A 143850-nucleotide genomic window follows, 5' to 3' on the forward strand; every position below is an offset into this window, starting at 1 on the left:
TGTCTTTCAGAAGGGCTTTGGTGGGGATAAAATTAATAGAATGACATAGCCTAGTTGCTAATATTATGCATGTCACGTTGAACAATTTACTGGATAAGTTTGTTTGGGGTTTACATAAAAATGGGTCCTTTTCTATGAATTCTATGTATAAGTTCCTTGTCAGCAATGGTATCAAAGTCATGAAGGAGATATGGCAAATGAAAATACCCCTAAAAACAAAAATCTTCATGTGGTTCCTGAAAAAAGGGGTTATTTTAACAAAAGATAATCTAGCACGAAGGAATTGGAATGGTAGTAAAGTGTCACGGTCCCAAGTAGGGCCCCCTCAGCGGGCTTAGCAGGCCGACCGGAGCCCAAGACCCGGCGACGACCTAGGCCCGGGGCGCCCCACGCACGCCAGAGGAGGGCGCGACAACCGGGGGGGGGGGGGGGAGCACCCCTCCGCCTCCATGTTATCCCGAGTTTTAGGTGAATTAGGAAATTTACGAGATTTAGGGGGGGGATAGGAATAATAAGTAGAGATTTGTTTAGGAAAATGAATTGTGATTTTTTAGGAAAGGAGGAAGTTTTGCTTTAAGAAAAAGGTGTCCAAATGTATAAGGACTCCTTCGTATCTTTCTTGATGTGCAAGTCCAATCGGGACTATAAATATAGGGGCATTATAACTATTTCAAGTCAAGATGGAAATAGAGCATTGCTCTTTAAACAAATCTCTCTCTCTCTCTCTCTCTACCTCCTTCATGGAGAATTCATCACAGCTAGCTGGCATGATGAGGCAGTTACCGTTCCAAGTCGACACCACACTCCCCACCCTCGAGGAGGAAGGCTCTACTAAAATTCTTTCAAGGGCTTCGATTGCTGAATCTGGCACCAATAGCACCATCTTCTATATCCATAGTCGGGAAGTCTTTATGCTCCCGCAACCTCAACAGCATCTAGATGTTAACTCAGATGACAAGCCACTGGAGGACATCTCTGATGATATTCATGCCCCAGATGCAAAATCAGAGATAGACAAAGCTGTGCAACTCAAGAAGAATAGGCATAAGCAAGCCAACGTAATTGTGCCACCCATCGCAAGGAGACCCTCGAGCGTTACGAGGCTAACCGCTAGCGCTAGGAAGAAGAAATTCATCGCAAGTGCCTTGAAGACGAAGCCGAACAGGAATGTATCCTCCGAGAGCAAGAAAGAGATGCGGAGCACAGGAATCGTGAAGGTAGACTTGTATCTGTGATGGTGAAGGGCAAGCTAGAGACTTGGGACATGATAGACTATTGAGGCGGTGAAGTGCGAGTTGAGGGCTTAGCGCCGATGGACCGAGGCAATGGTGAAGGGCAAGCTAGAGGCTCAAGACACGACGGACTGTCATCGTGGTTGAACCGCCAAGCCCAGGTGGTTATTGGGCCTTTTGACCATTTGAAGAGAGCCGTTGGTGGGCTAGGGCTGCCACGTGGGCCTCTGGCGGTTGGACCGCCAGCCACGCAGAGAACCCATCAGCTCTCCCAAATGGCTAGTTCTTCTCACCTCTCTAAAAATAGAGGGGTGGCCAGTTGTGGGAGGGATCTTGTGTAAGGACCATGACGCCTAAAAGGGGGGGGGGGTGAATTAGGCAACTTAAAATCTATTTTCTAACTATGGCCTCTGGGTTCAACCTTAGCAAAACCTTTGCAATAAAGTAAGCTATCTAAATGTGCAACTTCGGTTTTGCTAGGTGTGTTGCTATCTATGTTCCAATCTTATCAACTAGCCTATCAACTAAGCTAGGAAAGGTAAAGCACACAACCAAGTTACATAATGTAAATGAGGAAGCTTAAGTGAGGTAGAGATGCAAACTCCCATCGATGACTCTGGTATTTTTACCTAGGTATCGAAAAGCGTGAAAGCTTTCCCTAGTCCTCGTTAGAGCCCCTCGTAAGGGCCAAGCTCCCGGTCGGGTATCTCTGTGGATCGCCGCGGGCCTTCCCCACTTGCAAGTGGGTATCTGGTGTGCCTTCTGGCAAGCCTCTCCTAGACCGCTCCCAGCTATCTTCACTATCAAGCTTTCGGCCGACACACCGCAGGCCTTGTTCCCTCCGGTACATGGTGGCGGCCACACCACAAATGGGGTTGGTGTGGTCTCACAAGACTACAAGCCCCGCCGAGTACAACAATGGTCTATGCAAGCACCGAGTGGCAAGAGGTGTGCAAACCTCACTAAACACTAGGTCTAAACTAGAGCAAGCGCATATGAGCATGGTCTAACTAACCTAAGAACATCACAAAGCACCTATGCTAATCACCAAGTGATCTATTAAGCACTATGCATATGGAGAGCTCCAATGTGGCGTATGAATACCCTAGCACCTTCCCTCGGCTCTTCCACCCCTCAACAACTTTCTGCGCAGGCACTAGACATGTCCAGTGCGGCACACCAGACATGTTCGGTGCCCTTTCAAAAACTAGTCATTAGGCTTCTGACAGCCGACCGTTGGAGCATAGTGTACGACTGGTGTACCGGACCTGTCTGGTGCCTGGTGTCCGGTGCGACACCGGTGCTGACTGGTGCCCTGTGGACTGGTCCAACCCGATTGCAACCTGTTTGGATGCCATATCCAGTGCACCATAACCAGTGCACACCGGTCACACTAGTGCCCTCTGGTCGCTGAAGCCCGCGTTGCACACTCTTGGGATGCCCCGTCTGATGGGGTGTCCGGAGCAACACCGGACATGTCCGGTGCTGCTGATGCAGCAACCCGTTGCTCCATTCTTCATGTATCTTCGTCTTCATTTGTTCGGGATTCTTCCTTCTTGCACCTTGGATTCTTCTTTTCTCTTCTAAGTTGTTAACACATCTTCTAAGGTTCTCTTTTCGATGTTGATCAAACTCTTCTCGCTCCAAATAAATCCAAGTCCACCATGCAACCTATTGGACTACAAAATAAACACTTGCAAACATATTAGTCCAACTTGGTCATGTTGATCATCAAATACAAAAATCCAAACTAAATGGGCCAAGGGTCCATTTTCCTTACAATCTCCCCCTTTTTTGTGCAACATGACCAAAGCAAGCAAATAATAATGAATACTAAATGAAAAATCTATCTACTTGCGAGGATGCAATGCAAAGGTAAGTTTATATGATGCCAAAAGATACCAAATGAAAGGAACTTTTACAACTTATCTTGCCCTTGCCAATGTCCCGTTGTGGTATTATGGACTTAAGCCTCCCCCTAACTCCATAATCCACTTTCCTCCCTTTCTCGGACCATTCCCATTTAGGGTTCTCCCCCTTTGATCTTCTCAACATCCCATAACCAAAACCACTTGTGGCTTGACACCAATTGAATGTTACAGCTTGTATCTTGGTACAATTTGAAATCTTCCAAAAATTTTGAATTTGTGGATTTTGGTATTATTATGGGTTGGGCTTGCTTTTGGTCCTACAACTTCTCCCCCTTTGGAATCAAACATAAAAAAGGAAGACATTAGTAGCACAAGGGAGGGTCAAATTTTGTGATCCTTTATATATGCATGGAATTGATCACAAAACTTGACTCTCACATTATATAGACTAAACTCCCCCTAAGTGTATGCATACATATGGCAGATGGCAAAGTATGTGCATAACTGGCAAATTAATGCACAAGAGAGTTTAATCTATATAATGCATGGAGAAAGCATATAAAGATACCAAATTGAAAATCAACATAATGATATCGGATTAAAAATACCACATGTAGAGATCCAATTGGATGGATACCAAATGAAGGCAATTGAAAGCATGATGATTATCTATGGGGACTCCATTTTCCTTGCAATGAGACTACTACACACAAGATAAACATGAACAAGGTGTTAGTCTCAAAGCTTCCAACTTGTAGAGTAACCTCCCCCTAAAAGTGTGCATACAAGTTTGGAACACCTGTCGGAGACATGCACATTTACTTTTAAGGTTAAAATACCACTTTTGAAAGTTGACACCACTTGGGTGATATTTGGGGTTAGTTATCTACAATTTGGACTTTGGCACATATAAAACCAACCAATTGAAAATGAGCTATGTGCCATGCTGTAGGGTCGAGATGGCGGACTAGAGGGGGGATGAATAGTCCTTTCTAAAAACTAATCACGTCGGCTAGCCGAAACAAATGCGGAATTAAAACTATCGGTCAAGCCAAGACTACACACCTCTATCTAAGTTCACAAGCACCTTACAAAGATCCTAATTAAGCAACTAAGGTGCCGGGCTAGGTAGAGCTCACCTAAACAATTCTAGCTTACAATGTCATACAAACCTATGCAACTAGTACTTCAAGCAAACTGGGGAGCTCCTACACAAACTAGTGATGCAAAGCGCACAAAGCCTACTCTCACTAGCAATGCTCAATAGCATGGCTACACAAGCCAAACTAGAGAGCTCAAATTACGTAGCTACACAAACTAAGCAATGTACCTAGCAAGGCTACACAAGCCAACTAGTTACACAAGGGAGCTACAACTATGCTACACAAGCAAGCTAGCTACACAAGAGCAACTACACAAGCACAATATATGAATGAATAAATACAAGCTTGTGTATGGATATTGCAAACCAACGGGAAGATGTAGACAAGTTGACACAATCGATTTTTCCCCGAGGTTCGGTGGTTTGCCAACCACTTAATCCCCGTTGAGACAAGCTCAAGGTTGCTGCCGGTCCTCTTGCTAGTGGTGACCCGCAAGTCACACTCTCCCACGTGGAGTGCTTACCACAAGCTCTAGCACACGACTAGAGTTGCTCTTCACGATCCCCGCAGGGCGAGCACAATACCCCTCACAAAGCTCTTCTCCAGAGCCACGCACAAGCTTCTTGCGTGCTTCGACGAAGATCACAACCACCAAGCCATCTAGGAGGTGGCAACCTCCAAGAGTAACAAGCAACCCCGGCTTGCAACTCGATCACCTAGTTCCAACACTTGCAATCTCTGAATGCAATGCACTAGAATCACTCACTCGCAATCGGATCGCGCTCTTGCAAGCACAAGTGAGTTAGAGGGCTCCCAAGCACACCTACACAAAGCCACAAAGGCCCAAGGGTGCTCAGCAGCCGGCCAAGCGCTCCTTTTTACCCCCCAAGGGATAAAAGAGCAGCTGCCTAGAAAACTAGCCACAAGGGCTCCGGACCGAGGATCTAGACTGAGGGTCCGGACAATCAACCCTGGGTCTGGACCACCAGATCACGCCACGTGTCGCTAGTAGTTTGAAACTAGCCATTGGAACACAACGGCTATTTCGCGCGCGCTCAGGCTTGCTCCGAACATAGCATCCGGACTTGCACAGTGCTCGGTCTGGACCAATGATGACTAGGGTCTAGAGCTCTCTAGAGAGTTCCCAAGAGCACCAAAATGCTCCGGACCCAGTCTGAACTCACCATTCAGACCAACATCCCTGGGTCCGGATGCTGCACACGCCTTCTCCGCCTGCCACGTGGCCAACCAAACATGCAGCCCATGGTCCGGACCCTTGCTATAGTAGGTTCTGAAGCCGTCGCACTCCTGCTGCCCTTCGGCCGGACCATCACGCCTTGGTCCGGACCATGCATGCCACCCAGGTCCGGATCTTGCCCGGCCACAGTGCTATGCTAGGGTTAGGTTCTGGACCCATCTAGATGGTTTGGCCCACCTCAACCCTAGGGTCCGGAGCACCTGTTCTTCTCCTTTTTCAGCTCCAACTTCTTTTCCTTTGCAAATGTGCTAACACCACCAAGTGTACACCATCATGTGCAAGTGTGTTAGCATTTTCACAAACATTTTTTCAAAGGGTTATCACTCTTTTCACCACGCCACTCGAACCTAGCATGAATGCAAAGTTAGATCACTCGAGTGTCACTAGATGACTGATATTCAAACAAGTTTGCCTCTCTTGATAATTGGCTATCTATCCTAAACCCAGTCATGCACTTCTCTACACACCTATGACCAGTGAAATGAAATGCCCTACAAGTTATACCTTTGCCTTGTGCATTCCATTTCATCTCCTCCAATGTTGATGCTACACAAGCACCAACCTATCACAAATGATATGATCCACTTCATATCGTTGTGTGACCTTAGTGGTTCATTGATCATGACATCACTTGCTCTTCACCGTCACCCTTGTCCATCGGCACCAAGTCTTTGCTCAAGCTTCACCGCCACGTGCGGTCCATCGCTCCAAAGCCTTCGACTTGCCCTTCACACTTGCAACCGGTCCATCAAGCCAAGCCTTGTCTTGATCTTCTCCACCTAGCCACGTGACTCCATGTCATATCTCGTATGCAATGAGCTCCTTCATCACATGTGTGAGCATCGCAATAAATCCAAGCCATTTCCGTCTTCATGGCATGTGTTGCTCACACTAGTGTACCTGTGGACTAATTACCTTTATATCTCACATAAACACATATTAGTCCACCTAGGTTGTCACTCAATTAACAAAACCAAACAAGGACCTTTCCATCTCCCCTTTTTTGGTAATTGATGACAACTCTATAAAGATATGGAAATTAAGTTCATTGGGATTTTATGCTACTCATCCAACATTTAAGCTCAATGTTAAGATTTAGATAAGCACCATAAAACCTAACTTGGTAGTGATAACTCCCCCTACATGTGTGCTCAAAATGGTTTGGTTTCAAGCTTGCACACATGCATAAATATGAAATTTGTGGGAGAGTTAGCACTACTAAGTGATGCTAAGGTATATAGGATAAACCTTTGAAGAGTGATACCAATTGGAGTTGCACATTTAAGTCCATCCTTAGCACCATGGTTAGCTAGATACATCAAAGACACTAGATACCTCATGAGATCAACATTAGAAGCAAGGCTCTAGTACTACTTGATAAACACAAATTATATCTAGCTACCACCTATGCATGCTAGTTATCAAATCATCCTTCAAGTTCTATACTAGCATACACCACACAAGCATGTATAGGAAATTAAAACTTAAGCAAATGCAAGCAAGCACAAGAATATGCACATATCAAATGCAATCAATCAAGTTCATGAGCTTGCTCCCCCTACTTGTGTGCTTTTTTTGTTCAAGAAATTTTTATCCCTTTCCATTCTTCAATCTTGCTCCCTCTTGGTCCATGTCCATGTCTTCCTATGGTGCATTTCATATCTTTGTCCAATCTCTCCCAAAGCTATTTCATGTCTTTGCGCCACTTCTCCTTCTCCCCCTTAGAATGCTTCTTGCATATCTTTCCTTCTCCCCCTTAGAATGCTTCTTGCATATCTTTGTATTACTTCTCCCCCTTTGTCATCAATTCCCATAAAAGGTATGCCTCTTGTGCACAAAGGGTTGCTCTAGGGAGAAGATGGTTGACACTTGCATTTTTTATGGACACCACCAATTGTTGGAATGACACCATGTGAAGGATACTTGAAATACCATGTGTAGGATCTTTGACCTTGATACCAATTAGTGGGGCACCTCCCCCTATGTCATAGCATGGGTCATACAACTTGATTAACTTGAGCTCTTGTAGATGAGGGAACCTTTCTTGATTTGATCACTTAAGATTGAGGATCACTTGAAATCTTTTTGGATACCACTTGTGAGCTTGATCTAGACACCACTTGTGAAGACCACGTGTAGGATTAATTGAGTCTAGATACCACTTGTAAGTTGAACATGATATCCATTTGCATTGTTGTCCTATTCTCGAACTCTTGTCATCTTCATGAGCTTCCATTGTTGACTTGAGCTAAAATGATTTGCCTAAGCTTCCAAGTCTGGTTTGAACCCTCTCTAAGCTTCTTGACACGCATTGAGCGGTTATCTTATTGAGGTTGTACTTGTCACTTATATGCAATCCAAAATAGATCAAGTACTTGGGTTCACTAGTTCATGAACAAACTCATATACTACCACTAGATCAATCAACCATTCAAGCAATAATGGTAGGATATGAATTTAATTTTTTCATTTGTTATGCATGATCCTATTAGGCGTGTACTATATGCACTAATTGCATACTAGTAAGGGATGAAAATGATCATGCAAATTACAATGATACCTTTGCTATCATGAAGAAGAGGATAGTCATTCGTTTCCAATTTAGGCTCCGCAATAGCATTGTGAAGTCCTTTTATAAGCTTGGTGAAGACCAATCATCAATATTGAAATCCTTTATTCACCCATATGAAATGAATACCACTTATGATCAAGTGCACTATCTTGTTGTGGTTGGCTTGCTTCTTTATTTGATCAATGCTTGCTTGAGAGAATTACATGTGAGAATAACACTTGAACTATCATGACTTGCTCTCTTTTGGGTGTTGCTTGCTTATCTTGATCAACCCTCTTGATTTCTCAACTAAGTACCTCAAATGTCCCTTAGATCACCATCTTTGTTTAGCCTTCCAAGCCATGTGCTGGGTTATCCCACAAAGGGTGGCAACCCTATAAAAGGGCATCCCTACAAAAGGGCAAAGACGGTCTCTCTAAAGTACCATTCTTGATACTTACTTGAAATGACTTTGTTAGATTGATCCAAATGATGAACTCAACATGATGAAGTACTTTGAATCCTTGTGAATCCAACTCTTCTAGCTTGTTTAAGTCCTTTTCTTACTACCAAATGATCTTCAATAGTCACTAGAACTTGAACTTTGTCTTTATCTTGAATTTGGTCTTGATTTTCAAATTTGAGTACCAAATTTGTGCTAAATGCACCCCACAATCAAATGGCCTTGTACTCAACACTTGTCATGCTTCTTGATCAATCCAAAACCAAACTTAGGTCCCTCAACCACTTTTAAACATGTTTCCAACTTGAGGACCTTTTAATCAAAGTGACTCTTGATCAATCCAATAATTATCACTTTTCTGGCAGATTCTGTACCTCTCAAATATGTGAATTGATCTCACAAACTATAGCTCCAATAATCATAAAATTTGGTGGAGATGTGCTTCTATGAGTCTACTTTCAAGAAAAAATTATTTGAACACAATTTTACTTCATATGAACTGCCAAAAATCACATCTTTCAACACTGCTACATGCTGAAAACTGCTGCACCATAGTTGACAAGATCCACTCTAAAACCAAAGTTTCACTTATCCAAAGATCATAAGATTTGTACAGAAACTAATACCATAAGCGTAGAGCATGCATACCAAATTTCAAGCCAATCCAATAAGATTTGATCACTCAAACATGGCTATCATCACAGCTAGCTCAGATTTTCAATTATGGACAGATTTTCATCATTGAGCTATTCCTCATCAAATGTGAATCAAACTTGAAATCAACTTGTTGGAATACTTTCACAAGATATATATCCATTAATCCACTTACTAAAAGTCATCTTATGAACTTATCCATTCAAACCAACTCAAATTTGATTACTAAGCGTATGAACCATTCAAACCACTTATAGCAAGCAACATATGCGCACACACACACACACACACACACACACACACACACACACACACACACACACACACACACACACACATATATATATATATATATATATATATATATATCCAATTCAATCAACTCATATGTACTCAATTAATACTTTGATCAAAGAGATATACCTTGGTATCTCATGATCATCCAATTATCAAGCTTCAACTAAATCCAATTGCAAGCCATCAAATCATCCAATAAAATCACCCACAACTTGATTTTGCACTTGTATATTGAAAGCACATTTGGACTTCACTTGTTTGACTTGGCATTGTGTTTGGATGTGCACTAAGATTCATAACTTGATTCAACATATGATGAACAATATGAAATCAATTAAATCAATCCTCCAATGCCGATGGTACCTACAATCAATCATCCACTTTTTGGTGGTACCTAAACTAGTTTGGGTCCTCTCAAGTTAGGTGCAACATACTTAGGCATAGCAACCATAGAGGTACCATTATCATCCTTCCTAAGCATAATATTAGCATCAATTGAAATAGGCTTAGGAGTATTACCTAGGGGACATGAATTAGCCATGTGTCCCCTTTCTCGTCATGAGTAGCACTTTTTCTTTGATTCAGCTTTTTTTCCTTGAGCATATGGTGCTTCTCATTGCCTTGCCTCTCATGATTTGCTTGAGCCTTCTTCTCAAGCTTGGTAGGATACCTCGAGGCAAAGTGTCCCATATCTCCACACGTGTAGCACTTGGTGTGAGCCAAATCTCTTTTCTTATATTGATTCTTGCTCATCATCTCGGCATCTTGATTAAGCATTGGATGGCTTGCTCTTCCACCTCTTCTTGTCTTCTTAATCCTTTTCATCCCCATGTCATCACCATCTTCATAGGTGGTCTTGATTTGTTCTTGGGGCTTCTTCTATTCATCTTGTGGCTCAACTTGTGTCTTTAGTTTAGGCTCATCTTGTTGCTTCACCAATTGCTTGGTTGGGCACATTGAGGTTAGGTGACCCCAAGTGCGGCACTTGAAGCACTTGACATGCTTGAGCCTATCTTCTTCCTTCTTCAACTTGAGCTTGTCTTTTTTGGGGCATGTATTTGCAAGATGTCCCACTTCATGGCACCGGTAGCACATGAAATGAGATAGCTTCTCTTTTTCTTGCTTCTTCATCTCTCTTTCATATCTTCTCTTGCCCCATCTCTTGCCTTTGATCTTGCTCTTGTTGAAGCTTATGCCACTCATGTCATCTTGGCTTCTTTGATATTGTTGACTTTGATTGTCTTGAAGCCAAGGCCACTCTTGTCACCATTAGCTTCTTTGATTATTCAACATATGCTCAAAGGTGACTTTTGAGTAGTAGCACCTTTCTAGCTTGTTGCTCAAATTCTTCACTTCTTTGTTGAGCTCATTGTTCTCCTTCAAAAGGTTAGTCTCACAAGACATAGAAGTAGAACAAGCATCTATATGTGAAGAACATGGCATAGCTAATAAATCATCACACGAGGTGGATACAAGCTTCTTGCCTATATCACATGGGTTAGCAATAATATGCAATTAATCATCTAATCCATGTGATGAGCTCTCGTTAGTTTTAGTTTCTTCATTAGAAAGCTTCTTAGTGAGAAAAGCATGGTCTTGTACCAAATTATCATGAGCAACACTAAGCTCCTCATGATTCAATTTTACCTCCTCATGTGAACAAGTAATGACATAAAGTAGATCTTTTGTTGTTCACATGTGTCTTTTAGAAATGAGTTTTCTTTTTCTAATTTGCTTGTTTTAGCTAACTATTTTTTGAAAATCTTGGTCATGCTAGCATATCTATTTAGAAGCTCTTCATATGAATTGGGATCAACCACATTAGCATTAGATACCTTAGTGTCACCATGTGACATGAAGCAATGTGGTGATGGTGATGGGCTTGTAGAAGCATCACTAACATAGCCTGAGAATGAACCATCATCATCATCAAGTGTGCATGGAATGGAATTATCATTTGCATCACTGTCGCACCTAGTTTTTAGAACAAAACTAGATACACACCATATGTGAGCCTAGGAAGTCAAATCTCACATATAGCTATAGATAAGGGTAATATCAATAGACAATGCTCAATATATAACGTACTTAGTATAAAGAATATAACCTTAGACAGCAAATAGTGGAAAGACAACTCCGATCTTTGGGAGAAGACTCCAATTCCACAGGGACAACTGACTGGTTGATCACAAGCCTAATTCCTCCAAACTCTAGCAATCTAGTACCTATCTGGGATTTTTATCCAAATAATTGAAAAATAAAGCAAGCGTAAGTACATGTCGTACTCAACAAATATAACATCGGGTTCATGAGGCTCAAAATGCTGACACTAGTTTAACTACGATTACCTTTTAATGAGTCATGATTTTAGCAATTGAGTAGCAACAAGTTTATCACAAGCCCATGTAAACACATGATCAAATAAACATGAATAATGAATACCATAAACAGTAATCATTAGTGAGCATCTTTATCAACAGTATCATCAGTGTCCATCATCTATTCCGTAAGGGTTCTAAGGCCGCTCGTGACCGTGAGCACGACTGATATACCAGTTTTACACTCTACAGAGGTTGTACACTTTCACTGTGAGTCGTGATTTACCCTTTCGCCTGAGGTAGCTAATCTCTTGACCCACTTCCAAGGAAGGTCGGCAGGGTTCACTATGAAGCCTTTCAAATGTTTGTCTAACAAGTTAGGGCCATTAGATTCACTCGGCAAATAGATGTAGGAACCCCCCTTCCCGATGGCACAATGACACGTAGCCTATACACAAGGGGATAGAGGCTGTCCTATACCCGATTCGTCAAGCCATTCTTACGCCAATAAAGGTAACCTCTAACAAGCTAGAAAAGGTCCTCATACTGAGCTAAAGCTAGAGCCATGTATCGCTCACAGCTGTACTATAAGTCTCGGATGATCACTTACAGATAAGTCCTTAGGGAGAGGAATCTAGAGCACCATAAAAACAGCCCAATGCTCTAGCCCCCTTGTTCCATGTTGCTAAAAAGCACCTTTTAGTGTTTATTGCATATACCATTAGTCAAGTTACAAGATCATGGTCTTTAATTGAGCACTAGCATCATACTACCCAATACAATAACCCATAGGTGACAAGGTACGAGGTAACAAAGTACTAGGAAATCCTTAGTGCTAGTCAAGGTAGACACATGCAGCATGAATTAAATGATTAAAGGTGTATAGGACAACAAGGAAGATCCCATGATATACTTGCCTTAAAACTCTGATCCTTCTTCAAGTCCAAAACTTCAAAGATCTGCTTCTTGATTCACCACGTATAGCTCACCGACTAGACAAGATCATAAAGCACCACACAAACATCCATGCAATCATACACGAAGCAAACAATAGAACTAAATTAGAATAGTACACCAAACATAAAATCAAGATGAAAAGTTTGTAAAACAAATCTACGTCACGCTACGAACACACAGACGCGAAAATCACGCTAATCGGAGCTACGGTGAAAAAGATACATCTATCGAAAGATTTGCTTTATACGCGGAAAAGAAAACTATAGGCTTCATTTATTTTAACTACATAAATTCATATATATAAGATATTTTGTAAATAATATAAATTGAATTAAGTCAAATTTAGATTTGAATTATAAAACTAAAGTAAAACAAATCATATTTTATTTATAAAATCTAGTTGCATAATTATTATTCAAATTAGAGTTTAAACCATGAAATTCTAGAAAAAGTGATATGATTAATATTGTTACTAACGCATAGATCTTGTTGCAATGAATCTAGCACAACTTGAACAGGTCAAATCAGAGCTAAAACGTAGAAGATATGAATTAAACATGATTTCCTTTAATAAAATAATAGATTAAATCTAATCTCAAATTTTAAAAGTTTAAAACATACCTAACAGTGGTATGAACATATAGATTATGAAATTATGAACCTAACGCAAGTTGAACGGATCAAATCGGAGTTAAAACGAAGAAGATATGGCCTAAAGAAGGTAGTGGCAAAACTGTAAATAAGTGGAACTTGATTTTTGAAATAAAATAAATCAAATTCTAATTTTAAAACGACAGAGGGACTGCGGGTACGAATAGAAGAAACTATAGGGGCTCTTTAGAATAAAATAAGGGACGACGGGTTGAGATCCAACTAATTGTAATGGCCTTTTTGCAAAAGCGACCGGCGAAGGGGTATCTTAAGATGTGGACCGTTGGATCATGATTGGACGGCGCATATTGGATCGGGCGGGGGAGAGAGAGGGTGCTATCGCCGGCGTTGATAGGGATGGCGGCGCCATGGCCAGAGATAGCGGCGCATGTGGAAAATGACCTACGGGTCACGGATAACCGACCGAGAGCACCAGGAGAACGAGGGGAGCAAGGCGAACTCACCAAGATCTATTACCGCGGCGTGGAGTGAACAGAAGCGACATGTGGTGCAGTGGGGCGGACGGCGTCGACGGCGAGATGCACCTAAGGTTGCAGCGGTAGCAGTGGCACTCTAGGATTAGGGTAGAGAGGCGGCGTGAGGTCTTGGCCCGTATTTATAAGCGTGGAAGAGCTTACGGCGCACGGCAACGGCGGAGTCGGCATAGCTCCAGAATCTTTGGTAGAGTCCGGCGTGGTTGGAGGTAGGGGACGATTGACAGCTTTGGCTCACCGGTTGGCGACCGAGAGAGAGTGAAAGGAGCAGTGCGGTGCTGGAAACTGGGCCGTTGAGCACGATTTAGGATGGCCTGTTGACACGGGCCGCGTGGTGAAAAATGGGGCGGCCCAAGAGGAGAGGGAAGCGGCGGGCGACGCTGCGCCGAGAAGGAGTGGGCCTACGGAAATGAGAAAAGAGGGGGAAGAAGAGAAGATGGGCCACGGGAGAAAGGGTAGGCCGACAGCTGGCTTTGGGCCAAATAGGAGGGGAGAGTAATGAAAAATACTTTTCCAAATTTTCTTTTCTATTTTCATTTTTCATTTTCAAACTAAATTCAAATATGAATCAAATCAAATTTGAATAGAGTTTCAGATACACTTTTCAACTTAATTAAAAATGAGAAATTTTGGTAAGTTCACAAAAATAAATTTAACAACCTTTTTAAATTCTTTTATTTTCCAATTTCCTTTTTCCTTCTTTTCTTTAACTTCAAAGCCATTTTCAAATTTATCTTTCAAAAGCATTTTGAATGTTTTCAATTTGAATCAAATCCACGCAATTCAAAGAAACCAATGCACCGGCATGTATGCACATCCATGTTACTATGCCTTATGATAAATTTTAATTTAATGAAAAAATTTATTTTCCTATATTTCATGTGCGCAAAAATTCCAAATTAAATCTTTTTAACTCTATTTCAAAAAATTCAAATTTTAGGGCGTTACAATTCTACCCCCCCTTAAGATGAATCTCGTCCGCGAGATTTAGAAGACGTCAACTAGGAGATAGAGATACTTTGTCTTTAGATTCTTCTTTACTTCCTCGTGCAGTTCCATTGTCTTGATAAGGATCCTACTTTACTTTGCATATCTGTTGACCTTACTCCAAATAACTCACCAAAATGATTCCAAGATTTTGACAGATTCTCTAGACCATACTCAGGTAACTCCAATCATTAGGCCACTTTTCCTATAATACCAATTCTCTTTCTTAAAATATCCACCTTCCAACAGAGCCTTTTCACTTTCTTGGTAAGAAAGAGAATCTACCACCAACCTTCAAAACATTAATGATTTTGGTTAAGTTGCTTGAACTTGGTACACAATTCTTAGTTCTTGGTGTCACCCATACCTTCTTAGTACAATTATCCGTTGCTAAGGGCATTGGCCATGACTTTTCTCCTGAAGTGATAGCACTTTTCCAAGTCATAATCAAACTTTTCCAAGTCATAATCAATTTCATTCCAACGAGGTTATCACAAGCTCATGTCCATCTTAGTGAAGATGTCCTATAGATTCTTGTGATCCTCCTAGATGTCACTTTTACTTCCAAAAAGATAGTACTTCCATGCTTCACAATGGATAACTCCAGATAACATGTTAGGTAGTTCAACTCACGCTTCCTTACTTGACTTAATACATAAGCCACTATTTTCCTCACATAGAGCATATCCCCAAACCTTAATGAGATGCTTCACAAAAGATAGAGAAACTCTGGTTCCGACATGGCATAGCTAACATATAGGATTTACTTCAACCTCTCTTTTTTTACTCCTTCAAAAACTTAGCTGAGGCCTCTTGATCTGAACTTAAACCTTCTCCAGTAACACTATCAATATCTTGATGGTCTTGGATAAACTTCCCTTGAACCTCTAACCAAACCTCATTATTAAAAACTCTGAGTTTCTCTCACATCTTTGAGTGTGTTCCTATCACATCATTAACTTTCTTCAATCCAAACCTTCTTGTCATGCTTAGTATATCATTGGAATTTCCTGAGACTCCATAGAACCATCTGTAGTTCTTATATATCTCATTCCTATGTCAGCAATGCCTACTTGTCTTGGGTATGTTGAAGATTAGACTCCCAACTAAAGATAGCTCGAATTGTAGATCCATGTTGACAAATGCATCAATTCCTCGTAGATGATCCAATAACTTATCAACCGATCAAAGGATACTTACTCTGGATGATGAAGCTCTTAAGTGATATACATCCTCTGGGTACCACCTTTCTTATCAGATTAACCGATTCTTCCAAGTGAGAGCTAGAGAGCATAATTGAACTTCATATGGCACCTTGAGCATTCAGACCCTTCTTAGTTGGATAGTTTGCATAGGCGTGACATCTATCTTATTGATCTCCTCCAAAGGTTTCGATCCTAGGACCTGTGGGTTATGGGCCCATCACGCTTCCGCTGCGCAAACTAGAACGTATGATACTTCATCTTGTAAATTCTTCAACTTGGCTACCCCCCTTAAGAAAAGATCAGCTAGGGGACACAAAAAGGGTAGCTTGCAACTCCCTATAGATGAGATAACTAGCATCAAGACGTTCTGACATCCCAATGATACTCTTGTGTGTGGGCAAGGACAAGAAATCTGAAATTCCTCACGGGATGAAAATGAGTAGTGCAGTAAAACAGCCGTAACTCTCATTCTGTTAATCCAATGAAGTTGTAGATTATACCATTGGAAAGCTTATCAAATTCTCCACAACTTCCTTATAGAACACTTTTCAAATTCTACAGTTCAGGTAATAAAAAATAGTGAACAATAGAAACTGTTCTAGGCTTCAGACAGCATAGGTACATCATCTTGTGATTTTTGTAACTCTATAACCAACATAGCTATCAAGGTGATTCTTGTGGTCACAGAAGGATATTGAAGTTTACTATTGTCCAGAATTTTCTCATGATTTCTGATTATCCAAAATCAGAGATATAGGCCGTAGAGGGCAGATTGCTCCGAAAGGCGGGATAGGGAAAACAGAAGAAAACCATAACCCAACTATTTATTTCATTAATCCTTATACCTTAGGCCTATAAGCTAAATGAAATTGTGGGAACACCCAACAAGATCATTGCAGTCATTACAAAGATGCAAAACAATCATAAGCATAATGACAATTCAACAAAGCAATAAAGGTGCACAATTCAATCATTGACTCAACTTGTGATACTATCGTCCTCATTGTACTAGGGGTAACAATCCTAAGACTCATCTTCAGATTACGCAAGAAGGTGATGAGGATCAGTTCTAAAAGCATATCAAATCAAGGAGTGAAGATGAGAACAAAGACTTTAAAATAAGCACCAAGATAGAGATGAATAGCACGGTAGAGATATAGTAGAGAAGAAAATATCAAGGTTCATAGAGAAAGGGTTTTTATAGCAACTTCTAAATCTTAAAACAACCAGTTTCTACTAGGCTTATGTCCTATAGTCAGCATTGCTCTGATACCACTTTGTCGCACTCAGTTTTAAGAACAAAACCCGATACACACCATATGTGAGCCCAGGAAGTCAAATCTCACATATAGCTACAGATAAGGGTAATATCAATAGACAATGCTCAATATATAACGTACTTAGTACAAAGAATATAACCTTAGATAGCAAATAGCGGAAAGACAACTTCGATCTTTGGGTGAAGACTCCAATTCCACAGGGACAACTGACTGGTTGATCACAAGCTTAATTCCTCCAAACTCTAGCAATCTGGTACCCATCAAGGATTTTTATCCAAATAATTGAAAAATAAAGCAAGCGTAAGTACATGTCGTACTCAACAAATATAACATGGGGTTCATGAGGCTCAAAAGGCTGATACTGGTTTAACTACAATTAGCTTTTAATGAGTCATGATTTTAGCAATTGAATAGCAACAAGTTTATCACAAGCCCATGTAAACACATGATCAGGTAAACATGAATAATGAATAGCACAAACAGTAATCATTAGTGAGCATCTATATCATCAGTATCATCAGTGTTCATCATCTATTCCATAAGGGTTCCAAGGCCGCTTGTGACCATGAGCACGGCTGATATACCAGTTTTACACTCTACAAAGATTGTACACTTTCACTGTGAGTCGTGATTTACCCTTTCGCCCAAGGTAGCTAATCTCTTGACCCACTTCCAAGGAAGGTCAGCAGGGTTCCCTATGAAGTTTTTCAAAGATTCGTCTAACAAGTTAGGGCCATTAGATTTACTCGGTAAACAAATGTAGGAAACCCCCTTCCCGATGGCACAATGACACGCAGCCTATACACAAGGGGATAGAGGTTCTCCTATACTCGATTAGTCAAGCCATTCTTACGCCAATAAATGTAACCTCTAACAAGCTAGAAAAGGTCCTCATACTAAGCTAAAGCCAGAGCCCTGTAGCGCTCACAGCTGTACTATAACTCCCAGATGATCACTTACAGATAAGTCCTTAGGGAGAGGAATCTAGAGCACCATAAAAATAGCCTAATGCTCTAGCCCCCTTGTTCCATGTTGCTAAAAAGCATCTTTTAGTGTTTATTGCATATACCATTAGTCAAGTTAAAAGATCATGGTCTTTAATTGAGCACTAGCATCATACTACCCATTGCAATAACACATAGGTGACAAGGTACCAGGTAACAAAGTACTAGGACATCCTTAGTGCTAGTCAAGGTAGACACATGCAGCATGAATTAAATGATTAAAGGTGTATAGGACAACAATGAGATCCCATGCTATACTTGCCTTAAAACTCTGATCCCTCTTCAAGTCCAAAACTTCAAAGATCTGCTTCTTGATTCACCATGTATAGCTCACCGATTGGACATGATCATAAAGCACCACACAAACATCCATGCAATCATACATGAAGCAAACAATAGAACTAAATTAGAATAGTACACCAAACATAAAATCAAGATGAAAAGTTTGTAAAATGAATCTACGTCTCGCTACGAACATAATGACGGGTTGAGATCCAACTAATTATAATGGCCTTTTTGCAAAAGCGACCGACGAAGGGGTATCTTAAGATGTGGTCCGTTGGATCGGGATTGTACGACGTGGATTGGATCGGGCGGGGGAGAGAGAGGGTGCTGTCGCCGGCGTTGATAGGGACGGTGGTGCCATTGCCGGAGATGGCGGCGCATGTGGAAAACGACCTACGGGTCGTGGATAACCAAACCGAGAGCATCGGGGGAACGAGGGGAGCGAGGTGAACTCACCAAGATCTATTACCGCAGCGTGGAGTGAACAGAAGTGACGCGCGGTGCAACGGGCAGACGGCGTCGGCGGTGAGATGCAGCTAGGGCTGCAGCGGCGGCTGTGGCACTCTAGGATAGGGGTAGCGAGGTCCTGGCCCATATTTATAAGCACGGAAGAGCTTGCGGCGCACGACAACGGTGGAGTCGGCGCGGCTCCGGACTCTCCGGTAGAGTCTAGCATGGTAGGAGGTAGGGGACGACTGACAGCTAGGGCCCACCGGTCAGCGACCGAGAGAGAGAGTGAAAGGAGCAGCGCGGTGCTGGAAACTGGGCCATTGAGCGCGATTTAGGCCAGCCTATTGACACGGGCCGCGCGGTGAAATATGGGGCGGCCCAAGAGGAGAGAGAAATGGTGGGCGACGCTGGGCCGAGAAGGAGTGGGCCTGCAGAAATGAGAAAAGAGGGTGAAGAAGAGAAGATGGGCCACTGGAGAAAGGGCAGGCCGGCAGCTGGCTTTGGGCCGAATAGGATGGGAGAAGGGAGAGTAACAAAAAATACTTTTCCAAATTTTCTTTTCTATTTTCCTTTTTCATTTTCAAACTGAATTCAAATATGAATCAAATCAAATTTGAATAGGGTTTTAGATACACTTTTCAACATAATTAAAAATGATAAATTTTGGTAAGTTCTCAAAAATAAATTTTACAACCTTTTTAAATTCTTTTATTTTCCAATTTCCTTTTTCCTCCTTTTCTTTTACTTCAAAGCCATTTTCAAATTTATCTTTCAAAAGCATTTTGAATGTTTTCAATTTGAATCAAATCCACGCAATTCAAAGAAACAAATGCACCGGCTTGTATGCACATCCATATTACTATGCCTTATGATAAATTTTAATTTAATTATTTTTATTTATTTTCCTATATTTCATATGCGCAAAAATTTCAAATTACATCTTTTTATCTCTATTTCCAAAAATTCAAATTTTATGGTGTTACAATCACTTGAGCCATCACCATCATCGTTGTCAAGTGATCTTGTGGTAGAATGATCTTCATCATCATCGCTTGACCTTGAGGTGGAGCTATCTTCCATAATCACCAAGTTGTGGTCATGCTCAACATCCTCATGCGCCTCCTCCTTGGGCTGATCATCATCATCATTGGAGACCCTCCCATATATCAAATTGAGGTATAACCAAATATCATGGGCGGTCTTCATGTACATGATTTCCCCAAATATCTTGTCACTCAAAGATCGATATAAAATGTTAGTAGCTTGGTTCTTGAGATCTAGGCATTTCTCTTCTGCATAAGTTAGATTATTTTCATCCAACACATGAAAAAGGCCTACATCTATGATCCACCACATTTGAGGGCTAATGAACTTATAATTGCTTATCACCCAATTTTTCCACCGTGTAAAGTGTGTGCCATAAAAAATGTGTGGACAATCAACATCTAGCCCATAATTCGCCATCCTCTCGGGTCAGTGAAGACCACAATTGAAAGACGTCGACTCCGATACCACTTGTAGGGTTAAGATGGTGGACTAGAGGGGGTGAATAGTCCTTTCTAAAAACTAATCGCGCCGGCTAACCGAAACAAATGTGGAATTAAAACTATCGGTCTAGCCAAGACTACACCCCTCTATCTAAGTTCACAAGCACCCTACAAAGATCCTAATTAAGCAAATAAGGTCCCAGGCTAGGTAGAGCTCACCTAAACAATTCTAGCTTGCAGGGTCACACAAACCTATGCAGCTAGTACTTCAAGCAAATCGAGGAGGTCCTACAAAAAGTAGTGATGCAAAGCGCATAAAGCCTAATCTCACTAGCAATGCTCAATAGCAAGGCTACACAAGCCAAACTATAGAGCTCAAATTACTTAGCTACACAAACTAAGCAATGTAACTAGCAACGCTACACATGCCAACTAGTTACACAAGGGAGCCACAACTATGCTACACAAGCAAGCTAGCTACACAAGAGCAACTACACAAGCACAATATATGAATGAATAAATACAAGCTTGTGTATGGATATTGCAAACCAATCGGAAGATGTAGACAAGTTGACACGATCGATTTTTCCCTGAGGTTCGGTGGTTTGCCAACCACTTAATCCCCGTTGAGACAAGCTCAAGGTTGCTGCCGGTCCTCTTGCTAGTGGTGACCCGCAAGTCACACACTCTCACGTCGAGTGCTTACCACAAGCTCTAGCACTCGATGTAGCCGAACCACTTGATGCTCTTCATGTCTCGCTCAACTAGAGTTGCTCTTCACGGTCCCCGCGGGGCGAGCACAATACCCCTCACAAAACTCTTCTCTGGAGCCATGCACAAGCTTCTTGCATGCTTCGACAGAGATCACAGCCACCAAGCTATCTAGGCGGTGGCAACCACCAAGAGTAACAAGCACCACCGGCTTGCAACTCGATCACCTAGTGCCAACACTTGCAATCTCTCGATGCAACATTCTAGAATCACTCACTCACAATCGGATCGCACTTTTGCAAGCACAAGTGAGTTAGAGGGCTCCCATGGACACCTGCACAAAGCCACAAAGGTCCAAGGGTGCTCAGCAGCCAGCAAAAGCTAGCCAAGGGCTCCTTTTATACCTCCAAGGGCTAAAAGAGCCATTGCTTGGAAAACCAGCCATGAGGGCTCCGGACCATCAACCCTAGGTCTAGACCACCAGATCATGCCATGTGTCGCTAGCCATTTGAAACTACCCATTGGAATGTAATGCTGAGAGCGCCAAACACTCCGGACCAAGTCCAGACGCACCATCCGGACTAACGTCCCTGAGTCCGGACGCTCCACGTGCCTTCTCCGCCTGCCACGTGGCCAACCAAATGTGCAACCCATGGTTCGGACCCCTGCTACAGTAGGGTCTAGAGCTAATGCGCTGCTACTGCCCTTTGGCCAGACCGTCACGCCTTGGTTTGTACCGTGCACACCACCAGGGTCTAGAGCTCGCCTGGCCACAGAGCCACGCTAGGGTTAGGTTCCGGACCCATCCACAATGGTCCGAAGCACCTAAACCCTAGGGTCCAAAGCACCTGTCCTTCTCCTTTTAGTCCACCTATTAGTGTACCTGTGGACTAATTAGTGTACATATGGACTAATTACTTGTGTATCTCACATAAACACATATTAGTCCACCTAGGTTGTCACTCAACTACCAAAACCAAACAAGGACCTTTCACATGCTCCTAAACAATTTAAACCATATAGGTTTTCTCCAAGGGTAAGAGTGAAAATGAGCAACCCTACCATATGATTTACCTAGTGTATGCATGACAAGAATTTAAACGTGCAAATGCAAACCTAGGCACGAAAAGGAACTAGATGCTAATTGAAATTGCAAGAGTTTAAATCTAGTTACCTAACATGTGAAGGGGAATTTGGGTCCATAGTATTCACTAACCCACTTGGCAATGACATGATCCAATGTGATGCATCCGATGATATGCACCTAAACTTAGCCAAGTCTCCAAATTCCCCGAAGTCCATTGGACTTCTCATTTCCCCTTCGAGATCCAAACCTTCTTGGTGCTGTTCATGGTTGAAATATTTTCCTTTGGCACCCAAATTAGTTTAGCCCCACTTGTGTTAGCTTGCCTATTCACCTTGATGGCCACCACCTTGTCATTCTTCTTCTTCTTCAAAAGATAAGGTGTGAAGGTCTTCTTGTTCACCTTGTTAGTGTAGGTGTTGGAGAGCTTGCTTGTTTGCTTTTGTTTTTCTCTTTCTTCTTTTCTCTCCCATTCTTCACCTTACACTCATAGGACTTGTGGCCTTCCTTGTGGCTTATGTAGTAAACCACGGTTGCTCCCTCATCAAGCTTCTTCACTCCCTTGATAGTGTTATCTTGATGAGGTTGAGCTTGCTCCGTCTTGCCTTTCTTTTGGATCAAGTCCTTGGTGAGGTGAGCTACTTCTTGTTTGAGTTGCTCATTCTCCATTGCGACCTCTTGTGTACATGTTTTTACAATCACATTTTTAAAGCAAACTTGGTCACAAAGAGGTGAGTCCAATTTAAATAAATCATCACAAGAAGTAGAGGCATCCTTTTTAGGCATTTCAAAGATTGATCTTTTCTTTTTAGGTGCCTCGATGGGGGTTGTACTGACGGCCTCAAGATTAGCAACTTTGTTAGTTAGCTCATCACAATGTTTATAATGTGTTTCCATTTTAGTAATCAAACTTTTATAAGCTTCTTGTGAGCTAGCTCACTTTGCCTTTAGTTTCTCATTTTTCTTCATATGTTGCTCATCATTAGTTGTGCTTTCATTTATGCTTGCACTAGCTTCAAGTTGCTCAATTTTAGTAGATAGCTCCACATTAAGATTGACAAAAGTTTCATATTGTTCAAGCAACACATTATAAGCTTGTTGTGAGCTATCTACCTTTGCTTTTAATTCTTTTAGTTTCTTTTGTTGGCTAGTTCAAAGCTTAGCATAATCAAGATTATCTTGCACAATTTTATCATAAGAAGGCATGTCATCATCACTATCACTGTCACTAGAGGATGAGCCTTCATTACCTCATGCCATATGGCACACATGAGAAGAGCTTGATGATGAGTGCTTGCAGTCGCGCCTCTTGTGATGGACTTCTTCTTCACTTGAAGAATCATCCCATGTCTTGATTGTTGTGAGGGCTTTTGCCTTGCATGCCTTCTTCTTTGCCTTGGGTGTGGGCTTGTTTGGACAATCTTCCACAAAGTGCCCTCTCTTGCCGCATCCATAGCATCATTTATTTCTTTGCTCTCTTCTTTGGTTGTGAAGAGGCAATCTTCAATTTGGATGGGCACACCCTTGATATTCAACTAGTGAATATTCTTCACCACCTTCTCGATTAGCTTGACTATATCTTCATCAATGTCCAAGGAAGAGGTGGAGGCTTGATCATCATCACTTGATTCTTCATTATCATCATCATCCTCATCTTCTTCTTCATCACTTGAGGAGCTTGAGCTTGAGCTTGACTCAACTTGCTTGCCCTTCATCTTCTTTTGCTTACCACATGTCAGAGCAATGCCTTTGCTTGATGAGAAGGCTTCTTCTTCACCTATTTTGCGTGATATTTCATATGCCACAAGCTTGCCAATGATAATGGCCGGGGTCATGTTGCTCAAGTCCTCCATGTTGTGAAGGATGGTGATGACGCTTGCATACTTGTCATGTGGTAGCATGGAGATGATCTTCCTCACAATGCTTGCATCACCTAGATTTGTCAATCCTATAGAATTGAGTTCATTGATAATTAGATTCAAACGAGAATACATATCATGAACAAGCTCATTTTCATTCAATTTACAATAGTCAAAACTTTGTTTAGCTAGGCAATGTTTTTGCTCATGGACATTACTTGTGCTGACATGGAGCTCATGCAATTTTAACCAAATTTCATTTGCACTTTTTAAGGTGAACACTTGGTTAAAAATTTCCATGCTCAAAGATTCAAACAAGCAATTTTTAGCTCTAGCATTAAGGTGAATTTCTTTTTCATCACCCGCAGTTGGTTTCTCAGGATTCTTATGGTGTTTCATCCCATCGCGGGTGACTCTCCAAACACCAAGATCTACCACTTCAAGGTAGCAAGCCATTCTATCACTATAGTAGGGGAAATTAGTGCCGTCAAAGTGCGGAGGTCTAGAGGTATCCATCCTTCCCTCGCTAAACGGCGTCGGCTCAACGATGGTGAAACCAAGGGTTCACTATGAGCCAACCTGGCTCTGATGCCACTTGTAAGGATCGTGACGCCAAAGAGGGGGGTGAATTAGGCAACTTAAAATCTATTTTCTAACTATGGCCTCTATTTTTAGCCTCAGCAAAACCTATGCAATAAAGTAAGTTATCTAAATGTGCTACTACAATTTTGCTAGGTGTGTTGATATCTCTACCGTAAAAGAGTTATGCAACCTAGGTTCCAATCCTATCAACTAGCCTATCAACTAAGCTAGGAAAGGTAAAGCACACAACCAAGGTACACAAAGTAAATGCGGAAGCTTAAGTGAGGTAGAGATGCAAACTCCCGCCGACGACTCCGGTATTTTTACCGAGGTATCGAGAAGTGCGCAAGCTCCCCCTAGTCCTTGTTGGAGCCCCTTGTAAGGGCCAAGCTCCCAGTTGGGTATCTCTGTGGATAGCCTCGGGCCTTCCCCACGCGCAAGTGGGTCTCCGGTGTGTGCCTTCCGGCAAGCCTCTCCCGGACCGCTCCCAGCCGTCTTCACTATCAAGCTTCCGATTGAAAAGCCGCGGGCCTTGTTCCCTCTGGTACACAGTGGTAGCCACAACACAGACGCGGTTGGTGTGGTCTCGCAAGACTACAAGCCCCACCGAGTACAACAATGGTGCACGCAAGCACCGAGTGGCAAGAGGTGTGCAAACCTCAATAAACACTAGGCCTAAACCTAGAGTGAGTGCATATGAGTGTGGTCTAACTAACCTAAGCACTTCGCAAAGCACCTATGCTAATCACCAAGTGATCTATTAAGCCCTATGCATATGGAGAGCTCCAATGTGGTTTATGAATACCTTAGCACCTTCTCTCAGCTCTTCCACCCCTCAAATGGCCGATTGGAGCAAGTATTTATAGCCCCCAAGCCAAAACTAGCCGTTGGAAACTTCAACAACTTTTTGCACAGTCACTGGACATGTCCGATGCGGCACACCGGACATGTCCGGTGCCCTTTCCAAAACTAGCCATTAGGCTTCTGACAGTCGACCATTGGAGCACAGTGTATGACCGGTGCACCGGACAGCTTTTTGCGCAGTCACCGGACATGTCTGGTGTGGCACACCGGACATGTTCGGTGCCCTTTTCAAAACTAGCCATTAGGCTTATGACAGCCGACCATTGGAGCACAGTGTATGACCGGTGCACCAGACTGTCCGGTGCCTGGTGTCCGGTGCGACACCGGTGATGACCGGTGCCCTGTGGACTGCTCCAACCCAATTGCAACCTCTCTGGACGCTGTGCCCAGTGCACCATAACCGGTGCACACCGGTCACACTGGTGCCCTCTAGTTGCTGAAGCCCGTGATGCACGCTCTCTGGATGCCCCATCCGGTGGGGTGTCCGGTGCAACACCGGACATGTCTGGTGCTGCTGATGCAGCTGCCCGTTGCTCCATTCTTCGCATATCGTCGTCTTCATTTCTTCGGGCTTCTTCCTTCTTGCGTCTTGGATTCTTCTTTTCTCTTCTAAGTTATCAACACATCTTCTAAAGTTATGTTTTTGATGCTAATCAAACTCTTATCGCTCCAAATAAATCCAAGTCCGCCATGCAACCTATTGGGCTAGAAAATAAACACTTGCAAACATATTAGTCCAACTTGGTCATATTGATCATCAAACACCAAAATCCAAACTAAATGGGCCAAGGGTCCATTTTCCTTACAATCTCCCCTTTTTTTGTGCTTGATAACAACACGACCAAAGCAAGCAAATAATAATGAATACTAAATGAAAACCTATCTACTTGCTAGGATGCAATGCAAAGGCAAGTTTATATGATGCCAAAAGATTCCAAATGAAAGGAAGTTTTACATCTTGACACTTTGGAAAGTTGACATACATCAAGAGAACCTCTCCTAACCTCTCCTACTCATATACTTCATGTGAGACAAGTTTAGTGACTTGGATATTGATCCTAGTGCAATTAATTGAGTGACTAATCGAGTGGCACTGGGTGGTGATTTGCATGTGTGGTTTCTTGTTACTCTTGGAACTTGCTGGTTCCTAGACGGCTTGGTGATTGTATCTCCGTGAAGCACGCAAGAAGATTGTGTGGTGCTCCGGAGAAGGATTTGTGAGGGGCTACTGAGCTCATCCCCACTGGAGGAAGGCAAAGAGCATGTCTAGTAGAATCGAGGTTTGTGTGGGTGTCTAATTGATTCGTCTGGCTCAAGGTTTAATGCTCATGTCGGAGCCTACCTTGCGGGGCAGTCCGAAGCTTGCGGGGTTTGGAGCTAACAAGAGGAGCGGCAATCCTAGAACTCGCCTCAACATGGACTAAGTGACCGGCAAGTTACTGAACCATGGGAAAAACATTGTGTGTCATCCATGGTTTGCATATCTCAACACAAGTTTAATTAATTGCAATATATTGTGCTTGTGTTGTTGAGCTCGTGCCTTGTGTAGTAGCTTAATAGTGTAGACTTTAGTTAGTGTTTACCGTTTTTCTCACTAGTATGTGTTGGAGCTCCCGTGTGCTTGCTTATACTCTAGTTGCTTTGATTGTTTGATCTTGCAAACTAGAGTTGTTTAGGTGAGCTCCCTCTATCCCGGTACCCTATTTGCTCTCTAGTTCATATCCTTTTCTAGGTTGCTAGCAAACTATAGCTAGAGGAGTGTAGTCGAGGATAGACTGTTAGTTCACTTCCGTATCTAAATTGTCTAGCTCTTGTGATTAATTTTTAGAAACGGCTATTCACCCCCTCTAATCAGCCATCTCGATCCTACAGGGCTCCACGAGCGGCTATGCCACTTTTGCAAGGCTAAGCCCGGTATTGACATCGAGGCCAAGCATCAAACATGTGGTGGGAAACTCGATGTTGGTGATGCTAGATACAAGTTCAGTGTCTGCTACAAATGCAACGACAAGGCTGGTTTCAGATATGTGCCCATGGCGATAGTCAAAGATGAATTCGTAGTGTGACAACAGCTCATAGCCAAGTTGGTGTTGTCGTGACCTTGAGATGATGCCCACATTATGTCGAGCTGATAGCAGCCATCATAAATATGTCGACCGTGCAAGGCTCCAAATGCTTCAGCAGTAGCATGCTTAGATTGAAAAATGACCCTTTACACACAAAAAAAAAGATTGAAAAATGACCGAAGCAAACACATGGTCTAATCCAAAAACACAAGCACTCGTTCCACATCTCCAAATGGACAAAAGACTTAATGAAGCACACCTTGAGTGATAGGGTAGCAAACCTTTAGTGATGGGGCCCTGCAGTCCTCAAATCCACCTGTGAACATTTTATCAAACACCTTGTAGGCACTACTTTTATAGTCAATACACATGCAACAATTCAGCCTCAAATCAAATCCACTACTCTTGTGCGTTTCCAATGGCATCTCGCACGACGCCGCGTGGGCGCTCCTGCCGGCCTTCCGCGACGCCGCCGCGGGGTCCTACAACGCCGAGGCGCACGCCGTCGACTTCAGTAACGAGGTGAGGTCTTAATTAATTAATAGATCGCACTGAAACAAAATTTAATTTTCTCTTTTTGTGAAGCCGGAGAAGGCAGTTGGCGAGATCAACGGCTGTTTGGCGGCGGCGACTAACAAGCACATTGACTCGATCCTTGATCCAAGTTCAGTGAACACACTCACAAGCCTCGTGCTCTCCTGCGCCATCCACTTCAGGGGCAGATGGGAGGCGCCGTTCGCCAAGGCGCACATGGTGGTGGACAAGTTCCACCGCCTCGACGGCAGCACTGCTGACGTGCCCTTCATGTGCTCAGTGCGCAGCCAGTACATCGCCATCCGCAATGGGGACAAGGTGCTCAAGCTCCCATACAGATCACCGGCACCAGCACCACGTAAGGGATCATCATCAGAGAGCAATGTTGGCGATGACCCCGCCCCGAAATACTCCATGTGCATCTTCCTGCCTGACGAGCGGGACGGGCTCCCAGGTCTCGTTGAGAAGATGTCCTCCGGCCCCGGGTTCTGGCACTACCGCCTGCCGACCTTGCAGGTCCCCGTTGGGGACTTCCGGCTGCCCAAGTTCAAGCTGTCCGCCTCCGGCAGCGTGAGGCAGGTGCTGAGAAACGGCATGGGGATCAATTCCGTTTTCGTTGCTGGCGAAGCTGACCTGGCCGACACGGCGGCCAAGCGCGACGAGGACGCTGCTGGCACGCCGCTGTACGTTGCCGACGTCTGCCATAAGGCGGTGCTCGAGGTGAACGAGGGTGGCACCGTTGCCATTGGTGCCACTGCCAGCTACATGCTCTGTGGGGCAAGTGCGATAATGGATCAGCCGGTGAAGGTGGATTTCGTTGCTGACCACCCATTTGTGTTCTTTGTGATCGAGGAGGTGTCTGGTGCTATCATCTTTGTTGGCCGCATCCTCGACCCTTCGATTTCAGGGTGATGGCCTGTTAGTAAACTTCTGATACTTCATATTAATATAAGTACACTAATATGTGGCCTAGTAAATTGTAAGCTAGAGTTCTATCGAGTTGCCTCCGTAGAAATTAGAATTTCTTGCTGACCAATATCTCACGCATATACATACAGCATGTTCACTTATTGGTTTCAGCCAGGGCTTATCAGCCAGCCAACAGTGTTTTTCTCTCATAACAAACCAGCATCAGCCGGGTTTATCAGCCCAGAAACCAACCAGCGAACAGGCCGATAGTGACATGAAACGATCGAGAAGATGACAATATATGGCATAACAAGAGAAGCGCACCTGCTAAAGTATCCAAGGTTTCGTTTGTGGTTTTTCTGATTGAATTCATCCTGTGGTGAGAGCTATCAAACCTATTTCTTGCTCTCTCTCTCTCTCTCTCTTGGGTTCAGATCACGTTCCCCATATTTTTCTTTTTATTAGTATAATTTTCTTGTGTGATATCGCTTCTGAAATCATCGACAGAGGGGAATTTCTTTTTCTTTGCATTCTTGTTACTGAAACCTCGGTAAGCACTTGTTTGGACGTAAATTGGACAAAGGAACACCCAAACATCACGTAAACCATGCCAAGGCCACACAATTTTTCACAAAACAATTTTTGATTGGGGATAAACTTAGGATCTGATTGGGTCATTTTGTTGGACCATAGTAATCAGATAAAATAATCTGTTGGATTACAATATTCCAACCAATAGTATTGTAATCCTATGATCTATCTTAAACCTAGAAATCTAAGCAACCTAGAATAGTATAATCCATAATCCTGACTATAACAATCTGATTCATAATCTTGATTGTAATAATGCAAAATGTGATCCAAACAAACCCCTTAACGCTATGTAATAAAATATTAAAAATACTATAATATTCCATAAATTGTTAAATCCTAGCCACTAACCTAAGGTATACATAGTATGCATGTTTCCACTAACCACTTACTCCATATGATTTTTATTCGCTATTCATAGTTTTTTTTTTACCTTTGGGTCACCCCTTTGAGGTGTGTTCGACATTTGAATAGCTCAGACATTGGTTTGAACTAAGTCAACTCTACTTGCAGCACTATTGTCGCGAACCAAAGAATCTTTTTGTGACTTTCCATCTTCAACCCTATTTTTTCCTGCATGTTTAGTGGTACCGTGGTTTTTGTTGTACCTCTTATTATATAGTCCTGCTTTCATGGGGACATGGGTGTACAAATCAATACCACTAGTACAGAAAATGTTTATACTGGCGGCGGCACTTTTTTGATTTCCATTGGTGGTTTTCTAAATCGACAGTGTGAAAGGCCACAGTGGAAATGGTGACGTTCCATTGGACTTAAATTTGAGAACCACCGGTGTAAATAATACATACATTGGCAGTTGCATTAAGGTTGTCACCAGAGCAAATCGATTTACTCTAGTTGTATGCTTACACAAACTGCAGTTTAATTTACACATGCAGTTTGTGTAATATATCCATCTTTGTTAACTGATTTCCATAGACAGTTGTTTAACATAAACCATCTGTAAAAGTAATTTTAAAATTCAAATGTTTCCACCATATTAGTATAAATCTTATCTTATTCAAATTCAAGTCGACACCACAGGCAATTATAACAGCAGTTTGAAATAAAAAAATCATAGGCAATCACAATTTCATGTATCCACAAACACTAATACATATTCCATGTACCATAGACCATTGATCATATATACATTCACATCAAAGAGATCACATATACATCGAAAGTTTGAACTCATATGTGGCATATCAAGTCTTGAAATTCACTAAGGGGCCGTTTGGATCCTTTCATTTTGGAGGAATTGGAATCTACTTAATGGATTAGGATATTTGGCTTGGAATTTGACATTCCACAACTTTCCCAAGTTCACATATACGCCTATCTCAAATTCATAGGGTAAGAGATGAAAATTGATTCTATAGATCACCATGCTATGTTTCTACTCTCCAACTTATAGCACGCTCTTCAACTCGCTTCCCTATAGTAGAAATGCAACATATAAGTATCTTCCTTGTATGGCTAATAATAATATACAAATATATTCCATATACAGCCATGTTATCTTAATTAATCTATGTCTAAATTATAATTACAGGGCTTAATAGTCATCTCTAGTGCTGTAATTGTTCGGAGCCCTCAATGTTACTTGCGGAAGATATGAAGGCCTTGAAGAAAGCAGTGAAGGAACTTTTGTATGAAGAGTCAAGGTTATACCAAAGAGTGGGTGGTATTGCAATTTGTTCTTCAATTGTTGATGTTGAAAGCTTTGAAGGTGGTCTTAAGCTTCCTTATTGGTGGCCTGACATTGCGGTAAACCAAAGGAAATTTGACCTTCGCATTATTGAACTGCTTGGTGTTGTTCATTTTGCAGAGCTTCAAAGTGAATTGTTGCCATCTTGGTGATCTAGATGCTAGATGCAGCAAGACCTCAAATGATGGCGAGAGGCCATCTCATTGTAACATCTGCTCCACGTCACCGTTCAAGGTGGTATCACAGTGCTCCTTGTACATGTAGTGGTAACATGTCCGGCACTGGTAACGATAGAGCCAAATGCCATAGTTCTTGATTGTGGTAGGATTACACTCAAAGATCTATGAAAGATCAAGTAGTTTAGAAGCAAACATGACAAAGAAGACAAACAATACATTTAAGTACTTAGAGAACCAGTTATCCAAGTGACAATAATGAATAGATACTAATTTTCTACAACCCTAGATCAGTCAATTTTCACATTGACTCTTGGAAGACAATTAACTTTATTACTGCAAGCCCATACTCATCCACCTAGGGCTAGTAAAAATACCACCCAAGGAAACTCACTCAACAACTTATGGAATCGCAAAATAGTTAAGCATTTGTAAACTGCAAAATAATTGTCACAATCTCAAACTACCTCATATCATTACAAAGTCTGATCAATGGGGTTCTTATGTTGCCAACAGTAAGATACGTAAAATATGATTGAACAAGACCACAATGTGGCAAGTCTAACATTGGACAGTGACATAGCTCTCTCACACTTGTGAAATGCATTGGCTAGTTGGATGTGGGGTTGTACCTGGCCTCCCACCCTTGCTAGGGACCAGCGCGGGGGAGGACAAGGGTTTCCCACAGGTAAGATAGAGCGAAGGTGAAAGCACGTCACGGAACAGAAATGAGGCAATAAATTCTAGAGTAAATGGCCATTATTCGTCATCTATTACAGCGCAACCCACCGGATATTTATAGGGCATACCCGGAGGCAAGGCGAATATTACAGCCTGCCCCTATCGCTCGGGGCACTACTCTGCAAGAATGCAGGGGTACGCTGGTCATTCTACGCCCCTGCTTCAACCACCCTTTAAACAGCGCGGCCAGACGCCGTCCTTTGGGAGATCCGTCTTCCGTCATCCATCGGGCGGCGCGGAGGAGGCCTCGCGAGCATCGCCATACCCTGCAAGGATATAGGATCGAACATACCTTCGCCGCAAGAGTCAGTCGATCACAGCCTGATGGGGAATTTCCTTTGGCGGTGAGGACCTCTGCCCAGGCGGGCGAGGGTTCCGCCTCTAGCCAAAAGCAGACTGGGTGGCGCGCCGAGGGTGACCCCCCAATAGTGGCCCCTCGAGGGTTTGGTCCAACCAAGGGGGACGAAGCAGCATTAGCTCTGGAGAGGGATGAGTGGAGCTTTTGGCCGAAGCGACGCCCCATTTGCTTTTGGACGCCCCGTTTGCTTTTGGCCGCTGGTGTTGGACCTGAGGTGATCGGCTTGTATTTTTATTTTTAAGTTACACGTCGGGTGTGCGTGGGGCTGCGTTTTCATGTGTTTCTGCGTTTGGTTCCTCAATTTTTGGGATGGCGCCGGCCTTGGCGGGCGCGTGGTGGGGAGTTCGGGCCTATAAATAGGAGCGGTAGGTGGCGTGCATTCTCTCCTGTTTCGATTGTTGTTGATTGCTGCAGCTGCTGCGGAGGTTTGGTGCCTGACGAGGGTTGCAGTTGGCGAAGGTCTTCTTTGCTGATTAGGCTTGTTGGGCTTGGTTCGGATTGGTTGCAGGTGAGTTGTTGTGCTCGTTGCGGATTTGTTTGAGGGCGTGTCCGTTGTTTTGGAGGCTGAGTGGATATCTTGCTTTTGTTGTTGTCTCTCTTTTTTGCAGTGATGGCTCGTACTAAGCAGACTACGAGGTTGGTCGAGGGTTCAGAGAGTGTGTCCAAATCGGAGATTGAGTCTTTTGACTTTGGGGCCTCTCTTATCACTAAGAAGGATCTGGAGACTTATGTGAAGCGAAAGTGGTTTGTGGCTGGTGAAGCGAGGCCATATGGAAGTGAGACAGTGCCACAGGCCCACAGCCGCGTGATGACGAGGTTGTTGTTTTTTGGGAGTTTTTTATGCTGGCTTGAGGCTTCCTGTTATTCACTTTGTAGGTTTGTATGTGGAGGTTTGAGTTGAAGTTTCATCAGTTGACGCCCTCTTGCTTTACGAAGCTGTCTGCGTTTGTATGGGCGTGCAGATCTTAGGCGGTCGAGGTTGACTCTAATGCCTTCTTACGTACACATAGAGTTCATTATCAGCCGAGGAAGGTAGTGGGCGAAACTTCGGTTTCAGTTTGTCAGTTTGGAGTGTAAACAGTTGCGGCGAAGAGACCCGTGTTGAGAGCCAAGGCCGGTAGTTCTGTTGCTTCTAAAGTTGGGGTAGAGCGACCGGCGAAGGTAGCTCGTGTCGCTGCAAGTTCCTGCAGGATCACGGGTGCAGATGGCAGCGTGAAAGTGGTCTGGCGCGAATTTGCCCGCGCAGGCTCAGAAGAACAAGTGGGCCTCGCCCTGGCTTAAGTATTGGTTTTATTGCAAACTTGGAGTTGGCAAGGGTGTTGGTACTGAGTTTTGTGGGGAGTTGACTTCGCTTGCCACCAAGGCTGCCGACGGGGCGGTGACGGAGGTTGCTTGTGGGGTTGTTGAGGCGCTGTGCTTGTTGGGCTGCCATTTGTGTGCCCGTGATCTTTTTGAAGAGATGATGTGCACGAGGGTTGTTCTGCTATGCGCTAGCGAGGAGTGGTTTGCCGTCTCGGGGATAAATATGAGGGGAAAGGGTGAAAATGCCCAACAATAGATGTGGAGTCCTGGTGGTCTCGCGTGTTGAACAAGGTCGCGAACCGTGATGAAGGTGTGGCGCGGATTTACGAGGATGTCCAGCGCTCGGTGCAGGATATAGTTGGCGATCTGGGCATCACAGAGATCCGCCAGATTTGTGCCTCGCTAGGTGACCGTCATCGGGTTAATAGGATTTTTGACCTTCTCGGGGTTGTGTGCCCGGATTGGCCAAATTCGGAAGGTGACACGGCTGCTGCTAGAGCTGGTAAAGTTGGCGCATCCAAAAAAGGAAGAAAGGAGATGGATTTGAGAAAGGGGCTCTCGAGGCAGGGAGGCGCAGTGGTCGTGGCCGTGGTAAGTCGAAGGTTTCTCATGGGGGGCGGGCAGTTGCGGCGAAGACACCCGCGTTGAGAGCCAAGGCCAGCACAGTTGGGGCGGGTAGCTCGTGTCACCGCAAGTTCCTGCAGGATCACGGGTGCAGATGGCAGCGTGAAAATGGCTGGCCTTGGATCCATGTTCATTTAGTTGGAGTCTGAGGAAGAGGATGAGGGTAGTGTTGGCGTTGGTAAGGCGGGGGAGAAAGCTCCAACTTGGGAGGCTTCCATTGATAAGGGTGATGAGTCAGCTAGGAGCTCCAGCGCCGAAGGGAGCTCTGCTGATACAAGCGGGTCCTCAGAGGAGGAGGAGGCTGATGATAATGTGACAGCTAACTCTCCGGAGGTTCCGGGTGTGGAGGCGGATGCGGCTGAGGAGGAGGCTGGGTCCAACTTGGATCAAGGGTTAGGGGTTGCTGGGGTGGCCGGGAATTTCGGCAGTTCGCGCCGCGGGTGGCCGGGTGTTCATATTTTGGTGGATGGAGAGGAGTTGGGGAGTGATGAGGACATTGATTGGATCGGAGGTAACACTCCATATGGTGAAGCTAGTCAGGGGACTCTAGTCCACTTGAGCAACAAATTGGGCGCGGACGACGAGCGGACGGAGCTTTTTACTAACCCTGACCCCCGCTCCTGTAGGTTTGAGTCTAATGTGGAGGAGCGGAGGTTCTTAGCTACTGTGTTCCAGCGAACGTGCCTTCCTGAGTCTGAGGCCAAACGACTGAGGGAGGATTTTGATGATCTTGTTGATGATGCTGAGGTGAGCGCGTTGCGGTCCGTCTTGCTCCTCAAGCGCTGAAGCGTAAGCGTAAGCGGCTGGCTGGACAGGAGAAGGTTGTCCGTATTACCGAGGAGAACCAGCGGCTTAAAAAGAGGCTTGAGGAGGCTGAGGCGTTGGCTTAAAAGGAGAAGGAGGCTTCGCAGAAGAGCCGGGAGGAGTAGTAGCAAATTATGAACCGTAACATCGACCTTCGGTCGGAGCTGAGGGAAGTGGAGGAGGCTTCGCAGAAGGCTGAGGGGAAAGCGCGTATGAAGCGTATGAGTGAGGATCTCCGTGGTTGCATGTTGTCCACGAAGGGGGCGTTGGACGCTGTTTTGGCAGAGGCAGATGCGGGAGCTTTTACTGAGTGGCTCAGGGCCGAAGTTGGTTTGATGGTTCCCATTATTAACCATGTTGGCGATTTTGGAGCTTTTGCCGTGGCTCTTGGTGTCGCTCGGTCGTTCCAGCACACAGGCTATAACCACGTCCCTGCCTTGGGTCGTCCTCCGCATAGGTTCCCCTCAGTGGATGAGGTCAGGCGGTCTGACGAAGCTTGCCAGAACGTTGCGAAGCGATTTGTTTCTAAGTTTTGGATGAAGCGTGGTCGTGTTCTTGCCGCTGAGAAGGCTGCTGCTACTCGGGCGGAGGTATTTGTGTGCTGGGTGTTTAGGCTTGTTGGGGGTGCATGTTATTTGGTTTGTGTTGACCTCTTTTTTTGTGTACCAAGTGCCTTGGGGCATTCCTCGGGTGCTCATGGCTTGTGGGAGGTATCGGGTACAGTAGAGGCCGAAGGTGTTGATGCTGGCACTGCTCCCGCAGATACTTCTGCTAATCCATCGGATCAGGTCTGAGGCGTGGGATTAGGGAGGTTGTAGGCCATAGGGAATTTTGGTCATTTGAGCTGGGCATGAATGCCTTGGCAGTTGTAAAAAGTTACAGTTGGTCTGACAGTTGCCCTTGTTGTGCAGGTTCCTGTGGGGCCTGTGCACTAGGTTTTGGACATGGTTTCGCTCATGATGAATTATTAGGACGTGTTTGTTTCTAGAGAATCGTGGTAGCGTGCGAGGGCTTGGCGGCCATGGTTGGGTTTTGAAAAATTTTGGTGGGCGAAGGTGCGGTCTTATGATGTTAAGAATCGGTGCGCTCGTCTTTTCTGGGAGAACTCCAACTTATCGGAGCATAGAGCGGGGCAAGAAATTTTTGGTAAGAAGGGGTTGGAATACGAATCTAACCAAGTGAGCTTGGATGATGCGGTAAGTTTTGTGCTCGGGTGTGGGAACGCAATGTTTGGGCAGGACAGTTTGTAGAGGGTGCCTAAACCTGAGCCGATTGAGATAGACGACAGGGATCGACGGTATATGTATCGAGCGAGGGTTCTTGTCGGGGACTTGCCTATTGTGACGGTGGGGCCCTTGCTCTAGGGGCCGCTGGTTGGCTTTGACTCGGGTGAGGGTGGTTCGGTTTCCATTGTGGATATCAACAGGGTTCCTGGGCGGGTGAGTGTGGTGTTGGCTTTGCTACCGAAGGTCTTCTTCAAGAGGTGGTGGAGGAGATGGTCGAGGAGGTTTGCTTGGATGTCTGCTTTGAAGAAGATGCACCTAGCATTTTGGAGTACCGTCGCAGGGTTGCTTAGCCGAATACCTTGCTTCTGGTATCTTTGTGAGGCCTCTTGTTGTGGAGTAGTAAGGCCCATGTTATTCGACTATTGTATTCTTGTTGGTTGTTGGGAAGGCGGTGCAGTGTTTGTGGTTGTTGTTGTATTTTGTTGTAATATGTAATCACTTATGTGTTTTTTAGAAGGTGTGGAGGTGGAGTGCGATGGTTGTTATTGTACTGATGAGACTGCATGAGCTTGACTGAGGTTGGGCTTCTGCACCATGTTATTTTGTTCCTGTGAGGTTCGCTCGATTTGTTCTACGACTTGGTCGAAGCGGCACTCCCTTTTTCTTTAGCGAGGCTCGCTCGTTTTTCCTAACGCATAGTTGAAGTGACGCCCCCTTTTCTTTTGCGAGGCTCACGCGATTGCTTGAAACAACTTAGTCAAAGTGATGTCCCCATTTTTCTTTGGTGAGGCTCGCACGATTGCTTGAAATGACTTGGTCGAAGTGACGACCCCTTTTTTTCTTTGGCGAGGCTCGCGCAATTGCTTGAAATGACTTGGTCGAAGCAACGCCCACTTTTTTCTTTTGCAAGGCTCGCATGTTTATCGTTTGCTATGGAGGGTGTTGAAATGAGTGGGGCTTGGCATCTTGTTGACATATTACGTGTTGGCGAGGGTAGAGGAGTTTGGAATGTGGCATTGCACGAGGTCCGTTTGGATTTTTGATTTAGTCGAGGGTTATGTTTTATCGTTTGATGCTAGAGTATAAGTTTTCAAATAAGACTTTTTTGGGTACATTGATACATGCGAGGGTTACACTTTCTTTTGTGCCTAGGATACATTGATACATGCAGGAGGTTGTACTCTTCGTCGATATTGATATGTGCCCTTTGGTGTTGTTGGTGCGCGCGGATGTTGCATTGGTGATGATCCTGCGCATGTTTAGCTCTTTGCTGTTGGCTCGGCGGAGGTTCTGGTTACTTGAGGAAGAAGAAGGCCTCTGCTGGGGTTTAGTTGGGAGCCCCTCGCATGAAAGGTTGCGAGGGTGGTCCTTTTTGTGACCTCCATCCTTGTCTTTCGTTTTCTTTCGAAAGGCAAAGTGAGGTTTGATTAGGAGCCCCTCGCGTGAAGTGTTGCGAGGGTGCTCTTTTGTTTTGACCTCGTGCATGTCAGGTGAGGTTTGATTTGGAGCCCCTTGCGTGTTTTTTGCGAGGGTGGTCCTTTGTTTTGGCCTCGTGCCTGTCCCTTCTTTTTTCTTTTTGAAGGGGAGATGAGGTTTGACTCAGAGCCCCTTGCGTGAAGTGTTGTGAGGGTGGTCTTTTGTTTTGACCTCGTGCTTGTCCCTTCTTTTTCTTTTGAAGGGGAGGTGAGGTTTGATTCGGAGTCCCTTGTGTGAAGTGTTGTGAGGGTGCTCTTTTGTTTTGACCTCGCGCCTGTCCCTTCTTTTTTTTGAAGGGGAGGTGAGGTTTGATTCAGAGCCCCTTGAGTGAAGTTTTGCGAGCGTGCTCTTTTGTTTTGATCTCGCACCTGTCCCTTCTTTTTTCTTTGGAAGGGGAGGTGAGGTTTGATTTAGACCCCCTTGCGTGAAGTGTTGCGAGGGTGCTCTTTTGTTTTGACCTCGCACCTTGTCTTTTATTTTCTTTCGAAAGTCATGGTGAGGTTTGGTTAGGAGTCCCTCGCGTGGAATGTTGCGAGGGTGCTCTTTTGTTTTGACCTCCCCCTTGTCTTTTGTTTTCTTTTGAAAGGCAAGGTGAGGTTTGGTTAGGAGTCCCTCACTTTGGAATGTTGCGAGGGTGCTGTTTTGTTTTGACCTCCCGCCTTGTCTTTCGTTTTCTTTTGAACATGCCTTCATGGTGATGACAAAACAATCAACAACGCTTAAATGCATATCCGACGGTGACAGAATTGCATTTGGTATTACAATATATTTACTAATTGGGCCTTAATAGCTTACCGAATATACACCATACAGATATAATCGTTACATCCATACATCATGTCCACAAACAAGAGTACTTTTTACAATAACAATCAATGCCATCATAACAACTGTGTGAACTGATGTACTAACACAAGTGGTATATAGATTGCAGAATAAAGGTACTGCTCTCTACAGACTTACGTATAGAAAATGAGGTAGCTGTGCTACTCCTATGTGGCACTCCTGCTGCAAGGCAAAGCTTCCTTCAAATTGGTAGCCAATGCACCATGGAACCCCTCTTCTTCCTCTCTTAGCCATTGCAGGAAAATTGTTGAAAAGTACTCAGACTCCATAACCTGCACAAAGTAGTAGAATTAATAATATTCAACATACCATTCCTTTTGTTAATAAGCCAAAATTGGCCTATATATACAATCAAAAGAACTGTGTACCTGAACAAAGACATGTCATATCAATAAAATACAGCAAATGTACCTTTACTGCTCTGCTAATGACTCCAAGAACAAGGGAACATAAGGAAGATAGTAAGGCCTATTCATATGCAGATGCGCTCTTGGTCTATGATAGCGGATGACACAGGCATGGATGACATAAACCTTTCTGCGGTCCATGTCATATGCAATCAGTGTTTTTTTCTCCCCAACAAAAAAATCAAATTCCATTCTAGGTGAACTGTAATCACTCTGTAGTCCGCATCACAAAGCTCAGAACCAAATTCAATATTGTTCTATCCAAATAGCTCCTGCGTGCTCACAACATGCTTCAATCTCCATTTATTAGTACCATAGTCTTCAAGTATCCACACTGAAAGCTGGGACATATTGTGAATATCGGCACAACACAGACACAAGTGACCTTGAGTTTGATGGATGGAGATTTTAGCACCACGTGGTTTAGGAATTGTCCTCCATGTCTTTCCCTCCATATCCACAGCAACTATCCAAAGTACTCAAGCATGTGCATAAAACCATTATGAAAAACACATCTCAATTTTGAACATAGTACAATACCCTTGCCCCATTCTGATTCCTTAAAGATCCAAGCTACAATTTTAGATGAGTAGATCTCCACACCTATGCACGCACCCTCCACCTACACACATTCAATCACATGAAAGTGCGAGGACACTATTGGATCAAAACCCAAGCGAGCCTCACTAGCAGAACGGATGCTATGTGGCAGTACAAGCCACTTCTTGGTCGTCGGATTGCAGAGAACATAGCGACGTAATCTATCAGGCCCAAGACACCAGCAGAGGATGAGGCCGCTGCAGCAATCTGTGACCAAGACTTTGTCAAGGGGGAAGGGCACGAAGGACAAGGAGTGTCATTCACTGGTGATGCTGGTGAAGTGGCGATTGTCGTTCCACCAGCTGCCAAAAAGGAAGCCGACAACAATCTAGGAAAGCTCCTTACAGTGGTCGGGGTCGGAGATGACGCGCTTCCAGGAGCGACAGACAAACTTGCAGTAGCACAAGGACCGGGCTAGGAGGCGGCGGAGGATCTTGACATGCACATGGTTTGTCAGGCTGCCCACTGCATTCCTCCTGTTGGGGGCCTCCTCCATCTAGAAGAGCCAGGACACCACCCGCCGAAGAGATGAGGCTGCCCTGCCGTGCAATTGTATCAACCAACATTAGTAAGTAGATGAGTTTTGAGGAGAACGACCGACGATGGAAGTAAATAATTATTGCCCTTGCCTTTGGATCTTGTGGTGGTGAGCATGAGCAACCACGCTGGTGACAACAGCAGCTCAGTCACTGGTGGATCTGTGCGGGCAGGCCGGTGAGGTGCACTGGCGCGGAGCAAGAGCTGTCCTGCCGGTGATTGGTGACTTGCATGCCAGTGAGTATGGCCGGTGTCGCCATTGAGCAGTGTTGACCAGGTGCGAAGGTGAGGAACGGCAGCAATGAGGATGAGAAATGGTGGTGGGACGGGCTTGCCGTGTAACTTTTACGACCTGTGGGAATGAAAAATTTCATCAAAACTTCCTAATTCTGCGTGAGAGGGCTCCCACATGGGAATGCAAATTTTGGAATGAAGCGGCGGTGAATGTACAGTACCATCACAACTGGATAGAAGTGGCGACTAATGCAGTACATACCGTCGGTGGAGATTGGGGCCTACGAAGATGTTAACACTGGAAGATGAACGTATCAGCTGGATAGCAGATTCAAGGTTTAGCATGTACTCGGATTGAAAGAAAGGCAATATGCGCACTTAGAAAAGCACAATGCCTTTACTCGGATCGAAAGGAAGCCAACTTGAGTTTCATACATTCATGGCTACTAAGTAGGGAGACAGTACAAAGCTAACAAGCATGCCTAAAGCTATAGTGCACATACTAATTTGTTTTAAACATAATAATTAGGCCCACACTACGCAAAAGCTAAAAGGTCGTGATATGTACATCATTAGTTCCATAATTAATCAATCTCCATAAGATCCTGTAGATCCTGGTCGACCTCCATGGCATCATTGTGAATCTCCATGTCATCACAAGCATTCACCACTACTACACTGTCCACATCCATTAGTACACTTTCATCTACCTCATCGTCTTTGTCCACAAAGCACTAATTTGAAGAACCAATACTGAGGACAATAAGGCTCACAAGTTGTACTCCACAGAAATAAAAGGCCAAAAACTCCAAAACAAGAACATGTATTTTCATCTATAGAGGGAACAACAATACTGTAGTTGAGTTTGGGTCCACCAAAAAAGGTCCGATTCAGTACAAAGGAAGATGGAATCAAGTGAAGTTACCATAGATCCGGGAGAAGCAGAGAAGCGCCGACCATGCGCTGAAGATTTGTGCGTTGGCGAGGATGGAGGTGATGTTGCAGAGCACAAGAGAGAGGTTCCCTTCCGTCCACTGGTAGCAGGGTGAAGCAGAGAAAGAGAGTAGAGAGGGGAATATACAGGAGGGAGCTGTGGTAGGACCGTGGGAGTCTATATAGAGTTCAATAAATTGTTCGCTCCTGTAGGAGGACCTAGTGTCTAGGGAACTAGGATGCCTCTCTTATGCATTTAATTCAACACTAGGTTAATCACGTTGCATTTAGTTCAAGAATAGTTTTACAAAAGTGACACAATTCAGTCGGACACATCAATTGATACTTGGAACTACTACAGTGAACTAAGCAACTTGACAATGAACATGCCCACGACTAAGGTAAGTTCAAAATAGGTGAAAGAAGAATAGCAAGCACATTTCTTTCTCAAAGGTACCAAATCTTCCTTCATCTTCGTTGGAACCCTCGCCATTTCTTCAATCTGTGGCATATGTTCCACCTACTGCAGGTCTTCATTTGTTCTAACATTTGCCTCCTCCTTTAGATCCCTTATCTTGTTACATAAATCCAAAAGCAAAGTCTTCAGAAATTTTCCATATGGGGGATCATACCACTCAGAACTCGCAATCTAAGTCAGACTACAAAAAAACCAAATTACTATAAGTACATCATGATTTTAGGTTTTGCATTGGGAAAACTGAATAAACAAGAAAGAAATTGAGTTACATTTGCCCTATAGCATTTGTGGTACCGACGTCCTAGGTTTTCATCACTCCATGAAATCCACCGAGGCATTTTCAAACCGCAGCGACACAAAATTGGTGGCTGGTATGCAAAGGGGTGGTCACAGTACGGGATGGGCGGCCCCCTCCAATTGTAGCCTCCTCCGCTAGAAGCCGGTGTTCTTCTAATGAGGCCGCACGGGGATGGTGCCGATAACTGCGAGGAGTTGGAGCTAGATCCAGCCATCGAGCAATTAGGGTTCAATGTGTTGCACACAGAGTCATAAGGTTGGCCAGGGTCTTTTGTCTTCGCTTTATGTGCCTCCTTCCAAGGCATCAACACGTCCTGGAAAACCCTCACACTCCTGACAAGATGAGATCCTCTATCATCGGCGATTCATGGAACTATCCACCGTAGAAGGAGCCCCATTTTGCCTCTTTTTTGTATACATAGAGATGTACACGTGGACCAAAATCAAGACCAACACATATATAGTCAACCGAGGCACACATTGAATTAACAGTTCAACCAAAAGAATAGTTCAACAATTATGCAGAACTCATACATACTAATCGAGAGGCTTCAATACTTAGTGGGAGTGTTGGCGGTCCTTAACTCCTAAAATCAACCACCAAATCTCACATAAAATGCACTCATATAAACACCAAACACAGTATTAGGGATTATAACTAACAAATTCCATAAGTTTTGGTGATTGTTCATTTGCAGGAGGATATGTGTGCAAATACATAAAAAGGGCCAAGAAAATACCTTGAATAAATAGAGAACTGGAAAAAGACCACATACCAGACAAACCTGGGCCCAAGCACAAGAAGACCAGACCCAGGCCCAGCACACAACCGACCTGCCAAAAGTGGATGGGGGCACCACTGCCTGGAGACGGGCGACCCAGGGGGTCGGCCGACCACCTGTCCATGCCTTTCGCCCTAAGCCTCCATGTGGCAACCGTGCATTACTCCTTGAAGGTGGTTAGAGGGTGGATTCCCCGAATATTCCCCTAGAACTGACCTTGGAGTACTATTTAAAGAGAGGAAGAGCTCTCATCTAAGGGGGAGAATACACAAGACAGAAGAGAAGAGCCCCATTTCAAGTTTAGCTATTTAGCTATTGTTACTGTAGGGAGTGAGTGAGGAAGAGTTAGAGGAGTACCGAAGTTGTCGACTCTCCCTAAGCTTGTACCTCGATGAATCTCTTGCTGTTTGGAGTACAGAGTTTCGTGTTCTCTACGGTGGTGAGTTCTCAAGGCAAAGCTAGTTTTGTTTACTATTTGCTTGCGGGTTCGTCATTCGTTCTAGTAACGAATGCTCTAGTAGAGGACTCCTGATAAAGACAAAAATTCCTGGCTGACGCCAGAGTAGTAATCGGTAGCATAGACATGGTGTCTAAGCTATAGGTTACCTTCACTTGCCTCGTTCCCCATGGTTGAAAGGTAGGTGGCAGGTGGTGACAGCCCTGTCCATCCTTTGTTTCCCTCCACGTTAGGGTTCGGCGTAGAGCTATTGGTCGGTATCACTTGGCAGACCAGGTGCAATCCGGTGCCCTAACCAAGCTCATAGTGATCAAGCTAACTTATCCTAAGATCTCTATCCCTAGAAAACCTCGCTACCCAAGCCACTCTCCCTCTTGTCATCTTGGGTGAACTAGCTAAGTGACTTGTACACTTCCATTCCTTGTGAAAATACGATACCGTGAATACTCCCAGGTGAAGTGCTACAACAGTATATCCATGCGCTTGCGGATTTATTCATGAACATTAATAAATACCAACAAGCATTTCTGGCACCGTTGTCATGGAATGGTCATCGTATTATCTCCAAACCTAGTTCACTTGTGTATCCCTTTGTTTTACCTTTCTTTTCTTTTTATTCTACTCCAATGGAGCAACCTACCATTCAACAACTTTCTTCTCCTATGGGCGAGTTCTTAGAGCCACCAGCATCTTCAAAGCCAATCATAGCTTCTGGCTATGAACTTCGTCCTGGCATTATAGCCATGGTTCAGGAACAAACCTTCTCTGGTTTAGACTATGAATATCCATACCATGACCTATGGGAGTTTGAGCAGCTTTGTGCTTGCTTGACAATCTCAGGCATGAGACAAGAAACATTTCGATAGAAGTTGTTTCCCTTCTATCTTGATGAGAGGGCGAAACAATGGTACGCCCATAATGTAGGAAAGGTAAATGGAGATTGGGAGAAGTTGAGAAATAGATTATGTCTCGTGTTCTTCCCTACATCTCAAATCACTTCCCTACGACAAGAGATTCTCAGCTTCCGCCAACATCAGAAGGAAACCATATGTGCAGCCTGGGCTAGATTTTCAGTTTTAACACACTCTGGCCCAGACTTGTCTTTACCCAACCATGTGTTGTTGCAACACTTTTGGTTAGGTCTTAGCAAGGAGTTTGCCCTATAGCTTCATATCACTGCCAGATGATCCTTTAATCACAAAACCACAGCGGAAGGAGAAGCGCTTTTAGATCGCATTCTAGAGAACACCTCTTCCACCAAACCCCTCCGAGTAGAACTTAAGTCACGCCATGAGGAAGTCTCGTTAGCTGAATTCGAACCCTTACTTCCTACCCTTCTAGATTCAACCCTGGGACCCTCACCTGAACCGGGAACTTTGGAGGAAGAAATTCAACCCCCTGAACTTCCCTTTTTCAAGGAAGAACTTTTTGAAGATTTTGGAAATACGTCAAATTATTCTTGCCGAAAGAAACCACCAGTTCCTGTCACTCCTCTTGACCCTCTAGATAAAGATTTCCTTAGAAAAACTATCAAGGAGTTGACTACCAGCATGAGCAGCAAATGGGTAGAAGAAGCGAAGCTTTCTTCTGAAGAAATTCAGATTCGCGTGCCTTCTTTAACCATATAATGCAAAATCTATGGAAACTGGGTAGATGTGCTATATAACCCTACTGTCGGAGCAAACCTCTTGTCTGCATCTCACTCACCTACTTGGGTGACGAGCCCCTTTCTCCCACAAACAAATCCTTCAGATTCACCCCACAATCTAGCCTAAAAGGAATTGGGATTCTCCATAATATAACAGTACATCATGTTAATGTTGAAGTTGCCCTTGACTTCCATGTTTTTGAAATCTAGCATTTTGACATCTTGATAGGGCATCCCTTAGAAAAAATCTTCATGGAGCCACCAACTTTAGGGAACCTTGACATAAAGCTTGGGAGAGATACCTTCTCCTTTCCCATCACTCGAGCTAAAAACTCAGTGATAGAACTTCTCCCTTATTCAAAACAATTCAAGGAGGTCATGGCTATTTCTCCTTTTGAGCCTCCTGTGGCATCCTTGGAAAAAGATGCTAAACTCTTTATTTAAGATGAGGATGACCTAGGAGAAACCATCGAACTTCCCGCACATGGAACACCATCATGACCTCTGATCAAACTCAAACCCCTACCTGCTGGCCTTCGTTATGCTTTCTTAAATGGTGACAATAAAACTCCTATAATCATAAGCAATAAGCTCTCAAATAAGGAGACAGTCAAACTCATCGCCATTCTAGAAAAACATAGGCCTGTTTTTGGGTACTCTCTCCAGGATCTCAAGGGGATTAGTCCTACCCTCTGCACCCATCGCATTCCAATTGATCCTTCAAGCACACCTTCTAGAGAGCCTCAACGTAGGCTAAATAATGCAAGGCGAGAAGTCATTAAGAAAGAAGTCCTCAAACTCTTACACGTTGGGATAATTTATCCTGTGCCACACAATGAATGGGTTAGCCCCATTCATGTTGTGCCAAAGAAAGGAGGGATGACAGTTGTTGAGAATAGCAAAAATGAGTTGATCCCACAACGAACCGTCAAGGGGTGGAGGATGTGCATTCATTGCCGAAAACTTAACTCGACAACTAAGAAAGATCACTTCCCTCCCCCTTTCATTGATGAAATGTTAGAGTTGTTGGCAAAGCACTCTTTCCTTTGTTTCGTTGATGGGTATTCGGGGTATCATCAAATTCCCATCCACCCTGACGATCAAAGCAAGACCACCTTTACCTGCCCGTATGGAATGTACGCCTATCGAAGAATGTCTTTTGGTTTTTGTAACACACTCGCTTTGTTCCAATGGTGTATGATGTCTATTTTCTCTGACATGATCAAGGAAATCATGGAAGTCTTCATGGACAATTTTTCTGTCTATGGGAAGACCTTCGATCATTGTCTAGAAAATTTAGACAGAGTCTTGCAAAGATGCCAAGAAAAGGACTTGGTGCTTAACTGGGAAATGTGACATTTTATGGTCCGAGAAGGCATTGTTCTTGGACACCTTGTGTCCGAAAGGGGGATTGAGGTGGACAAAGCAAACATCGAAGTTATAGAACAACTCCCGCCTCCTATAAACATGAAGGGAGTCCGTACCTTCCTAGGTCATGCAGGGTTCTATCGATGCTTCATTAAAGATTTCTCTCAGATGACTAGACCCCTCATGAACCTCCTCACTAAAGATGCACCTTTTGAGTTTACCGATGAATGTTTAGATGCTTTCCACATCCTTAAGAAAGCACTCATCTCGGCGCCAATCATTCAACCCCCATGATTGGGCGCTACCTTTCGAGATCATGTGTGATGCTAGTGACTATGCTATTGGGGCAGTCCTTGGCCAAACCAAAGATAAGAAGCATCATGCTATTGCTTATGCAAGCAAAACACTAACAGGAGCACAACTTAATTATGCAACCACTGAAAAAGAACTCCTAGCAGTTGTTTTTGCTATTAATAAGTTTAGATCTTACTTAGTTAGAACAAAGATTATCATTTACACTAATCATGCTGCTTTAAAATATCTGCTCACTAAGAAAGATGTTAAACCTAGATTAATAAGATGGATAATTCTACTCCAAGAATTTGATCTCGAAATAAAAGATAAAAAGGGAGTAGAGAATACTGTTGCTGATCATTTGTCGTGTATGCAAGTCACTAACATGTAGGAGCTCCCCATAAACGATTTTCTATGCGACGACATGCTACTAAAGTGATGAACTCCAACCCATGGTATGCAAACATCATGAACTTCATGGTTGCAGGATATGTGCCACCAGGGGAGAATAAGAAGAAACTTCAATTCGAAAGCAGATGCCACCTTTGGGATGACCCATACTTGTACAGGGTATGCTCTGATGAATTGTTAAGGAGATGTGTACCAATGGCAGAAGGGATACAGATCATAGAAAGATACCATGCAGCACCATACGGAGGCCACTACAGAGTGTTCCGCACACAAGTGAAAATCTAGCAATGTAGATTCTTCTAGCCCACAATGTACGAAGACATCAAAGAGTTCATCTAAAGATGTCAGAAGTGCCAGCTGCATGGGAACATCACTGCTCACAATGCAATGCCCCTGACATACAACCTACAAGTGAAGTTATTTGACGTATGGGGTATTGACCTCATGGACCATTTCAAAAGTCCTATGAATGCGAGTATATCCTAGTAGCTATTGACTACGTGTCCAAGTGGGTGGAGGCACTACCATGTAGAGCTGCCGACACCAAGCATGCACAGAAGATGTTCCATGAAGTGTTTTTGTCGCTTTGAAACACCCAAGATGGTCATAAGTGACGGAGGGTCTCACTTCATTGATAAGACCTTCCGAAACTTCTTGGAAGAGCTTGGAGCAAGGCACAACATCGCCACACCTTATCACCCTCAGACAAGTGGTCAAGCAGAGACATCCAACAAACAAATCAAAAACATTCTGCCGAAAATAGTCAACGAGACGGGGAAGGGATGGAAAAACAAGCTACCTGATGCACTTTGGGCATACAGAACAGCTTACAAGACCCCTATCGGCATGTCACCATACCAGCTCGTGTACAAAAAAAGCTGCCACTTACCAGTTGAGCTAGAGCACAGAGCTCACTGGGCCATCAAGAGCTAGAACATGGATATTAAGCTAGCCGACAGAAATAGGCAAATGCAGATTGTCGAGCTAGAAGAATGGAGAGAAAGAGCATACCATAGTGCCAAGTTGTACAAAGAAAGAACTAAAAGATGGCACAATCGTAGAATCAAACCAAAAGAAATGAAAGAGGGAGATAAAGTGTTACTATTTAACTCAAAGTTCAGGCTTTTAGGGCAAGGAAAACTTCAAAGAAAATGGAAGGGGCCATACACCATCATCAACACATCGTCACACAGCACGATCACAATTCAAGATGACGAAGGTAATATTTCAAAGGTAAATGGTCAGCGATTAAAAGTTTTTCGTAAACCCTTGCACAAATTTGAAGAGGAGATAGATGTCATAGAATTAATTGATTTCAATGCATTGCATTAGCCTTTCCTCTATTTACTCTTCTCAAATAATCTTGACCACACATATCTCTCACTTAAATACATTTAAAAATATCATAAAAGTTTGGGATCCAACGGAGATCAAGGGGGGTCGACCGACCCCAGGGGTCGGGAGACCCAGCCATAGCTTCTTTATGCCCTAGATTTTTTGTCAGCAACAGATTTGGTGCCCCAACTTTGATTTCCTGAGTTATGGCATGTCTTGACTGTGTTTTACTCCGATAGAGGCCATTCTCCACTATTTAAACCCCCTAAGCCTTTGCCATCTCCTCACACCAACACCTCTCCCTCTCTTCCTCCAAACATTCTCATGGCTGGTAAGACACTAGCTCTCTACACTGGCTCTAGCTCCACCTATGAGCTCGAAGGAATTCCATCACCTACAAACCAGCTTTTCTTCACCAATGAGCTCATCACAGAAGAAGCTAGAGCCATCACCCTGAAACCCCTAGCCATTCTACCACCACAAGAAAAGGAGATCGGAGCTAGCCAAGGGTCAAGCCCCAACAACTCCGGATTAGCAGCAAGGTCCGTTGCACCCAATGGCAACAGAAAGGCAAAAGTTGGGCGCATGCATTCCTATGAAAGAAGAAGCGTAACTTCCAAGGGGACGACGGTCCAACCCTGAAACCGGGAGAGACATACAAGAATTCTCTTGTAACGCCATCAGGCGATGTGTGCTAACATACTTACTCTAGTTCGTCCTTCCCTCCCAAAAGCCCTCCTTCGAAACCTCGCTTCACTGTTATAGGAATCCGCAAGCTAGGAGGTGGGTACGGGAAAGCTGTAAAACCAGCGCTGACTCCAAAAGATAAGGAGCAGCCTAAGTCTTCTCACAGGCACATCAAAGTCAGGAGGCACATCCTACCTCCTACCATCAAGCGACCTCCCAGGCAGTTCGAAAGTAGCGATGAGGAATAAGAACCAAAGGAGCCTACCATCGCTCAGCTAAGCACCACAATTAGATCCTTGCGCTTAGAAAATAGGCGACTTCACAACCGTTTAGCGGAGTACATCATCAAAACTAAAAAATTCGAGGATGACATCAACCACATCCACCACGGTATGGGCATGAAAATGAATCACCTAGCCAAAGCCATAGGGAAGGAAGACGCGGTTGACCCATACTTTTAAACCTTCCCACTAGAATAACTTAGGCACATTTTATTTTCCTGATTACTTTTATTTTCCTTTACTTATTTCAATCATGTAATGTGCCTATATCATCTTGAATTCAATAAAAACTCAGCTCCCCAATATTTTTACTGGTAGAGCTTTTATCTCCACTTGTATTGTGTTTTCTATGTCTTCAAATAAAAACCAGGTACAACAAGTGTGGGGGAGAAGATCTACACAAGCATCTACAATAACCTCCCCTAAAATGATGCACAAAAGATCACACAGCAAATTCAAGACTGGTGTGTGCATCCTCACTCCTCCTTTTGATAAAGATTAAAATAGAATGAACTAAAAATGTAAGATAAAAAAAATTGTTCAATCTCCATGGTATCTTTTGATTGAATTTGCATACACTTTATTCCACACTAACATTCCCATACTTGTGAACAATTTATCATAGGGAACCCATGATATCTAAGTAATTGAAATATGCGATATAGTGGGATGAAAAAGAACCTTGCTCCCTCATGTAAAGTACTTGGGATTTATTCTTGCAAAATCAAAATTCAAAATAGCATGCTCCTTAATGATATTCAAATTCCTACCAAGGCCAAAGATATGATATTCTATTAAAAACCTTATGATCATGCTACTTGTCTCTGCACTGAGCTTTGTCAAACTATTGTGATCCTTGTGAAGAAATATTTCATACTTTCATGAATCAAGAGCACATACACGCCACCCAAAAAAAGCTAAACTTTCACACTGGAAGATAGCACAAAATTCCATCCATCCATCTTCAAAATAAAAACTCTATCAAAATTTTCATCTTTTTCCACAAAAGTCCCATAAAAAGAGAGGCATGGCAATGAAGAAAAAAGAGAAACATATGAAAGTCCGAGCAAAAAAAAGAAATTGGACACATGAAGGTCCAATAAAAAGAAAGAAAAACATTTTGGACACAAGAAGGTCCATAAGAAGATTGCCATGACCTCTAAGAAACCTATGAAGAGGAGAGATCATGAGTAAAAGTAGGAGTTCCTCTACATCATTCACCAAAAATTTACCACACACATTGCACCTCTTGATCAGATTGTATGACGTATTTCTCCTTGGATCCGGTTTTTTACTTCACAACATGTGCAAGGCGAGTATGCCATACTTTTCCCTACCCGAGCTCCACATAAGCTTTTCTAGAAGTAGAAAGAAAAGAGGCAACAACTTTACCTAGGTGAGGAACCAAACACAAACTTGAGCGATCTGAGAGAATCATTCGAGGAGCAGAGCTACATTTACATTTTCAAAATCAAATAAAAAACCCAAGTTTCTGAAAAGATTGAAGTAAGGGGATTTGAATCCACGCTATTCCATTATTCAATTACCCAAGATAATGTGGTAGACACTCAAGGTTCACAAGTTCAGGTGAAGTGTGGAATAACTTGTATGCAGATTTCATGTCAAGGAGATGAACCACCTTAGTCCTTGACCTTTACTCGAGGACAAGCAAAGGGCTAAGTGTGGGGGAGCTTGTTGGCGGTCCTTAACTCCTAAAATCAACCACCAAATCTTGCATAAAATCCACTCATATAAACACCAAACTTAGTATTAGGGATTATAACTAACAAATTCCATAAGTTTTGGTGATTGCTCATTTGCAGGAGGACATGTGTGCAGATACATAAAAAGGGCCAAGAAAATACCTTGAATAAATAGAGAAATGAAAAAAGGCCACTTACCAGACAAACCTAGGCCCAAGCATGAGAAGACCAGACCCAATCCCAGCACGCAACCGACCAGCCAAAGGCAGTTGGGGGCGGCACTACCTAGGGATTGGCGACCCAGGGGGTCGGCCAACCCCCTGTCTGTGCCTTTCGCCCCCTGCCTCCATGTGGCAACCCTGCATTACTCCTTGAAGGCGTTTACGGGGTGGATTCCCCGAATATTCCCCCAGAACTGACCTTGGAGTACTATTCAAAGAGAAGAAGAGCTCTCATCCAAGGGGGAGAATACACAAGACACAAGAGAAGAGCCCCATTCCAAGTTTAGCTCTTTAGCTATTGTTAGTGTAGGGAGTGAGTGAGGAAGAGTTAGAGGAGTACCAGAGTTGTCGGCTCTCTCTAAGCTTGTACCTCGTCGAATCTCTTGCTTTTTGGAGTACAAATTTCCGTGTTCTCCTACGGTGATGGGTTCTCAAGGCAAAGCTAGTTTTGTTTACTATTTTCTTGTGGGTTCATCGTTCGTTCTAGTAACGAATGCTCTAGTACAGGACTCCTAATAAAGACAGAAGTTCCTGGCTGACGCTAGAGTAGTAATCGGTAGCGTAGACGTGGTGGCTAAGCTATAGGTCACCTTCGTTTGCCTCATTCCCCACTGTTGAGAGGTAGGTGGCAGGTGGTGATATCCCTGTCCATCCTTTGTTTTCCTCCACGTTCGGGTTTCGGCATAGAGCTGTTGGCCAGCATCACTTGGTAGACCAGGTGCGATCCGGTGCCCAAAGCAAGCTCATAGTGATCAAGCTGACGTATCCTAAGATCTCTATCCCCAGAAAACCTCGCTACCTGAGCCACTCTCCCTCTTGTCATCTTGCGTGAACTAGCTAAGAGACTTGTACACTTCCATTCCTTGTGAAAATACAATACCCTGAATACTCTCGGGTGAAGTGCTACAACGGTATATCCGTGCGCTTGCTAATTTATTCATGAATGTTAAGAAATACTAATAGGGAGTACATATAAACTTCATTAACATAAAAGTTTCCCAAATTCTAAGAATGTGGGATGCGTAGGCAGTTGCTAAGGTACTCAATTGGTTGATGCAGTCCAAAAATGCAGAGGTAGTGAACCGTGTTGAAGATGACAACATCTCTGTCCACGTCTACATTGTATCAATAAAGCATGGACGCTTCCTGTGTAGTCCTGCAAAGCACAAAATCCTCTCCACAAATAGGGTCTTCACTGATTCTTGTGAAACTTGTGCCTTTCGCCCCCTGCCTCCATGTGGCAACCCTGCATTACTCCTTGAAGGCGTTTACGGGGTGGATTCCCCGAATATTCCCCCAGAACTGACCTTGGAGTACTATTCAAAGAGAAGAAGAGCTCTCATCCAAGGGGGAGAATACACAAGACACGAGAGAAGAGCCCCATTCCAAGTTTAGCTCTTTAGCTATTGTTAGTGTAGGGAGTGAGTGAGGAAGAGTTAGAGGAGTACCAGAGTTGTCGGCTCTCTCTAAGCTTGTACCTCGTCGAATCTCTTGCTTTTTGGAGTACAAATTTCCGTGTTCTTCTACGGTGATGGGTTCTCAAGGCAAAGCTAGTTTTGTTTACTATTTGCTTGTGGGTTCATCGTTCATTCTAGTAACGAATGCTCTAGTACAGGACTCCTAATAAAGACAGAAGTTCCTGGCTGACGCTAGAGTAGTAATCGGTAGCGTAGACGTGGTGTCTAAGCTATAGGTCACCTTTGTTTGCCTCATTCCCCACTGTTGAGAGGTAGGTGGTAGGTGGTGATATCCCTGTCCATCCGTTGTTTTCCTCCACGCTCGGGTTTCGGCATAGAGCTGTTGGCCAGCATCACTTGGTAGACCAGGTGCGATCCGGTGCCCGAAGCAAGCTCATAGTGATCAAGCTGACTTATCCTAAGATCTCTATCCCCAGAAAACCTCGCTACCTGAGCCACTCTCCCTCTTGTCATCTTGCATGAACTAGCTAAGAGACTTGTACACTTCCATTCCTTGTGAAAATACAATACCCTGAATACTCTCGGGTGAAGTGCTACAACGGTATATCCGTGCGCTTGCGGATTTATTCATGAACGTTAAGAAATACTAATAGGGAGTACATATAAACTTCATTAACATAAAAGTTTCCCAAATTCTAAGAATGTGGGATGCGTAGGCAGTTGCTAAGGTACTCAATTGGTTGATGCAGTCCAAAAATGTAGAGGTAGTGAACCGTGTTGAAGATGACAACATCTCTGTCCACGTCTACATTGTATCGATAAAGCATGGACGCTTCCTATGTAGTCCTGCAAAGCACAAAATCCTCTCCACAAATAGGGTCTTCAATGATTCTTGTGAACCTTTGTGGTCCAAGAAGGTGACGAACAATAGCTTGAACAATCAACCCTTGCTCCTGATGAATAAGACGGCCCCAAGTAGCAAACAACAACTATTGGGCTCCTGGTGCCACCCCTAGCTGCCAAAAGGCAAGGCTACTCGCATAGAAATGGCTTCTTCCAAAGTAAGACATCTATTCTAATGAAGAAATTCCTAATATAAACAAAACTGATATGCAACCCAAAACCAATTAGAATCAAATGCAAACAAGGGGGGACCGAATTCATCTAACCTTCATGGGTTGTTGTCTAGGGCGACAATGTAAGATGTATGAGGCAAGGCAACCGGCGTAGTAGAGGCAAAGAAACCATAGTGTCAGAATGAAGGAGAACCACTGGGTGGGGAGAACTAATTAAGTGCTTTGTAGTGGGGTTTTCTTGTGGGACAAACCGCCGCCAAGGCACCAACAAGGGCCGAGGAGAGTTGGGAGTTGGGGAACGGGCTAGGTGATTCTAGGTTTGTTGCGAAATGGACGGTCCAGATAGATCAGCACCAAGAACGAATAGCGCGGGATAAGTTAAACAGTGTCCATATTAAGCGGACCATTCCACACTAAGACATCGGTATAATACAGCGATTGTCAGCGGTTGAACAACTAAGTACAATTAGATTCTCCTAGAAACAACCGTTGCAACAGAACATGATAGTTTTTTGCCGTGTACAACACAGTTCCTTTTCATTCATATACACAAAAGAATAAACATACTCCCTCTATGGGCAAATGAAATAACCATTGGTCAGAATAGATTTTTTCCATTAATTCATTGTAACAGATAGTAGATACAATTTGGACGAGTATGTGATTGTACTCGTCCAGAAACTACTGAATCTAAACTACTAAACCTAAACTATTCAGCCTACTAAATCTAAACTATTGAATCTAAAAACGATCCTCTCTGTTATAGCGAGAGGATCATGCTCACTTCGCTCACTTGGTTGTCAAAGAAGAAGTCGATGTCATCATCATCGTCGTCGTCCTCCTCCTCCTCCTCCGCCTCCTCGTCATCCTTGTCCTCCTCCTCCTAGGTGCTCCAGGGTGGACTCCGATCAGGAGACCTCTAGTCGCTGGAGGTGTCATCAGAAGTGGAGCGTTGCATCCACTCATCCTCCTTGGAGGACGAGTAATTACTGGGAAGCTTGAAGGGGGCTACCCGACATGGTTGTAGATGGAAGAAGGGGATGAACACAGAAGAAGGGTGGTTTTAGGTGGTAGCGGCTTGAAGAATATGTAGAGCAGTGAGTGAGCCTCGCTTCGGCTTCGCCCAGTGGAAGTAATGGTGTTGGAAGTTGGGACATTCAACACTCACGTTGAATTTACCATCGGCAGACCAAATGGTCGTTTAGGGCCGGCAGCCATAATGCATATCTCAATTGGCTTGGCATTCCATACGACGCAGAAATGCAACACCCAATAGCACTGCAGCATCTATCGTTCAACCGTTGGTGCTAGAAGTTTCATCCACTGGTTCGATTCCTTTCTAGGCCCCGCTATCGATCCAACCGGTGGTGGAACTACATCACCATCGCTTATGTAATAAACGGCGGTGATAATGGCGATAGTGATCGCTCGATCGGTAGTAGTGTGAACACCAAGATTTATTCTCGTTGTTCAGTTGCTTGCCGGCAACTTACGTCCATGTTGTGGCGAGTCAAAGCTAGGTCGCTCACATGCTAATTGGCATCACACGCCAAGCCCACACCAAGGGCGCCGTAAGAACCACACTAGAGAGCACTCCACAAGCCATAATTCCACAAGAGTTGCTTTTTGCGAATCTCCCGCGGGGAATAAGCACAAGAACCCCCTCACAATGCCTTGATCGGAGCCGGCAACAATCACCAAAGCCGCTCAATGATCCTCCGCTGCTCCAAACCATCTAGGTGACAGCAACCACCAAGAGTAACAAGAAATCCCGTAGCGAACATGATCACTAGTGCCACTAGATGCCTCAACTCAATGCAAGTGCACTAGGATCACTCCTAATCTCACTTTGGATGAAGCAATGACCAAGGAGATGAGAGGGAGGTGTTTGGCTCAGCTCTAGGGGGTGTATCACACATGAAAAATGCCAAGAGAGCCGGCCACAAGCTGGCCAAGCCCCTTAAATAGACCCCCAAGATCTCCACTAGACATTACTCCAACAAATCGACCGTCGGACCTTCTTTATGGGACCGTCGGACCGGCCGATGGCTCGGTCCAACCTCTTCCGCGATCGCCACGTGTCCGCACCTTTGAATTCAACTGTTACGTGCTCAAACGGTCGACTGCATGGTCCGAGGCCGACACCCATCGGACCAATGCCACTCACGGTCCGATGCAGTCCAGAGAGGGACTAGAGAGCGCAAAACGACTTTGACTGAGTCCGACGCAGACCGTTGAACCAATTCCAAGGGTCCAATGCCCCTTTGACCGCACGCCCACTCAGCTGACCATGGTGAACAGTGCCACCATATAGTCCAACGGTGCACTTCACCATGGTCCGACGCTCTCGCGTGCTCTCAGCCTCTCTGCGTAGTTAGGGTCAGGCGTTGGACCATGCCTCCAATGGTCCGATGCTTTACCTTATCAAGGTCCGATGCTACGCAGAGCCACCTTCTTTTCTATTTCGTCAACCCTTTCCCTCATGTGCTAACTCCAAAGTGTTTCCATCACTTATGTACATGAGTTAGCATCTTCCAAAGCATTTTCACAAGGTTTTGTTAGCTCACTAGGTCCTAATGCACATGCAAAGAGTTAGTTCACCTAGTGACACTTAGATAACTGCATTTCACTTCGAGTTTTCCCCACTTTATAGTACGACTATCTATCCTAAACCCTACCATGCACTCTTATTGAGTCTTGACTGGCAAACAAAATGCCCTAGCTTATACCTTTGCCTTGAGCCCTTGCATTTTGTTTTTCTCTTTCTTCTTTTCCAAGTTTGGAGCACTTGATCATCAATTGGCCATCTCCATCACCTTGAGTGCCATCCTTGCTCTGCCTTGGATGTGAACCAACCTATCTCATAAACAACACTAGAGCATAGGGTTAGTTCACTTGGTTGTCTCAATTAGTCAAAACCAAACATGGGGCTTTCAGAGGCCCGACAAGTACGGAGATTCCATAGCGCCTGCCTGTTCAACGGGCGTGAGGCTCTGTTGGCCACTCCTTTGACAGGGTCACACAACCGGCATGACACAATAGGACAAGTGACCTGGGGCTCCTTCACAGCCAAGGAAGCCTCGAGAAGGTTCACCTGAGGGAGGCCGCACTGGAGCAGACAGCCCCTGATGGTCAAGTGTCTGGCGGTGGCAGCAATGTCAGGCAGTGGCTGCAGCTCCATCGACTCCTCCCTACGCGACGAAGGCAAGGTCCATACACGCCGCGACAGCATACTCCTACACCCGGCGTAAGTACACCATAGACTCGAACCCAAAACCAAGTTGTACCCGACCCCTCCTTAGGATATAAGGGAGGGTCAGCTCCTCGAAGAAAAAGAGAAGAGAAGAGAGGAGGATCAAATAGTAGACAATCCCCAACTAGGCCAATTCGACAACCCATCTAGAGAAGGCCGGTTCCTTACTCGCTGCGGATGAACACCTCTGACGAGCCGTAGGATAGCACCGAGCGACCCCCCACTAAACTCTCCATCTCCATTGTTGTAACCACCGATTTGGGTGCTCCTTAACACGAAGAACACCTCACTGCTGGGCATAGAGCTCAGAAGCCCGAATTAGGATAGATCGCCGTGTCTCTCTTGTGTTTTTTAGTGCCCGAGCCACCAGAGACCCACACATCGACTTCTGACGATTAACCACGATGCTCGCCGCGGTTACGAACCCGTGACAGTGTGTCAAACTAAGTAAATAGTGAAGTTGATGCTTACTATGGAGCATATATTGGGTCCATGGGATTGCAAAAATTTGAGTGCAAATAGCAACATGCTTGTCTTTTGTGCAGCTAGCTTATTGGTTTCATTCTCATAACGTCTTCTTATGGGAGGTACTATGTGTATGATAATTTGCAGAGCAGTGCAAAGCAGCGATGTTTCACTGAAGATCATATACTGTGGAGTCTATTATGCTGACATTATTTCTACACAAAATAAGCACAATAATTCAAATATCCTTTGGTTCCTGGGTAAGCTTTTTAGATCAATATGTACATTGAATCCCTCAGAGTACAAAAACAAATTGTTAGGAAGTGCTGCCTATTGGCTAAACGTGGTGTTTGTACTGTATATTTGTCAATGTTATTGATTTGTGCAGGCATGAGATAGCTGGGGTTGTAACTGATGTTGGTGCAGATCAAAGGCTTTAAAGTGGGTGACCATGTAGGTGTGGGAACCTATGTGAACTCATGTCGGGATTGTGAGAACTGCAACAGCTCTTTAGAGAATTACAGCCCAGAAACAGTTTTTACTTTCAACAGAACTGATACTGATGGAACTATCACAAAGGGGGGTTACTCCACTCATATTGTAGTCCATGAAAGGTAAGGCAGTACCATTTTAGTTGGCTGTTCAAAAAAGAACTTCTAAATTGATAAAAGCAAATTTTAGGGATGAAAACAGGCTCCTAATTTATTTTGTTCCACTATAATTTTATTTTCTTATTTAATCATACTGTGTAGTCTCTTATGGGAGGTGAGTAAAATTGTATTATTGTTGTCCAACCATTTTTACCAAAATCAATAAATGATCAAAGAATAATATATAGGGCCCATATAAGTAGTTATACCTTGATGCTGGTTCAAGTTCAATACAGCTTTTCTGATAAGGTAAAACTTTCTGTTGATTAATTAACATTTTTGGTACTGTTTCAAAGTACCCGATGGCTACCATTTGGCAAAGGCGGCACCTCTTCTATGTGCTGGAATCACTGTTTATACTCCAATGGTGCGGCACAACATGAACCAACCTGGAAAGTCGCTAGGAGTCATTAGACTGGGTGGTCTGGGTCACATGGCAGTGAAATGTGGTAAAGCCTTTGGTCTTAAGGTCACAATTTTCAGTACAAGTGAATCAAAGAGAGATGAAGCCATCAGTGTCCTTGGAGCAGATAATTTTGTTATATCATCAGACACACAGCAGATGGAGGTACCACACATTGCACAGTTTCAACATACCTTAGTACTTGATCTGTTCCATAATATGAGACATTTTAGCTTTGTCCTAAGTCAGATTTCTCTAATTTTGATCAAGTTAATAAAAAAAATGCACCAGTACCAACAGCATTAAATTGAATCCACCATGAAATATGTCTTGATATTGCACTTATTTGGTATTGTAGGTGTTAATATATATTTTCTATAAACTTGGTCAAAATTAGAGAAATTTCACTTAGGACAAAACTAAAATATATTGCATTTCGGAAAGGACGGAAGATGCCATGTTTTTCTTGTTGATAATGATCACATAATTTTGTATTAGTAGCAAAACAACAATAACGTCGGTATGACACCACCTTTTGGTGGGAAGAATTTTTTTCTGCATTTTATTGTCAAATATACAAGCATATCACATTATTTTCACTAGAAAAAAATAGGCCAGCAGAACACTATCTTTCATTCCAAACTTCCAGGCAACCAGTTCTGTATATGACCATGGATAACATTCTTATGCTGAAAAGAAAGATGTGTTGCTAAATAATGTTTGTTCTGCTTAACCTGAAAATTGATTGTGACTATATTGATCTCTTGCTTTTGCAGTCCCTGAAAAACTTGCTGCACTTCATAGCTGACACAGCTTCTGGTGATCATCCATTTGATCCATATCTCTCACTCCTTAAGTTTGGTGGTGTGATGACAATAGTGTGCTTTCCAAGTGAGATGAAAATGCATCCTGCAAGCCTCAATCTTGGTAATTCTCTGTTCTGACACTCGTGTAGTGAAAATATATAAACGTGGTAACAGAAGCAAAATCATTTAGATTTAACCTGAACTTCTTTGTTAGGTGGAGGTACAAAAGGCATCCAATATATGATTAACTTTTGTGCAGAGAACAAAATCTATCCAGCGATTGAGATTATCAAGATGGATTATATCAACGAGGCTCTTGTGAGGCTTGTTAATCGAGATGTGAAATACCGCTTTCTCTCGTCTTTTTGTCAATATATGAGAGCAATCACAATGTAAGTCATTCCAAATGAAGTGTAAACATAACAAATAATAGGGGAAATAAGTATATTTGTAATGATAAAGTCGCTCAAGCGTGTTTGGTTTAGGGGTGGCCAAGGAAGGACTGGTTCGACCCGTTTTTGGTAGTGTTTGGAATAAGCACTGTGTCAATGTGATCGACAATACCTGCTAGTCCTAGTTTGCTGCGTGCTCTTACAGATAAAATAATAGCAGGCTAGTCTATCTGCAATGCCCAAATCAGCAGTAGTGCTCTTTTACCTGCAACAGTTTGAGTCAAATAATAGACATATGCACATATGTATCAAAAAAAATTATTATATTTTTATCCACTAATTGACCTTATCCTTTTTCCTTTTATGAAAACATCTAGGAGAAAAATAAATGGAATGTTTCAAATTACTATACCTGCCTATAGCCCAGGGTTCTGGGATTCGGCCCGAATGGACCGGATTTCACCGAAATTCGTCCATTTTGGCCTGGTCTGAGATAAAACTAAATCGGTCAAAATATTTTGGCCCAATTAAATTTCCAGCCCGTTTTATGGTCCAACAAGAGCCCACGAATGTTCGTCCATCGGTATGACGCTAAAAAACTTGGTCACGGTGCCTAGCTTTCTTGCGAGCCGCCGCCGGCAGCATCGTCTCCGCTCCCTGCCGCCTGCGCTAGCGCTACTGCAGCCACCGCGAGAGCTGTGGTTACTTCCCTACGTCCGAGCTCGCGCCATGTACACTCCTCGACGCCACCCGCGTGCCATGGACGCTCCTTGACGCTCGCCGTCGCGCCGTCACTGCATCTGATGCGTTGTTGCTGCCATCTGCACCCCCTGCTGCCACCACCGCGCCGTTGCTGCCCTCCGCATCACCTGCGCGTTCCCTGTCGGCGCCGCGTGCACCCTCTCCAATCCCACTGCCACGCCTGGTCATTTGGGGAAATTTTGTTCAAATTTGCTCAAATTTCATTCAAATTTTGAGTGGATACCGATCCGAATTTTCCGAATTTCGTCCAATTCGGTGGGCTCTGAAATTTTTTGAGAAAAGAATCCCAGAACCTTGCTATAGCCTCGCATCTGATGATTCTCACATTTCCTTTTGGACCCTGATTTCAGTTCTTTACAACCATTCTCTTTCAGAAAGTGAGCAATCACATGCAGTTTCAACCTTAATTCCACACTTCTGGCCTGAAATATTAGATATAGCAGATAGAATTCAAAATACCATTTGTAAAATATGATATTTTTTCTAGCGAGGTAGTGAGGTCCGTGGACAGACATGATAAACTACAAATGGCCCCGATATGATCATCTAGTCGGTGAACCTAGATTTGCCTGACAACAATATGCCATCTCGTCTTCATCTATGCCTGATTCCTCACAGCCATGTTGTAGGTAGGAGTAGGATGCAAAGTGGGTGCCTAGTGGATAATTTTTTTATCACCTTCTTATTTCATTTTTCATTCTATTTCTCTCTTAACCTTGAAATCAGGATTCTTCATTTAGATGACAGTTGCCATCAACCAATGCAAAAGAATCAGAAGCACCCCTAGATCGTCGTCCAATCTCCCCAAATAGATTCCACCCGCATGGCTTCCACAACGGTCAAGCAAACCGAGGATCGGTTCTCGTGGCACTGGCAATGTGGCACCCACCGGTGTCGGTCACCCCTTCCCTCACATTCGATCGAGGCCAAAATTGACGTGCTCCCTTTCCTCGCTCGGTTGCGGCCGTCCATTGACGCGCTCCCTCCTGTGTCCTCTCGACTACCCTGCAGCTCGTCCCATTATTTGGAGGTTTGCAGCCAGAAATCAATTGGGTAGTTCTGAATCCAAAGCAGTGGCACAAATCTAATACAGATAACCGTTCGTCCATTCCATTCTGATTCTTGTCTTCATTTTAGCTTTCGTAACCTCATCTTTGCATCCACCAGCTTTAGAAAGAATGCAGCAATTTCAGAGTCAGAGAGGAATTGTTCTAAAAAAATACCTCTTCTTTCACTGTTCGGGCTTGCAGTACTCAAAAGGCATATATTCCATACACACATGCTCAAGAACGAAAGGAACCATCAATGTTACGCTATAGAACAAACTGGGCTGCTTAAACTTTATGGACACAAACAAACATCGAGAAGATTACAAGTTTTGGCTAAAATGAAGTACATTGCAGAATTCAGCTGGCCACACAATAATGAACGGTGCAGACGTGCAGGAGGGCTCCAACCGCTGGTTAATTAAACATGCTAAACCTTTACATGCATTAAGCAACATCTAGAATTCTAATCCTTCAAATCTAAACCGGTATGGCGGTATCGACTTGACACTTTCACCAGTTTAGACTTAATCTAGAGTTCTATACATGACTGGGATGATGTTAAATAAACTACTGCTTCCTTGTGTGAACATACGGCAGGGGAAGACGGCGCCGAAAAAGCTCCCTACTGTGGTACTGTAGCCACAGCAAGGGCAGCGTCGAACGGCTCACATGCCGCACTGTAGCCACAGCAGGGGCAGCGTCGAACAGCTCACATGCCGCACTGGTAGGAGCCAAAGTCAGCCCTGCTATCACATCTAGTCACTGTAGCAACATGACAGTTGTACGAGGACTAGATATGTAGAGTTGTATATATAGTTTGTCACTGTAACTCAGTAAAGAGAGCGAGTTCAGTTTTGCCATCTCCTCTGTAGAGCTTCGGCCAACGCTGGTGCTTGTGCTATGTGTGTACTCTGTTATCCCTCCCTTCTTCTACCTCTAGCCATAGTGCATGGTCGGACAACGATAGTCGTGGTCGCCAACACTGGTGAGTGGTCGACTCACCCATGCCGGTGATCCTGTGGGCCAACAAGTGGTATCAGAGACGTACTAGCGCTGTCGTCGGTGAAAGCATCTAGGCCCCTAGTTGGGTTTCGGTGATTAATGACAATACGTGATTACTATGACTAACGTTTGTTTTGCAGAGGCAATTAAGTTAGGACATGGTAATGGAGATCGATTGGGCAATCTTGGTGGTCATGCCCTTACGATGGAAATCATTTCGGTTTTCAAAGGATGGACGATAAGATTAAGGATGGACTAGTTCTAAGTGTCTATTGGAGTTGAAGAGACACTTAGAGTAGTTTAGGACTTTGTTTTCCCTTTGGCCGTACTATTAAGGGGGGTATGGATGGATAGCTTGACCTATGTGAGTCTAGTGGGTTAGCTGTGGTGCACACTTGCTAAATCTAGCACTAGGTAGCTCCTAAAAGGCCCTTAGATCCATTGGAGCAAACTTCATTCACATATGATTGAGAGTTGGAAGTGAATGGAGGGTCAAATACTGACCGGACGCTGGTTCCGGTGTGACCGGACGCTGGCGTAGAGTCCGGTCAGTTCATTTGATCAAGATGATTTTGTCTGGTGCGACCGGACGCTGAGAGGTGAGTGACCGGACGCTGAGGGTCAGCGTCCGGTCGACTCCAGTAAGGTTCCAGAGAGGGAAAATCGTGACCGGATGTTGTCCAGCGTCCGGTCACAGCTTAAACACTGGAGTTCGGGGAGTACTGACCGGAGCGTCCGGTCAACTTGATCGGAGCATCCGGTCACCCCGCAGAGGCACATAACGGTTCATTTTTCAACCAAGGTTATAAATACTTCCTCCATTCATATGAGGGGGTACTTTTGCCTATTCCAACAGCTGAGAAACACCTTTGAGAGTGCCAAGAAGAGCAAGGTCCTAGTGAGGTGATTGAGATTTGAGAATCCCAAAGAGAGCCCTCATTAGTGAAAGCAAGAGTAGCAAAGTGTTTATCCACCCATCTCATTAGGCTTGTCGTGGTCAAGTGAGAGTTCATGCTTGTTACTCTTGGTGATCGCCATCACCTAGACGGCTTGGTGGTGATTGGGAGCTTGGTGATCATCCGGCGGAGCTTGTGGATGACCCAACTCAAGTTGTGAGCGGTTGTGGGTGATTCACCACGACGGAGTGTCAAAGAATCAACCCGTAGAGAGCACTTGATCCTTGCGCGGATCAAGGGGGAGCTACACCCTTGCACGGGTGCTCCAACGAGGACTAGTGGGGAGTGGCGACTCTCCGATACCTCAGCAAAACATCGCCGCGTTCCTTCTTCTCTCTTTACTTTGAGCAATTCAATTCTTGTCTTTACATTCATAGAATTGCTATGCTAGAGTAGGGTTGGAACTTAGGTTGCAAGACTTTTTGTGCGATAGAACATTAGAAACACATTCTAGGCACAAGGGGTTAATTGGGCTAACCGTAGGGTTTAATTATTCCAATGAGCCACATGATGCTACTAACGATGTTGTTAAGATTGATATAGCTACATCATGTGATGATTTGATCATTGAGAGCATTGATCAAAGTTCTAGTAGCAAGGGCAAGCAAGTGGTTGAGGCCGATAATTATGATGAGTTTGTCAAGCTCAAGAATGACAATGAAAAGCTCAAGAAAGATCTTGAAGAGATCAAAAGCCACAACACTATTGTGCTAGAAACTCTTGATCATGATGGTGATTTGATTCTTGAGAACAAGAAGCTCAAAGAAGAAAACAAGAAGCTCAAGGAAGAGAAAAATAATGATGCACTCAAGGAAGAGAACAAAAAGCTCAAGTTGGAGAAAGAGCATCTCAAGATTGGATTGAGCAAGTTCACAAGAGGCAAGCATCTTCAAAGTGAGCTACTAATGAACACCGTCATGAAGATGGATAGAAGTGGCATTGGGTACTTGGCAAACCAAGAGAAGAAGGCTCAAGCTCAACAACAACACAAGTCAAAGCCAAAGCCAAAGAGATGTTTTGAGTGTGGACAAGAAGGCCACTTTGCCCATGAGTGCCAAACTCCACCACCACAACCCTTGCCCAAGCATGCTAGACCTTTTGCCTTCAATGCTCATTACATGCTTAGAAAGGATTCTAGTGGAAAGATGAAAGTCATGTTCTTAGGACCTCCCAACAAGAATAGGCCTAAGAAAATTTGGGTAGCAAAGTCACTTGTTGAGAAGGTGAAGGGCCCTCAACAAGTTTAGGTTCCTAAAGCTTGATCTCTTGTGTGTAGGTGAACTACAAGACCGGTGGAAGTCATTGGGTTATTGATAGTGGTTGCACACAACATATGACCGGTGATCCTCGTATGTTCACCTCACTAGATGAAGAAGTAGATGGACAAGAAAGAATCATATTTGGAGATAATTCAAAGGGCAAGGTCAAAGGATTGGGCAGAGTGGCAATATCAAATGATCATTCAATCTCAAATGTGCTATATGTTGCTTCATTGAGCTTCAACTTGCTATCCACTGGACAATTGTGTGATCTTGGCTTCCAATGCTTGTTTACCGAAAAGGAAGTTGTTGTATCTAAGAAGGATGATGATCAAGTGATATTCAAAGAATTTAGGTACAACAACCTATATCTAGTGGATTTCACCTCCGAAGATGCTAACTTGAAGACATGCCTATTCACCAAAACAACACTTGGTTGGCTATGGTATAGAAGACTTGCTCATGTTGGAATGAGCTCACTCAAGAAGCTAATGAAGAATGATTTGGTGAGAGGGTTGAAGGATGTGAAGTTTGAGAAGGACAAGCTTTGTAGTGCATGTCAAGCCGGCAAGCAAGATGCAAATACTCATCCAACCAAAGCTTTCATGTCAACCACAAGAGTGCTAGAACTCCTTCACATGGACTTATTTGGACCAACAATATACAAGAGTTTGGGATGAAATCTTTATTGTCTTGTGATTATTGATGACTATTCAAGGTACACATGGGTATTCTTCCTTCATGACAAATCCGAAGTTGCGTCATGCTTCAAGAAGTTTGCCAAGAGAGCACAAAATGAGTTTGAAGTGAAGCTCAAGAAGATAAGAAGTGACAACAGTAAAGAATTTGACAACACAAACATAGAAGCCTATTGTGATGAAGTTGGGATCAAGCATGAAGTCTCCGCAACATATACTCCTCAACAAAATGGTGTAGTTGAGAGAAAGAACTGGACATTGATCACTCTTGCAAGAACAATGCTAGATGAGTACAACACCCCCTAAGCTCTATGGGCGGAAGCTATCAACACCGCATGCTATGCATCCAACCGCCTATTCCTTCAAAAGTTCCTTGGCAAGACACCTTATGAGTTGCTCAATGGGAAGAAGCCGGACGTCTCCTTCTTTAGGGTGTTTGGTTGCAAATGCTACATCTACAAGAAGCGGCAACACCTAGGAAAGTTTCAAAGACGTTGTGATATTGGTTTTCTTGTTGATTACTCATCAAAGTCCAAAGCATATAGAGTATTTATTCATGCCACTGGCTTGGTTGAAGAAACATATGATGTGGAATTTGATGAATCTAACGGCTCCCAAGGAGCACATGAGAATCTTGATGATGTAGGTGATGAACCATTGAGGGAGGCTATGAAGAACATTTCAGTTGGAGACATCAAGCCTAAAGATGATGAAGATGATGTACAAGTGATTGATCCACCTTCTTCATCAAATATGCCACAAGATGGTGAAGAAGATGGGAGAGTAGAAAATGAAGATACTCATGTCTCCCATGAGCAAATGGTGGTACAAGCACAAGATGTTGATGCTCCACAACCTCCCCCTCAAGTGGTTAATAGAAGAAATACACCTCTACTACAAGATCATCTACAAGATCTCATCATAGGGAGTCCATCAAAGGGTGTAATGACTTGCTCACAAAAACTTGCTTCATTTACTGCACATCACTCTTTTGTCTCTTGTTTTGAGCCTACCAAGGTAGAACAAGCTCTTCAAGATCTGGATTGGATAAATGCCATGCATGAAGAGTTGAACAACTTCACCCACAGTGATGTTTGGACTCTTGAAGAGCGACCAAAAGATGCAAGAGTCATTGGAACAAAGTGGGTGTTCTACAACAAGCAAGATGATCAAGGTGTTGTTGTGAGCAACAAGGCAAGACAAGTTGCAAAGGGTTTCTCTCAAGTTGAAGGTTTGGATTTTGGAGAGACCTTTGCACCAGTTGCAAGACTAGAAGCCATCCATATCCTACTTGCATATGCATCACATCATGAAATGAAACTATATCAAATGGATGTGAAAAGTGCATTTTAAAATGACTTTATTAATGAACTAGTCTATGTTGATCAACCTCCCGGGTTTGAAGACCCTAGTTATCCTAATCATGTTTATAGGTTGTCCAAAGCATTATATGGGCTTAAGCAAGCCCCAAGAGCTTGGTATGAGCATCTTTGGGACTTCCTCATTGAGAAGGGCTTCACCATTGGGAAGGTCGACACCACACTATTCACCAAGAAGCTTGATGGACATATCTTGATTTGTCAAGTGTATGTTGATGATATCATCTTTGGATCATCAAATGAAGATTCTTGCAAAGAGTTTGGTGAATTGATGTCGAAGGAGTTCGAGATGTCAATGATTGGAGAGCTTACATTCTTTCTTGGCTTTCAAGTCAAGCAAATGAGAAGGGATTTTCATCTCTCAAGAGAAATATACAAGTGATCTTCTCAAGAGATTCAAGATGGATGAATGTAAGCCAATCAAGACACCAATGCCATCTAATGGACATCTCGACCTAGATGAGGGAGGTAACATGGTTGATCAAACTCTCTACCGCTCTATGATTGGTAGCTTGTTATATTTAACCACATCTAGGCACGACATCTTGTTTAGTGTGTGTATGTGTGCTAGATTTCAAGCTAATCCTATGGAAACTCATTTGATTGCCGTTAAAAGAATCCTTAGGTATCTTAAGCACACACCAAGCATTGGCCTTTGGTATCCCAAAAGAGCTATATTTGAATTAGTTGGCTATTCCGATTCAGATTATGCCGGTTGCAAAGTTGATAGAAAAGGCACATCCGGAGGGTGCCATTTGCTTGGTAGATCACTTGTGTCTTGGTCCTCCAAGAAACAAAATAGTGTGGCTTTGTCCACCACCGAAGCAGAATACATTGCCGCGGGTGCTTGTTGTGCACAAATTCTTTATATGAAACAAACTTTGCTAGACTATGGTGTAGTTCTAGAAAAGTACCTCTTTTGTGCGACAATGAAAGTGCGGTAAAACTTGCAAATAATCCGGTTCAACACTCTCGCACCAAGAACATAGATATCCGCCATCACTTTCTTAGAGATCATGTTGCAAAGAATGATATATCATTAGAAGGTGTAAGGACCGAGGATCAATTGGCGGATATCTTTACTAAACCGCTAGATGAGGCAACTTTTTGTCGATTGCAGAATGAGCTCAATGTTCTTGATTTTAGCAACTTCACTAAAAAATGAGCTTGTGTTGTCCTTTGCATTGCATTGTAATATACAACATGTTTACTTTATGGTAATGCACTTAGGGCTTGTCTAACATGGTTAAGATAACCGCCGTAAAGCTTGTGAAGAAGCTTAACCCTGGATCAAACTTGACAAGCAACTAGATTTACTTTCAAGTATTGCATTACATATGCATGAATGTTGCTTTGTCGTTTATCTTCAATTGCCCTCTTATTGCCTATTTTCTTAAAAAGAATTATAGCCTAAGGCAAAATATTTTGAAAATTTTGAGGGTTTGAGAGAGGTCACTCACATCAGTCCCAATTGGTGTTTATTTGGATCTTATTGAAGTTGGGACTTGATTGGGAATAGGCAGCACGAAGGACTTTGAAGATTTGCTGGAAAAAGAGTGATCGGACGCTGCACCGGACTCTGAAGTCCAGCGACCGATCAGTTCACAGGAGGTGAACCTGCTATGATTGAAATGACCTGATTTCCACAAAGGGAGATCCACAGCGTTGAAGTGTAATAAGACCGTTGTAGATCATATTACCCAAATTTCCAGTCGAATACCACATCCATACAACGATAATATCAGAGTACATAAGGTACGGAATTACATAAATTATTATATCGCCGCATTGGTGGAATCAAAAGTAGCATTCATTCAGAACAGCTTGAAAATAAGATCGCCAAACTCGAGCGTAGGAACGAACCCCTCAACCATCAAACTCCTCTGAGCTATACTCCTCAGCAGAACCTATGTGCCAAAATTTATCAGTACGATTTGTACTGGCCACTCCCACCCTATGAGCATTGCTTTGTGGAAATTGGATGCAAGTTGGATATAATCAAAAGGAACCTATAAGGCTGGGGTTTCCTATGTATTAGCATATCAAGAGTTTGATAATAGTTGGTCAAGTTTTAACACCATTCCCACACCCATTCCACCCCATTCCCGTCCAGAGCCAGATTTTGATCCTGGGATCGATATACCACCATCACCATACCATCGCTCAGTCGATAGGCCAACTCCCTCTCAGCACTATCTCAAGGCCCGTAGCCCCTGGCTACGACCGACACTCTCTCACGGGGGAAGAAGAGAAGGACTCATCTCATTATCTAGTTTAAGTGAAACCCAGCAAAGGTCCATAGCCGACAAGTCGGCTCATGTATCAATCGATCAACCATACACTCAGCAGAGGTTTTACATAACCACAAGATCTGCCTTCTTCGCTGACCGTCGTCAACTAGGCTGATTCTGGCTGCTTGCTAGCCTAGGATAATGCCACTCTACCATTCAGCCCTGGTACACCCCAAGTCTAGTCTGGGGCGGCTGAAATTGTGAGTCATGAGCCGGGTCCACAAGGTCTCCATGAAGTCTCGAAAGGGTGTGGGGGAATTCTCCACGCCCCGTACCTCCTTACACTGTCCGCTATCAACCTAGCAATAGTGGCAATATCCTACCAAGTAGTCCGGCCGTCCCGCACCATATAGGCCGAGTGGTACGTAAGGCTTCCCGGTGAATCTGAGTACTAGTAAGTCCTTAGGGATGACCAAGCCAGAATGTCTTCATCAGGGTTTCCATTTACCGTGCCACCACAGCACCTCCACCCCGGGCTCCTCCCATCATAGGTTCACACCCAGAACCACCTTATATACCATTTACCCACCACAAGTATCCATTTCCAGGGGTGCCCAGGTAGCACCCCATGGCAAGACTTGCCCTAGGCTCGTCGTATACTCCAACTTGGTCGACACAACCCTCACCCTCCACACACCCAAGTCACACACGCAGCACTCTCCCCATAGTCCAGATAACACCAGTTTCCACCATGCATTAATGTAGTATAAGCATAGTAGAAGTATAAGCAATGAAATATAGCAGTAAGCGTGTGTCTAGCCTAATAGCAGGGTATGCAGGGGTAAGGTTGCGTGAAGGTAAAAGCCATCAAGTAAGCATACTACCATGCAAGTCCTATCATAGTATGATTATAACAGTAAAGTAAAGCAATAGCAGTTCTATATTAGCCATGCATAATAGGTGCTACGAGATTGGGTGGGATGTGGCACCTTTAGTGTAGTCGTCTCCATACTCCTCACGGTACTCACGATCCTCGTCTGTCTGGTTCTCCTCCGAGTCTGCATACGATTGAATTATAGTCGTGTTAGCGACGTCTATAGAATAGCACAAAGAAGCAATGAAAATTCAAAAGAGCCAAATGCACTCAAACATGGGTTCATTGCGTAAAGTTCGATTTTAGATGAATTTTGGTCCTAGTTTCGTATTTTTCTGAGGTCATATGAATTAGTTATGAATTTCTAAAGTTTAAATCATCTCTGAAAATGGGAAAAGGTTGAATTAATCCTGGGCTGACATATGTCACACTGTGTCTGGTCCATGTGGCATGCTAACGCCAGCGTGATGTTAGCATGATGTTATCATCTCGACTCCGAGCTAACAAGTGGGGGTCCTGCTGACGTCATCTTGACATCAGCATGACGTCATCATCGTCATCAGTTCCGACAGGTGGGACCGGGAGCTCTTGGGTTACTGACATGTGGGTCCAGTCAAAGTCAACATCAAGTCAATGGATGAGTCAACGGTCAATGGATCATAGTCACTGACAGGTGGGGCCAGAGCTGCTGTCGTCAGCAGCTGACGTCACCATGACGTCATCATGACGTCACCTCGGCTGTGTTGTTACTGACATGTGGGACCCGCATGATGTCGTCATGACGTCAGCATGATGTCACCTACTGACAAGTGGGTCCAGAGTCTCTGTGTCGCTGACATGTGGGTCCGGTCAATTGGTCAACATTGACCGGTCAACGGTCAACACAGACCGGGTCCAAACTAGGCCGGTTGGGCCTAGATACGGGCTGGGCTTGGGCCACCACGTGGCATGCTGTGGCGTTGCCACATCGTAGCCAAGGGCCTCCACTAGGCTTCGGTCCACAGATCGGCCCACACCGCATGGCTCATGGTGGACTGGTGTTCACGATCCATGGACCATAGGCTGGGTCTTTGGTGGACCGAGTCTATCCTTCTTCCCTTTAGCCTGGTCCATGTGCACCAGGTGCAGGCGTGTGTGGTCGGCGAGGAAGGATTCCTCTGCTTCCTTCCCCGGCGTGCTCCCACCGGTGGTGAGCTCACCGGCGAGCTCCCATAGCGGCGCTGGCGTCCAATTGAGGTGGGGAAAAGCATCGCCAGGCCTCGGCGAATACGGTGGTGGGGTCAAGGTGGCGGCCAGGGCTTCCCAGGGCATTGGCCATGGTGGTCGATGGCTCGGCGTGGCAGTGTTCACCGGTGGGGCATCTAGGGGTTGTTCCAGGGGTCCTGGTGCCCCATTTTCTTTCAGACGGTTAGCGGGAGACAGGATGTAGCGTTGATGACGACCATAGGGCGTGGTGGAGTCCGCACACGGTGGTGGTGCACGACGGAGCTCTGGCCGAGGTTCGGTGCTCGTGGCCAAGGCGCTGTGGTCGGCTAACGATGACTTGGTCTACGTGGCTATCCTCCAGGCATCACGGTGGTGCTCTACGGCTGCGTCCTAGTTCAGCGAGGCGGCCAGGTGCACATGCGGTGGCCGCGCCATGATGGCGGCGCCATGAGCGCGGTGAGCGCATGCTCTGCTATGGCATCCATGGGCTAGGAGGAGGTCTCAGCATAGGAACTCACCGAGTGGTGCTGGTGGCGTTCGGTGGTGGTGCGGTGGTGAGGCGCGTTGTCGGGGTAGGCGCTCAGGGTGGCGCCTAGGCTCCGGGGATCGATGTCTCCGAGCTCTCTGCTCACCTCCCCTCTTCCGAATTTCCTTCTCGGCCCTCTTCTCTCGGTGCGGTGTGGGTAGTTGGGCCACCGAGCGGTGGCGGTGGGCTAAGGAATCCCTAGGGCGCTCTGGGCATTGCTTTATAGCCCCGAGGTCCGAGCTTCACCCATGGCGGACGGCTGGCGATGCGTCGATGGCATCGGATGGTATCATGGGTGCGGGTGGTTGGTGCAAGGGTTGCGTGGGCGTGGCGCCAAGGGAACAGGGCCAGGTGATTCGCGTGACCCCGGGCCCGCGCCTATCATTTTGGTCAGGACTCAGTCGGAGGAGGTGCCGGCGTGGGGAGGAAGAAGACACTATGCCGGGAGTGGCAGACGCGTGGGGTGGATGGCAGCGGCAGCTGGTGGGGCAGACGGGCACGCAGGTGTGAGCGCATGCTAGGCTGGCTTGCTGGGCCGGTCGCTCGGTCGCGCGAGTTGGGCCGGCCTGCACGCGATGCAGGGCTGGCTTGTAGGCCGAGCAGGCCGAGCCGGCTGCGAGGCCTTCTTCTTTTCTTTTCTTTTTCTGTTTTATTTTTCTTCTTCTTTGTTTGAATTCAAATTTGATTTTTAATTTGAATTCAAATCTGGTGTACCTCATCCATTGGATTATTAGATGTGAGGTCCACAACACTCTTATACATATTAGGAACTTTATTTAGCTATTTTGTATAACAAAAATAGGTGTAGTTTTGTTATACAAAAATAGAACTAGTTTCCTCTTTAAGCATTTATTCTTTGGTTTAATTAATAATTACTTTATGGTTTATTACTTTAAGAGAGTTGTTAAGCATTACATAAAGTAAATGGAAATCCAAATCACCATTTGAATTAACAATGTATGCTACATTTTATTTGTTAGGATTTAAATAAACATAATTAACAAATGACATGCCATGCTCATGAAATTGTCTAGATGGGTTACATCTAATGCAACACCTAGGGTTGGCTCCTACAGATGTCACTCAACATTGCATAGGGTAACAACAAAAAATTTGTAGTTGTGATTTTTGGTGTGTGGATTTTTGGGTTGTTACAGTCCTACCCCCTTAATAGAATCTCGTCCCCAAGATTAAAGCGTAACGTACTCTTCGAAGAGGTAAGGGTATCATAGCCGAAGGTCAGACTCTTTCTCCCATGTTGCTTCTCTTTCAGTGTGATTGCTCCATTGGATCTTGCACATAGGAATAGTTTTGCTTCGGGTCTCTTTGGTATCTCTACCCAGAATTCTGATAGGATATTCTTTATACTCGAGAGTGTCTTGAATGTCAAGTGTATCAGTTGGAACTACTTCATCGGGCACTCTCAAACACTTGCATAGCTGTGAGACATGGAATACGGGATGTACACCCACCAATTCCTCAGGTAGCTCAAGTTTGTAGGCGAGCTTTCCAATCCTTTTGCGGATCTTGTATGGCCCAACAAATCTAGGGGCTAGCTTTCCTTTCACATGGAATCTGACAGTTCCACATAGTGGGGATACCTTGAGATAGACGAAGTCTCCCACATTGAACTCAAGTTCTCTTCTTCTTTTGTCAGCATAGCTCTTGTATCGACTTTGAGCAATCCTCAAATTCTCCTTCACTTGAGCAACTCCTTCTGCATCTTGGATCTTAGCGGAATCAAAGAACGATCTTTCCCCCGGTTGAGACCACATCAAAGGTGTCTTACAAGGTCTGCCATACAGAGCTTCAAACGGCGACATCTTGATACTGGCTTGGTAGCTATTGTTGTAAGAGAACTCTGCATAGGGTAGGCATTTCTCCCAATCAGAGCCATAATTCAGTACACTAGCACGAAGCATGTCTTCTAAGATCTGATTTACTCGTTCAGTTTGTCCATCTATCTGTGGGTGGTAAGCAGTACTAAAATCAAGTTTGGTTCCAATGGACTTGTGCAGGGCTTCCCAGAATTGGGACACGAACTGAGGACCACGATCAGATACAATACTAGAGGGAGCTCTATGTAGTCTGAGGATTTGCTCCACATATAGATCTGCTAACTTTTTGGCATCGGTCTTGGTCTTAACTGGTACAAAGTGAGCAATCTTGGTCAAATGATCAACAATCACCCAAATGGAATCATTGCCTTTCCGTGAACGGGGCAATCCAACTATGAAATCCATGGATTTGCTCTCCCACTTCCACTCGGGAACGTCAAGAGGCTTTAACAATCCTACCGGCCTTTGATGTTTAGCCTTGACTCTATTACAGGTGTCACATCATGCCACATGTCCCACAATGTCTGTCTTCATGCCTTTCCACCAAAAGTGTTTCTTCAAGTCTTGATACATCTTTGAACCTCTAGGGTGAATATAGTACTTAGAATCATGGGCTTCGGACAGAATTTCCTCCTATAGTGCTGGATCGGAAGGGACACAGATTCTGTCCTTGAACCAGATGGTTCCTTGTTCATCTTCATGGTGGTTGGTCTTGTAGCCTAGTTTCATCAGACCACGAAGATATTCAATCTCTTCACAACTTTTCTGAGCTTGATGGATGCGATCTGTGAGATCATACTATATGCGGAGCTCATTCAACAAGTCATGCGGTAGTATCTCAAGTTGGAAATCTTCAATTTATTCCTTGAGCTCAGGTGGTATGGATTCAGTGATCAAAGTGTGACAGTAACTCTTGTGACTGAGAGCATCTACGACTACATTAGCTTTTCCCGGATGATAGTGAATTTCTAGGTCATAGTCCTTGATCAACTCTAGCCATCGGCGTTGCCTCATATTTAGATCTTCCTGAGTGAAAAAGTACTTCAAGCTCTTGTGATCCGTATAGATATCACACTTGTTGCCTATCAAGTAGTGTCTCCAGATCTTCAAGGCATGCACAACTGCTGCTAACTCAAGATCATGGGTTGGGTAACGGTTCTCGTGTTCTTTCAACTGTCGAGAAGCATATGCTATCACTCTTCCACCTTGCAACAATACACAACCAAGTCCTTGAAGGGATGCATCACAATAGACCACAAAATCTTTGCCGATGTTAGGCAATGCTAGCAAAGGAGTTGTGGTAAGCTTCTGTTTCAATTCCTAGAAGCTTTGTTCGCACTCAGACGTCCATTCAAACTCCTTAGTCTTCTTCAGAAGGTTGGTCATTGGACGGGCTATCTTGGAGAAGTTTTTGATGAATCGGCGATAATATCCAGCCAATCCCAAGAAACTTCTGATTTCTGTCACATTATGGGGTTGATCCCACTCTTTCACAGCTTCAATCTTGGCTGGGTCAACTGTGACACCTTCGGCTGATAGTACATGTCCTAGGAAGGCAACTTTCTGTAGCCAAAATTTGCATTTACTGAATTTTGCGTAGAGCTGATGTTGGGCTAGTTTCTCAAGCACAGTTCTCAGATGATGTTCGTGTTCTTCAGCGGTGGTTGAATAGACAAGGATGTCATCAATGAATACTACCATGAACTTATCCAGTTCATTCATGAAAACCTTATTCATCATGTTCATGAAGTATGCGGGAGCATTCGTGAGTCCAAAGGACACCACAGTGAACTCATACTGCCCATACCTAGTCACGAAAGCTATCTTTGGGATGTCACTCTGTCGAATCCTCATCTGATGATAGCTAGATCTGAGATCAATCTTGGAGAAATACTTGGCACCTCGAAGCTGATCAAGCAGATCATCGATTCTTGGTAGAGGGTACTTGTTCTTGATGGTGACTGCATTCAAGTTCTGGTAGTCAATGCACATTCTCATCGAGCCATCCTTCTTCTTAACAAACAGAACAGGGGATCCCCAGGGTGAAGCACTGGGTCTAATATACCCCTTTGATATGAGCTCATCAAGCTGTTTCTTGAGCTCGGCTAGTTCGTCCACTGACATGCGATAGGGTCTCTTGGCAATGGGTCCTGTTCCCGGCAAAAGATCAATGATGAACTCCACATCACGGTCTGGTGGCATACCCGGTAATTCTTCAGGGAATACATCGAGATAGTCTTTGACCATAGGCACATCATGAACTGTCTTCTCCTCTTTTTGTGATTCTGAACTGGCTTTAAGGGCACATAGGATAGAAGTGGACCTTCCGGACTGGGGTTCACATCTAATAACTTGGCCTGATGGGTGGGTCACTTGGACGTATCTAGGTGAACATGATATGATACCTCGGTGAATGGTTAGCCAATCCATACCTAAGATGACATCTAGGTTTGTGGAAGGTAACAGGGTTAGGTCGGCTTTAAAGATAAGACCCTCAATGGCAAGACTCACTCCCTTATAGATGTGGGTGCACTTTAGGTCTCCTAAAGGTGAATTGGTGATGATAGGCTTTCCACATGGGGTTACAGGTAGGTCATGCTCTCGTGCAAACTTGGATGATATATAAGAACAAGTTGCTCCAGAGTCAAATAGAACTGATGCAGTATTGCCATTAACTAAAAACATACCATACACCATGTCAGGGGCAGCCTGTGCTTCCTCGGCGTCCAGATGGTTGAGACGTCCACGAGTAGTAGATCCCTTGAACTGAGACTTCTAAGCGGCTGAGTTCTGAGGGCACTCAGTGGCTTTGTGACCCGGTTGGCCACAAGCAAAGCAGGTGAAAGGCGCACCGCCTGTAGGGGTTGGTGTGGGTGCCTTCTAGTTTCTAGTGCTTGGTGTAGAGCGGTTCTATGCTGGGCATTCATTCATAGAGTGGAAATGGTTGAAACGGTCTTGAGTGTTGCAGTCCTAAGCATAACGGTCCCGGGTGTAACGATCCTGAGCAGGGCGGGAGTATTTGGTGGTGTAGCCTCCACTACACCTACTCGATCCAGGGTTGTCATCCCTGTTGTGGCGAGAGCGTTCCCTGGGTGGTGCATCTCTGCGGAACCTCTTGCGATCACGACCATGGAAGGACTCCTCAGGCTTACGCTTCCTCTCCTTGTACTCCTCTCCAGCTTCAGCACGGTCCTTCTCAATCTGGATGCAGCGATCCACCAGAGCATGCAACGTGCTACTCTCAATACCACCAAACTTCAGCTTGATGTGCGGGTTAAGTCCCTTGCGGTAATAGTACAGCTTCTCCTTCTCAGAGTTCACAACATAGGAAGGTGCATAGCGAAGAAGATTGGTGAAACAAGTAGTGTACCCAGTCACCCTGTCCTTTCCCATCTTGATGTTGCAGAACTCCTCAGCTTTGGGCTCCATGATACCCTTGGGAATGTGATGCTCAGTGAATGCTTCGACGAACTCATCCCATGAGATGTTGGCAGGGTCCTCATGGGAATCACTGAAACTGTCCCACCAGGCGCATGCTGCACCTGTGAGCTGGTGTGTGGCAGCTCCAACACACTCATCGTCGGTGAAAGTAGTGAGGTCAAGCTTCTTCTCCATCGCCCTGAGCCAGTCATCGGCCACAAGTGGGTCAGGGTCGGTGCCATCATAGGTAGGTGGCCTTAGCTTCAGAAATCCTTCCAGCTTCCTTTGGAAGTCATTCTGCTGACCTCCCTGGCAATGTTTTGCTCCATTAATAAGAGCTGCAAGAACTTGGGTCTATTGTGCCATCACCTCTGCTAGGTTCGGTGGTGGTGGTGGCAGAATGTTCTCCTCAGGTGGTGGGGTATTCTCTAGGTTGAAGGGTATCCCTCCACATCCACGGCCGCAGCCACGGCCACGGTTGTTTCCACCATGCCCCCCATTTGGTTTGACTAGTTCAGGGGTGGGCGCACGTCCACGGTTCATTACACGATTAGATCGGCGGTTCGGCATCTGCAACACGGATCATAGGAATTTTAGTGTTTGTGCCATAGGTACTTATAATTCAGTATGATTACATGATTTTGATGATTTAAAGAAAAACATTTATACTATCCAACTCTCATTACAAAGAAGCAATAAGATCCATGAGATGCAATAAGATCCAAAACATTCATTACATGGGTTTTATTACATAGCATCATCTCCAGTAGCTACACTTGGAGACTCGCGTGAATCGTACTACGCATAGTGTCTCATATTACATCTCATAAGGGGTACATCATGGGGAACAACTTATGGAAGCTACTGACATGACTCATGACCACGCAGGGTTATCTACTCTAACTCGTACACTACAGCTGGGATACGACTGTTCTCGATCTCGATCTCCTCGTCAGACTTGTGAAGTCTGGACATGTACTTCAAGGCCTCAGCGAGCTCCTTAGTAGGCTTGGCTCTAGGTAGGGTAGGGTAGGCATCTAGGTTGAGGCGAGTTGGGGCTAACTCAAACTCCTCTATCCTAGGCTTCGTCTTGCTATGAATCTCCTTGGGTAGCTGATCCCACATACCCTTCATCTCCCTGAGGCGCTTCTTATCAGACTTCTGCCAAGCCTGCCATGTCCTCTCACACTTGTCCTGTAGGTACTCGTTCTACCGAAGTGCCTCGATCAGGTGACCCTGGTTGCGAATGGCCTTCTTCCTGAACTCCTCTAGATCCTAAGTCATGGTCTTGTTCCGAGATTGGATTTTTAGCAGCTGACGTCACCGTAACGTCATCATGACGTCACCTCGGCTGTGTTGTTACTGACAGGTGGGACTCGCGTGATGTCATCATGACATCAGCATGACGTCACCTACTGACAAGTGGGTCTAGTCTCTATGTCGCTGACATGTGGGTCCGGTCAATTGGTCAACGTTGACCGGTCAACGGTCAACACAGACCGGGTCCAAACTAGGCCGGTTGGGCCTAGATACGGGTTGGGCTTGGGCCGCCATGTGGCATGGTGTGGCGTTGCCACGTCGTAGCCAAGGGCCTCCACTAGGCTTCAGTCCACAGATCGGCCCACACCGCGTGGCTCATGGTGGACTGGTGTTCACGGTCCATGGACCGTTGGCTAGGTCTTTGGTGGACCAAGTCTATCCTTCTTCCCTTTGGCCTGGTCCATGTGTGCTGGGTGCAGGCGTGTGTGGCTGGCGAGGAAGGATTCCTCTGCTTCCTTCCCCGGCGTGCTCCTACCGGTGGTGAGCTCACCGGCGAGCTCCCACAGCGGCGCTGGCGTCCAATTGAGGTGGGGAAAAGCATCGCCAGGCCTCGGAGAATACGGTGGTGGGGTCAAGGTGGTGGCCAGGGCTTCCCAGGACATTAGCCATGGTGGTCGGTGGCTCGGCGTGGTGGTGTTCATCGGTGGTCTACGCGGCTATCCTCCAGGCATCACGGCGGTGCTCTACGGCTACGTCCTAGTCCAGCGAGGCGGCCGGGTGCACATGCGGTGGCCGCGCCATGACGGCGGCGCTGTGAGCGCGGCGAGCACGTGCTCTGCTATGGCATCCATGGGCTAGGAGGAGGTCTCAGCATAGGAACTCACCGAGTGGTGCTGGCGGCGTTTGGTGGTGGTGCGGTGGCGAGGTGCGTCGTCGGGGTAGGCGCTCAGGGCGGCGCCTGGGCTCCGGTGATCGACGTCTCCGAGCTCTCTACTCGCCTCCCCTCTTCCGAATTTCCTTCTCGGCCCTCTTCTCTCGGTGCGGTGCGGGCAGTTGGGCCTCCGAGCAGCGGCGATGGGCTGAGGAATCCCTAGGGCGCTCTAGGCGTCGCTTTATAGCCCCGAGGTCCGAGCTTCACCCATGGCGGACGGGGCGGATGGCTGGCGATGCACCGATGGCATCGGACGGTATCGCGGGCGCGGGTGGTTGGCGCAAGGGTTGCATGGGCGCGGCGCCAAGGGAACAGGGCCAGGTGATTCATGTGGCCCCGGGCCCGCGCCTGTCGTTTTGGTCAGGACTCGGTCGGAGGAGGTGCCAGCATGGGGAGGAAGAAGACACTGTGCCGGGAGTGGCTAACGCGTGGGGTCCGGATGGCAGCGGCAGCTGGTGGGGTAGACGGGCGTGCGGGCGTGAGCGCGTGCTAGGCTGGCTTGCTGGGCCAGTCACTCGGTCACGCGAGTTGGGCTGGCCTGCACGTGATGCAGGGTTGGCTTGCGGGCCGAGCAGGCCGAGCTGGCTATGAGGCCTTCTTCTTTTCTTTTCTTTTTCTGTTTTATTTTTCTTCTTCTTTGTTTGAATTCAAATTTGATTTGGAATTTGAATTCAAATCTGGTGTACCTCATCCATTGGATTATTAGACGTGAGGTCCACAACACTCTTATACATATTAGGAACTTTATTTAGCTATTTTGTATAACAAAAATAGGTGTAGTTTTGTTATACAAAAATAGAACTAGTTTTCTCTTTAAGCATTTATTCTTTGGTTTGATTAATAATTACTTTATGGTTTATTACTTTAAGAGAGTTGTTTAGCATTACATAAAGCAAATGGAAATCCAAATCACCATTTGAATTAACAATGTATGCTACATTTTATTTGTTAGGATTTAAATAAACATAATTAACAAATGACATGCCATGCTCATGAAATTGTCTAGTTGGGTTACATCTAATGCAACACCTAGGGTTGGCTCCTATAGATGTCACTCAACATTGCATAGGGTAACAACAAAAAATTTGTAGTTGTGATTTTTGGTGTGTGGATTTTTGGGTTGTTACAGCGATGGAGTGACCAGACTCTGCTGTTCAGTGTCCGGTCAGATGGTGGTTCAGCGTTCGATCGAGTGAAGATGATGGAGATAGGATGGACTGGACTCTAGCTGTGTCTGGTCAGTTGGGATCGGACTCGTCCGGTCGCGATTCTAGGGGTTTTGGACCTCTCTGGAATCGATCGGACTCTGGGTGGCAGCGTCCGGTCGTTGCCATCGGAGCGTCCGGTCAGTAGAAATCATGCGGGATTCCAACTCTTATCTCGTTTCCTTTTCTATCACGTTTGGGGCCACCTTAAATTCGAGCCATCGTTTGACCTAGAGCCGCACCGCCGCAAATTCGCCACGCATCCATTGTTCCTGAGCCACCAACATCGCCGTACCCTAGCCGCGCCATGCTCCACGCCTCCGCATCCCGCACTGCTCCCTTGCTCGCGCCTCGGCTGCGCACCATCGACGTGCCAGTGCCGCCACACCACGCCTTCCTAAGCCCGTGCGCCGCCGCATGCCCGCGTGCCACCACATCCGTGCCTCCGCAGCTTGCCCGCGCTGTGCCCTAGTGCCGCCCGCTGCTGACGCCAGCACATCAGCGCCGCCATGCCAACTCCCTACGCCGTCACCTCACGCCAGCGCCTCCCCTATCGTATTGCTCCATGCACCAGCGCCACATTTGTCCATGTCATGCCCTAATCCACTGCCCTACATCTTCTCGTCTATCGCAGCACTTCGTTGGAACCCTAGCTTCAGTGCCGACCCAGTGGCTCCCTGATTCGTTCCTTATTCTTTGGTTCGCCGGTTCGTCAGGTAGCAAGCCCTCATTCCAATCCCGTACCTATTGCTTGCTTCTTAGGGTTTCGCATCTTTAGATATATTGTAATTATTTATAAATCCGATCTATTCTAACGTGCAGCAAGTCGGTGTTTCTGAGGTATCAATGGCAGTTGTTAGTCAACTTAGGGCCAAGCTCGCGAGTATCGAGGCCAAGCCTCGGAAGTGGCAGTCGGTAGTTAATCTTTGTCAGCAGCAGTTTGGTCTTTTCAGATCCATTAGATGGCTCGTGTTAAGAATGTTGGAGGTGGTCCCGGTGATGAGGATCTGAGGCCCCCGCCTCGCCAGCCTACAGATGCAAAAGGCAAAACAATGAAGAAGCTAGCGACAAAGAAGCGCAAGTACCCTGATGCTGATACAGCGAGAGCAGCCGCAGTTGCAGAGGCCACAGATCGTGCTGAGAGAGGAGGTGCTCAGAGTGGTGTTGTTATTGTAGATCAGCTTTCACTAGCAACGAGGGCTACACTTGAGCAGGTTGAGCGCCGTCATGGTGGGTCAGCTAGGACTGTCATGGTTGGAGGACGGCGTGTCGCTATTGATGAGAGTCAGTGTTAGGGGGGAGCCACAGCAGCAGGCATAGCCAACACAGCAGACTCAGGAGGGAGAGCATGCCGAGGAGACAGAGCAGGCACCTTAGCCAAAGCTACGCCGCTCTGGTCGTACCCGTGCACCAGTCACACCAAGGCCAGAGACATAGCGGAGGGGTTCTCGTCCACCTCCTAGACCACAGGGTCCGCCTCCAGTGACTCATCTAGATTTGAGGGCTGCCACGGCCAAGCAGGTGCAGCAGCTCAGATTTGTGGACTTTGAGCAATGGTTCCCGCCAAGGAGGGATGACCGAGCTTTAGAAGGCTTCTACACACCACTGCAGGAAGACTTTTATAATGCATATCTTAATAGTGGGGCTGTATTCAGATCTCAGAGGGTGTGCAACATTGAGTCCATTGTAGCAGCAGCTGGAGAGCATATTCACCCTTACCTATCCTACTTGCCAGGGCTGATAGACTTACTCGGATGGACAGGCTTATACATTCCATCTTAGGTTCGGGAGTTCTATGCTACACTTTGGATTGACCCGCAGCACAGATTTATACACTTTGCACTCAAAGACAGAGATTACAGGATGATGAGCTCTCGGTCAGGGAGATTCTCAGGCTTCAGGAGTAGCCCGTCCAGCAACATGAGGTTTGCTATGGACAGACAGCGCCTCCTAGATGCCCTCATGGCTATATGGTGCCCCCTACAGATTTGGTCCGCCATTGCTTCACAGAGCCATTTAGCGAAGGGTTGAGCAGGACATCTAGTGATCTCACTCCTACTGCTAGAGTGCTTGAGGCTATCATGCGGAGGACACTGCTTCCAAGGATGGGGTATCGCGATGGCTTGACTCGTATACAGTTATGGCTTCTCAACTCTCTGATGCAGAAGACGGTATTTGATATCTGGGATCTCCTTCTATCAAAGATGGAGGATACTATTGTAGAGGGGTTTAGAGGTCATTGACAGTTGCCCTATGCCCACTGGATCACTTTTCTTATTCACAGGGAAGTTACAGTGAGGCCACCTGAGATGCTAGCTAAGTACAGTGGTGCTACGACAGAGTTCCCTACATACAACACGACTCAGATGCTCCGCCATAGTGCAGTGAGGCCACCTAGCCAGCCGTGTCGTCGTCCCAATGTGCTAGAGACTACAGCCTAGTAGGATGAGACCATCAGGGGCATAGCAGCTACAGAGGAGGAGCAGCTTGATGCTCAGCAGGAGTGGATGGTCGAGAGCGACCCCAGCGACAGCTCAGATGATGACTACCAGGATATCCCTTAGATGCCTCCACGATGACATGACCATGAGGCCGGTAGTTCCAGCATAGCTCCACCTGCACCACAAACAGATCTCGCTCTACTTGCCATACTTGAGCGGGATGAGGCAGGATCAGGCTCGTTAGGCTCAGGAGACCACCGCTACATTTGCACAGTTCTAGACTCGGCAGGATGAGTTCCAGCGATAGCAGCAGGCTATACAGCAGCAACAGCCGGCCATGCATCAGCAATTGCTCCTCATGCAGCAGCAGCTACATGGGTTTATGCAGCATGTTGTGATAGCTATTGGGGCTCCACCACCATAGCCTTCACCCCAGATTGGTTAGCCTACCACCACTTCTATGACTCTAGCTTTACAGCCCAGTGGGCTTCAGAGTCAGGGATAGCCACCAACATAGTTTGCTTCACCTATAGAGTAGGTGTCCCAGTGGTTTGCCTCGCCAGTGCTAGCCCTGTAGTTCACACCTCTTCCAATGGGCTTCACACTGGCTCAGACGTCCTCACTGCTAGTGTCAGATACCTCAGTCTCTAGGAGCCTTGGAGCAACTTTTAGTGAGTTGATAGGGCAGCCTACTCCGCCATATTTACATGTCCCAGGTCCTTCCATAGTTGCACCTATTACCGGGACTACAGAGACGCTTCCTTCCTTAGTTGCATCATCAGAGCCGCCTGCTACAGTCATACCTGCACAGTCTACAGCAGCTCTAGTCCCTGATCTGACCTAGAACGCTTCAGCGTTGCTTCTAGCTATAGAGGGTCAGACTGCTCAGAGCTCAGGGTCAGATGATGATGGCACACAGTTCCAGCTCGCTCCTCGTACCTCAGCTCCTGGCTCGTCCGCTGCAGCCCCACCGACCGACCCTTAGGTTTTGGTGTTTGATGCCAAAGGGGAGAGGGTTTGAGTATGTTAGCCTTAGGGGGAGCGATACATTTAGGGGGAGTCTATCTATTAGCTTATCTATCATAGTTGGTTTTTTATGTGTGATACACTACTATGCATTCATGTGTTTACTTTCATGCATCGAACTATATTTATGTGATAGTGATATCTACGTGATCATGATATTTACATGATTTGTGACATGTGTGCTCTCTACTTTGAATTATTTATATGTCATATCACTTGTGTTATGCTCATTTTCCTTGCTTCCGCGTTTTACTCTGATTCAAATGAGCTTTATTATTTGTACTCATGCTTATTTCATTTCTTTGGAGTACATTATGTTGGCTTGGGTCATATAAGCTTGCCTAACTCTTTTGTTCTTATTGTCAAAAGCTTATATGATCCAAGCATGTTAAAAACCTCATCTCTTTCACATACTCGAGGTAGTATTGTCATCAATCACCAAAAAGGGGGAGATTGAAAGCATCTAGGCCCCTAATTGGGTTTCGGTGATTATTGACAATACATGATTACTATGACTAACGTGTGTTTTGCAGCGGCAATTAAGTTAGGACATGGTAATGGAGATCGATTGGGCAATCTTGGTGGTCATGCCCCTACGATGGAAATCGTTTTGGTTTTCAAAGGACGGATGACAAGGTTAAGGATGGACTAGTTCTAAGTATCGATTGGAGTTGAAGAGACACTTAGAGTAGTTTAGGACTTTGTTTTTCCTTTAGCCATACTATTAAAGGGGGTATGGACGGGTAGCTTGACCTAGGTGAGTCTAGTGGGTTAGGTGTGGTGCACACTTGCTAAATCTAGCACTAGGTAGCTCCTAAAGGGTCCTTAGATCCATTGGAGCAAACTTCATTCACATATGATTGAGAGTTAGAAGTGAATGGAGGGTCAAATACTGACCGGATGCTGGTGCAGAGTCCGGTCAGTTCATTTGATCAAGGTGATTTTGTCTGGTGCGACCGGACGCTGAGAGGTGAGTGACCGGACGCTGAGGGCCAGTGTCCGGTCGACTCCAGTAAGGTTCCAGAGAGGGAAAATCATGACCGGACGCGTCCGGTCAGTGCTGATCGAATGCTGTCTATCGTCCGGTCACAACTTAAACACTTGAGTTTGGGGAGTACTGACCGGAGCGTCCGGTCAACTTGATCGGAGCGTCCGGTCACCCCGTAGAGGCACATAACGGTTCATTTTTCAACCAAGGTTATAAATACTTCCTCCATTCGTGTGAGGGGTACTTTTGCTCATTCCAACAGCTGAGAAACACCTTTGAGAGTGCCAAGAAAGAGCAAGGTCCTAGTGAGGTGATTGAGATTTGAGAATCCCAAAGAGAGCCCTCATTAGTGAAAGCAAGAGTAGCAAAGTGTTCATCCACCCTTCTCATTAGGCTTGTCATGGTCAAGTGAGAGTTCGTGCTTGTTACTCTTGGTGATTGCCATCACCTAGACGACTTGGTTGTGATTGGGAGCTTGGTGATCATCCAACGGAGCTTGTGGATGACCCAACTCAAGTTGTGAGCGGTTTGTGGGTGATTCACCGCGATGGAGTGTCAAAGAATCAACCCGTAGAGAGCACTTGATCCTTGCGCGGATCAAGGGGGAGCTACACCCTTGCACGGGTGCTCCAACGAGGACTAGTGAGGAGTGGAGACTCTCCGATACCTCAGCAAAACATCACCGTGTTCCTCCTTCTCTCTTTACTTTGAGCATTTACTTTGAGCAATTCGATTCTTGTCTTTACATTCATAGAATTGCTATGCTAAAGTAGGATTGGAACTTAGGTTACAAGACTTTTTGTGCGATAGAACATTAGAAACACATTCTAGGCACAAGGGGTTAATTGGGATAACCGTAGGGTTTAATTATTGCAAAGAAATTTAGAATTAGCCCAATTCACCCCCTCTTGGGCATCTTGATCCTTTCAGTCAGACTAACCGCTGACGATGATGGACGGTTTGGAGTTGGGCGACAGCAACGGTGCTACTATGGCTACCCATCCACGATAGGAGGTCATTGTGCGCATGGTGCGGGAGGTCAGCGGTACCAGTTGGCCGACGCTGACTCGCACCAACTATGGAGAGTGGTCGGTGACCATGATGGTCAAGCTCAGAGCCCGACGGCTCTGGAATGCTGTTGACAAGGGCATCGACAACGAAGAAGATGATATGTCAGCATTGGAGGCTATCATTGCTGCTGTGCCGATGGAGTACAGGGAGCCGTTGGGGACGAAGAGCTCTGCTAAGGAGGCATGGGAGGCGATTGCGGTGATGCGCGTTGGTTCTGACCACGCAAAGAAGGCGACGACCTAGCTTCTAAAGCAGGAGTACGCCAACCTCAAGTTCAAGGATGGTGAATCAGTGGAGGACTTCTCCCTCTGCCTGCAAACGCTCATCAGCAAGCTGAGGAGCCACAGCGTCACCATCGATGAAGAGGAGGCGGTCTCCAAGTACCTCCACTCCATGCCGATGAAGTACATCCAAATTGCTCTCTCCATAGAGATGATGCTGGACATGTCCACCCTCACCATTGAAGATGTGACTAGCCATCTGCGTGTGGTGGACGAGCGTATGGAGCAGGCTACAGCGATGAAGGACAGCGACAAGCTGTTGCTGATAGAGGAGTGGGCTGCCCAGAGGAACTCCGGGATAGCCTCGTCTAGTCACGGTGGCGATGGCAAGCACCGTGGCAAGGCTTCTTCAGAGAAGAAGAAGAAGGTCGACCCCAACGCCTGCCGGTGCTATGGGAAGACGGGCCATTGGGCAAGGGACTGCCCAAATCACAGGCAGGAGAAGAAGGCTGAGGCTCATCTAGCGCAGGCTGATGATGATGATGAGGCCACTATCCTGATGGCGATGTTCTGTGCACTACACGACGTTGAGGTCGAGGAGAAGGAAGAGGTGATGGCGGTGGAAGGGCCTGGGAAGGCTCTGAAGGCTGCAACCTCGACGAACCGCATGCCCAAGTCCACCTCGGACGTGTGGGCGGCTAGCAGGAGCAGCGGTGGTATCTGGACTCTAGCGCCAGCAACCACATGATGGGCTCCAAGGTAGCTTTCTCCAAGCTCGACGACGATGTGACTGGCACAGTGAAGTTCAGTGATGGCTCAAGGGTGGCGATCCGAGGGCGTGGCACCATCATCTTTAGGTGCCAGAATGACGAGCACCGCGCGCTAACGGATGTATATTATATCCCACAGCTGCGTTCAAGCATCATCAGCATTGGCCAGCTGGATGAGCGCGGTAGCGAGGTACTGATCAAGGACGGAGTCCTTAGGATCAGGGACCGAGAACAGCGACTTCTTGCCAAGGTGAAGAGGTCCAAAACTGGTTGTACCTGCTCAACTTGAAGGTGGAGCAGTCGGTGTGCCTAGCAGCACGACACACCGAGGAGACGTGGCTGTGGCATGCCCGGTTCAGCCATGTCAGCTTTGACGCGCTTGGTCGGCTGGGGAAGATGGTCCGAGGGCTACCCAACATCAAGCATGCAGGCGAGCTGTGTGACAGCTGCCTGGCCGGGAAGCAGAAGAGGTTGTCGTTCCCAAAGGCGGCCAAGTATCACGCGGTGGATGACCTCGAGCTCATCCACGGCGATCTCTGTGGGCCAATCACGCCAGCCACAAACGGTGGTCCACGGTACTTCCTCCTGCTCATAGATGATTGCAGTTGCTATATGTGGCTACAACTCCTTACGAGCAAGGATGAGGCGGCGACGGTGATCAAGAAGTTCAAGACGCGCGCGGAGGCGGAGAGCGACAAGAAGCTGTGCGTGCTGAGGACTGATCGCGGTGGTGAATTCACTTCGGTGGAGTTCACTGCGTACTGCGCGGATCAGGGTGTGGTGCGACACCACACCGTGCCATACTCGCCACAGCAGAATGGTGTGGTGGAGCGGAGGAACCAGACGATGGTCGGCATGGCTTGATCCATGATGAAGGCCAAGGGCATGCCAACAAGGTTCTGGGGTGAGGCGGTGACCACGGCGGTGTTCATCCTCAACTGCGCGCCCACCAAGGCCCTAAAGGGTAAGACGTCGTTCGAAGCTTGGTATGGACGCAAGCCGAGTGTGTCCTTCCTCTATACATTCGACTGCATCGGCCACGTTAGGAAGACGAAGTCGGTCCTCACCAAGCTAGAGGACAGGAGCACACCAATGGTGTTCCTGGGCTACGCAGAAGGTACCAAGGCATACCGGCTCTATGACCCATGTGGAGACAAGGTGCTTGTCTCGCGCGATGTCGTGTTCGGCGAGAAGGTAGCTTGGGACTGGAACAGTCTGAGCACAAGGGAAGCTAGCGGCTTCACTAACACTTTTGTCGTCGAGCACTTAGTCATCCACAGTGGTGGAGACACTGGGGAAGAGGTGCCGAGCGCTCCAGCAATAGAGCCGAGCACTCCAGGAGGGATGCTGAGCACTCCGGGAGTGGAGCCGAGCGGTCCTATAGTGGTGCCGACCACTCCAGGACAGGTACCAAACACTCCCATAGCGGAGCTGAGAGGTCTTGTAGTGGTGCCGACCACTACAAGGCTGGTGCCGAGCACTCTGGGAGGGGTGTCGACCTCTCCAAGAGTGGTGATGAGCGGTCCAGGAGTAGTGCCGAGCACTGCAGATGGGGTGCCGAGCACTACAGGTGCTGTGCCAATCACTCTGGCAGAACAGGGAACTTCATCGATGACGATCGAGTTCGCCTCACCTCCAAGTGACATCACTGAGTTCGTGGATGCCTTCCACGAAGGTGAGGAGGTGCGGTTCCGCAGGCTGGATGACCTCGTCGGTGGCACAGGGCCCTCAAGCCTGGCGAGTCAGCTGCTCAATGACCTAGAGCTGCTTCTCGTGAGTGTAGAGGAACCACCCACGTTCGCGCTAGCCAAGCGCGATGGAAATTGGCGATGGGCGACGCTAGAGGAGATGAAGGCGATCGAGGAAAACAAGACTTGGGAGCTCATCGATCCACCTCCAGGATGCCGTTCGATCAGCCTGAAGTGGGTGTACAAGGTCAAGCGGGACGAGCACGGCGCCATTATCTAGCACAAGGCGCACCTCGTCGCCCGAGGCTTTGTCCAGCGCGAGGGCATCAACTTTGAGGAAGTCTTTGTGCCGGTAGTGCACATGGAGTCTGTCCGACTTCTACTGGCTTTGGCAGCAACAAAGGACTGGCGCGTCCATCACCTAGACGGAAAATCGGCCTTCCTCAATGGTGAGCTGGCGGAGACGGTCTTCATCAGACAACCTCTAGGTTTCGCCATCAAGGGAGCAGAGCATAGGGTGCTCCGACTGTGCAAGGCACTCTACGGGCTACGGCAGGCTCCACGAGCATGGAATGCCAAGCTTGACTCCACGCTGGGCGAGCTTGGGTTCATGAGGTGCGCAACCGAGCGCGCGCTCTACACACGGCGACGGGGAAGGAAGAGCTCGTCGTCGGCGTGTATGTGGACGACTTGATCATCATCGGCACACGTGCGGAGGACATCGATAGCTTCAAGTGCGAGATGGTAGCTCGTTTTTGAATGAGCGATCTTGGCGCACTCTCCTACTACCTCAGCATCGAGGTGAGACAGGGGAAGGAGGCACTCATGCTCGGTCAGAGCGCGTATGCCTCGAAGCTGTTGGAGCGGAGCGGCATGGCTGAGTGCAAGCCATGCGTGACTCCGATGGAGGAGCAACTAAAACTGACGAAGGCCAGTACCGCGGCGAAGGTAGATGCAACACTCTACCATAGCATCGTCGGCGGTCTGCGCTACCTAGTCCATACGAGGCCGGACATTGCGTTCGCCATGGGCTACGTCAGCCACTTCATGGAGGATCCCAAAGAGGATCACTGGGCTGCGGTGAAGCGGCTACTGTGCTACATCAAGGGGATGGTGGATCAGGGCATCGTTTTCCCCAAGACCAGTGGAAGTAGGCTGCAGCTCACTGTGTTCAGCGACGTAGACATGGCGGGGGACATCGACGGACAGCAGAGCACCTCTGGCATGTTTGTCTTCCTCGGGTCGGCTCCAATCTCATGGTTGTCACTGAAACAGAAGGTGATGGCTCTGTCTACATGCGAGGCAGAGTACGTAGCGGCGGCCATAGCAGCGTGCCAAGCTGTGTGGCTACGCCGGCTGCTGGGCGAGCTGGCCGGTGTGGAAGCTCACCCACTAGCACTGATGGTGGACAACTAGCCCGCCATCTCCCTCGTGAAGAATCCGGTTCTCTACGACCGGAGCAAGCACATCGACGTGACGTTCCACTTCCTCAGGGACTGTGTCTATGGAGGGCAGATCGTCATCGAGTTTGTCGAAACTGGTCGGCAAATCACGGACATCCTCACCAAGCCGCTCGGACGTCTTCGGTTCACGGAGCTGAAGGAGATGATCGGCATGGAGGCGGTTCAATGAGCACTTGCATTCTTTTCCAGTTCCAGGCATGTTTAAGCGGCCATGTGAGCAGTCTGAACAAAAATTATGGGTGAACTGCATGGATTCTATTTCTAGAATGCAGTTAGAAATATCCGCAAAACTAATGTATCTTTACATAAAGATACCTCAACTGTCAACCATGATGTAAAATCAGGAATTAATTTAAATCATTTGTGTAGTACTGAATGATTTTGTGAAATGCCAATAATCAGTGGAAGTTCCACATTCAATTCAAGTTGTTATGTGATGAATGATAAAAGGGGCCGGTAGTTGAGGAATTCAGCTTTTCATTTGTTTGTTTTTTTGGTGAGGAAACTAGCTTTTCATTAGGCTAAACTTCTCGAAAATCTTTGCCTTATGTTTTAACTTTAAAAATACTACTCCCTCTAATTATTTTTGTTAGGCATTTTAGCTCTAAACACGCAGATTAAAGAACATCAAAATCAATATAACAAGAAAAAAGACTATATTAGTCATGCTGTTTGTGCATGCATGGAAAAAATACACCAGCTGCATGGTCTCCATTTATAGCTTGCAGCCTTTGAAACTCCCAATCCTCTCATGATGGCGATATGAAGCAGAAGAAAGAAGCTGTTGACGGCGGAGCCAAGTAATTTATTTGCAGGCACTATTCCCAACGATAAAAAATCAGGGGAAAATAGGAAGAAAGTGGTGAATCAGACCCCAACAAAATGGGGAGAAAAAAATGTTTCCCTAAGAGCATCTCCAAGAGTTCCCTAAATCCCCTCCTAATCCTTAGTTTTTACAAAGATGAAAAAAAAAACATCTCCAACAACTCCTAATCCTTCCTCCTAAAATTTACGCACTTGGAAAAAAACCCCTCCCCCCGTTCCGCGTAACTTTGCACGGCTCCTCTGTCGCGCGGATACGGCGTTCCCGCGCGGTGTCCTTCTTCCCGCGCCGTATTTTGCCGCGAGGCCATCCTTCGTGCGCTCTCCATCGGTGGTTCTTCGTTGCGGTAGAAAGAACTCGCTCCTCCATCGCTCGCCACCAGGAAGACGATCAACGACGCCGCGGACATAGAGATGAGGTACGTACTCCGATCTACCATTTTGCCGTAGGCTTGCTGCATCGCCGCCGCCGCCATGGCTTCGTGCTGGACGCCGCCGCCGCTAGGTTTTGCCGTGGCCATGGTCTTTTGGATGTGATGCTACGTTCTTGTGTCACGGGATCAGTAGCCGTCCCTATGTTTGTCGTGCTAGGTTCCTTGCTGCTACGTCGCCATGTTTTGGATCTGCTGCTGCCTCTGTGCCAGGTCATGGCGGGTTGCTTGCTGGGCTGGCCGGCCGTGGCTGGCAGTGGCCGGCCATGGCTGCCTGCTGGGCTGGCTGCAGCCGGCCATGGCTGTCTGCCAGGTGCCGCTAGGGTTTTGATGTTGTAAACAAGATTTTCTTATTCATGGCAATTGGTATTGATTTCTTTGTACCTATTTGTAGGCTCGTCGCAATGTCCGGTGATCGATCTTGGACAGACATGCTCATGGGAGTGGATGACGCTCCTTCTTTGGGTGACTTCGGCTTTCCCATGACACAGGAAACACAAGACTATGAGGACGTGCAGGCTGGAGCAGGTGTTAAATCAGTTGAAGTGCTGGCAAATGAGGATGTGCAGGCAGGAGCAGGTGTTGAAGCAGCTGAAGTGCAGGCAAGTGCAGGTGTTCGACGCCCATGTGTTCCAAGGTCAAACGCCAAAAGGCGGAAAATTTTCATTCCGAAGAAGGAAGAAATTGTTGTCTCGGCTTGGTTGAACGTCAGCAAAGATTCCGTGCAAGGTGCTAATCAGTCGGGAGCCTCCTTTTGGCGTAGAATTCATGAGTACTATGAGCAAATAAAGGAGACCGGTGAAGCACATTGATATCATTATGAGACCCAGGCACTCCAAAAAAGGCATGCCATATCCACAGATCATGAGAAGCAACAGCCTCCAAAATAATAGTGGGCTCCTCCGTATGCCCTTTGTACTGACCCTGCCATTCTAGAGGACAATTCTTCCACGCCCAACGCATACAATCGATGGACCCTAACATACCAGGAAACCCATTTTCCTCACCGAGTGCCAGTAAGCGTGTTGTGTCAGCCTCATTAGGATATCTCAGGTATTCATCTTGAAATATATCACCAACTACAGCAACGAACCTACGTAGGCTCTCAATTGCGGTACTTTCGCCAATGCGAACATACTCATCCGTAGCATCAGCTGGAACCCCATATGTTAGCATACGAAATGCTGCAATGACTTTTTGGAAGCAGCTTAATCCAAGAACATTGACTGCACTCCTTTTTTACACAAAGTAATCATCGTGTGATTCTACATCATTCATTATGCGTAGGAAAAGATCCTGACTCATCCTGTAATTGAAATTAAAAATAAAATAAATCTTTGAACAATTACCTAGCGTACTATGTACATATCACAAGTGAATGCACACGAACCTCCGACAGAATAAATTTGGGACGTATGTCGGGTCATCAAGCCAAGTAATCTTGAAACATCCTTCGGTGCCCACCTTCTCTATCTCAATAAATAACTTTATGGCCAGGGACAGAACCACCATGTCTTCCTTTTTGATTCGAATATGTTTCAACAATTGCAGCCGCTGACAAGATGAAATAGTCGTCGTCGTTTCATGACGAATCTTCCAACTCCCTTTGAAGAAGTGACTTCTCAGCAGCTATGGTCGCCCTACTGGGAGGTGATGCCGGCGGCCTGTGGCTGGGAGGTGCTGCCGGCCTGCTATGAGGTGCCCATGGCCGGCTGGGATGAGGCGACGGCTGGCTGGGAGGAGGCCACCGCAGGCTGGGACGTGCAGGGCTAGGGCAATACGAACAAGGAGCGGCGGCGGCGTGGGTATGCGCGACGACAAAGACTGTCGCGTGAAAAAAAGACCGAAAAAAGCCAAGTGGGACAAATTTTTGATTTTTTAGAGTGAAATATTAGGTACTATTGGAAATGGTCTTCTTTTTTTCTCCTAATACATTTTTAGGAGTTGGGAAACATGAAGTTTTTAGGAGGAAAATTTAGGGAACTCTTGGAAATCCTCTAATATATAGAAATAGAAGTAGTAAACTACGGTAAAATTGGGGGACATCAGCTTGACAAACAAAACTATTACCAATTATACCAGTTGTACGACCAATGGGGAAAGTGGTGTTATTAACTAGCCCCAATGTAGTTTTTATGATTACAAAAAACTAGATTCAGGGCAAAATGAGAGCATCATGATCTAAACTTCTAAACACATTTGACAACTGCAACAATATCTTATATTTAGATGGAGACAATTAATCTAAGTATCTAGATCACTACAAAAAGATGGAAGTACACAGAACAAGAAAAGGCGTTGTGCAGTTCAATGGGGACAAACTTTGTGGGATCATTCATCCTTATCATGCCCACCATTCAATGTAGGAAAGGTGGGAGGCCAAACCATCATGAAGGGAGAGACCCCGTACAGGGATTCATCTTGCGCTAGCTCATACACTTTCTCCACTGTCCTGCTTGAAATATGGAAGTAGAAGACTTTGTTCTGTATCTGAAGAACACAAAATCACCATTATCCCCAACCACAGCCACTCGAACATCAGCACCCAGAGACCACCAAGTAGGATCTGCATTAGGCCCAAACACCTGATGCAAAGAAATTGTATCGATCAGCTCCCAATCACATAGTGTAGCTCTTGAGCAAGAGTTAGGCTCATACACATATTCCAAGATCATATAAGAGTGTCATGTGAGGTTATCCATATATGAGCTATATGCAAAAAGTTAACACAATTGAGAATGTTGGCTTAGAGTTAGTAAGTAGCTTATACCATTGCTGGTGCTTTTATGGACAAATGCAGTACTATACTACTCCCTCCGTCCCACAATATCAGTTGTTTAGGAGTTCAAATTTTGTCCCTGCAAGAGTGTCGTTCTCTACTCCCAGTGTAGCATCGTACTAGTCCCAGTGGCTAGCCAGTTAGGTGCACCAGTCTTTGACCCCTCCCCAGTCCATTAGTTTAATGATGTTCCATGCAAGTGTGATGATTATAACCATAGGGGCATGCAGGTCATTGGTTCACTTTCTTGGTAGTGTCGCCCGCCCGTAAAACGACTCATATATTGGGACAGGGGGAGTACGCTTTCACGCGGTACGATTTTCAAACAATTTGATTTTTTTTGGCACCTGAAAAAAGATTCTTTTTTTGCATATTTGATTCTTTTGTCCTCTTACAAATGTCGCTCCTTCAAAACCCATACAGAAACATCTATACATTTACCACCGGTGATACTGAGAGAAATTTTCCTTGTTTCTTCTTTTTTTTTTGCATAACGTACGTGCCACACATAGATGAACCACAACAACTTGGGCTGGGTCAAGTGTGCTTACAAGAGGAGTACAATTTTTCCTTGTTCTTGCTAATTTTGCCGATGCGACGAGATGCGCTAACCTACCAACGTTGAGTGAAAAAAACAGAACGTCCCGTCATTATCTTGTGCAAGCCATCCATCCATTTCTTCCTCCGTTGCTCCATCTTCAGGTTCGAAGCATGCATGCCCATGCCACAACGCCCAGCCATACTCCCTCCGTCCCAAATTATCTATCGTTTTGGGTTTTCGTGCCACAAGTTTGACTAGATTTATAGAAAATACGTGCAATATTTGTATCTCTAAATAAATTTATTATAAAAATAGATTCGATCATCTATCTAATGATATTAATTATGTACTATAAATATTATTCCCTTTTTATATAAAATTAATCAAAGTTATTTCTCAGAAAACAAGAATGCCAGTTATTTTGGAACGGATGGAGTACTCCCTCCGTCTCTAAATATCTGTCGTTTATGCTTCCCGAGAAACAACTTTGACTAAATAATATTTATAGTCCATAGTGTAGCGCCAGACACTGATCTGAAACCTCCTCACATGAACGAGACAGAATCCAGAACCCTCTGCACGGGACAGGGCAATGTTTGTATCATACTCATACTCCACACCGTTTGGGAGTTGAATAGAGAACAAGCTCATGGATTGGACATCTAATCCAAGAATATACTGCGCCATGCATATCATGTAGATCTTGCCATTGGCCAGCAAAGCTAAGCGTTGACATCTCTTCCACCGTCCAGGTAGCTGTATCAGGTCCGAATTTCGGCATTCACTCCAGACTCCAGTTTGAAAGTCCTGTGACTGGACCCTTGCATGCCACTCGTGGCGCATCACGGCCACCGCTGAGATGGTCATGTCGTCATCACCATCATCATGGAACAGGATTTTAGTAGAGGCAGTGGAAGGGCCGAAGCTCCTCTCTCAGGGTGCAACGGTGTCAGCACCCAGCCCTCCCCTGCTGCTGACACTGATGAAGCTGATGAAGACGATGCCGCGACTGTACCCAAGCTGATCAAAGGGACTGCTGCTTTGTCCAGGCCCAAACGTGCTGTCCGGCCCAATACTCGAGTGGTTGCCCCAATGTGGGCTGTGTAATGAAGAGAGTAAGAGAGTATAAGAGTAGAGAGGCGAGAAGGAAACGGGTCATGTAATTTTCAAACGGTGAACAACACTGAGTAAATCCGGTCATTGTGCCGTCTCCCACCTTCTCTATGTTTCCTGTTCTTCTTCTATCTTCTTCCCCAAGTTCCTTCTCCTCACAATTGGCATCAGCTTCCAGTCCTCATCCTGGCCTCCGATTTCCCTCATCCCCACTTCACCCGTCTCCAACGATCCCTCGGCGCCATGGATCCGATCACCCTCAAGTTGGTTTTGGAAGAAATCCACAAGTCGAAGGACGACTTCAATAGTCGGTTCGATGAGCACTACGCCCAGTGGGAGCGGCGCTTCGCCAATCTCGAGCTCGACCGCGCTGCCCGCACCGCCGCCGTTGACAAACGACTCGATGCCCTCAAATCCGCCTACGCCAACACTTCCACCGACATCGGCCAACGCGTCACCAACTTGGAGGCTGTCCGCTTCGACCAGATCCACGCCGAGCGCGACGACCGCGTCGCTGCCCTTGAAACTGCTGCCACGGAGCTCGGCTCCTGGCATCCGGAGGTCGACGCGCTCGTCGACGACCTCAAACTCGAGGTGAAGAAGTTGTCGTAGGAGCGCGACCGCAAGGTGTTCGACACTTCACCTACCAGGCCAAGCGTTGTCGCCTCTCCTTCCTCGGCGTCCATGCGCCCACCTGCCGGAGCAAACGCCGATGGGCCCCGTGGGCACTGCAATGCATCGTATCACCGGGATGGTGGGCTTGGGTCTGTGATGACCTGGACCCATATCCCGGTCATGGGTAAGGGCCCTAACCCTCCTCCCCCTCCCCTCCACCGACGTTACCGTGCTCGACACCTCCGCTTCCGCACCATCCACCGCCAGTCTACATACCTCCCCGTTTTCCGATCACCTTGCCTTTGCTCCCCACTCCTCACACCCACCACGATACTTCTGCCCCTAACACCACCAGTTGTCTTCCCAAACTCCCCTTCTCCAAATTCGACGGCTTTCGCCTCTGGCGCTCTCGCTGCAAAAAATACTTCAACATGTACGCCGTCGATCCGTCCCTTTAGGTCGGCATCGCTTCCATGTACATTGAAGGCGCCGCTGCCCACTGGTACCAGTCAATCGTAAACACCGTGGTCACCACCACTTGGTCATCTTTCTGTCAGGCTCTACACGAGCGCTTTGATCGCGACCAACACGAAGCCTTGATCCATAAGCTATTCCACGTGAAACAAACTTCCACGGTGTCGATCACTCAGCCTATTCTGCTTCCACAGATCCACTATTCTATACCATGCGCTTTGTCGATGGCCTGCGAGCTAATCTTAAAGCTATGATTCTTGTTTCTCAGCCCCAAAACCTCGATGCTGTCGTGGCTATGGCTCTTGTGCAGGAAGAAGTCAGCGCTCCATCTCCTTCCCGAGCGCCTGGACATGCTGAGTGGACTTCCTCAGGCCGATCCATGCCTCGGACCACACTTCCCCTGCTGCCTCCTCCACGCATGGACAATCCCATGCAAGTGGAGTAAAGATCACCGCTGCGCTTCAGAGGTTCTACACGCCGTCGAAGCTTTATGAGAGTTGTTAGCCCACAAGATCACCGGCTCAGGTGAGTCGACCACTCACCAGTCTTGCCGAGCACCTGCTAGTGTTGCCGAGCACCCACTAGCTAAGCCGACCACGAACAAGCGTTGTTCGTCCCCACACACTATGTCTAGAGGTTGAAGAAGAGGGAGAACAGAGCATACACACACAGTACAAGACACCAACGTTGGTCGAAGCCCTGTATGGGAGATGGCAAATCTGAACTCTCTTTACTGAGTTGCCGTGGTAGTCTATTTATACAACTCTATACATCTAGTCCTAGTATAGCGCACATGTTGTAACAATAACTAGATAACATATAGGGCTGACTCTGTGCCGGCCTCTGCATGTGGCTACAGTGCTGCAGGTGAGCCGTTCGGCGCCTGCACCTGCAACGGCTACAGTATCACAGTAGGGAACCATTTTTGGTGCCGCCTTCCCTTGCTGTGTGTTCATACAAGGAAGCAGTAGATTATTCTAACAATTCTTCCCCTAATCCTACTGCTATCCCTTGTACCCCCTCCATGTCGATCATCTCTTTCAACTCCGTGAGTCGAAGACGTCCGAGCGGCTTGGTGAGGACGTCCACGAGTTGCCGACCAGTATCGACGAACTCGATGATGATCTGCCCTCCATCGACACAGTCCCTGAGGAAGTGGAACTTCACGTCGATGTGTTTGCTCCGGTCGTGCAGAACCGGATTTTTCGTGAGGGCGATGGCGGGCTGGTTGTCCACCATCAATGCTGGTGGGTGAGCTTCCACACCGGTCAGCTCGCCCAGCAGCCGGTGTAGCCACACAACTTGGCACGCCGCTGTGGCCGCCGCTACGTACTCTGCCTCGCACGTAGATGGCGCCACCACCTTCTGTTTCAGCGACAGCCATGAAATTGGGGCCAACCCGAGGAAGACGAGCACACCAGAGGTGCTCCATCATCCGTCGATGTCCCCCGCCATGTCTGCATCGCTGAACACAGTGAGCTGCAGCCTACTCCCGCCGGTCTTGGAAAAGATGATCCCTTGATCCACTGTCCCTTTGATGTAGCACAGTAGCCGCTTCACCGTAGCCTAGTGATCCTCTCTGGGATCCTCCATGAAGCGACTAACGTAGCCCACGGCGAACGCAATGTTCGGCCTCATGTGGACTAGGTAGCGCAGACCGCCGATGATGCTCCGGTACAGTGTTGCATCCACCTTCACCGCGGTGCTGGCCTTCGTCAGCTTTAGCCGCTCCTCCATCGGAGTCACGCATGGCTTGCACTCAGCCATGCCACTCCGCTCCAACAGCTTGGTGGCATACGCGCTTTGACCGAGCATGAGTTCCTCCTTCCCATGTGTCACCTTGATGCCGAGGTAGTAGGAGAGTGCGCCTAGATTGCTCATTCAAAAACGAGCCACCATCTCACGCTTGAAGCCGTTGATGTCCTCCGTGCGCGCGCCGATGACGATCAAGTCATCCACATACACGCCGACGATGAGCTCCTCCTTCCCCGTCGCCGCGTGTAGAGCGCATGCTCGGTTGTGCACCGTTGAAACCCAAGCTCGCCCAGCGTGGCGTCAAGCTTGGCGTTCCATGCTCGTGGGGCCTGTCGCAGCCCGTAGAGCGCCTTGCATAGTCGGAGCACCCTGTGCTCCTCTCCCTTGATGACAAAACCTAGAGGTTGCCTGACGAAGACCGTCTCTGCCAGCTCGCCATTGAGGAAGGCCGATTTAGCATCCAAGTGATGGACGTGCCAGTCCTTTGCTACTGCCAAGGCTAGTAGCAAACAGACCGACTCTATGCGCACTACTAGCGCAAAGACCTCCTAGAAGTCTATGCCCTCGCGCTGAACAAAGCCTCGGGTGACGAGGCACGCCTTGTGCTTGACAATGGCGCCGAGCTCATCCCGCTTGACCTTGTACACCCACTTCAGGCTGATCGGACGGCATCCTGGAGGTGGGTCGATGAGCTGCCATGTCTCGTTTTCCTCGATCGCCTTCATCTCCTCTAGCATCGCCCGTCACCAGTTTCCGTCCCACTCGGCTAGCGCGAACGTGGGTGGTTCCTCTGCACTGACGAGCAGTAGCTCTGCGTCATTGAGCAGCCGACCAGCTAGTCCTGAGGGTCCTGTGCCGCCGACGATGTCGTCCAGCCTACGGAACCGCACCCCCTCACCTTCATGGAAGGCATCCACAAACTCAGTGATGTCACTTGGAGGTGAGGCGAACTCAATCAGTGTTGACGGAGTTCCCTGTTCCGTCGGAGTGCTCAACACAGCACCTTGAGTGCTCAGCACCCTGGTTGCAGTGCTCGGCACTACTTCTGGATAGCTCATCACTACTCCTGCAGTGCTCGGCACAACTATAGGAGTGCTTAGCCTCAATCTTGGAGTGGTTGGCACCACTGCAAGACCTCTTGGCTCCATCACGGGAGTGCTCGACACCCATCCTAGAGTGGTCGCCACCACTGCAGAACCTCCTGGCGCCACCCCTGGCATGCTCGGCATCCCTTTAGGAGTGCTCGGCACTCCTCCCGGAGTGCTCGGCATCCCTCCCAAAGTGCTCAGCACTGCCCTAGGAGTGCTCGGCTCTGCCGCTGGAGTGCTCGGCACCCCTTCCGGAGTGCTCGGCACCTCTTCCCCAGTGTCTCCACCACCGTGGATGACCAGGTGCTCGATGACGAAGGTGCTGGTGAAGCCGCCAGCTTCCCCCGTGCTCGGACTGCTCCAGTCCCAAGCTGCCTTCTCGTCGAACACGATGTCGCGTGAGACAAGCACCTTGTCTCCTCATGGGTCATAGAGCTGGTACGCCTAGGTACCCTCCGCGTAGCCTAGGAACACCATCGGTGTGCTCCTATCCTCCAGCTTGGTGAGGTTCAGCTTCGTCTTCCTGACGTGGCCGATGCAGCCGAATGTCCAGAGGAAGGACACGCTCGGCTTGCGCCCAAACCAAGCTTCGAACGGTCTTGCCCGTTAGGGCTTTGGTCGGAGCGCGGTTGAGGATGAACACCGCCATGGTCACCGCCTCCCCCAGAACCTTTGTCGGCATGCCTTTGGCCTTCATCATGGATCGGGCCATGCCGACCACCGTCTGGTTCCGTCGCTCCACCACACCATTCTATTGTGGCGAGTACGGCGTAGTGTGGTGTCGCACCACACCCTAATCCGCACAGTATGCAGCGAACTCCACCGAAGTGAATTCGCTGCCGCGATCAGTCCTCAGCACTTGGAGCTTCTTGCCTCTCTCGGCCTCCGCGCGCATCTTAAACTTCTTGATCGCCGCCGCCGCTTCGTCCTTGCTCGTCAGGAGTTGCAGCCACATGTAACGACTGCAATCATCCATGAGTAGGAGGAAGTACCGCCGACCACCATTTGTAGCTGGCGTGATTGGCCCGCAGAGGTCGCCATGGATGAGCTCGATAGCGTCTTTCGCGCGATACTTGGTCGCCTTTGGGAATGGTAGCCTCCTCTACTTCCCGGACAGGCAGCTGTCACACAGCTCGCCTCCGTGCTTGATGTGGGGTAGCCCTCAGACTATCTTCTCCAGCCGACCAAGTGCGTTAAAGCTGAGATGTCCAAATCGGGCATGCCACATCCACGGTTCCTCGGTGTGCCTTGCTGCCAGGCACACCGGCTGCTCTACCTTCAGGTCGAGCAGGTAGAATCGGTTCAGGGACCTCTTCACCTTGGCAAAAAGTCGCTGCTCCCGGTCCCTGATCCTAAGGACTCCATCCTTGATCAATACCTCGCTACCGCGCTCATCCAGCTGAACAATGCTGATGATGCTGGAACGTAGCTGCGGGATGTAATATACATCCGTTAGCGCGCGGTGCTCCCCGTTCTGGCACCTGAAGATGATGGTGCCACGCCCTTGGATAGCCACCCTTGAGCTGTCACCAAACTTCACCGTACCGATAACATCATCGTCAAGCTCGGAGAAGGATGCCTTGGAGCCCGTCAGGTGGTTGCTGGCACCAGAGTCCAGATACCACCGCTGCTCCTGGTTGGCGTCCACACGTCCGAGGTGGACTTGGGCGCATGGTTCGTCGAGGTTGACAATTTTTAGGGCCTTCCCAGGTCCTTCCATCGTCGTCGCCTCTTCCTTCTCCTCGGCCTCGATGTCGTGCAGTGCACAGAACGTCGCCATCAGGATAGTGGCCTCATCCTCATCATCAGCTTGCGCCAGATGAGCTTCAACATTCTTCTCCTGCTTGCGATTTGGGCACTCCCGTGCCCAATGGCCCATCTTCCCACAGTGTGTGCAGGCGTTGGGGTCGGCCTACTTCTTCTTCTCTAAAGAAGCCTTGCCGCGGCGCTTGCCATCGCCACCGCTGCTGGAGGAGGCTGCCTTCCTGGAGTTCCTCCGAGCAGCCCACTCCTCCTCTGTCAGCAGTAGTTTGTCACTGTCCTTCGTTGCTGTCGCCTGCTCCAGGCGCTCGTCCACCGCCCGCAGACGGCCTATCACATCCTCAATAGTGAGGGTGGACAAGTCCAGCATCGTCTCTATGGAGAGAGCGATCTAGATGTACTTTGCCGGCACAGAGTGGAGGTACTTGGAGACCGCCTTCTCTTCGTCGATGGTGACGCCATGGCTGTTCAGCTTGTTGATGAGCATCTGCAGGCAGAGGGAGAAGTTCTCCACCGTTTCACCATCCTTGAACTTGAGGTTGGCGTACTCCTGCTTCAGAAGCTGGGCCGTCGCCTTCTTTGCGCGGTCGGAACCGACGCGCATCGCCGCAATAGCCTCCCACGCCTCCTTAGCCGAGCTTTCGCCCCCAACGACTCTCTGTACTCCACCGGTACAGCAGCGAGGATAGCCTCCAACGCTGACATGCCATCTTCCTCATTGTCGGTGCCCTTGTCAACAGCATTCCAGAGCCGTCGGGCTCTGAGCTTGACCTTCATGGTCACCGACCACTCTCCATAGTTTGTGCGAGTTAGCGTCGGCCAACTGGTGCCGCTGACCTCACGCACCGTGCGAACAACGACCTCCGGTTGTGGCTGGGCAGCCACAGCAGTGCCACTGCTGTTGCCCATCTCCGAACTGCCCGTCATCGCCAGCGTTTAGTCTGGCGACGGCGCTTGTACGGCTGTGATACCACTTGTTAGCCCACAGGATCACCGCCTCAGGTGAGTCGACCACTCACCAGTCTTGCCGAGCACCCGCTAGTGTTGCCGAGCACCCGCAAGCTAAGCCGACCATGAACAAACGTTGTCCATTCCCACACACTATGTCTAGAGGTTGAAGAAGAGGGAGAACAGAGCATGCACACATAGTATAAGACACCAGTGTTGGCCGAAGCGCTGTATGGAAGATGGCAAATCTGAACTCTCTTTACTGAGTTGCCGTGATAATCTATTTATACAACTTTATTCATATAGTCCTAATACAGCGCATATGCTGTAACAGTAACTAGATAACATACATGGCTGACTCTGCGCTGGCCTCTGCATGTGGCTACAGTGCCACAGCAGGGAGCCTTTTTCGACGCCGCCTTTCCTTTGCTGTGTGTTCACGCAAGGAAGCAGTAGATTATTCTAACAAGAGTTTATGTCTTCTGTTCAGACCTCCGATGCTCCTCCAGCCGATGAAGTACATTCAGAACAGTTGTTTCTAGCCATCTCCAAGTTAGCTATTTCTGGAATTCCGGCTGCTCGCACTATCAGGCTTTTGGGTACAATTTCTGACATTCCCGTGCAGATTCCGGTGGACTCCGGCATTCTTCGTCCTTTATCATTACTGCTTTGGCTGCACGGCTTCATCATTCAGACTCTGTTCCCTTGGCCAGTTTGCGGGTGGGGGTATTCTCCAGAGTTCAGAGCTGCTAAGCAATGTTAGTTGGTCAGTCAGTTCGTTCTCTTTCCACACAGATTTCAGGGTCCTGTCATTGGCTTTCTTCGATGCTATTGTGGGTATGGACTGGTTGGAGGCTTATAGCCCTATGCAGGTGCACTGGCGGCTCAAATGGTTGGCAATTCCTTATGAGGGTCGCATCCATGTGCTGCAGGGACAGTTACCTGATGCCCCTGATCAAATCCTGTTACAGTTGGCTGTCACTGATTCTGAACCAAGTTCATCTGCTGATCCAGTTCCAGTCCCTCCACCTGTCAGTCAGCTGCTTGACGAGTTCTCGGACATCTTCAGTCCACCAACATCACTTCCTCCTCCCCGCGCCTGCAATCATGAAATTCCACTGATACCAGGAGCGCAGCAGGTGTTCATTCGGCCGTACTGATACCCCCCAAAGCTGAAAGATGAGATTGAACGCCAAGTTCAGAAGATGTTGTCGCAGGGAATCATTCAACCGAGTTCCAGCTCCTTCTCCTCTCCTGTGCTGCTCGTCAGGAAGAAAGATGGCTCGTGTCGGTTTTGTGTTGACTTCAGGCACCTCAATGCTCTGACTCGGAAGTCCAAGTTTCTGGTACCAGTGTTTGATCAGTTAATGGACGAGTTGGCGCACGCAAAAAGGTTCTCAACACTGGATTTGAGAGAGGGATTTCATCAAATTCTGTTGTAGCCCGGTGAAGAGTTCAAAACCACCTTTCAAATTTACCAAGGTCAGTACGAGTTCCGTGTCATGGTGTTTGGCCTCCCTAGCGCCGCGCTTTGTGTTGGTCTTCTTCAATGACATACTTGTCTACAGCCCAAGCTTCGAAGCTCATGTGGATCACCTCAGTCAAGTCTTTCAGTGGCTGCGCGCTAACCAACAGAAGCTCAAACTATCAAAGTGCACATTTGCCAGGGAGTCCATCTCTTACCTCGGCCATGTTGTGAGCAGTGCCGGTCTTTCCACAGATCCAGCTAAAGTTCAGGCAGTGATGGACTGGCCGGTCCCTTCTTCTGTTAAGGAACTGCGTGGATTCCTCCAATTGGCCGGTTACTACAGGAAGTTCGTGCTCCATTTCAGTGTCATTGCCGAGCCATTGACAGATCTTCTCAAGAAAGACCAGCTGTTCATTTGGACTGACACCCATGCCAAGGCCTTCACAGTCCTCAAGCAAGCCTTATGTTCAGCTCCTGTCTTAGCCTTGCCGGACTTCAGTGTACCCTTCCATATAGAGACAGATGCCTCTGGGTCTGGTGTGGGCGCTGTCCTTCAACAGAATGGCCATCCGCTTGCATTCATCAATAAGGCTCTTAGTCCACGGAACCAGGACCTCTCTGTGTACGAAAAGGAGTATTTGGCGGTCTTGCTAGCAGTCAAACATTGGCGCCATTACTTACGGCAGGCCGAGTTCTTCATACACACGGATCATCGTAGCCTCATACATTTGAATGAGCAGCGTTTGCATACAGCTTGGCAGCAAAAAATGTTTGCTAAATTACTGAGGTTGCAGTACAAGATTATTTACAAGAAAGGGGCTGACAATGGAGCAGCCAATGCTCTTTCCCGTCGAGCCCATAGTCAGCAATCTTATGCTATTTCGTCCGTCACTCACTCTTGGCCGGAGGAAGTCATTGTCGGGTATCAATCTGATCCAGCTGCATTGGAACTGCTCCAACAGTTAGCTGCTCGCCCCGACTCTCGCCCACCATTCACCCTGGTTCAAGGTGCCATTCGGCATAAAAACCGCGTCTGGCTCGGGGCTAACAAATAGATGCAGCTCAAGGTTCTCTCGGCATTGCACGCAAGTCCAGTGGGTGGCCACTTGGGTGGTCAAGCTGTTAGTTTGATCTCTAACCTAACTGGACCCAACGTCCCAGTTGGGCCTTTGATCTGCGTCCTGATCGGGGGCGCCCAGCCCACCATGGCTGGAGGGCCCCTGTCACCCTACGCTATATAAAGAGGTGGGGGGCGGCGGCTCTAATCACGAGGTTGACCTGAGCCGAGCTCCCCACCGACACTCAAACCCTAATCCGATCTAAGAGGGGCGCAGCCAGTGATAGGAAGCCACCAGCCGCGCCGTCCCGCTCCGACGTCGGCAACTGCACCGACGTCTTCCCTGACCATCGCTGCCCATGCGCAGACGGCATCGACGAACCTGATGGAGGCCACTGGATCTTCCACCCCTGCGGTCTCAGGTTCGGTACCTTTTCCCCTTCTCTCCCTGTCTCTCTCTAGACTGTTCTAGATGTATTAGGATCTACCGTTTTACATGTTATACCGAATAGAACAGTCAAAGGCTAGATCTATGATCCTACAGTAATAACATTGGTACCAGAGTCACGGTTTAGGTATAGATTTGGCTTAAGGAAAAGAAATCCAGTGCGGTTTTAGAAAGTAGAAAGGGGCTTCGGCCGACAAAGGGTTCGGTTGAACCCTAACTTCGATCCTTTCGGATCTGAGAAAAGTTTTTGATTCGGATGAATGAAACTCTAACCCTAACCCTAGATCGGGTTCGGGAAAAGTGAAGAACAGATACAACCAAACCCTAGATCAGGTTTTGGGACAGAGATGATTACATGGTTTCATCTGGAAACCGAACATCAAACTCGTGAAGAAATCAATTCGGGGAAAAGATAAACTGTGCCATCCCTAACCCTAACCCTAATCGGGAAATCGGATGAAATCCGAACAAAACGAATCAAAGCGAAAGGGGAAGAAGGGGAACGGGGTGGCTTACGCTCGCCACCGTGCAGCGTTGCTGTCACGCTGGCACGCGGGGAAAAGAAAGGCCGGCCGGGGGCACTGCTCGCTGGGATCCGGCCACAGGGGCGCCGCGGCCAGGCCGCTCGACGGCGGCGCGCTCACCCGCTGGGGAGCGCGCACGCTGGCGAGGGGGCCGGCGACGGTGCCGGGGGCTCGCTGCTTGCTCTCGCCGTGGATTGCTCGCTCGCTCGGTGACTGACTGAGGAAAGAAGAGAGAGCAGTGAGGCGAAGAGAGAGAGCGAATGAAGAAATGAGTTAGGGTTTCGGCTCGGAGGCGCGCGGCGTCGGGTTTTATTCAGAGCGAAACGCGCGCGCGACCGTCCGATGCTGGATGAACGGCCAAGAGAGAATGGGCCAAGTCGCGGCCCAGGCGGGCGCGCGGACGGGCGGACTTTGCCGGCCCAGGCCCAGGTTGCGGCCTGGGTGCGGCCTGTGCGCGCGAAAAGAAAAGGGCCGAGCCATTTTCTGCGGTTTTGGGCCAAAACAGAGAAGATTGAGTCCGGTTTTGCATTTTTCTTTTTCCAGAAAATTAAAAAATGGAAATTGGCTCAAAAGAAAATAGAAAAAATATTTTTCCCTGTGGGCAAAATTCATCAAATTGAATGTTTTTCCGCTGCGTATTTAAAGATACAATTTTCATTATTAAATTCGAACCAACGGGAGAATTTAATTTTGAAAATGGATATGTTTTAATTGATTATAATATTGTTATTATTCTGACCAACGTTGATTAATGGCAATATTATAATGTTTTTGTCTTGCATTAATTCTATTTCTGCCCAATGGTGATGTAGAATTAGTGTAGAGAACAGTTGTATGTTTTAATTTTAACCAACATTGGAAATAAGGCATGCAATTGTTATTGTTATTATTTATGTTCTCACAACATTTGAATTGTGTTTTTAGGAGGATACAACTTGATGAGTTGTATCAAAGAGATCCTCACTCTAAAAGGTGATAACTACATTAAGTGGAAGAAAAAGATAGACCTAGCTTTCATCCTCGCTGAGGTGGACTGGGTAGTCACCACACCGTGTCCCACAGAGCCTGTGGCACCGGTGAGGGAGACAAACGAGGCTGATGCCGCCTGGGCAACCAGAAAGAGGGATTTTACATCCCAAAGAATGTCCTCTGACCTTAAGCATAGGAAATGGGTCACTGCCAACAAGAAGTGTTTGGCAGTGATAAAGAACACGATTGAGCCTGCTATTGTGGGCTCAATCCCAGAGTGTGACACAGTCACTGAGTATCTCGAAAGAATAAAGAGTCAGTTCACTGGCTCTTCAAAGACATATGCTACCCAGCTGATAAAGCAGCTGGTGACAAAGAGATACTCAGGTAATGGTGGTATTAGAGAGCACATATTGAGGATGAGCCATTTGGCATCCAAGCTCAAACCAATGGATCTGGCTCTCAAGGTTGAGTTCCTTATTCATCTGGTTTTTGCTTCCTTGCCAAAAGAGTTTGACACTTTTGTTGTCAACTGTAACATTCAGCCCAAGAAATGGGACATGGAGAGGCTCATGGCTATGTGTGTGCAAGAGGAGGAGAGAATGCAAGCTGCCAATGGTGGCACTATTAATTATCTAAAAGATAATAAGAAAAAGAATACAAACTTCTTCTCAAAGTCAAAGGGAAAGGGTCCCATGCTGCATCAGCCTCAGCAAAACCAGTTCACAGTAGAGAAAGACCAATGTCTCTATTGTAAAAAGACGGGACATTATAAGAAAATTGTCTCTATTACCTAAAGATGATTATGGCAAATAAAGGTGCGAACATTATTACGTTCATTAATGAATCCCTGTATGTACAATATTCGAAATCTACTTGGTGGATTGACTCAGGTGCAACTGTTCTTGTTGCTAATTCTTTACAGGGATTCCATTCGACGAGGACTACGGAAAGAAGCGAAAGACACGTTAAAGTCGCAAATGGAGTCCAAGCAGAAGTTGAAGCCGTTGGCGATGTTTCTTTAGAGCTTGCTGATGGTTTCAAACTTATACTTAGAGATGTTCTTTATGTTCCCTCCCTACAGAGAAATTTGATTAGTGTGTCATGTTTGGACAACGATGGTTATGATTGCTATTTTGGAAATGGCAAATGTAAGATAACATTTAATGATGCATGTGTTGGTATTGCTATCTTACAGAATGAACTTTATTTGTTATCACTAAGTGATGATGTAAATGTTGTATGCGATAATGGGAACGTTGCGTGCGACAATGTGAATGTATCCTCGTATATGGATGTAAACAGAAAACGAAAGAGAGCTCACAATGCATTGTCAAAATTATGGCACTGTCGCTTAGGCCATATTTCGAGGGGGAGAATAGAAAGACTAGTTAAGAATGACATTCTTCCTCCATTAGAGCTCTCAAACTTAGAACAATGCAGAGATTGCATAAAAGGAAAGTATGTAAAGAAAATTAAGAAAGATGCCAAACGAAGCGCAGGAATTCTACAGATCATTCACACAGACATCTGTGATCCATTTTCTATAAAGAGTGTGGATGGTTATGATTCATTCATAACATTCACAGATGATTACTCCCGTTATGGCTATATTTATCCAATCAAAGAGAGAACATAAGCATTGGATAAATTTAAGATATTTAAGGCAGAAGTTGAAAACCAACATAATTTAAAGATAAAGATAGTCAGGTCTGACCGTGGGGGGGAGTACTACGGTCGGCATACCCCATATGGCCAAGTTCCTAGACCTTTTGCAAGGTTCTTACAGGAGAATGGCATAGTAGCACAGTATTCAACACCGGGCGAACCTCAGCAGAATGGAGTAGCTGAGAGACGTAACCGTACCCTGATGGATATGGTGTGTAGTATGATAAGTTACTCCACTTTACCGATGAGTCTGTGGATGGAGGCGTTAAAAACTGCCATTCATATTCTCAATAGAGTACCAAGTAAGTCGGTGCCCAAAACACCATATGAGTTGTGGACAGGAAGAGTACCCTCACTTAACCACTTGCGTGTGTGGGGGAGCCATGCTAAGGCTAAAGTTTTTAACCCAAACATTGGGAAGCTAGATCCCAAAATAGTGAGTTGCCATTTCATTGGGTACCCAGAAAAGTCAAAAGGTTTCCATTTCTACTGTCCAGATAGACATACAAAGTTTGTGGAAACGAGACACGCTGTCTTCCTAGAGGATGAAATGATGAGAGGGAGCATGGTAACTCGAGAAATTGACCTTGAAGAGAAGCGGGTGTATGCACCCACTCCGATAATTCATGAGCCATTTTTCTCACTACCTGCTGTTGCTGCACCGACAGTACAAGACACTGTGGTGCCAGCACCTGTTGTTATCCCGCCTGTGGCAACAATGAATGATGATGGGGAACCTGTTCCTCAAGATCCTATAGAACCTATTGCCACACATGAGGGGGAGCAACAACAGCCTCAAACAGAAAATGTGCCAAATGAGGAGGCCCCTAGAAGGTCTCAAAGAGTTAGAAAATCAGCTATTCCTGCTGATTATGAAGTGTACAACACTGAAGAATTTCAAATGGAGGATGATCCCACCTCATTTGAAGAAGCCATGAAAAGTGATCATTCATCAAAGTGGCTTGAGGCCATGGAAGATGAAATGAGATCAATGAATGCAAATAAAGTTTGGGATTTGGAGATAATTCCTAAAGGAGCCAAAACAGTAGGCTGTAAATGGGTCTACAAAACAAAACTTGACTCTCAAGGGAATATAGAGAGATATAAAGCCCGACTTGTGGCAAAATGCTTTACACAAAGAGAAGGGATTGATTACAATGAGACATTTTCTCTAGTCTCATGTAAGGATTCCTTCAGAATCATAATGGCATTAGTGGCACATTATGATTTAGAATTACATAAGATGGATGTAAAGACGGCATTTCTCAACGGAGACTTAGAGGAAAATGTTTACATGGCACAACCGAAAGGTTTTGTCATGGAAGGAAAAGAATGTTTGGGATGCCGCCTAAAGAAATTCATTTATGGATTAAAACAAGCTTCAAGACAGTGGTACTTGAAGTTTGATCAGACAATAAAGAATTTTGGGTTTAAAGATAATGTGGAGGACAATTGTGTCTACGCAAAGTTTAAGAATGGGAAATTTATCTTCCTTGTCCTGTATGTGGATGATATCTTACTTGCTAGTAGTGATGTCAGTCTACTACTAGAAACAAAGAAGTTTTTGTCCTCAAAATTTGATATGAAAGATCTTGGTGAATCTTCATTCGTTCTAGGGATTGAGATTCACCGAGATAGAAGTAAAGGGGTATTAGGACTGTCACAAAAGGCATACATAGAAAAAGTCTTAAAGAAATTCAGTATGCACAAATGTAGTCCCTCACTTGCTCCTATAGTCAAGGGCAACAGATATGGGGATTTTCAATGCCCCAAGAACCAATATGAGATCGATCAAATGAAAGTGGTTCCATATGCTTCAGCTGTCGGAAGCTTGCAATATGATCAAGTGTGCACGCGCCCTGACTTGGCATTTGTTACCGGGTTACTTGGTAGATTCCAGAGCAATCCTGGAATAGAACACTGGAAATTGGTAAAGAAAGTCTTGCGTTATTTGCAAGGAACGAAAGGCCTCATGATGACGTATAGAAGATCTGATTCACTCCATATAGTTGGATATTCATATTCTGATTATGTGGGAGATAATAGAAAATTCACGTCTGGATATGTATTCACTCTCGCAGGGGGAGCTATTTCATGGAAAAGCTCAAAGCAAACCGTCACTACATCATCCACAATGTATGCCGAGTTTGTAGCGTGTTATGAGGCAACGGGGCAGGTGAACTGGCTAAAAAAGTTCATACCCGGTTTAAAGGTGGTTGACGACATCTATAGACCACTAAAGTTATACTGCGTTAATAATCCTGCAGTACAGTATGCTCACAACAATAAGTCAAGTGGTGCTGCCAAACACATTGACATAAAGTATTATGTTGTGAAAGATAAAGTCCGGGATCAGACTATAAGTCTCGAGCATATAAGTACAGTAAAGATGCTCGCGGATCCGCTTACAAAAGGCTTACCACCCAACGTGTTCAGAGAACATGTAGCCGGCATGGGTTTAAGGGAAAGCCTATGACTCCTAGACAAAAGAAGGTCCAAAGATAAGTATCTATTTCAGAACAGAATAGTGTGTTGTAGCTGTTAAATCTATCGGCAATGGACCGTGATGATGAGACATGCTCTATGCGCTAATCTGTAATGGAATGAACAAAAGTAAATGAAAGTGAAAAGATGGAAAGAGATCAAGGGGGAGATTGTTAGTTTGATCTCTAACCTAACTGGACCCAACGGCCCAGTTGGGCCTTTGATCTGCGTCCTGATCGGGGGCGCCCAGCCCACCATGGCTGGAGGGCCCCTGTCACCCTGCGCTATATAAAGAGGTGGGGGCGGCAGCTCTAATCACGAGGTTGACCTGAGCCGAGCTCCCCACCGACACTCAAACCCTAATCCGATCTAAGAGGTGCGCAGCCAGTGACGGGAAGCCACCAGCCGCGCCGCCCCGCTCCGACGTCGGCAACTGCACCGACGTCTTCCCCGACCATCGCTGCCCGTGCGCAGACGGCATCGACGAACCTGATGGAGGCCACTGGATCTTCCACCCCTGCGGTCTCAGGTTCGGTACCTTTTCCCCTTCTCTCCCTGTCTCTCTCTAGACTGTTCTAGATGTATTAGGATCTACCGTTTTACATGTTATACCGAATAGAACAGTCAAAGGCTAGATCTATGATCCTACAGTAATAACACAAGCTACATATATCAAAGTCAAGCAGTTGTTCTTTTGGCACGGCATGAAGAATGATATCTTGGCATTTGTTCAATCCTGTTCGGTATGCCTTCAGTCTAAGCCCGATCGCGCCCGTTACCTCGGTCTGCTCCAACCGCTACCAGTCCCATTAGCTTCCTGGGAAGTCGTATCACTGGACTTCATTGAAGGTTCGCCTCAGTCCGGTTCTTACAATGCCATCTTGGTTGTCATTGACAAATTTTCGAAGTTTTCCCAATTCATTCCGCTGCGTCACCCCTTCATCGCTGCCACTATGGCTCGTACCTTCATGGATCAAAATTTATCGGTTGCACGGGCTTCCCAAGGCAATAATCTCTGACCATTATCACATCTTTACCAGTCATCTATGGCAGTCGCTGTTCAAAGCTGCAGGGTCTGACCTCCGCCTCAGTTCGGCATACCATCCGCAGACGGATGGGCAAACCGAGCGTGTCAACCAGTGTGTTGAGACGTTTTTGTGCTGCTTCGTCCACGCGTGTCCAGGTCAGTGGAGCTGATGGCTGCCTTAGGCAGATTTCTGGTATAATACCTCGACTCATTCAGCTCTCAGGCGATCTCCTTTTGAGGTACACTATGGCTTCCCTCCACACCTCCTTGCCTTGGACCTCCATTCTGTGGCACCCGTTCCAGAGTTACATCAATGGATGGCTGATCGTGAGATGATGAAAGACTTGATCAAGCAGCACCTGCTCCGCCCTCGGGCCTGTATGAAGGGGCAGGCAGACAAGGGTCGCTTAGAGCGTACCTTTGCTGTTGGTGATATGGTGTACTTGAAGCTCCAGCCGTACATACAGTCTTCCTTGGTTCGCCGTTCTAACAACAAACTTTCCTTCCAGTTCTTCGGCCCTTTCCAGATTCTGGAGAAGATTGGGGCTATTGCTTACAAGCTCTTGCTTCCACCGGGCGCCGCTATTCACCTGGTCTTCCATGTTTCCCAGCTACGCTTATCTCCGGGCGCTCAACAGGTATCCACCACTATTCCTTCGGCCTTGCAGTGCTTCTAGGTGCTTGTTCGTGTGTTAAAGCGTCGTAGGACCTCTAGTGATCAACCGACAGAGTAGGGTCTAATCCAATGGTCTCATATGCCGCCTGAGCTATCCACCTAGGAGCCGTTGATCCAGCTGCGCTAGATCAGGACCGCGGATGCCGCTTGCGGCGGCCGCCGAGGAGGCTCCGTGATCTTCCCCGTCGAATCCATTGCCACCGCGATGTGGCAATCGGAGTAGAAGAGCGCAGATTCATGCGGATTTTGGAGGGGAGTGAGTAGATCACAATGTTCTCTCTCCGTTATTTTTTTTGAATTTTGCTATATTTCTGTCAACAGATTTCTTTGTCTTTTATCTGTTGAATTTTGGACCATCGATTTGCTTTGAGATCCGTGCCATCTATTGGGTGTTAATGGGTCCGTTGTTTGTTATTCGGGTCCAGCACTGGAGAGCGCACCCGCTAGCAGCGAACGGACCCGTCAGACCCATCGACTCAAACTTCTCCAGTGGGTGAGACCGGCTGCAACATTTCCGGGCACGACGCCCACCTACCGAAGGCCGCGGCAGGGCAGTCCTCCATGGCCGCGGCCGTCGAGGGCCCATGCGAGGTCTCCCGAGCGGCTGTGCGGGTTGCGACCGGACGAGGTCCCCGAGCGGCGGCACAGTGTCGTTAGTGGCTATTTTTAAATGAGCACATCAAGTGTTGAACAAGTAGTGCATGTATTTTTGCTTGTGGTGTGTCAATCAAACTAACTAAATCGTGAAATTTGCACGGCGCGTGTTGCTTTATACGGGCGTGTGCAGTCCATTGTCGCTTGTCTTTTCTGCAGCTAGCTTATTGGATTCATTTTCAGAACTCCTTCTTATTGGAGCTACTATGTGTATGATAATTTTCAGAGCAGTACAAGGCAGCGACATTTCATTGAAGATCATATACTGTGGAGTCTGTTATGTTGACGTCAATTGGACACAAAATAAGCATAATGATTCGCGATATACTTTGGTTCCTAGGTAAGTTTCTTCAGAGCAATATATACATTGAATCCCTCGGAGGAAAAAAAAAGAACATCATAGTTAGGTGTACTGATTAAGTGATGCTCATTGTCTAAAAGTGGTGTTTGTACTATATATTAATTTGTGCAGGCACGAGATAGCTAGGGTTGTAACTAAGGTTGGTACAGAAGTCAAAGACTTTAAAGTGGGTGACCATGTAGGTGTGGGAACCTATGTGAACTCATGCCAGGATTGTAAGAACTGCAACAGCTCTCTAGAGAACTATTGCCCAAAATCAGTTTTTACTTACAACGGAACTGATAGTGATGGAACTATATAACAAAGGGGGACTACTCCACTCACATTGTAGTCCATGAAAGGTAAGACGGTACCATTTTAGTTGGATGTGCAAACAATAATTTTTTTTATTGATAAAAGGTAATTTTAGGGATGAAAATATACTCCAAGTTTACTTTGTTCCACTGTAATTTCATATGCCTATGTAATCATACTGTGTAGTCTCTTATGGGAGGTGAGTAAAATTTGTGTTATTGTTGTCCAACCATTTTTATCGAAATCAGTAAATGATGAAAGAATAATATATATGGCCCATATAAGTTATACCTTGATCCTGGTTCAATACAACTTTTCTATAAGGTAAAATTTTCTGTTGATTATTAATTGACATTTTAGGTATTGCTTCAAAAATACCCGATGGCTACCCTTTGGCAAAGGCAGCACCTCTTCTATGTGCTGGAGTCACTGTTTATACTCCAATGGTGCGACACAACATGAACCAACATGGAAAGTCACTAGGAGTCATTGGACTCGGTGGTCTGGGTCACATGGCAGTGAAATTTGGTAAAGCCTTTGGTCTCAAGGTCACAGTTTTCAGTACAAGTGAATCAAAGAGAGAAGAAGCCATTAGCCTCCTTGGAGCAGTTGTCATCACACACACAACAGATGGAGGTATTGCACATTGCACAGTATCAACATACCTAGTACTTGATAGTTCCAAAATATGAGACAATTTAGTTTTGTACTTTTGTCTTAAGTCAAACTTCTCGAATCTTGATCAAAATTATGACCATGGACAGTTTCTTATGCTGAAAATAAAGATACGTTTGCAAAATAATGTTTGTTCTGTTAACCTGAAAACTGATCGTGACTATATGATCTCTTGCTTTTGCAGTCCCTGAAAAACTCCCTGCACTTCATAGTTGAGACTGCTTCTGGTGACCACCCATTTGATCCATATCTCTCACTCCTTAAAGTTGGTGGTGTGATGACAATAGTGTGCTTTCCAGGTGAGATCAAAATGCACCCTGCAAGCCTCAATTGTTGTAGTTCTCTGTCCTGACACTTGTGTAGTGAAAATATATAAATGTGGTAACAAAAGCAAAATCATTTAGATTTAACCTAAACTTCTTTTTATAGGTGGGCAGACCTTGTCTGGTAGTATTGTTGGGGGTACAAAAGATATCCAAGAAATGGTCAACTTTTGTGCAGAGAACAAAATCTATCCAGAGATTGAGATCATCAAGAAGGATTATATCAACGAGGCTCTCGTGAGGCTTGTTAATCGAGATCTGAAATACCGTTTTGTAATCGACATCGAGAACTCTTTCAAGTAGCATGCTCATTCACATGCTCTCGTCTTTTTGTCAATGTATGAGAGCAATCACAATGTGACTCATTCCAAATAAAGTGTAAACATGATAAATAATAGGGGGAAATAAGTATGTTTGTGATGATAAAGTCGCTCTATAAATAAGGCACTGATGTGTTCCACTTCCACAATACCTCCTAGTCCTAGTTTTGCTGCTTGCTCTGATAAATAAGAGCTTACAAGTCTGCCTGCAATGCCCAAATGAGCAGTAGTGCTCTTTTACATGCAACAGTTTGAGTCCAACTAGAACACTGTCGCACATGTCTATCAAAAAAATTGCTATGTTTTTATTCACTCATATCCTTTTTCTTTTAAGAAAACATCTAGTAGAAAAATGAATGGAATGTTCCAAATTCCAAATTACACCTCCTTTTCGCACATGGCAATCTCATGTTGTTTCAACCTTAGTTTCACACTTCTGACGTGAAATATGAAATACAACAGATAGAATTTAAAATACTATTGGTAGACATGATTTTTTTTCTAGTATGATAGCGAGGTCCATGGACATACTAGTTTTGATAAACTACAAATGGTTTTTTAACCGCAATATGATCATCTAGTCGTTGAACCTAGATTTACCGACAACACTGTCATCCCTCGAGCAATTGGCCACCTCTAGCAATTGGCCATCCCTCTAACAATTTACCGACAACAATATGCCATCTCTTAATCTTGGAATCAGGATTCTCTCATTTGGATTAGTTCTCATCAACCAATGCAAAGGAATCAGAATCCCTAGATCATTGTCCAATCACCTTGAAATTGATTCCAATTCCACCCGCATGGCTTCCACACCGGTCAAGCAAACCAAGAATCGGTGCACGTTGCACTGGCACGATGGCACCCACATGGCCACATCAGTGTCGGTCACCCCTTCCCTAACACTCAATCAAGGCCACCATTGATGTGCTCGGTAGGCGCATTCGGTATTACCGAACCGATGGGTTCATTACTTCGGTTCCCACAGAAATTCGGTTCCTTGGAAAATATGTAACGATCAATTCCTTCCAAAAATCGGTACCGAGGAAATTCGGTTTTGGTATTTTTGGTTCGGATTCGGTATTTACCGAAAAATACCGAACTGATAACATGGACATGTAATCACTACCGGAGACCGGCTCTTTGCTGAGTGTCAAGTCGTTTGCCGAGTGTTGTTTTTCGGGCACTCGGCAAAGACGTCTTTGCCGAGTGTTTTTTTTTGACACTCGGCAAAGAAGCTCTTTGCCGAGTGTTTTTTTTTACACTCGGCAAAGAAGCTCTTTGCCGAGTGTTTTTTTTTTACACTCGGCAAACAAGCTTGTTTGCCGAGTGTTTTTTTTTACACTCGGCAAAGAAAATTTCAAAGCACATTTTGAAGCAGTAAATTAATTCAAATGAAAAAGTTTTCAACTACAAAGTTGTATAACTCATCAAGATGTACAATGTTTGTTTTGGTCTTTTCTTCATATGAAAAAGTGAAAGTAAATTTGTTCACAAATCTAACATATCTCTCTGGTAGTTTATGAAACTACAAGAGAGATATATAAGATTTGTGAACAATGTTAGAACGACCATGTCGGATGAACAGATGACCAAACAACCAAAATAAACTTTGTAGATCTCGAAAAGTTATGAAACTTTGTAATTGGCAACTTTTTTATTTGAAATCATCTTGTCATGCAAAACTGTGTTTAAATTTCAAAATTTTAAAATTCGAACTTTTCAAACGACCTCGGATGGAAAAACAACCAAAACAAACTTTGTAGATCTCGAAAAGTTATGAAACATTGTAGTTGGCAACTTTTTGATTTGAAATCATCTTGTCATGCAAAACTGTATTTGAATTTCAAAATTTTAAAATTCAAACTTTTCAAACGACCTCGGATGGAAAAACAACCAAAATAAACTTTGTAGATCTCGAAAAGTTATGAAACATTGTAGTTGGTAACTTTTTGATTTGAAATCATCTTGTCATGCAAAACTGCATTTGAATTTCAAAATTTTAAAATTCAAATTTTGTAAACGACCTCGGATGGAAAAACTTCCTAAACTAAAAGTGTAGATCTCAAAAAGTTATGAAACTTTGTAGTTTACAACTTTTTTATTTGAATTCGTTTAGGGCCTCAAATAAGCAATTTACATTCGGTTTAGTATAATATATTAGGAACTAAAACGAAATCCAAACACAAATGAAAGCGTGGTGTAGTGGTAGAGGAGGTTTGCTGGCAGGGGGAGGTCGCGGGTTCGATTCCCTTCGGCCGTGTTGTCGTGATTTGACGCGAAAAATTGTGGAGATGGGCGTAGGCACTGGCCAGTGGGGGCCTCCTCCAATAAAAAAAAAATTCTATTTTTTTTTGGTAAAAATTTCTATTTTTTCGGGTTTTTATCGGTTCCAACTTTGCCGAGTGTCGGGCACTCGGCAAAGACTTTGCCGAGTGCCCGATAAAAAACACTCGGCAAAGTTGGCTTTGCCGTCACTTTTTTTGGCGAGTGTTGTTCGCCGAATGTTACACTCGGCGAACCATTTGCCGAGTGTTTTATGTCTTTTGCCGAATGTTTCGGGCACTCGGCAAACTCAGGGAGTCCGGTAGTGAATAGCAGGTTCAAACGCTAATTTTGACATAATTTTGACATGATTTCATAGAAAATAATAGGGGTTGTTCGGCAGGACATATTTACGGTTGTTTTAATAATATTCTGTGAGAGAGATTGGGGCTACTGAAGCGCTGAAAAGCCGTTGAAACCAGCAGCCGAATAGCCCCATAGTGCCAAATACATACATATAAATGTCCACAAGACTATAGTAGAGTACCACAAATACATAATATAATAGTCTACAATAGTACTATCAATCATATAACAACACTCAAACTCAGCACATTTCACATAGCTTAGTAAATTCAGTTTTCCGAGGTCCTGGGAATTAGGAACCGAATAGGGTACCGAAAAAATCGGTTTTGGTATTTTCGGTTTGGTTCTCGGTATTTTTTGCCCAGGCCTAGTGCTCGGTGCTCATTAATGTTGCCATACCCATTTTATTTGAGTATGCACGGTGCTCCCATCCCTCACTTGCTTGTGGCCGTCCATAAGTCCATTGATGCGCTCCCTCCTACGTCCTCTCGACCGCCTTGCATCGACACCCCCTCAATTCGTCCCATTATTTGGAGATTTGCCGCTATAAATCAAACCAATTGGTCAGTTCTGAATCCAAGACAGTGGCACAAATCTAATATAGATAATCATTCGTCGACCCATTCCAGTCTGATTCTTGTCCTCAGTTTTGCTTTCGTAACCTCATCTTTGCATCCACCAGCTTTAGAAAGAATGCGCCAGTTTCAGAGTCAGAGATGAATGGTTCCAAAAAATATACCTCTTCTTTCACTGTTCGGGCTTGCAGTACTGAAATGCCGACATTTGCAATACAGAGGCATTATGTTCCATAGACAAGCTAACAAGAACGAAAGGAACCATCAATGCTACGCTACAGAACAAGCTGGGCTGCTTAAACTCTATGGCCACAAAGCAAAATCGAAGATTACAAGTTTTGGCTAAAAATGACGTACATTAAGAATAGTGTGCTTACGGGTATCATGGCCAAATACAAATTCAGCTGGCCACACAGTAATGAACGGTGCAGGAGAGCTCCAACCGCTGGTTAAGCTATATCTTTAAATGCATTAAGCAGAACTTACTGAGTATAGCTCAAATCTAAACTGGCAACGACTTACACTTCCACCAGTTTAGACTTAACCTAGAGTTCTATACATGACTGGGATGATTAACCTAACATGATAAATCCTCATCAATATTCATAGTATATGATAAGTTGATAATATAACATATAGTCCTTTTTTCCTAGATGAAAAACACATTCATGTAAAACACATTAAGACCTCATTCCACATTCCCACTGATATGCTCCAACAAGATTTTTTTCCCAACCATGGGTGACCACAGTGCTTTGTTAAAAGGGTCCACAGGAGGTTTAAAGGATCAGTAGTATCCCTCCAAACATGTGACATGCTGGGAAAAGATTTAAGTAGTTAACAGCAAAGCGGCTTAGAGGCCTGCCAAATAGAAATAGCTAATGCACCGAAAAGAGTTAACACCTAACATAGCTGCAACCAGCAGATACTTCAGAAATCACTTCATTCTACTAGTACAAACCACCCATGTACTGATCTACCGCCAATCCAGAATCCCTCAGTACCAGTGCTGCAGAATGAGCCTGTGCGGCTGTGCCTTCATGACTTGTTCCTGGCCCAATCTAGCACCTTGCTCTGACAAGATTAAGTACAAACATAAATAGGAACAGATCAGACAACACTGCTACATGCAGTACTTGACAGATTGATAATAGCAAGCCAGTAAGGTTTGTCTACATAAAAAACAACCGTAGAGAAATGTCACAGGGGTTTGACCTTGAGTCGTTTTCCCTTTTTCCCACATACTTAGCATGGAAAAAAGGAAAGAAAAAACACATGAAAAAAGTGGACATGTGAACAGTCCTGAACAAAAATTAACGGTGAACTCTGTTTCTAGAGTGGAGTTAGAAATGTCCTGGAAAAGCTAATGTATCTTTACATAAAGATACCTCAACTGACTACCATGATGTAAAATCAGATCGCTTCCCAGGAAGTAATCTAAATCATTAGTGCAGTACTGACTAATTTTGTGAAATGCCAATAATCAGTCGAAGTTCCGCATTCAATTTAGGTTGTTATGTGATGAATGGTAAAAGGGGCCGGTAGATGAGGAATTGGGCTTTTCATTTGTTCTATGATAATGTGATGCATGCTATTGCAAAGATGACATTGGGCTAAACTTCTCAGAAATCTTTGATTTATGCTCAAACTTTGAAAATACTACTCCCTCTATTTCTTTTTGTTACGCATTTTAGCTCTAAGCACACAGATTAAAGAACATCAAAATCAAGATAACAAGAAAAAAGACTTTATTAGTCATGCTGTTTGTGCATACATGGAAAAAAATACACCAGCTGCATGGTCTCCATTTATAGCTTGCGTCCTTTCAAACTCCCAATCCTCTCATGATGGCAATACAAAGCAGAGGGAAGCTGTTGATGGTGGAGCCAAGTATTTTGTTTGCAGGCACTATTCCAACGGTAAAAAACGGGGGGAAATAGGAAGTTGTGAATCAGACTTCTAAATTTTTAACCCCCAACAAAATGGGGAGAAAAAAATGTTTCCCTAACATATAGAAATGGAAATAGTAAATTATGGTAAAATAGAGGGGGCGTCAGCTTGACAAACAAATGATTATCAATTATACCAGCTGTAGGACCAATGGAGAAAGTGGTGTTATTATCTAGCCCCCGTGTAGTGTCTATGATTATTAACCATTTAACCCCCAACAAAATGGGGAGAAAAAATGTTTCGCTAACGTATAGAAATGGAAATAGTAAATTATGGTAAAATAGGGGGGACATCAGCTTGACAAACAAATGATTATCAATTATACCGGCTGTAAGACCAATGAAGAAAGTGGTGTTATTATCTAGCCCCCGTGTAGTATCTATGATTACAAAAGACTGGGTTCAGAGGAAAATGTGAGTATCTTGATTTAAACTTCTTAACACATTTGACAACTGTCAATAATATCTTATTTAGATGGAGACAAGTAATCTGAGTATCTAGATCGCTGAAAAAGAAAAGAAATAGATGGTACACCAAGAACAGTAAAAAAAGTTGTACAGTTCACTCAGGACAAACCTTGTGGGATCACTCATCGTTATCATGCCCACCATTCAATCGAGGAAAGGTGGGAGGCCAAACCATCATGAAGGGAGAGACTCCGGACAGGGATTCACGTTGTGCTAGCTCATACACTTTCTTCACTGTCCTGCTCGAAATATGCAAGTAGAAGACTTTCTTCTGTATGCTGAAGAACACAAATCAGCATTATCCCCAACCACAGCCACTCGAACATCAGCACCCTGAGAACACCAAGTAGGATCTGCATTGGACCCAAACACCTGACGCAAAGAAATTGTATCGATCAGCTCCGAGTTGCCAGTGCTACTGTGGTCCATAGTGTAGCGACAGCTGACATGAACGGGATAAAAATCCAGAACCTTCTGCTCGGGACAGAGCAATGTTTGCGTCATACTCATACTCCACTCCATTTGGGAGTTTAATAGAGAGCAAGCTCATGGATTGGATATCTAATCCAAGAATGTACTGTGCTTATGCATATTATGGGTGTCGAGGTAGAACCCGAGGAGGCGGGGCGGGTGGAGGCGGCTGAGGAATGCGGGGTCAGAGGAGTGCCTGAGCCAGCGCTTGGAGACGGAGGCGGCGCGGACGAGGCAGGTGGGGAAGTCGAGGCGGAGGAGGATCTCGCGGAGGAGGTCGTCGTTGCCGAGCACCGCGGAGATCTGGGCCGCGGATGCCGCTTGCGGCGGCAGCTGGGGAGGCTCCGTGGTCTTTCCCGTCGAATCCATTGCCACCGCGATGTGGCACTCGCCACTAGGGAAAGAAGAGCGCAGATTTGGGCGGATTCTGGAGGGAGTAGCACAAGCCAAGCCTAGGGTTTATGTTTGGATCGAGGGGAGGGAAGAGACGGAAATGGGGAGAGCGAGGTAGCAGAGCTAAAATGCGGTCTTCCCGTCTTCTCTTCCACCGTGTCTTTAACTGTGAACCGTTCAACAGTAACAGGACGGGTGTGCTCTGTCAACTGCCTGGTCCTCAGCATAAGGATTCCACCAAGGATCAAGCATAATCACATGGCAAGCAGCTACCATGTTTAGACCAAGATTGAAGCCTTCAGTGACGTAAGCATTACTCTTACCTGAAGAATGAAAATGATTATCAATATTCACTCGTGAAATGTCGGTAAATATTGCTGAATAAGAAAAAAAAATTGAAGAATGCAGGAACGAACCTCGGGATTCTCCAGTTTTAAACTCGTTCACTTCTTTTTCTCTCTTCATTTCCTGTTGACTTTTGGATTTTTGGATTTTTTTTATTTGATTTGGCATTATTCAACAAGAAAAAAATTCGACAAATTCCTTTTTTTTTGAAAATTATGTGATAATTATGAGAACCAATTCTACTACTTCGCGATGTTGAGAGACATCGCTCCATCTAGTGACAGCTCTAAGTGCCCTAGATTCAAGAAAAAACGGCTCTAGATCCCACTTTTCTAGCCAAACACCTCAACTCCATGAGATCTGAAGCACCAAAAAATCTGGACTTGGGGGGCCAAATCCATGGATTCCATGGAGGTGCTCTGAAAACGCATGTTTCGTACCTCCCCATGAAGCTGGGTGGTAATTACCCACCATTGCCATCCATTACATAGAAAATAACGGTTCGTTTCTTTTTCTTTCCATTCCTCCTCGCGACTTGCGACTCCCACCATTGCCAGCCGCCTTCGCACGTGCAGGCCGTGGCAGCCGCGCCGCTCGCCCTCGGGCCGGCCGCGCCCCGGCCATGGCGCGCCCTTGCCCCTGTCCAGCCGCCACCCCACTGCACCTCCCTCCCCTTCGCGCCTCGTAGAGCCGTCGAGAAGCTTTGAAGGTGCCGCCAGCCGCGCGCGCTACTCGCCCGCACCACCGGCCGCACGCGCCGCCCTACCCCGCCGCCGCTCCCTCCCAGACGTCGGCGTGTGCGCTCCCTCCCGGACGCCCAGGCCGTGCCGGCCACCGGCTGCGCGCGGCCCCGCCAGCCACCACGGTGGCCTCGCCCAGGCCGCGCCGAGCCTCGCCCACGCGCTCGCCAGATGCGCTCACCCCCACACCGTCTACTGCGTGAGAGAGACCAAAATGATGAGGAAGGGATGAGGTGTATGACGTGTGGGGCCAGACTAACTCATAGGCTCGAATTAGCTGGATGTTGGGCCGGCCCAGCAGATCCACCTTGGAGATCTCCCAAACACTTTTTCAGTAAGAGTGAGATCCTAGATCAAAGTTGGAGCTGCTCCAAGGTGGATCTGGTGCTCCAGATCTGAGTTTTCAGACTTGGAGCTGTCCCAAACAGGCCCTAAATTGTATACCATTGTTGTTCAATGAAAGCTCCAGCAAATCCAACATTGTCATTTATGGCTTTCAAAAGTTATACACAAATGAGAAGTGTAAGGACTACAACCTAATCAACCTAAATAGGCAGGATTTAACACTGTCATTTATGGCATTGGCTACCTAAAATAGACAGGATTTACTGATGTAGTGAATCACTGCAATTTAAATGCTTGGTTGAGGGGTACATGTCTTTTCCCTCCCTGCTTAAGTTGTCCTAAAAAGAAGTCCTTACATTTGAAGACAAGGGGGATAAGTTTGTATCTTACTGAAGAAAGATGATGCAAATTTTAAGGTGCCTTTAACTTCTGCCAAGAGCTGCTAAACAAGGTAAGCACACAAGACAAGTATATGAATGAAATTGCAAGGTGATAGTGTGCAAACCGAACCGGGCAAGGGAGATGAACACAATGATTTATCCCTGAGGTTAGGTTGCTTGTCGGCAACCTACGTCCTCGTTGTGGCGAGTCCAAGCTAGGTGGTTCACGCGCTAATTGGGATCACACGCCAAGCTCACCACTCGGGCGCCGTACGAACCACACTAGAGACGCACTCCAACTAGCCACGATTCCACTAGAGTTACTCTTTGCGAATCTCCCGCAGGGAATGAGCATAAGAGCCCCTTACAATCAAACGATCGGAGCCGGCAACAATCACCAAAGCCGCTCAACGATCCTCTGCTGCCTCCAAGCCATCTAGGTGGTGGCAACCACCAAGAGTAACAAGAATTCCGTAGCCAACACGGTCACTAGTGCCACTAGATGCCTCAACTCAATGCAAATGCCCTAGGATCACTTCCAGTCTCACTTTGGATGATGCACTAAGCAAGAAGATGAGTGGGAGATGTTTTCTTATGCTCAAGAGGTGCTTCAATACGTTGGGGAGCCAAGAGAGCCGGCCACAAGCCGACCAAGACCAATTTAAAGACACCCAAGGAGCCAAGTGACCGTTGCTCACACAACAGCAAGCCAACCGACCGTCAGGCCACTCTGTCGGGCCCGTCGGACCATTAGGTCCAGTGTCTGACACCCTCAGTTCTTGCCACGTGTCCTAGCCGTTGGGAATTCGACCGTTAAGCGCTGAAACTGCTCTCTGCGTGGTCCGATTTATCAGAGTCCGATGACCAGCAAACCATTGAACAGGAATGGTCTGACGTGATCCAGTAAGGGTCCATAGAGGGTTTTTGCCCTCAGACCGAGTCTGACACCCACCGTTGGACCAATTTGAATGGTCAAGCACCTCTCTGACCAACACCTGCACAATTTGACTCGCGTGAACAGTGTGCGCATATAGTCCGATGCCCCTATTCCGCAGGGTTCGACGCTCACGTGCGCTCAAGCCTGCCTAGGGTTAGCCGTCGGGCCGTCCGAGAGATGGTCCGATGCTTACGGCAACTGGGTCTGACGCCCCTGTTTCTTCTCCTTTAGCTCAACCCTTCACCCCTTTTGCAAATGTACCAACTCCAAAGTGTTCCAAACTTTGTGCACGTGAGTTAGCATTTTTCAAAGGGTTTTATGCATACTCACTAGGTCCTATTGCACATGCATGGAATAAATTCACCTAGTGGCACTTAGATAACCGCATTTAACTTTGAGTTCCCCTCTTAATAGTACGACTATCTATCCTAAACCCGGTCACGCACTCTATTGCGTCCTCTCATGCTTTTTAGCATGGATATTTATTCTCTCTTTTTTTCTCTCATGTTTTTTAGCATGGATTTTCTTTTCTTTTTGTATAGCCCATATTTTCTTTTGGCAAAAGAAAAAACTTGGAGAGAGAAGGTGATGACACAATGGTGGAGTTTATTTTATTTGGTGGACGGAATGACATATTTTTGCATAACTCTTAGTGTAAGAGTCAACATAAATATATATGGAGTGTACGTGAATCTTGATCATGGGTGCATGACGAGGATCTCAACAAGGGTCGCAACAATTTGACAAAGCTCAATATGAATACAAGCAGCATATGACTAAGAGTTTTTGTAATTGAATAATATCATATGGCTTTGGTAGGTTATAACATCATTGAGGAACTTTTGAATTTTAGCATTTTGAAAATAAAAAGTTCTCCAAGTCGAGTGTTGATGCTGTCAAATTCACGACGGTCTGAAACAGACTGTCATGGCATGATAGGTGGTGGTAGTCCCTTGAAGCCGGAGGAGTCAGGCTGCCACTGGGTACCCTATGCCCACTCCGTGCTATCCACACTTTGCCAGCCTGATCCTCTAGCCTCATGCGGTTGCGGGGGTTGGTCCCAGCCTGGGTTGTACCCAGGGATGAATTCTGGTACTTGCCCAGCTGGAGACCATCCCGCATGGTATGTTGGCTGCATGACCGCTCGGGAGTGTGGTGGCTGAGGCTGCGGCTGCTGGGAGCTGGATGCTGCTTCATTCCTAGCTTGCTCCATGTTACCCTGCCAGAAACACTACTCCTGCGAGCTTCCTCTTGTGTTACAAGAGGAAAGGTTAGCTCCTGGCAATTATACAAACGAAGTCCCAGATTAGGTAACGAGATCTCATTTGTATATCCAGGGAAGAAATACACAAGGTTTTCAGCAGCATTATATTTCAAATAATGTCCTTGCATCAAGTGATGCTCATCAATAATAATGCGTGGGGTAGAAATGTAAACAATATTTTGTCCCTCCAACGCACCAATATTGGTGGCAATGCATGTTACAAGGGATGTGCAAGAAATAGTAGTGGTCACCTTGAAAGTTTCTGACCAATGATTGACTATTTCAATAACAGGAGCAACTTTAATTTTTTAACAATGGCAAAGAGCAGTTTCAATTCATCATTATGAACACATCTTATATCTTGGCTAGGAAACAAAGTCATAGCAATCCAACGATGCATGAACCTCAAAGTAGGATGTCGAATATTTGCATTGCGAGGTGAAAACTTGCCAACAATAACTTGACCCGAAATTTCTCCCCAAAATTTATGAGCATTAAAATTTTTTAGAGAATGATCCAAGTCATTTGAGCACTTTTTATGGAAACCTAGGTGAGAACTGAGATCTTTCCAAGTAAGAAAATATTCTATCTCAAAGAGCTGGAAAGTAATTCCATTCTCAACTATTTTCAGGGAGCATAGAAATTGAATAGTCAGAAGGCGAGAACCTTCCTTTCAAACGGGGGAACCGTCCTCCCATCCAACCGCTTTCCAAATAGTGAAGAATTCGGCATCCATACCTATCTTTTAGAGGACGTCGGAGTCGTACGCTGGCGTGTGGATAAACTCGCGGTTCTTGATGAGGGCGTATGCTTGCAACTCCCAGTTGTTGACGTTCATTAATGTCAATCATAAACTGTCAATATAACCTACATAAATACTCACTTGAATCACCAAGCATAGGTGTAGGAGTCTAAACTAATAAATTCCACAAGTTTTGGTGAATTTATGAATGCAGGACAATTTATCTAGAAAACAGGTCAAAGGGCCCATCGTCAACAAGTGAATTATTTCGTGACACCTGCAATTATCAACACAATACGAAGTTAAGGACTCACCGCCACAGGGGGAGGCCCACTTGCCACATAGGGAGGCTGGCTGGCCCAACCTATAGGACGGTCGGCCTATGGGGCCCACACCTTAGCCTCAGCTTCGTAGGTTGGTTCTCCACCGCTTCTAAGATCCATCTCCGCCGTGGATCAAAGTCGGTTCGTATTGAGGGATCAGATGAAGCATTGCCATGGATTCCTAGGCCCACAGAATGTCTGGTGCCCCCTATAAAAGGATCCCATACCTCCTCCAGAAAGGCATCTCATCGACACACCACAAGAGTGAAATCACCACAACACTCTCAAGATGTAGAAGTAGAATAGTTGAGTTGAGAGTTAGGGAGAGTTGAGCTATGCTCAGGATCTAGAGAAATCTTCAGAGGTCTGGTACATCTTTGTATCTTACCTTTGCAAGACTAATGCTTTAATATAGTTATGTTCTCTATTTACTTTTATGTCTTTCATGTGTGTGGGTAGTATAGTTGTCATACATTGGCATGGGATCTCCGCTCTCATCGAGAGCTTTAGTTATCATATGTGACTAGAGTAGTAATCAATAGTATAGATGTGGTGTCTATACTATGGGTTACCTGAGTTTGCACCCAACCCCACGGATAGTTGTGGTAGCCCCAGGTGGTGACAGCCCTGACGGTCGACGTATTCCACCATGTTTGGGTTGGTGTTTGTAGGACCGTAGTCAGAGCTTCCTAGTCCCTTTTCTCATCCCTATCTGTGGCTAGTGTTCTGATGTCCCAAAGTGTTATTGTGTGTGATCGCTATATCTACCCATGCTTTAGTTATACCTTCTAGTCTAAACTAGAATAGAACCAAAGTAATAGAGAAGTACTTAGGAACCTTGAACTCACCCATTGTCCTCTCAATTTAGCTTGACTACTCATTTATTTTACCATGGAATTCTCCTATGTGTGTGTTATTATTCATAACTCTTATCATTATCATCACTTACCCCCACTTTAGTCCAGTTGGTATACTAGTTAGTAGATACATGATGGTGAACTAACAACTTCTGTAACTATTGTTTCCCTGTGGATAAATACGATATCTTGGAATACTCCCGGGTGAAAGCTACAGCGGTATCCACGCGCTTGCGGATTTTTCTGTTTGCGTTTAAAAATACCAACAAGTTTTCTAGCGTCGTTACTAGGGACTACGGCTCCTGGTTGCGACGTTAAGAAACGTCAACAAGCTTTCTAGCACCGTTGCCGGGGAAGCAATTGGCGTAAAGATTTTGATATTGACCTTGATGTCTGCTAATCTAGTTTAGTACTAGCTATTTTGGGATTACCCCTGTTCTATTGAATTGTGGAATAGATAGGACAGCAGACGTTGTTTTGACCTTCCGGCAAGCCTCCACAAGAAAAGAAAAGGTTGAAGAACCTAGGGTGCATGAACATTCATGATCCATCAACACTGGAACCTTGCCATCTCACAGGTTTGTATAGACATATATATTATTCTAACCATGTGTAGATTGGAGAAAATGGTCATCGTCACAAGAATTCAAATCTCATCCCATGTGATGAATATAGATGCTGCACTACTCACACATTCCACCTCAAATTGTGAGTCATGGTGAGTTTGATCAAGAAAGGTGAGATAGTCCTGCTCATGGACTTTAAACTTGATGAGCAATTATCTTTTATTTTTTTGCATTCCACTACATGTTTACTTTGAAAAAAAAAATCCATGCATCCATTCCGTTTAGTTTAAAGTTTTCTCATATCAAATCCACAGCTTATTTAGTTTCTTGCATGTATCCATGTCGCTTGCTTCTTTTTATAAAAAAAATATTCCTCACCATGATCATGCTCTTTCATCTCTATTTGAGTAAATCTCTGTAATGCTTTCATGCTACGTTTGTTTGCTATAGTATGCTTAGGTTTTGAAGTATCTTCATACACCCTTTAAATTAAGCATGGTGCTTAGTTTAAAATGTTTTTCTGAATTAAATTAGACGTGGTGTCTAGTTTGATTTTTGAACAAAGAGGTATACTGATTTTACTTCCAAAGGCTTTTTAAATTAAGCATGGTTCTTAGGTTAAAATGCTTTCCTAAATCAAATTAGACGTGGTGTCTAGGTTGATTTTTGAACCAAAAGTGTGCTTTAGTAGATACTAGTTATTTTGTTGGACTAACCCCTGTAGAAAACTCTCAAATTCAATTTGGAAAAGTCTCGAGATGAATTCACATCAGAGATGAATCAAGGCATGTGATGAACTCCAACCTTGCGCAAAAGAAGACACAGCTCATCTTTCATGGACAGAAGAACTGTGAGTATCAAAATTTATTCACTTTGTCTTTTGCTGCAAGTTACCTTTGCCTTGAGCTATGTTAGAATGCAACGAACAAATAAATTTTATATAAAACATCATAGACAAAATCTATGCTAAAGTAATCCTAGAAAACTATCTTTTCATTAGCATAGATGAAAATCCCATAAATTATGGATAACAACCCATATTTCAAAATTTGTTGTATTCCCTCGGGTATGTGTCCACTAACATTTTGCTGGGATAAATAAATATAAGATATGCATATTCATGGTTTGGTATGAACTTGCGAATCCCAAACCAAACCACCACTGCAGCTATGCAACGAAGGGGAAGAAGACGAGTGCGCCCTTCCACAGTTGCTGTGATCACCAGATCTACATCTTGCCACCTCGGACGCGTGCACGAGCAGGGTGCTCGGCATTAGCGGCACAATGACCTTGGAGTGTAGGGGTCTTGCCACCCTTGGTAGATCGATCTAAGACCGATTCCGCGAGAGACAAGCACTCGGCTAAGCCGTTGGTGATCCAATCGACAGATGCGATCAGATCATCCTGATCAATGGATTTCCTAGCCCGACGAGGAGCCGAGATCGGAGCTTCAGGTGTCAGCGCCGGCGTGATCGGTGCCTACGCATTCAGGGCAAGATTATCCTGCATTGTCCCCACGATCTCTCCGTTGCCATCAGCGTTGATGACCCAAGTCATGGATCCAATCATAAACGATTGGCCTAGCTTGATGGAGTTCATGGAGCTTGGGAAGTTGACCATCTGGTTGGCCATGGAATCGGCATGCACACCCCTACCTAGCACACCACTGTCGATGAAATTTGGTAGGCAGTCTACCGAGGGGTATACCCACAGTAGTAGATGATCGGTGGAGGTGCACGTAATAGGAACCGGATGGTGACACGGGTGCAAAGACAGCAATTTAGACAGGTTCAGGCCGTCAAATCGACGTAATACCCTACGTCTTTGGTGGATTGTATTATGAGAGATGAGATGATCTAAGATGTCTTTGAGGGGGGTCCCTACCCGCCTTATATAGCTAGGGGGTAGGGTTATAGGTCGGTTAGATCTATATCTATTCAGTTGCATGGCAAGTATTTACAAGGAATACGATATCTAACATATCCGAATAGATCCTTCTCTATCTTCAAGATTCCTTCCTAAAGCCTTGTGGTGCATGCCGAGCAGTGCCTTGCACCACACACCTTGATCTTGTGGGCTGGACCATCCCTGATGGTGCGGCCCATGTCCATTGTCGTGGGTACCTAGGGTTATACCCCCACAGTCGTCCAACAGTTTAAGCATGGCATCGATGGACCTGGGTTAGGCTTTGCTGGAGAGGGTGTTGAGAGTGACCAGCTTTATGGAAAAATTGGAGAGTGTAGCGGTTTGAAGCCGAGTGAGAAACCAAACTCCTCCACTACCCCCAAACTGATCAAAATCACTCCATCCAAGCCTACAAACCCAACCACCAAAGATGGAGTGTTTGAGGAACCACTCAAAGCCCCACATCAAAAACAAGTGTGGGTCCCAAAGCCAAATCACCTAAAAAATACTTTGGACACACTTCCTGGACTTCCTAGAGAAGCCCCTTGTCAGATATATGGGCCCGGGATACCTCACCGCCTGTATAACCGGCACAAGCCTATCAAATGAGCTAAAGACGATGAAGTACGAGGCCCGCATACACCGAGCGCATCAGCAGACATGATGATCAAGTTGGCAAGTGTAGATAGCCGGCGTTCTGATATCTTTGGGATATGATCGAATGATATGTTGTACCTTCCATGTAACAAACTAGGAAATACATATGTTAGCCGATCAGATCTATTATAACCCTACCCCCTAGGCTATATAAGGAGGGGTAGGGACCTCCCGATCACCATTCTATTGCTTCCATCTAGGCATAGCTACAATCAGCGCCCCTATAACCGAGCATATGAACAAAGAGAGATCTACTTAGAACTGGACATAGGGTACCATGTACCTGAACTAGTTTATACCCTGTGTCCCATGTGCTACCCATCTAATTCCCTGTGCATGAATACGCTGATCCGCATTGCTGGAGTAAATACTTCTGAGAGTTGGCACGCCAAGTAGGGGCCTTTTGCGTGCAGATTCATCTTGTTTCAGATGGGTCTCATCTTCAGGATCAACAACGATGCTGAGAAGATGCAGCTGGGTGACCAGCTCACCATCGGCAGCCTCGACTTCATTGCCGACCAGCTCGGGAACTTGCATCTGTAAGATCCCGAACCTCCCGTGCAGGAGGATGAGTAGCAGCCTACCATCTACACGTTCCTCACAGGGATCAAGGACATCATGGAGGAAAGGCCACTTGCCTTGTCCCACCACATGGACCACCATGCTCAGGAGGCTTTCAATGAGTTCTGTCAGGAGTACCTCCTTGACACAGCTTTTGAGGTCTGGAAGGACCCACACTAGGTTCCCGAATCAGATCCGCCACCGCTACCCGACTACGTACCACCCGGTTACCCAACCAGGCTCAGGAACGCAGCAGCGAGGCATGCTCACTGGCTTCATCAAGCCACCAAGCCCACTCCCTGATTACTGCTTCAAGGGGTTCGAAGACGATGACGCGGTTCATTTCGCCAAGCCGCATGATGACAATGATGCCCGATTTATCGGGATGGTCAGCCTCCATAGCCTCGGCGACGGGGACATCGACAAGGAAGGATCGATCAACGAAGATTGCTACTCCATCAACCCCAACATGAGCCTCACCAGCCTCATCAACTCGAAGGAGTACGACCGATCGATGGCCGAGTATAACTCAGAAGGTGAAGAGATCGGCGATGATCTCCCACCTCTACACGAGTGTTATGTGAACACTCCCAATCATGGCGACCATAGAACAGATGACGACGAGCACCTCGAGCGTCACACTCCCCCACGAGGCTATGTTAGTGTCAACTTCGAAGTCCCCTACAAGACCAACCAACAAATCCAGGCCTGGCTCCTCAACAGCAATGATACACTAGCCGATGAGAACAGGCGTCTTCATCGACAACTCTAGGAGAAAATCAGAGCCCAGGGCGCCAAGTCCATAATGATATACAGCAAGAAGGCCGCCCGCAACCCGGAGCCCGGCAAAACTTGGCCGAGGCCCTATGGGTGGCGACAGATATGCTGCTACCGTCAACCGAGGAGGGACGCCGGGGACTCCGAGAGATCCAAGACCTGATCGCGCCTGTGGCAAATAAGATACCTAATGCAAGCCGCGCCTCGGGTTCCTGTAATCACAACCGACAACACTTGGGGGCTCGAAACCCACCTAGAGAAGGCAGTGGCGAACACCAGCCACGAGAACCTCGCTGGCACTCCATCCACGATTGAGTGGGTAGTGATGTATGTATGCCCCACCATCGACGCACGGAGGCGTGAGAGTGAAGCCCGAAACCACGAGCATGGAGAAAACAATGGGCATAACTCCCGCCGGGATAGCGAGCGCGATCGCTCATCGATCGGGAGGAACCCGTGGGACACATGAGAAAGGATGCCCCCAATGACAGACCCCTCCCCAAACTGGTGGTTCAGGCAACATCCACGCCCAGGATGTTCCACACTCCGAGCCATGTCGAGAAATACGATGGGCAGACTAACCCGAAAACCTGGCTCGAGAACTACTGCCTAGCCATGAAAGCTGCATCTGCACCAGACCCAAACTTCATGGTTCAATACCTTCCTCTCTTCCTAGCGGATTCGGCTAGAACTTGGCTAAACCACCTGGGAGAAGGCTCCATTGGCTCCTGGAATGACCTCGAGAGGGAATTCTACAATCACTTCGAGGGGGCTTATACTAAGCCTAGCTCAGCATGGGAACTCCCAGGGTGCAAATGCGAGTCGAATGAAAGCCTGCGTGACTGCATCAGACGCTTCACCCAGCGCAAGAACCAACTCCACCACATCTTGGAAACCAATGTCATCAACACCTTCATTATAGGTATAAACAAAAAGGACCTCATCCACGACATTGGGAGGAAGGGCAACATCACTGCTAGACAGATGCTTGAGCTTGACAATGTGCACACCGATGGAGAAGATGCCGTCAACGCCAGCCTCGGCAAGTACAAGCCGCGCCTTGACGACAAGGCGGGACCTTCCTCGCCCAAGAAGAAGGACCGCAAGCGGAAGGGCGCCTTCGTCAGCAATGCTGAGAAGGGTGGAGGCGGCAAGCAGAAGCAGAACAACAAGGACAAGTTCGACAAGGTCATGAACAGTCCTTGTCAGAATCACGGGTTTCGGGTGAACCACCTTGCCAAGGACTGTGCCACCTACAGAAAGTGACTCGCGGAAGAGGCGGCAAAGGAGGCCACAAAGGGAGATAATCTGAACAACAACAGACCCCATTGAGATGAGGGTCACGATCGGGACGGTTTCCCGAACATCGAGGACACCATGCTCATCTTTGGCGGTGCAGGTCAAGCTTTCTTAAGTTTAACTTATTTTTTAAAAAATATTAGCAACCTTTGTATCTCTAAATAAGCTTATTATAAAAATATATTCAATGATTACTCTAATGATACTTATTATGCACTATAAATATTAACAGTCTCTTGTATATATTTGGTTAAAGTTAGAAATATTTGACTTCTTGAGAAGTCAGAATAACACTTTGCTGGGCGAATAAGTACTTTACTACATATTCAAGAACACACACATGTAAACCGTAGATTGGTGACAGAAGACTATACAAGTGTGGGGCAGGCAAAAACGGTATAATATTATCGATAATTTTGCCAAAAATAATAAATCTTTAAAACAGTCAGAAATGGTAGAAGCCGTTATCATCTTCGTATTTGCATTTTCGGTTTACATTTCCATTCTCCGCAAAAATGCAGTAAAACCTCGCAAATGAGCCCCGATAAATGGTATGGTTCATTTCTGCTCTCATCACTGGGCATTATATCCTCTATAGAGTAGATATATTATAATTTTTCTTGCCGTTAGGTTATTGTCATGCTCAGCAATAGGAGAATATCGTTAAATAACAATTAAGGCAAAACTCAAAGGTGAATATAGAAAAACCATATTTTTATATTTTTCTTGTTCATGCAAAATTAGCACACACTACAAATTCAAAAACAAAATAATTATTCATGAATAATTCAAATAAGATTTGGCATTCATACTATAACATCACAATCAAATACCTTAATGTTGTTCCACGAATCACTTCTCACGCAACTCTTCAACGACAAAAAATGGTATGTCAGTATAAACAAGGCAAAATATTGCATCACAGATCTTTAAGAAGAAAGAAGGGATCAGCTACAAGGAATTAACAGGATGTCCACCTTTTTATCCTGAACAATATCAATTAGCAAGCTACATCATGTTAGAATCAGAACATAGTTACAGCCAAAACCCCCTAGGCCCTAGATGACAATCGTGTTACTGAGAAATTAAAATAGTAAAGCTAAACATGCAAGCTATAAAAATGCAAGTAAATATGTGTGGTACTGCAGCTCTGAGATCGTCACCATTCATTGTGCTTGTGCGGTTCCAAGAGTGCAAAGGCTAGTTATTGCCGAGACGTGTCATTTAGAAGAGCAATAGTGGGCAACAAATTAGAGGGTGTTTAGTTGGGTGAATTTTGGATTTTGGGCTACTGTAGCACTTTCGTTTTTATTTGGTAATTATTGTTCAATCATGGTCTAATTAGGCTCAAAACGTTCGTCTCGCGATTTCCAACAAAACTGTGCAATTAGTTTTTATTTTCGCCTACATTTAATACTCCATGCACGTATCGCAAGATTCGATGTGATGGGTACTGTAGCATTTTTTTGGAATTTGGCCTGGCAACTAAACACGGGCTTACTAGAATGGAATCATCTAGTTGCTAGAGTGCAGAATGTAAATCTGCAACAAGGGTCATGTGTACGGTTCCAAGAGGGCTAACGGTAGTTATTGCACAGACACCTCTATTCTATGATGTGGTTGGTTTGAGTACTGTAGTAGAGCGTGTTCATTTCTTCTACCAACCTTGGCTTTTTCGTTGCCCGGTCACCGTCTAAACTTCTCGATATGCCCAGTTGACGCAGAGTCCTCACGAGCGATACAAATTGGTCAGGCCAAATAGTACAAGAAATAATTGAGTGCAGCAGCAAGACAGGTTTGCCAAGAAACTCATTGGAGCCATAGTTATTAGGATCAGACCTGACTTCGAACCGCCAAATTTGTCGGTTCATGGGTTCATTGATCCAACCGATTAGAACCGGTTTGGTTCAATAGTTTTAGACCACATGAATTGAACTGATCAAAAATACTTCAAACAGATACATATAAATACTTCCTCCGTTTCAAATTATAAGACGTTTTGCCTTTTCTAGATATGTTATTTTTCTATATATGCACTTACGTCTAGATACATGACAAAAACAACATATCTAAAAAAGGCAAAAACGTCTTATAATTTGTAATTGAGGGAGTAAAGCCAAGTTAGCAAGAAAGCCGGAGACTCACTTTTTTGGTCGAGCCTCATGGATGTTCAGCTTTGAAATTCCAATAGCCTTCGCTATTTAATATTATGCGTTGAGAACATGCAACAGTAGCAGAAGTGCTTAACTCTAGTACTCTTAATGTTTCCTTCAGAAGATCTTTAGTGGGCAATAGGCCTAACTGACTGGCACAATATTGTTGCTAGTGTGGCTTTTACTAATCTAAATGAGGGTTTGGATTCTTTTGTGTGGGGTCTTAAAAAAGATGGCATTTTTGCGGTCAAATCTATGTACAGTTATCTTGGGAGCTAAGGTCAGACAAAAAATTTGGCATTTCAAATTATCTCTCATGATAAAAATATTTATGTGGTACTTTAAAAGAGGGGTTATTCTTACCAAAGATAATTTAGCCAGAAGAAATTTGAATGGTAGTAAATTGTGCTGCTTTTGCAGTAAGTTAGAAAATATCCAACATCTTTTCTTCGAGCGTCATTATGCCAAAGCCTTGTGGCGTGCGGTACACTTTGTATTAGGCATAAAACCTCCACAGAATATAAATCATCTGATTAATTCTTGTTCTAATTAAGGGGGTCAAAATCTTAGATCTTTGTTATTGATAGGAGTTGCAGCAGTTTGCTAGGCAATTTGGCTTATGGTCTGTTTGTGACAGCTCCACGAGCTCCATATTCAACAAAAACAGTTCACTCCATGAAAAGTTACCAAATGCTCTAGCTGCACTAAATCTAGATTCACTATTTTGGTGAGGCTCCTCAAGAGGTGCTCCACTAAACTAAGTTTGGTGAAGTTGAGATAAATTATCCACCATTACCAGGTGCTCCACCAAACTAAGTTTGGTCTAAGTTGAGAAAAATTACCCACCGCTATCCGGAGCAACACCAAACTATCCGGAGCGATTCGTTTCCTTCTTTCTCGTTTCTTCTTGACTTCTTCCCGTCGCGAGCTCCTCCGTGGCCGCCCCGTGCCCAGCCTCGCCATTGTTGCGCCGGCCCTGTCCTGGCCGCAAGCCGGCCGCCTCCGCAAGCTCCTCGAGCGTCCCAGCTGCGAGCGTCGGCCCTGTCCTGGCCGCGAGCGCCGACCCCGCCCTGGCCACGAGCCGGAGCACGCCCTGCGCCCCTGCCTCTCATCGTCGTCGTCGGTGGCGGCCACCTGCAGGGACGCGGCGGGGATCGGAGGAGCACATGATGCCGGCCAACCAGGCGGCACTCTACCGCGGCATGCTCCGCGACTGCTCCGCACACTGGGTCACCTGCTCCTACTGACCCTCAGTCCCTCACCGCCGCGCGGCCGCGGCCAGCCTCCGTGGTCCGTGCGCCGTTTCGTCCGCGGCCGGATGGCTTGATTGGTTGCTTCTCTTTGTTTCGTTCGCCGTTAGCGTTCGGTAGGCAGGCTGTTGACTTTGGAGGTTCATCCTCTTGCAGACGGAGGATTTTGTTAAATAGAATTTTAGTACTATCTTTCTTTGTATTTGTGTTTTGTAGATTAATTAATGTTTTTTCCGTTTGAGCAAGGAAGCTCTGCTCTGTAATCTGTAAATATGCTGGCATTTTATTCGAAGAGGAAAAGGAAAAAAAAAATCTAAGTCGCTGCTTCAGCACGAGCCTCTTACACGAATACTGTACGTACCTATTGAGCCGGCCGGAGGAGGAAGAAGACTGGGAAGAAGTTTTTTTTTTCTCAAGGGCAAATCAGGTCATTCCAATCAAAATGGCTTTGCGTGGATCTGGAGCTGTTGTGTAGCCAAACAGTTCCCTGATCTACGGTGGATCTCATATCCACTAGTGAAGCTGCTCCATGATGAATCCCAGACCCAGATTTATTTTTCTAGTGGTCGAGCTGTCCCAAACAGACTCTTAGTAGGAATGATTTTGTGTTCAATAATAGCCAAACATAAACATTTTTGCAGGTACTCTTAAAGGGGGACACACTGGCTTCGTTTCTTGCCTCTGTTGTAGCGCACTGATGATCAAAAGGATTGATTAATTTTGCCGTGCGTGGGGTGGTTAGCCCCTCGGGTGCCATTTTGGCTACTTGATTGGCTAACCTTCTTGTACATTATTACATTCTTTCGTCTTAATTGAGCAGCAGAGCTCCTGTCTTTTGTTTCAAAAAAAATTTAATTTTGCCGTGTCAACTTCTAGAAATCAAAGTAATGGAGTTTTTTTTTTTTGCATCTGATGGATGGCCTTTAAGATTTCGTTTTGGTCAGTAATGCTGAACACTTTTTTGTTTCCTACTTAAGTTATATTCTATTGGACTGATGCCACTTCGTTGAAGAGGTCTGAAGCCAGAACTTTTCCATTATCTAAAAAATGCTATAGTTAACAATTGATAGATAGAGCAATCTTATAAACAATAAAAGCTAATTGTACAACCACAAGGTAATTAATACTTTTTATATAAATTTAGTCAAAGTTCAAACTGTTTGAATCATCAAAAAACGAGAATTGCATTCTTTTGTGGATGGAGGGAGTAACTATAGATGCCAAGATGTGTTATCTTGCCAAATGTCATGACACCAACCTCTAGGGACTAGCTTCTGAATAAAGTCGTTACGAGGTGTAAATGTGACTTTTTTTTTAAAAAAGGACTAAAAAGAAAAAAAGTATGAAATCGGCCAGGCAGGTTTTGAAGGCCGGCTAGACCGAGTTTCCTATTTGACCATACGAAAAGTTGAAATCTGTTCCATGAAATTTTTATCATCTCTCATTATCTATATCATGTCATATCAGTTTATTTCTTAATAGCTACAAAACTCTCATAAAACCTCAAACTGGCCCTATATTATTAACCTTCCAATTAGTCTCCTATTTTGTTGCTGGTCACCTCACTTAGGCTAATCTCAATGGGGTTTTCATGGACATTAAATACGCTGACATGGCACTGTATTGATGAAGAGAGATATGATAAAAGTTTTATATGAGTAGAGAGAGTTTCATGGGCTCTTCTGCACTGTTTTAAAATATGGGTGTGTTGAAAACTGGAACATGAAACCCCACTGATACTGGCCTTATAAACTCATCTCCAAAGCCAAGTTGATGCAGAGTCGTCACCAGCACTACGATTGGCTAGGCCAAATAGTACAAGAAATAATTGAGCTGCAACTCGGACACCTTCGCAGTTTGCACCAACTGGCCTGCAAGGCTGTGGGTATGACTTTACTCGGTGGAGGCCTCCTGAATGAATTTAACGAGTGAAATTTAAAAGTGTTAATTAGATTCATACTTGATGGGACTGTGACGTCTGAGAGAGAGAGAGAGAGTGAATTAGGTTTTCTAAAACTTTTACTCTAAATTATGACATCTAAACAACCTCAGCAAAATATATGTAACAATGTAATCTATCTAGATGTGCAATTAAGGTTTTGCTAATTGTGTTGCTACCTCTACCGTAAAAGAGTTATATAACTGTCGACACAGAATTTTCGTCCCGTGCCGAGAACACACGTAGCAAGCCGGAAGGGTCCACTCGATGGAGCAGATCCGCCTAGCTTCAGTGCAGGGATGGTCGATCCTGTGCAATCCTCCCGAGACGTGCCAGTCAATTTGACCCTACAATTGACAATGAGAGAAAGTTCATCAGTAATTAAGGGCGGAACTTGCCGGTGTTGCCAGACAGTCCCGAATGTGCGGCTATGAGAGCCGATATGAAAGGAGATCGACTAAATAGTCGATTCCAGCATATTCATGAGAATAATTCGATTAAAGTTCATCGGGTTGTGTAAGAAGAATTGGTTATCATTCAGGGTAAATATGAATCAATGGCAATAAGATATCAACAATGATTGTTTTATGTCAAGCCAATGATTACAAGTAACCGAACCCCTTTTTATGTAAAGAAACAATTCAACACCACTTAACCGTTTAATAAAGATAAATCTAATGAACATGTTAGATCTCATCTATCACAATGACCAGTGGGGCATGAGGCAGAATCATGCAGGCCCTAGAAATAACAATAGACTCGACGACCCTAACTCATTACTAATATCAGTGGGGCATGAGGCAGAATTATGCAGGCCGTAATACAATAATAAGATCATGGGGCTAACATATCTTTCAATCTATCTTTACTTCAATGGTCTCGTGATGCGAACTGTTCGTGAAAGCGCTCGATATCGGCTAAAACAGCCGATTCAGGTATAACGCATAGTTGAAGTCATGCCTTATCAGGAATAGATCTACTAAATAACGATCCCCACTCCACGGTGCTAATAGTGGGGTGTGAGGCATAATCACACATGCCGTGATAACGGGCCGTGGAACGGTTTTCGCTAGCCAATGGATCTACTCGAGACGCAGCATGCCTTAACCACACGTTATGCACGATTAAGATTGATGTAAACCAGCAGATAAAACATAATTAATCGCTTAAGGTGTAGATTAGATCAGTTTTAGGTTAGCAAATGATGGGTCAAATAAGATATAAGGCCGATCTAAATCAATCTCAATCGGGCAGAGTAATATTGCTGTAATTATATAAATAATAAAAGCAATAAGCAATATCGGTAACTTAATGAATCTACCAAAGACTGCCATTCTAAGGTAGAACCGATAACTTGGCCTTGATCTAATTCAAGCAGTGGGGTGTGAGGCAGAATCACATAGGCCATATTAGAATTAAACAAGAGTCGATAACTAGCTTATACCAGAGCCGCAGTGGGGGTTGACCGGATCGATGCAGCCATACGAACAGAGGTATAAACCATGACGGTACTTACAGACAAGCAGTGGAGGTTGACCGGATTGATGCAGCCGTACTCGCTGAAGAACTCACCGAGATCTACTCTACTCCTACTCCTAAGGGGTGGCCGAAGCTGAAAAAGTAATTGACTTGTATTTGGATTGATTGATGTTCTCTTTACAATAGCCGAGGCTTGATATTTATACCCGGGACCTGCGCATGACTCCTGTCTAAGCACGACTCATCACAATTTTTGACCCTAAAGAAAACATTCCTAATTTAAGATAACTTGGACTCTAATCTTTCCCTTTTTGTAGAGTCCAACATGTTTCGTCCTGGCACCGAATCATAGCCTTTGTCGTCATCCGCTGGCACTATCTGAAGAAAGCTGATTCCAGTTTTTTTTGCATCCGAATCAGCTGGTTCCGATCTGCACGTAATTGATTCCTTGATGACATGATCTTGGGAGCTTTCGAGTCCCTGTGACTCTTCTTCCAAATTTTGGTGTAAACACATGCCCCCTAATTTTGGGATAAAAATAATTTTATTCCAAAATTATCATGTTTGTATCCCTGATTGGTCCATAGTCACGGGTAGAGAATCTTGATCTGGGGTCTACTGCTTGTCGCCGCTTGCGTCCACTCTCGAGCCCATGCCTCAAAACTTTTTACAAAAGCATCACTGCTTCACGGGCACTTGGATTCATCTTCATGGGCCGGCTATAAAATGCCTATCCAACCTTGGCAAGAGGAACTCAATAATTCAGCCATGTCTTTCTTCTTCCTGTTTCTTCGAGTGCCCTCGACTTCACTGGACCCTCCATGGTCTATTCTCTTGCTTTGAAGATCTTGAGCAGTTAGAAGAATTCTTGTGCATAGGGCGATTGTGTCTCCCATCTGAGCAACTTGTCGAGCAAGAGAATCAGCTACTGCGGTTAGAAGAATCCTTGTGATACCACCTAGGTCTTCTCTCCATGCTCGCAGAGCTGTTCTAGTGTTTGCAAAGGCTAAAATGCGTGGACACTTTCCCCTTGTTTGCTCAATCAAATGCCCACTGGGAAAGCCACAAGCTTCTTTCCAGCGGCTTCGAGAAATCAGCTGGGCATTTGTTAGACAAGCGGTCTTTTCCTTCCCTCTTGCAATTTTATCAACGGGCCGATGTGACTTGGTTTATGATGACTTTAGGCCTTGTGGGGATTCGAACTCCCTTCAATCCAAAGAGGCCTTGGTGGGTTGATTGCTGGTCAATATAAATCTTTTTGTATCTATCCCATGGCATTCTGTAACTTGAGAGAGCAATAAGTCCGAATCTGTTATCTCTTCGTTTTTTGTTCCCTGAATTCTCGAAGCGTCGATCCCTTCTCGTATCTGATTTCAATTTCATACCGCTGGCGAGATCTATCCCCTAGGCTATATATGTAAGGCCACGGCTAGGGATCAAAAAACGACTCGCTTCACCTCAAACCTTCTGTGTCCTTAGTATAGTTCCACTTCTTCGTAGGCTTGAGATCATGGAAAATAGCAAGATGTTCGTTGAGGAGGCCCTTAACGGACCTACATCATTGCGTCAGCGCCCTCATCATCAAGAGGGTACAACTCATGATGCCCCCACTGCCTTGGAGAATAGGACCGACTCCGTTCGGCCTTTAGGGTCTTCTTCTTCGACAGTTCGTCGCCAACTCCCTTGTTATCAAGGGAGGCGGATTGACAACGACGATCTACTCGCCTCCATTGATTGACATGGCCAGAATCTCATTGAATGTCTCTCCCTTGTAGAATCGGCTTTGGCCATGGTTTGATGTCGATCATCTCCCGAGGCCGATGATATATAATAGCCAAAGTGTTTCCCGGTCCGTAGTTTGTAATATGTGATATTAGCAAACAATTCCTCTGTCTCGAATGATTTCTTCTTTTGTTTCGTACTCCACGCTATGTGCATCACTTTGTTCATGTTTGCTTTGCTCCTGTGGGCAACACACATTGTACCGGCTTTTACCCTTCTAGGTTCATTTTTGCACCAGAAGCGATACCCTCCTGGTACCGGCTATTACAGCTGTCAATCAAGCAAATTGGTTGCCCAGTATTAATCCAAACATTAGGGTAATATTCCTTCAAATATTCCCCATTCGATCGCTCCGCCGAATCCTTCTTCAATGTTTCTAAAATATAAATATTACCCAACGCACCATGCTTGATCCGATAAGGTTCTTCTCAATTAGTCAACTATTTTTGCCAGATTTGTTGTCCTTTGACTTGATCGCCAATTTTACTCTCCAAACCAAACCTCCCTTAGAGAATTGCTCATTCCTGACCTCTCAACCATAACATTGCAATCCTTGGTTCGTGGGCTTCAATGCTTTTCAAGAGCGCACAGCTGAAGGCAGCACAAATCTTCCAAGCTATTCATCACAAAATTCTTGTAAACTTCGGCATAACGCACCTCAATCTGGTTTAAACTTCCCAAGGAGAGACTGTACTATGGCTATGCATGGGTTTATAGGGTGACTCTATCAGCCCTTTTGCCCTTGGTCATTAAGGGTAATTCGTTTCCAGCCTTCCCGAAAGTCGTCCTTTGTTCTGGCTAAAGAACCGATTTTGAAAATAGCCGATTCCAGACCCTTGGCTTTAATCCTATCTAGGTCTGAAAATATGACCTTTATTAAGGGAGCCCTTTGATCTTCCATCCTCAGTCATCTGGCGCCGTATTCTCTTCGACATTGGTGAAGTGGTGTTTTGCCTTCTATTAATTGTGGTTGCCTTTTGCGCTCTCCAAGGCGTCCGCCTCTTCGCTTCATGTCTTCAAATACCAGCCAAGGGCTTCGGCCTCAAACACTTCTCTATTCGCAATTGTTCCTTCGCTCTCCTCTATTTGCCAAAACCCTGCAGCGGTTCTCTTCCTCTCTTCTATAGATTCAATCATTTCTCATGGCCGGCGAAGGTAATCGAGGTAAGCGCGCGGTAGAGGAGATCTCGGCGGGAGATATGCCGATGAACCAGCGTCTCCGACGCATGAGGTGAGATTGGCAACCTCTGTTCATGATGATGATCTGTTCTAACTCGCCTATAGGTTCATTGTGAATGACAACCTTCAACTTTTCCCAGGATCGACAAACCCACTGATGCTGCATCTTCCGCGCCGGCTTCATCGTTGGGTTCTTC

The 143850-nt window shown here is 45.7% G+C and overlaps 1 protein-coding gene and 2 pseudogenes across 1 annotated transcript; all 3 read left to right on the forward strand.

Moving 5' to 3' along the window:
* The first annotated feature begins 28082 nt into the window (after positions 1-28082).
* LOC136479745 (putative serpin-Z6C) lies at positions 28083-29159 on the forward strand. Its single transcript, XM_066477510.1, has 2 exons — positions 28083-28235; positions 28299-29159. The coding sequence occupies exons 1-2, from the start codon at positions 28083-28085 to the stop codon at positions 29157-29159; spliced, it is 1014 nt and encodes a 337-aa protein (XP_066333607.1).
* A 28147-nt stretch (positions 29160-57306) lies between these two features.
* LOC136479746 (probable cinnamyl alcohol dehydrogenase 1) lies at positions 57307-79465 on the forward strand (annotated as a pseudogene).
* Positions 79466-107377: 27912 nt separating this feature from the next.
* On the forward strand, positions 107378-115669 carry LOC136479747 (probable cinnamyl alcohol dehydrogenase 1; annotated as a pseudogene).
* Positions 115670-143850: the final 28181 nt, after the last annotated feature.

The sequence above is a fragment of the Miscanthus floridulus genome, chromosome 9, assembly GCF_019320115.1.
Source record: "Miscanthus floridulus cultivar M001 chromosome 9, ASM1932011v1, whole genome shotgun sequence".
In the NCBI taxonomy this organism is placed as follows: domain Eukaryota; kingdom Viridiplantae; phylum Streptophyta; class Magnoliopsida; order Poales; family Poaceae; genus Miscanthus; species Miscanthus floridulus.

Excerpts from the sequence above, each read along its gene's own strand:
- LOC136479745 (XM_066477510.1), top strand. The coding sequence starts at position 28,083 with ATGCAACAATTCAGCCTCAAATCAAATCCACTACTCTTGTGCGTTTCC. Across the intron at positions 28,236-28,298 it reads CCGTCGACTTCAGTAACGAG|CCGGAGAAGGCAGTTGGCGA; the intron begins GTGAGGTCTTAA and ends CTTTTTGTGAAG.